At 40.9% G+C, this 116,469-nt stretch overlaps 1 protein-coding gene, 1 long non-coding RNA gene and 1 pseudogene across 2 annotated transcripts; 1 reads left to right on the forward strand and 2 right to left on the reverse strand.

Annotated features, from left to right (window-relative positions):
- Positions 1 to 15,816: 15,816 nt before the first annotated feature.
- LOC120042924 lies at positions 15,817 to 71,084 on the reverse strand (annotated as a pseudogene).
- Positions 32,717 to 36,516, forward strand: LOC120042925. Its single transcript, XR_005476259.1, has 3 exons — positions 32,717 to 32,753; positions 34,168 to 34,282; positions 36,380 to 36,516. It is a non-coding gene; the product is annotated as an uncharacterized LOC120042925 (long non-coding RNA).
- Positions 71,085 to 98,722: 27,638 nt separating the features above from the next.
- LOC120042926 (zinc finger protein 135-like) lies at positions 98,723 to 103,750 on the reverse strand (the record flags this gene model as incomplete). Its single annotated transcript, XM_038987688.1, has 3 exons — positions 103,136 to 103,750; positions 99,201 to 99,658; positions 98,723 to 99,133 (listed from the first exon to the last, which is right to left on the reverse strand). Coding segments are annotated over exons 1-3 (1,365 nt in total), but the record flags the coding sequence as incomplete, so codon positions are not given.
- Between the last annotated feature and the right edge of the window lie 12,719 nt (positions 103,751 to 116,469).

Consider the following 116,469-nt stretch of genomic DNA (forward strand, 5'->3'; position numbering starts at 1 on the left):
TTGCTACCATGTTGTTGTCATGTTGTGTTGCCACCATGTTGTTGTCATGTGGTGCTGCTACCATGTTGTGTTTCTACCATGTTGTTGTTATGTGGTGTTGCAACCACGTGGTGTTGCTACCATGTTGTTGTCATGTTGTGTTTCTACCATGTTGTTGTTATGTGGTGTTGCTTCCATGTTGTTGTTATGTTGTGTTGCCACCATGATGTTGTTATGTTGTGTTGCTACCATGTTGTTGTTATGTTGTGTTGCTACCATGTTGTTGTTATGTTGTGTTGCTACCATGTTGTTGTATGTTGTGTTGCTACCATGTTGTTATGTTGTGTTGCTACCATGTTGTTGTTATGTGGTGTTGCTACCAGGTTGTTGTATGTTGGTTGCTACCATGTTGTTGTTATGTGGTGTTGCTACCATGATGTTGTTATGTTGTGTTGCCACCATGATGTGTTATGTTGTGTTGCTACCATGTTGTTGTTATGTTGTGTTGCTACCATGTTGTTGTTATGTTGTGTTGCTACCAGGTGTTGTTATGTGGTGTTGCCACCATGATGTTGTTATGTGTGTTGCTACCATGTTGTTGTATGTTGTGTTGCTACCATGTTGTTGTTATGTGGTGTTGCTACCATGATGTTGTTATGTTGTGTTGCACCATGATGTTGTTATTGTGTTGCTACCATGCTGTTGTTATGTTGTGTTGCTACCATGTTGTTGTTATGTTGTGTTGCTACCAGTTGTTGTTATGTGGTGTTGCCACCATGATGTTGTATGTTGTGTGCTTTGTTTTTCTACCATGTTGTTGTTATGTTGTGTTGCTACCATGTTGTTGTTATGTGGTGTTGCTTCCATGTTGTTGTATGTGGTGTTGCTACATGTTGTTGTTATGTTGTGTTGCTACCATGTTTTTGTCATGTTGTGTTGCTACCATGTTGTTTTTGTGGTGTTGCTACATGTTGTGTTGCTACCATGTTGTTGTTATGTGTGTTGCTACCATGTTGGTGTTATGTGGTGTTGCTACCATGTTGTTGTTATGTGGTGTTGCTACCATGTTTTTGTCATGTGGTGCGCTACCATATTGTTGTCATGTTGTTGCTACCATGTGTTGTTATGTGGTGCTGCTGCTACCATGTTGTGTTAGTTGTGTTGCTACCATGTTTTTGTCATGTGTGTTGCTACCTGTTGTTGTTATGTGGTGTTGCTACCATGTTGTTGTTATGTGGTGTTGCTACCATGTTGTTGTTATGTGGTGTTGCTACCATGTTTTGTCATGGTGATGCTACCATGTTGTTGTTATGTGGTGTTGCTAACATGTTGTTGTTATGTGGTGTTGCTAACATGTTGTTGTATGTTGTGTGCTAACATGTTGTTGTTATGTTGTGTTGCTACCATGTTGTTGTCATGTGGTGTTGCTACCATGTTTTTGTCATGTGTGTCGCTACCAATTGTTGTCATGTAGTGTTGCTACCATGTTGTTGTTTATGTGGTGTTCCTACCATATTGTGTTGCTACATGTTGTGTTGCTACCAATGTTGTCCATGTGGTGTTGCTACCATGTTGCTGTTATGTGGTGTCGCTAACCATATTGTTGTCATGTAGTGTTGCTACCATGTTGTTTTCATGTGTGTTGCCACCATGTTGTTGTCATGTGGTGCTGCTACCATGTTGTTGTTATGTGTGTTCCTACCATGTTGTGGTGCTACCATGTTGTGTTTCTACCATGTTGTGCATGTTGTGTTGCTACCATGTTGCTGTTATGTGGTGCTGCTACCATGTTGTTGTCATGTTGTGTTGCTACCATATTGTTGTCATGTAGTGTTGCTACCATGTTGTTGTCATGTTGTGTTGCTACCATGTTTGTTGTCATGTTGTGTTGCTACCATGTTGTTGTGATGTTGTGTTGCCACCATGTTGTTGTCATGTGGTGCTGCTACCATGTTGTGTTTCTACCATGTTGTTGTTATGTGGTGTTGCTACCATGTGTGTTGCTACCATGTTGTGTTACTACCATGTTGTTGTCATGTGGTGTTGCTACCATGTTGTTGTCATGTTGTGTTTCTACCATGTTGTTGTTATGTGGTGTTGCTGCCATGTTGTGTTGCTACCAGGTTGTTGTTATGTGGTGTTGCTACCATGTTGTTGTCATGTTGTGTTGCTACCATGTTGTTGTCATGTTGTGTTGCTACCATGTTGTTGTCATGTTGTGTTGCTACCATGTTGTTGTGATGTTGTGTTGCCACCATGTTGTTGTCATGTGGTGCTGCTACCATGTTGTGTTTCTACCATGTTGTTGTTATGTGGTGTTGCTACCATGTTGTGTTGCTACCATGTTGTGTTACTACCATGTTGTTGTCACGTGGTGATGCTACCATGTTGTTTGTCATGTTGTGTTTCTACCATGTTGTTGTTATGTTGTGTTGCTGCCATGTTGTTGTTATGTGGTGTTGCTACCAGGTTGTTGTTATGTTGTGTTGCTACCATGTTGTTGTTATGTGGTGTTGCTACCATGTTGTGTTTCTACCATGTTGCTGTTATGTGGTGTCGCTACCATATTGTTGTCATGTAGTGTTGCTACCATGTTGTTTTCATGTTGTGTTGCCACCATGTTGTTGTCATGTGGTGCTGCTACCATGTTGTTGTTATGTGGTGTTCCTACCATGTTGTGGTGCTACCATGTTGTGTTTCTACCATGTTATCATGTTGTGTTGCTACCATGTTGCTGTTATGTGGTGTTGCTACCATATTGTTGTCATGTAGTGTTGCTACCATGTTGTTGTCATGTTGTGTTGCTACCATGTTGTTGTGATGTTGTGTTGCCACCATGTTGTTGTCATGTGGTGCTGCTACCATGTTGTGTTTTCTACCATGTTGTTGTTATGTGGTGTTGCTACCATGTTGTGTTGCTACCATGTTGTGTTACTACCATGTTGTTGTCATGTGGTGCTGCTACCATGTTGTTGTTATGTGGTGTTCCTACCATGTTGTGGTGCTACCATGTTGTGTTTCTAACATGTTATCATGTTGTGTTGCTACCATGTTGCTGTTATGTGGTGGTTGCTACCATATTGTTGTCATGTAGTGTTGCTAACATGTTGTTGTCATGTTGTGTTGCTACCATGTTGTTGTGATGTTGTGTTGCCACCATGTTGTTGTCATGTGGTGCTGCTACCATGTTGTGTTTCTACCATGTTGTTGTTTATGTGGTGTTGCAACCACGTGGTGTTGCTACCATGTTGTTGTCATGTTGTGTTTCTACCATGTTGTGGTTAAGGTGTATGTGGTGTTGCTTCCATGTTGTGTTATGTTGTGTTGCCATGTTGTGTTGCTACCATGTTGTTGTTATGTTGTGTTGCTACCATGTTGTTGTTATGTTGTGTTGCTACCATGTTGTTGTTATGTTGTTGTGCTACCATGTTGTTATGTTGTGTTGCTACCATGTTGTTGTTATGTGGTGTTGCTACCAGGTTGTTGTTATGTTGTGTTGCTACCATGTTGTTGTTATGTGGTGTTGCTACCATGATGTTGTTATGTTGTGTTTGCCACCATGAGTGTTGTTATGTGTGTTGCTACCATGTTGTTGTTATGTTGTGGTTGCTACCAGGTTTTTTGTTATGTTGTGTTGCTACCATGTTGTTGTTATGTGGTGTTGCTACCATGATGTTGTTATGTTGTGTTGCCACCATGATGTTGTTATGTTGTGTTGCTACCATGTTGTTGTTATGTTGTGTTGCTACCATGTTGTTGTTATGTTGTGTTGCTACCAGGTTGTTGTTATGTGGTGTTGCCACCATGATGTTGTTATGTTGTGTTGCTACCATGTTGTTGTTATGTTTGTGTTGCTACCATGATGTTGTTATGTTGTGTTGCTACCATGTTGTTGTTATGTTGTGTTGCTACCATGTTGTTGTTATTGGTGTTGCTACCATGTTGTTGTATGTGTGTTGCCTCCATGTTGTTGTTATGTTGTGTTGCTACCAGGTTGTTGTTATGTGGTGTTGCCACCATGATGTTGTTATGTTGTGTTGCTACCATGTTGTTGTTATGTTGTGTTGCTACCATGTTGTTGTTATGTGGTGTTGCTACCATGATGTTGTTATGTTGTGGTTGCCACCATGATGTTGTTTATGTGGTGTTGCTACCATGTTGTTGTTATGTGGTGTTGCTACCATGTTGTTGTTATGTGGTGTTGCTACCATGTTGTTGTTATGTGGTGTTGCTACCATGTTGTTGTTATGTGGTGTTTGCTACCATGTTGTTGTTATGTGGTGTTGCTACCATGTTGTTGTTATGTTGTGTTGCTACCATGTTTTTGTCATGTTGTGTTGCTACCATGTTGTTGTTATGTGGTGTTGCTACCATGTTGTTATGTGGTGTTGCTACCATGTTGTTGTTATGTGGTGTTTGCTACCATGTTTTTGTCATGTTGTGATGCTACCATGTTGTTGTTATGTGGTGTTTGCTAACATGTTTGTTGTTATGTGGTGTTGCTAACATGTTGTTGTTATGTTGTGTTGCTAACATGTTGTTGTCATGTGGTGTCGCTACCATATTGTTGTCATGTATTGTTGCTACCATGTTTTTGTCATGTGGTGTCGCTACCATATTGTTGTCATGTAGTGTTGCTACCATGTTGTTGTTATGTGGGTGTTTGCTACCATATTGTGTTGCTACCATGTTGTGTTGCTACCATGTTGTCATGTGGTGTTGCTACCATGTTGCTGTTATGTGGTGTCGCTACCAGTTGTTGTCATGTAGTGTTGCTACGCATGTTGTTTTCATGTTGTGTTGGCCACCATGTTGTTGTCATGTGGTGCTGCTACCATGTTGTTGTTATGTGGTGTTCCTACCATGTTGTGGTGCTACCATGTTGTGTTTCTACCATGTTGTCATGTTGTGTTGCTACCATGTTGCTGTTATGTGGTGCTGCTACCATGTTGTTGTCATGTTGTGTTGCTACCATATTGTTGTCATGTAGTGTTGCTACCATGTTGTTGTCATGTTGTGCTACCATGTTGTTGTCATGTTGTGTTGCTACCATGTTGTTGTGATGTTGTGTTGCCACCATGTTGTTGTCATGTGGTGCTGCTACCATGTTGTGTTTCTACCATGTTGTTGTTATGTGGTGTTGCTACCATGTTGTGTTGCTACCATGTTGTGTTACTACCATGTTGTTGTCACGTGGTGTTGCTACCATGTTGTTGTCATGTTGTGTTTCTACCATGTTGTTGTTATGTTGTGTTGCTTGCCATGTTGTTGTTATGTGGTGTTGCTACAGGTTGTTGTTATGTTGTGTTGCTACCATGTTGTTGTTATGTGGTGTTGCTACCATGTTGTGTTTCTACCATGTTGCTGTTTATGTGGGTGTCGCTACCATATTGTTGTCATGTAGTGTTGCTACCATGTGGTTTTCATGTTGTGTTGCACACCATGTTGTTGTCATGTGGTGCTGCTACCATGTTGTTGTTATGTGGTGTTTCCTACCATGTTGTGGTGCTACCATGTTGTGTTTCTACCATGTTATCATGTTGTGTTGCTACCATGTTGCTGTTATGTGGTGTTGCTACCATATTGTTGTCATGTAGTGTTGCTACCATGTTGTTGTCATGTTGTGTTGCTACCATGTTGTTGTGATGTTGTGTTGCCACCATGTTGTTGTCATGTGGTGTTGCTACCATGTTGTGTTTCTACCATGTTGTTGTTATGTGGTGTTGCTACCATGTTGTGTTGCTACCATGTTGTGTTACTACCATGTTGTTGTCATGTGGTGCTGCTACCATGTTGTTGTTATGTGGTGTTCCTACCATGTTGTGGTGCTACCATGTTGTGTTTCTAACATGTTATCATGTTGTGTTGCTACCATGTTGCTGTTATGTGGTGTTGCTACCATATTGTTGTCATGTAGTGTTGCTACCATGTTGTTGTCATGTTGTGTTGCTACCATGTTGTTGTGATGTTGTGTTGCCACCATGTTGTTGTCATGTGGTGCTGCTACCATGTTGTGTTTCTACCATGTTGTTGTTATGTGGTGTTGCAACCACGTGGTGTTGCTACCATGTTGTTGTCATGTTGTGTTTCTACCATGTTGTTGTTATGTGGTGTTGCTGCCATGGTGTGTTGCTACCAGGTTGTTGTTATGTGGTGTTGCTTCCATGTTGTTGTTATGTTGTGTTGCCACCATGATGTTGTTATGTTGTGTTGCTACCATGTTGTTGTTATGTTGTGTTGCTACCATGTTGTTGTTATGTTGTGTTGCTACATGTTGTTGTTATGTTGTGTTGCTACCATGTTGTTATGTTGTGTTGCTACCATGTTGTTGTTATGTGGTGTTGCTACCAGGTTGTTGTTATGTTGTGTTGCTACCATGTTGTTGTTATGTGGTGTTGCTACCATGATGTTGTTATGTTGTGTTGCCACCATGATGTTGTTATGTTGTGTTGCTACCATGTTGTTGTTATGTTGTGTTGCTACATGTTGTTGTTATGTTGTGTTGCTACCAGGTTGTTGTTATGTGGTGTTGCCACCATGATGTTGTTATGTTGTGTTGCTACCATGTTGTTGTTATGTTGTGTTGCTACCATGTTGTTGTTATGTGGTGTTGCTACCATGATGTTGTTATGTTGTGTTGCCACCATGATGTTGTTATGTTGTGTTGCTACCATGCTGTTGTTATGTTGTGTTGCTACCATGTTGTTGTTATGTTGTGTTGCTACCAGGTTGTTGTTATGTGGTGTTGCCACCATGATGTTGTTATGTTGTGTTGCTACCATGTTGTTGTTATGTTGTGTTGCTACCATGTTGTTGTTATGTGGTGTTGCTTCCATGTTGTTGTTATGTGGTGTTGCTACCATGTTGTTGTTATGTTGTGTTGCTACCATGTTTTTGTCATGTTGTGTTGCTACCATGTTGTTGTTATGTGGTGTTGCTACCATGTTGTGTTGCTACCATGTTGTTGTTATGTGGTGTTGCTACCATGTTGGTGTTATGTGGTGTTGCTACCATGTTGTTGTTATGTGGTGTTGCTACCATGTTTTTGTCATGTGGTGTCGCTACCATATTGTTGTCATGTTGTGTTGCTACCATGTTGTTGTTATGTGGTGCTGCTACCATGTTGTTGTTATGTTGTGTTGCTACCATGTTTTTGTCATGTTGTGTTGCTACCATGTTGTTGTTATGTGGTGTTGCTACCATGTTGTTGTTATGTGGTGTTGCTACCATGTTGTTGTTATGTGGTGTTGCTACCATGTTTTTGTCATGTTGTGATGCTACCATGTTGTTGTTATGTGGTGTTGCTAACATGTTGTTGTTATGTGGTGTTGCTAACATGTTGTTGTTATGTTGTGTTGCTAACATGTTGTTGTTATGTGTGTTGCTACCATGTTGTTGTCATGTGGTGTTGCTACCATGTTTTTGTCATGTGGTGTCGCTACCATATTGTTGTCATGTAGTGTTGCTACCATGTTGTTGTTATGTGGTGTTCCTACCATATTGTGTTGCTACCATGTTGTGTTGCTACCATGTTGTCATGTGGTGTTGCTACCATGTTGCTGTTATGTGGTGTCGCTACCATATTGTTGTCATGTAGTGTTGCTACCATGTTGTTTTCATGTTGTGTTGCCACCATGTTGTTGTCATGTGGTGCTGCTACCATGTTGTTGTTATGTGGTGTTCCTACCATGTTGTGGTGCTACCATGTTGTGTTTCTACCATGTTGTCATGTTGTGTTGCTACCATGTTGCTGTTATGTGGTGCTGCTACCATGTTGTTGTCATGTTGTGTTGCTACCATATTGTTGTCATGTAGTGTTGCTACCATGTTGTTGTCATGTTGTGTTGCTACCATGTTGTTGTCATGTTGTGTTGCTACCATGTTGTTGTGATGTTGTGTTGCCACCATGTTGTTGTCATGTGGTGCTGCTACCATGTTGTGTTTCTACCATGTTGTTGTTATGTGGTGTTGCTACCATGTTGTGTTGCTACCATGTTGTGTTACTACCATGTTGTTGTCATGTGGTGTTGCTACCATGTTGTTGTCATGTTGTGTTTCTACCATGTTGTTGTTATGTGGTGTTGCTGCCATGTTGTGTTGCTACCAGGTTGTTGTTATGTGGTGTTGCTACCATGTTGTTGTCATGTTGTGTTGCTACCATGTTGTTGTCATGTTGTGTTGCTACCATGTTGTTGTCATGTTGTGTTGCTACCATGTTGTTGTGATGTTGTGTTGCCACCATGTTGTTGTCATGTGGTGCTGCTACCATGTTGTGTTTCTACCATGTTGTTGTTATGTGGTGTTGCTACCATGTTGTGTTGCTACCATGTTGTGTTACTACCATGTTGTTGTCACGTGGTGATGCTACCATGTTGTTGTCATGTTGTGTTTCTACCATGTTGTTGTTATGTTGTGTTGCTGCCATGTTGTTGTTATGTGGTGTTGCTACCAGGTTGTTGTTATGTTGTGTTGCTACCATGTTGTTGTTATGTGGTGTTGCTACCATGTTGTGTTTCTACCATGTTGCTGTTATGTGGTGTCGCTACCATATTGTTGTCATGTAGTGTTGCTACCATGTTGTTTTCATGTTGTGTTGCCACCATGTTGTTGTCATGTGGTGCTGCTACCATGTTGTTGTTATGTGGTGTTCCTACCATGTTGTGGTGCTACCATGTTGTGTTTCTACCATGTTATCATGTTGTGTTGCTACCATGTTGCTGTTATGTGGTGTTGCTACCATATTGTTGTCATGTAGTGTTGCTACCATGTTGTTGTCATGTTGTGTTGCTACCATGTTGTTGTGATGTTGTGTTGCCACCATGTTGTTGTCATGTGGTGCTGCTACCATGTTGTGTTTCTACCATGTTGTTGTTATGTGGTGTTGCTACCATGTTGTGTTGCTACCATGTTGTGTTACTACCATGTTGTTGTCATGTGGTGCTGCTACCATGTTGTTGTTATGTGGTGTTCCTACCATGTTGTGGTGCTACCATGTTGTGTTTCTAACATGTTATCATGTTGTCTTGCTACCATGTTGCTGTTATGTGGTGTTGCTACCATATTGTTGTCATGTAGTGTTGCTACCATGTTGTTGTCATGTTGTGTTGCTACCATGTTGTTGTGATGTTGTGTTGCCACCATGTTGTTGTCATGTGGTGCTGCTACCATGTTGTGTTTCTACCATGTTGTTGTTATGTGGTGTTGCAACCACGTGGTGTTGCTACCATGTTGTTGTCATGTTGTGTTTCTACCATGTTGTTGTTATGTGGTGTTGCTGCCATGGTGTGTTGCTACCAGGTTGTTGTTATGTGGTGTTGCTTCCATGTTGTATGTTGTGTTGCCATGTTGTGTTGCTACATGTTGTTGTTATGTTGTTGCTACCATGTTGTTGTTATGTTGTGTTGCTACCATGTTGTTGTTATGTTGTGTTGCTACCATGTTGTTATGTTGTGTTGCTACCATGTTGTTGTTATGTGGTGTTGCTACCAGGTTGTTGTTATGTTGTGTTGCTACCATGTTGTTGTTATGTGGTGTTGCTACCATGATGTTGTTATGTTGTGTTGCCACCATGATGTTATGTTGTGTTGCTACCATGATGTTGTTATGTTGTGTTGCTACCATGTTGTTGTTATGTTGTGTTGCTACCATGTTGTTGTTATGTGGTGTTGCCACCATGATGTTGTTATGTTGTGTTGCTACCATGTTGTTGTTATGTTGTGTTGCTACCATGTTGTTGTTATGTGGTGTTGCTACCATGATGTTGTTATGTTGTGTTGCCACCATGATGTTGTTATGTTGTGTTGCTACCATGTTGTTGTTATGTTGTGTTGCTACCATGTTGTTGTTATGTTGTGTTGCTACCAGGTTGTTGTTATGTGGTGTTGCCACCATGATGTTGTTATGTTGTGTTGCTACCATGTTGTTGTTATGTTGTGTTGCTACCATGTTGTTGTTATGTGGTGTTGCTTCCATGTTGTTGTTATGTGGTGTTGCTACCATGTTGTTGTTATGTTGTGTTGCTACCATGTTTTTGTCATGTTGTGTTGCTACCATGTTGTTGTTATGTGGTGTTGCTACCATGTTGTGTTGCTACCATGTTGTTGTTATGTGGTGTTGCTACCATGTTGTTGTTATGTGGTGTTGCTAACATGTTGTTGTTATGTGGTGTTGCTAACATGTTGTTGTTATGTTGTGTTGCTAACATGTTGTTGTTATGTTGTGTTGCTACCATGTTGTTGTCATGTGGTGTTGCTACCATGTTTTTGTCATGTGGTGTCGCTACCATATTGTTGTCATGTAGTGTTGCTACCATGTTGTTGTTATGTGGTGCTGCTACCATGTTGTGTTGCTACCATGTTGTTGTTATGTTGTGTTGCTAACATGTTGTTGTTATGTGGTGTTGCTACCATGTTGTTGTTATGTGGTGTTGCTACCATGTTGTTGTTATGTGGTGTTGCTACCATGTTGTTGTTATGTGGTGTTGCTACCATGTTGTTGTTATGTGGTGTTGCTACCATGTTTTGTTATGTGGTGTTGCTAACGTGTTGTTGTTAGGTTGTGTTGCTACCATATTGTTGTCATGTAGTGTTGCTACCATGTTGTTGTTATGTTGTGCTGCTACCATGTTGTGTTGCTTTGTGTTGCTACCATGTTGTTATGTGGTGTTGCTACCATGTTGTGTTGCTACCATGTTGTGCTGCTGCCATGTTGTTGTTATGTGGTGATGCTACCATGTTGTGTTGCTACCATGTTGTTGTTATGTGGTGTTGCTACCATGTTGTCATGTTGTGTTGCTGCCATGTTGTTGTTATGTTGGGTTGCAACCATGTTGTTGTCATGTGGTGTTGCTACATGTAATAATAACATGTATGATTTATATAAAGTTCTTTAGTAAAAAAACATTAGTGACATAATTTAGTATTTAATATTAGATAGTAAACTTTAATAATTGTAATATGTATGTTTAAATGACTGTACTAAAGTTTTTGAATAAAATAAAAGGTTTGAAAGAAAATGTAATTTACCTTCAATGAAATATCTCTCTCTCTCTTTCTCTCCCTCTATCTCTCCCCTTGGCTGGGAATGTTAAGAGTCAAGAAGTTGTGAATCTAGGGGGGCCCTTGCACACAGGGGAACTATATGTATGTAACAGTATAACTTTACGTCCGTCCCCTCGCCCATACCCGGGCGCGAACCAGGGACCCTCTGCACACATCAACAACAGTCACCCATCGTTCCACAAAAGCCGCGGCCCTTGCAGAGCAAGGGGAACCACTACTTCAATGTCTCAGAGCAAGTGACGTCAACGACTGAAAGGCTGCTAGCGCGCACCACCGCTAACTAGCTAGCCATTTCAAATCGGTTACATGTACACAAAATAACTAACAACCTGGACCCCCAGGTGTCTTTCAAAACATATGTTTTACTAACGACCTAAACAGATCATTTTTACCCTTTTAAAAATAGTTATGGGGGGAGGTCCGGGGGATGTCTGTCTTTGAAAGGGTCATTGTAATCTTTAAGATGTCCCCTTTACTGATGACCTAAACAGATACATTTTACCCCCCATAAAAGACTGTCCGAGGGATGTCTCAGTCAACCCCCCCAAAATAAGCCCCAGAGGCCTCACACCATCCTCTTTGAAAGGGTCATTGTACTCTTTAACTATACTTCCTTTACTGACGACCTAAACAGATCACTTTTACCCTTTAAAAAAATAGTTGTCAGCTATCCAGATTTAATGGTCAAGAGGTTGTGAACCTAGAGGGGCCCTTGCACACATGTTGTGTTTAGGTAAACGTTTTCTGTTTATGAAGGAATAAATGATTGAGAGGATATAGACCACAAAAAAAAGATCCTTGTATTCTTAACGATGTGCCCTTTACTAATGACTTAAACAGATCATTTTACTCCATGAATAACCTTTTACTGCAGGGGGCTAAATCAGGGGCCTTCAATGCTGCAGAAATGTTTTGGTACCCTTCCCCAGATCTGTGCCTCAACACAATCCTGTCTCGGAGCTCTACGGACAATTCCTTCAACCTCATGGCTAGGTTTTTGCTCTGATCTGCACTGTCAACTGTGGGACCTTATATAGACAGGTGTGTGCCTTTCCAAATCATGTCCAATCAATTGAATTTACCACAGGTGGACTCCATTCTAGTTGTAGAAACATCTCAAGGATGATCAATGGAAACAGGATGCACCTGAGCTCAATTATGAGTCTTATATAGCAAAGGGTCTGAATACTTATGTAAATCATTTTTTTGTGTTTAAAACATTTGCAAAAATGTATAAAAAACTTGTTTCCGCTTTGTCATTATGGGGTATTGTGTGTAGATTGCTGAGGAAATTGTTTAATTTAATAAATTTTTTAATAAGGCTGTAACATAACAAAATGGGAAAAAGTCAAGGGGTCTGAATACTTTCCAAAGAAACTGTAAGTGATTGAGGAGAGAGCATAATTGCTATATTCTAATTAAAATCATTGACCCATAAGGGAACATATGACCAAAGCAATGCGTGACCCATACAGAATTAAAAAAATATTAATCTCAATGAGAAATATAATTAAATAAACAAATGTTTGCATAACGAAAGACATGAAAACTGGTAGGGAACATTGTATTTAGCTAGGATTTCATATGGCCAGGAAGGTTACTGAGAATAACAATAGACAATAGTTAATGTTGCTAGTTTAGGGATGAAGTTAGTGAAGGTTCATTATGTTAAAGATGTTTTTTATTTTGACGTGGAAACAATGTTTATTGGAAAGTAAAACAAAGAAGTCTTCATTGAGACAATGATAAACAGCAATCCGTGGGAGAGTTGTGGTGGATATTATAAAATAAGGATCTGCTGGAGTCCAAGTCAAACCAAGATTCTTTATTTCTGAGCTCAGAGAGAATAACAGAGTTTGGTATTTTACTAGGATCCCCATTAGCTGTTGCAAAAGCAGCAGCTACTCTTCCTGGGGTCCACACAAAACATGACACATAATACAGCACATCAATAGACAAGAACAGGTCAAGGACAGAACTACATACATTTTGTAAAAGGCACACGTAGCCTACATATCAATGCATACACACAAACTATCTAGGTCAAATAGGGGAGAGGGGTTGTGCCGCGAGGTGTTGCTTGGTCTGTTTTTTGAAACCAGGTTTGCTGTTTATTTGAGCAATATGAGATGGAAGGAAGTTCCATGCAATAAGGGCCCTATATAATACTGTACGCTTTCTTGAATTTGTTCTGGAAACTTGGGGACTGTGAAAAGACCCCCGGTGGCATGTCTGGTGGGATAAGTGTGTGTGTCAGAGCTGTGTGTAAATTGACTTGTAAGAACTTTGATGATATCTGTACATTATAGGAGCACCTGTGATGACAAAAGTACAATGATTCTTGTGTTGCATTTTCTTGAGATTAAGAATCAGTGGTTGACACCTTGCAAGTGCATGAAAAGGTCAACTGTACAAAGTCAGATGTCTATGTGTTGAAACTATATTTTAGGTAACAGATGGATAAAGGGAACTAAGAGTTCCTGTTGATACTATGTTCCAGTCTTACTTCCAGTCTGACATGATAGCAATAAGGGGAAGAGTGATTGGGAAACTAACAGCCAATAACGCAATAAGCTGAACTCCGCCTAGCAGAGACATCTTTGTATTAGCAACTATTAATTATGAGCTTATATGGTGTTAATAAGGGACATCACCCTGGGCGGGGTGATCCTCAGTAGGGGATAAAAAGGGAAAACACCATATTTTGTACTGAGTGTTGCTTGCAAATTGCTGTAAGTGTAAACTCCGTGTTGCAATCCTTATTAAACAAACTAACCTCTGATCAAATAAGTTTTCCTGTGGTCTCGTGTGCACATAGGGCAGAATTCCCTTACAGACTATGCAAACAATTTGGGATTTTCAACACATTCATGTTTCTTGTAAAAAGAAGAAGTGATGCAGTCAGTCTCTACTCAACTCTTAGCCAAGAGAGACTGGCATGCATAGTATTAATATCAGCCCTCTGATTACAATTAAGAGCAAAACATGCCGCTCTGTTCTGGGCCAGCTGCAGCTTTACTAGGTCTTTCCTTGCAGCAATGGACCACACGACTGGCCAATAATCAAGATGAGACAAAACTAGAGCCTGCAGAACTTGCTTTTTGGAGTGTGGTGTCAAAAAATCAGAGCATCTCTTTATTGCGGCTAGACCTCTCCCAATCTTTACAACCATTGAATCTATATGTTTTGACCATGACAGTTTACAATCTAAGGTAATGCCAAGTAATTTAGTCTCCTCAACTTGTTCGTCACACAATTCATTACCAGATTCAGCTGAGGTCTATAACTTAAGGAATGATTTGTACCAAATACAATGCTCTTATAGTTTTAGAGATGTTCAGGACCAGTTTATTACTGGCCACCCATTCCAAAACAGACTGCAACTCTTTGTTAAGGGTTTCAGTGACTTCATTAGCTGTTGTTGCTGATGTGTATATGGTTGAATCATCAGCATACATGGACACACATGCTTTGTTTAATGCCAGTGGAAGGTCATTGGTAAAAATAGAAAAGAGTAGAGGGCCTAGAGAGCTGCCTTGCGGTACTTTACATGTTTGACATTAAAGAAGCTTCCATTAAAAACCCTTTGAGTTATGTTAGATAGGTTGAAAAGCCATAGCATATACGTTTTTTCAACAACAGGTTTTGATCAATAATATCAAAGGCTGCACTGAAATCTAACAGTACAGCTCCCACAATCTTCTTGTTATCAATTTCTCTCAACCAATCATCAGTCATTTGTGTCAGTGCAGCACATGTTGAGTGTCCTTCTCTATAAGCATGCTGAAAGTTTGTTAATTTGTTTACAGAGAAATAGCATTTTATTTGGTGAAACATTTTTTTCCAACAGTTTTCTAAGACCTGTTAGAACCAGTAAAGGCCGCTTTACCACTCTTGGGTAGTGGAATTACTTTGGCTTCCCTCCAGGCCCGAGGACAAAGACTTTCCTTCAGGCTCAGATTAAAAATATGACAGATAGGAGAGGCTATAGAGTCAGCTACTGTCCTCAGTAGCTTTCCATCTGTTGTCAATGCCAGGAGGTTTGTCATTATTGATCGATAACAATTTATCCACCTCTCCCACACTAACTTGACAAAATTCAATACTTGCAGTGCTTTTCTTTCATTTTATCCCCCCAAGTTCTTTTTCTATCATTCTTTATATCATTTATCTTGGGTTCATAAAAGTTTATTCTTTTTGTTGAGTTTGGTCACATAATTTCTCAATTTGCAGTACAGATGTGCATCCAGACTTATTAGCCACTCCTTTTGCCCCATCTCTTTCAAACATACAGTTTTTAAACTCCTCATCAATCCATGGAGCCCTAACATACCTAACAGTCAGTTTCTTAACAGGTACATGTTTATCAATAATTGGAAGAAGCAATTTCATATGGTAAAAACAGGTAAACACATTATCAGTCAACAATATCAGTTAACGGGAGCACTGTGTATGTTCTCTGATGAATTTTAAGTCAATGAGATGTAAAATATCAATATACACGCTAAGAGAAATAATTGATCTCTCCTGTGTGGATTCTCTTATGACGTTTTAGTGACTGTTATGAGTAATATGTTTTCCCACAGTCTGAGCTTTTGTAAGCCTTCTCCTCTGTGTGCAGTCTCATGTGTTCTTTCAGGCTTCCTAAATGGGCAAAAGCTTTGCACCCTGGGAGGAGTGGTAAGGCTTCTCCCCGTTGTGTATTATCTCATGTTGGTTCAGGTTGCTTTTCTGGTTAAAACTCCTTCCACAATGGGAGCAGTGTTAGGCTTCTCCCCTGTGTGTATTCTCTCATGTTTCTTCAGATCACCTGACCGGTTGAAACACTTTCCACACTGGGAGCAGTGGTAAGGCTTCTCCCCTGTGTGAATTTTCTCATGAGCTTTCAGGTGTCCTTTCTGGTTAAAACTCTTTCCACACTGCAAGCAGTGGTAAGGCTTCTCCCCTGTGTGTATTCTCTCATGTTGTTTCAGCTCCCATAAGAGGTTACAACCCTTTCCACACTGGTAACAGTTGTAAAGATTCTCCCCTGTGTGTAATCTCTCATGTTTTCTCAGATCGCCTGACCAGTTGAAACACTTTCCACACTGGGAGCAGTGGTAAGGCTTCTCCCCTGTGTGTATTCTCTCATGTTGTTTCACGGCCCCTAACTGGTTAAAACACTTGCCACAATGGGAGCACTGGTAAGTCTTCTCCCCTGTGTGTATTATCTCATGAACGTTCAGGTTCCTTAACTTGTTAAAACTCTTTCCACACTGGGAGCACTGGTAAGGCTTCTCCCCTGTGTGTATTCTCTTATGGGCTTTCATGTGTCCTTTCTGGTTAAAACTCTTTCCACACTGCGAGCAGTGGTAAGGCTTCTCCCCTGTGTGTATTCTCTCATGTTGGTTCAGGTTTCCTTTATGGCTAAAATTCTTTCCACACTCGGAACAGTGGTAGGGCTTCTCCCCTGTGTGTATTTTCTCATGTTGTTTCAGCTCCCATAAGTGGTTACAAGCCTTTCCACAGTGGGAGCACTGGTGTCGTCTTGCTGGTTTGGACGTCCCTGGCTCTGGTTCCTCTGAGTCTGGTCTTTCTCCTGCCAAAGACAATGTGTTTTTTAAAATAGAGACCTGAATGAAACCTCCACATGATAAAACGGCCTTGCTACGAGGGTAAATCCTAATAAGATCCCTCAATAACCTAAGGCTAGTTTTAACAACCTTGGTGTGATTTTAAAACAAAGTTGTAGAGTATCCTGGTAATTACTGATAATGTTTACATTATTTATTCATTCTGTTTTACAAGTCAGAACACAAAAAACTAAACAGTTCTCGGACACTTAAGACACAGGCGTCACTGGATTCCAATAGAGCAGGTGGTTCTAAATATATAACTTTCATAGCTGTATGATACAGAATGCGACCTACAGTCGTGGCCAAATGTTTTGAGAATGACACAAATATTAATTTCCATAAAGTTTGCTGCTTCAGTGTCTTTAGATATTTTTGTCAGATGTTACTATGGAATGCTGAAGTATAATTACAAGCATTTCATAAGTGTCAAAGGCTTTTGTTGGCAATGACATGAAGTTGATGCAAAGAGTCAATATTTGCAGTGATGACCCTTCTTTTTCAAGACCTCTGCAATCCACCCTGGCACGCTGTCAATTAACTTCTGGGCCACATCCTGACTGATGGCAGCCCATTCTTGCGTAATCAATGCTTGGAGTTTGTCAGAATTTGTGGGGTTTTGTTTGTCCAACCGCCTCTTGAGGATTGACCACAAGTTCTCAATGAGATTAAGGTCTGGGGAGATTCCTGGCCATGGACCCAAATATTGATGTTTTGTTCCCCGAGCCACTTAGTTATCACTTTTTCGTTATGACAAGGTGCTTCATCATGCTGGAAAATGCATTATTCGTCACCAAACTGTTCCTGGATGGTTGGGAGAAGTTGCTCTCGGAGGATGTGTTGGTACCATTCTTTATTCATGGCTGTGTTCTTAGGCAACATTGTGAGTGAGCCCACACCCTTGGCTGAGAAGCGACCCCACACATGAATGGTCTCAGGATGCTTTACTGTTGGCATGACACAGGGCTGATGGTAGCGCTCACCTTGTCTTCTCCGGACAAGCTTTTTTACGGATGCCCCAAACAATCGGAAAGGGGATTCATCAGAGAAAATGACTTTACCCCAGTCCTCAGCAGTCCAATCCCTGTACCTTTTGAAGAATATCAGTCTGTCCCTGATGTTTTTCCTGGAGAGAAAAGGCTTCTTTGCTGCCCTTCCTGACACCAGGCCATCCTCAAAGTCTTTGCCTCACTGTGCATGCAGATGCACTCACACCTGCCTGCTGCCATTCCTGAGCAAGCTCTGTACTGGTGGTGCCCCAATCCCGCAGCTGAATCAACTTTAGGAGACAGTCCTGGCGCTTGCTGGACTTTCTTGGGTGCCCTGAAGCCTTCTTCACAACAATTGCACCGCTCTCCTTGAAGTTCTTGATGATCCGATAAATGGTCGATTTAGGTGCAATCTTACTGGCAGCAATATCCTTGCCTGTGAAGCCCTTTTTGTGCAAAGCAATGATGACGGCTCGTGTTTCCTTGCAGGTAACCATGGGTGACAGAGGAAAAACAATGATTCCAAGCACCACCCTCCTTTTGAAGCTTACAGTTTTTGGGGGGGATTCAGTTCATTTGCATGGCAAAGAGGGACTTTGCAATTAATTACAATTCATCTGATCACTCTTCATAACATTCTGGAATATATGCAAATTGCCATCATACAAACTGAGGCAGCAGACTTTGTGAAAATTCATATTTGTGTCATTCTCAAAACTTTTGGCCACAATTGTACACACTTCCTTAAACATAAAATAAGTAAATAAGTAATTTTAAGTGGAAGTCCAAAACTTGTTTTACGTCGAAGACACAAAGCACATCAGTAACTTCTCCCCGTTGTCGAAAGGGTTCGACACCTGCTGTTGAAATGGCCCAATTTCTTACTTAGACGTTCACAGATTTTCAACATTTTGACTATCGCTGATGTCATATTTTGGGTAAAGTAAAAAATAAAGTGAAATATTTGGGAAGATGTTCCTAAAACTGAGAGTAACTACAATAAACAAAAATATTAACGCAACATGTAAAGTGTTGGATGTTTCATGAGCTGAAAAAAAAGATTGCAGAATTTTTTACATCCCTGTTAGTTAACATTTATTCTTTGCCAAGATAATCCATGCACCTGACAGGTGTGGCATATCAAGAAGCTGATTGAACAGCTTGATTATTACACAGTTGCACCTTGTGCTGGGGACAATAACAGGCCACTCTAAAATGTGCAGCTTTTTCACACAACAATGCCACAGATGTCTCAGAGGGAGCGTGCAATTGGCATGCTGACTGCAGGAATGTCAATTTTTATATATATTTTTTACATTGGAGACAGACACAAAGCACAGTAACATTTCCCCATTGTCGATAGGGTGGACACTGAGAAAAATGACAAGATTGTATTAATACTGTTTAGCCATCGAATAGCTTTGATGGGTACTCTCTCATCTGTGTCTATGGGACTGAGTTGGGCCTCTGGAGCTTGAGCTGACAATTGATTCATGACTTACTGATAAAAACCTACAGCCGGGTTGGGGGGTTAAAACAACACCAGGTGCAGATGACCACAGGATGAACCCAGGATGAACCCAGGATGGCTTGTGATGCCCCCCGATCAGCATGGGAGGGGTGGAACCAGCCCTGACTAAGCATTTATAAGAGCTCTGTTTTCATTCAAGGTTAAGCTCTCGGCAACACACTCAAGAGTGTGGGGTCAACAGCTTCATTATTGCAATAATTAATCAATATTAAATCAAGATGATTGTTTGAAGAAATGACAAAGTCTCTCTCAGTATACATGAATTTCCACAACAACGCCAGCTGTGACAATTTCTTTTATTTAGACGTTCACAAATTTTGTACATTTTGACTATCACAAATGTCATGATAGTTTGTGTAAAGTAAAAACAATTTGGGGGTAGATGTTGCTAAAAAATATAAAACACAACATGTAAAGTGTTGGTCCCATGTTTCATGAGCTGAAATAAAAGACACCAGAATTTTTCCATAAGCATGAAAGATTATTTCTCATGAATGTTGTGCACAAATGTGTTTACATCCTGTTAGTGAACATTTATCATTTGCCAAGATAATTCATCCACCTGACAGGTGTGGCATATCAAGCTGATTAAACAGCATGATCATTACACAGGTGCACCTTGTGCTGGGGAGAATAAAAGGCCACTAAAATGTGCAGTTCTGTCACACAACACAATGCCACAGATGTCTCAGGTTTTGAGGGAGCGAGCAATTGGCATGCTGACTGCAGGAATATCCACTGGAGCTGTTACCAGATAATTGAATGTTAAATTCTCTACCAGAAGCCGCCTTCAATGTCATTTTAGAGAATTTGGCAGTACATCCAACTGGCCTCACAACCACAGAACACATGTAACGACGCCAGCCCAGGACCTCCACATCGTCTGAGACCAGCCACCCGAGTTGTATTTCTCTTTGTAATTAAGCCCTTTGTGGGGAAAAACGAATTCTGATTGGCTGGGCCAATGCCCTCCAGGGCCCACCAATGGCTGCGCCCCTGCCCAGTCATGTAAAGTCCATGACTGACTTATATGAACTGTAAATCGTTAAAATTGTTGTTTATATTTTGGTTCAGTATACACACACAGTGCATTCGTTAAGTATTCAGACCCCTTCACCTTTTCCAAATTTTGTTACATTTCAGCATTATTCTAAAATTTATTAAATTGTTTTTTCCCTCGTCAATCTAAACTCAGCAAAAAAAAGAAACGTCCTCTCACTGTCAACTGTGTTTATTTTCAGCAAACCTAACATGTGTAAATATTTGTTGGAACATAACAAGATTCAACAACTGAGACATAAACTGAACAAGTTCCACAGACATGTGACTAACTGAAATTGAATAATTTGTCCCTGAACAAAGGGGGGGTCAAAATCAAAAGTAACAGTCAGTATCTGGTGTGGCCACCTGTTGCATTAAGTACTGCAGTGCATCTCCTCCTCATGGACTGCACCAGATTTGACAGTACTTGCTGTGAGATGTTACCCCACTCTTCCACCAAGGCACCTGCAAGTTCCCGGACATTTCTGGGGGGAATGGCCCTAGCCCTCACCCTCCGATCCAACAGGTCCCAGACGTGCTCAATGGGATTGAGATCCGGGCTCTTCGCTGGCCATGGCAGAACACTGACATTCCGGTCTTGCAGGAAATCACGCACAGAACGAGCAGTATGGCTGGTGGCATTGTCATGCTGGAGGGTCATGTCAGGATGAGCCTGCAGGAAGGGTACCACATGAGGGAGGAGGATGTCTTCCCTGTAACACACAGCTTTGAGATTGCCTGCAATGACAACAAGCTCAGTCTGATGATGCTGTGACACACCGCCCCAGACCACGACGGCCTCTCCACCTCCAAATCGATCCCTATCCAGACAGGCTTCGGTGTAATGCGCATTCCTTCGACAATAAACGCAAATCCGACCATCACCACTGACAACCGCGACTTGTCAGTGAAGACCACTTTTTGCCAGTCCTGTCTGGTCCAGTGACGGTGGGTTTGTGCCCAGAGGCGACGTTGTTGCCGGTGATGTCTGGTGAGGACCTGCCTTTCAACAGGCCTACAAGCCCTCAGTCCAGCCTCTCTCAGCCTATTGCGGACAGTCTGAGCACCGATGGAGGGATTGGTGTGTTCCTGGTGTAACTTGGGCAGTTGTTGTTGCCATCCTGTACCTGTCCCGCAGGTGTGATGTTTGGATGTACCAATCCCATGCAGGTGTTGTTACACGTGGTCTGCCACTACGAGGACGATAATCTGTCCATCCTGTCTCCCTGTAGCGCTGTCTTAGGCGTCTCACAGTACAGACATTGCAACTTATTGCCCTGGCCACATCTGCAGTCCTCATGCCTCCTTGCAGCATGCCTAAGGCACATTCACGGAGATGAGCAGGGACCCTGGGCATCTTTCTTTTGGTGTTTTTCAGAGCCAGTAGAAAGGCCTCTTTAGAGTCCTAAGATATCATAACTGTGACCTTAATTGCCTACCATCTGTAAGCTGTTTGTGTCTTAACGACCGTTCCACAGGTGCATGTTCATGAATTGTTTATGGTTCATTGAACAAGCATGGGAAACCGTGTTTAAACCCTTTACAATAAAGATCTGTGACGCTATTTTGATTTTTAAAAATAATCTTTGAAAGACAGGGTCCTGAAAAAGATAGGTACATTTTTTGGCCTGGTTTATTTTGTATATGTTTTATGGGTTGAAAAGTGTTTTTTTTCTCAGACATAAATAAACAACTCCAGGTGAAAGACAAAGGCCTTAGCTGTAATAAAATAACAAATTAACTGGCAAAGCAGCAGAGCAAGGCCCGCATCCAGCAACGTCACGAGTCACGTTTTTGCAGCGGTTTCATTACAGCACTACAGGGAGAGAGAAAAAATCCACTGGGCTAGTTTCAATGTATGGAATCACTTAGGAGTTTCTGGATTTTGGGTAAACTTCTCCGTTAAAGCATCAGACTCCATAGTAATTCATCATTAGATGCTACAGTTCTCCTTTAACACTCTATAATGCTTCATCATTAGATGCTACAGTCCTCCTTTAAGACTCCATTATGTTTCATCATTAGATGCTACAGTCCTCCTTTAAGACTCCATAATGTTTCATCATTAGATGCTACAGTCCTTCTTTAAGACCCCATAATGTTTCATCATTCGATGCTACAGTCCTCCTTTAAGACTCCATAATGTTTCTTCATTAGATGCTACAGTCCTCCTTTAAGACTCCATAATGTTTCATCATTAGATGCTACAGGCCTCCTTTAAGACTCCATAATGTTTCATCATTAGATGCTACAGTCCTCCTTTAAGACTCCATAATGTTTCATCATTAGATGCTACAGTCCTCCTTTAAGACTCCATCATGTTTAGAATGTGTCTGGAAGCGCTACTCTATCTATTCTACTCTCATCCTTTCGGTTTTAATAATATTTAATAATAATAATAATGTTATACTAGGTAATAACTAACTTTAATAACTAGGGTTAATACCTGCCTGGCTCCCCAACAAAATCTTTATCTTTACCCCCCTCTAACAATACCGCTACAGAATTAGCATTGTAGGCCATGTAATTTAAGGTAATCTGAAATATTTAGGACTAATTTATTCCTTGACACCCATTCTGAAACTAACTGCAGCTCTTTGTTAAGTGTTGCTGTCATTTCAGTTGCCATGGTAGCTGACGTGTACAGTGTTGAGTCATCCGCATACATAGACACACTGGCTTTACTCAAATGTCATTGGCATGTCGTTGGTAAAGATTAAAGATTGAAACAAGCAGGTGCCAAACAGCTGCCCTGGGGAATTCCTGATTCTACCTTGATTTTGTTGTACAGGCTTCCATTAAAGAACACTCTCTGTGTTCTGTTAGACAGGTAGCTCTGGGGCGGCAGGTAGCCTAGTGGTTAGAGCGTTAGGCCAGTAACCAAAAGGTTGCTGGATCGAATCCCCAAGCTGACAAGCTAAAACTCTGTCGTTCTGCCCCTGAACAAGGCAGTTAACCCACTGTACCTAGGCTCTTAACTGACTTGCCTAGTTAAATAAAGGTAAAATAGAAATCAAACACCGGTGACATGTCATTGTTGATTTTTTTTAACCAAAATTTCATTGAAGATGCTCCAAAGATTTTTACAATCATTCTTTGTCATTTATCTTTGTTTAAAACATTTTTTTATTTACATCAACAACATAGGAATCACTACAAAAGATTGTATGACCTCTTTTACACAATATTAGGCCCAGCCTTTGGAACTGTGGTTTTCCTAGACATGGCTACTATATTGTCATCACTACATCTGATGGATCTGGAAACTGCTTTAAAACACATTTCTGCAGCATTAGTAAAGATATGATCAAAACATGTTGATGATTACATTTCTGTACTGTTTGTAACTACCCTGGTAGGTTGATTGATAACCTGAACCAGGTTGACGGCACTGGTTACAGTTTGAAGCTCTCTCTTGAGTGGGCAGCCTGATCACAGCTTTCCTCCAGTATTAGTTAATTAATGAACAGTGTCTTGAATTTAGTTTGTCTGTTCAACAGTCTTGTAAAGATAGGGGGTTTGACTGGGACAGACAATGTAACATCCATAATGTTTTAAGGAAAAGTTTTTGTAAAACAAGCACCTTACATCAGATCATCTTGAAACTTTCTCTCTAAAGCTAACTTTCATCACGGTTTAATATGGTCTATTGGTTTCTCTCTTTTCATTGGCAGAATCCTTTTTCAGTGTTATGATATTCATAACATCCATATCCACCAGTCTATCTTCCTGTCAACTAACAGAACTCTGCTGGTTGTCCTGGTAACAGATACCAGTCTATCTTCCTGTCAATTAACAGAACTCTGCTGGTTGTCCTGGTAACAGATACCAGTCTATCTTCCTGTCAACTAACAGAACTCTGCTGGTTGTCCTGGTAAAATATACCAGTCTATCTTCCTGTCAACTAACAGAACTCTGCTGGTTGTCCTGGTAACAGATACCAGTCTATCTTCCTGTCAACTAACAGAACTCTGCTGGTTGTCCTGGTAACAGATACCAGTCTATCTTCCTGTCAACTAACAGAACTCTGCTGGTTGTCCTGGTAACAGATACCAGTCTATCTTCCTGTCAACTAACAGAACTCTGCTGGTTGTCCTGGTAACAGATACCAGTCTATCTTCCTGTCAACTAACAGAACTCTGCTGGTTGTCCTGGTAACAGATACCAGTCTATCTTCATGTCAACTAAAAGAACTCTGCTGGTTGTCCTGGTAACAGATAGGTAACAGATACCAGTGGGCAGATCTATTGTATTTGTTCAAACTAAACTACAGCACTTACTTTTATGTGTCAAATCTGATCCTTTCTTCTCTTCTCTTCCTCACAGTTCCTCACTTTCTCACAGTTCCACTCAGCACCGTTGTTTTCCTGCAGTCCACCAGCTGCACAGACAACCTCTTCATACCCAGCAGTAAGGTGCTACCGGGAGAGGCACGACACGGGGACTCCGGGAGGGTGAAAGGACTAGCGTTGTCCTGGTAACCATAAAGAGGGGACACAGACACATATCATTATGGATGCTGATGTCACTGTTGTCATAAAGTGCTTTACAGAAACCCAGCCCAGACCCAGATAGAGCAAGCTGTATGCTAGACCAGACCAAGCTGTACCATCTGGTGTTCTGATCTGGAGAGACTCTTCTCTGCCTCGTCAGCATCAGGATGTTGTTGAGGCTCCCCAGAGGATCCACGAAAGTCATGTCTCTCTCCTGTGTGAATGACAACATCAAACAGATTGTGAACTTATGACCATCGATTGCAATCACAGAGTCTTACAAGAGGCATGCATATGTCTAAAAAAGGGCCTATAATGGCCACTTTCATCGTGATTTCCTAAAATATTGTTTGTGTTGCAAATGTAAAAGGGTCGTTCCAAGAAAAGGGGTCCTTTTGCGTCCCTTTGAAAATGTATTAGAAATTATGCTCCCAGATGTTGAATTCTGAAAAGCCTGTTTTATGAAGTGCACTTTAATGTGGACTACATGGATATTTCAATAAATCTAATATAAAAGTCACAAAAATATATGTACCAATGACGGATAGCACCTCTAACAATTTATTGAGTACTGAACAACATATTAAAGTGTAGAACTTCAGTAGAATGACCCTTTAAAACAACACATTAGTTCAACAACTGCATATTTTGTGCCCGTTTTTAAGTCAGTACTCACTGGTCTTAATCGACTCTTCAGCCTCCTCCTTTTTCACTCCCAAAACGTCTTCCTCCTCCTCTTTTATTGAGATAGCCTCCTCTTCCTCTTTTACTCCAAAAGGTTCTTCCTCTTCTTTCAATATTATGGCATCTTCCTCCTTTTTGATTCTGAAAGCTTCTACCTCCTCCTCTTCCACAACCTCTTTCCCATATTCCTCTTTCACTGTAATATCATCCTCTTCTTCTTTCAATGTGATAGCCTCCTCTTCCTCCCTTTTCATCCTGAAAGCTTCTTCCTCTCCTTTCACCAGAGCTTCTTTCTCCGTCGAGCTTAGTGAGCTCATGTTCCGGGCGATTAGACTAGTGCAATATCAATTTAACACATTTGCTAATTTAACAAGCAATCTACGTTTCAACGAACTAGTAGATATGTAAACAGATTTGTGTTTAAAACACTAAGAGTAATATACACAAGATTTGTCTTCAAAGCTTCAATGTTTCTGTTTAATGTTCGCTAGCAAAGCACCACGTTGGTTGAATCCGAAGCCTTTTGTCGCTGTTGAAGAAGCCTCCTGTCCCGTCCACTAGATTGTACGTCACGCAAGAAGCATCACCTGAAAAACTCATATCGCCATCTGCTGACTGGAGTTGGTAACGCAGTTTGGAAAAATATTAATTACAATGTTTATTTTGGCAATATGTCATAAGAAGTAATTCTAAAACAACCAGATGTTATGTTTTCTCTTCCTTCTTACAGCCAATACTTTCCTCCAGGGCTGACCTGCCCATTAGGCAGGATTAGGTGACAGATTGAAGAGGGTGGCATATTCCGAGCTAAATTGACCAAAGCTCATCGCTAACAACACATAATAACACCTCACATAATGGTGCCCAAAAACAATGAAAACTTCTCTCACCCAGTGGCATATGGACTATTTAGGTGAGTGTTGGTGTTGCCACATGAAGCAGTGCCCACTTTGCAAAAGGTAACATGGACAGATAGGACTCCTTTGCCCTTCCTGTCTCTAAAGTGCCCTGGTATAATTTGTATTCATTTATTGTCATAGTTATTCTGAACCCTCTGCCTGAAAATTGTCATTAAATTTGCCTAAGTTATTTGTATTTTCCTTCAACTTTTTGAAGATTAAACAGGCAGGAAATGCCCTTGTCTGAGTGCACTTGTCTACCAATATGTGTAGCTATTAGCGATGATGCTAATGACAACCATCTTCTGGTTGATGGAAAAGCTTTCCCAAAAACCTTGTCAATTAAATGTTAACTACAAAGTAGTCTATGCCTACCTGGCAGAATGATATCATGATTATTTGCATCAATCCAGTTGTGATTTGTTCAGCAGACTCTGCAATCACATGTGTGCTACAGAGACACCACTAACCAAGCAAGGCTCTTGCTGGTGCCTCTTGAATTCAAGGGTATCTACACACAAAAATGAAAATCTCTTAGATTTTCCTCAGACTTCAAAATTGGTCTCCTGATGTGGTTTAAGTATTATTGTGGACTTAGAACATCCAATGTTGTTGTTATTCTATTAACAGTGTGACTTAGAGAGAAAAACAGAAAAACAGGGACAAGTCAGAAACCTGGAAAAACTAAACGGAGAAAATGGAATTAGTTTTAAAAAATTAGATAGATGTTATAGAGCCCTAAATATTCTATGCATTTTCTCTCATTACTGGATTGTCTAGGGAAATGTGTAGAGTAACAGCTGTATCCTGAAGTGACCTTTAACCTTTTTGAAATCGCCTTTAATTTGGTGTAATACACTTGTGAATGTATGAAAGTTAAATATTCCCAAAAATATTTTTGAAATTCGTGCTCTGCCATTTCAGCGGATGTTGTCTAGGGGTTCCTAGCCTTAAGAAGTTTTAAGGAGAAGTTTATCTTTAAACGCTTCAACGTTTCAGTTTTATGTTCGCTGCAAACCACCGCGTTGGTCGAATCAGAAGCCTTTTGTCGCTGTTGAAGAAGACTCCAGTCCCATCCACTAGATTATACGTCACGCAAGAAGCATCACCTGAAAGACTCACATCGCCATCTGCTGACTGGAGTGGGTAACGCAGACTGGAGAAAAATCTCCATTACAATGTTTATTCTGGCAAGCAATGTCATAAGAAGTCATTTAAAAACAACCAGATGTTATTTTTTCTCTTACTTCTTACAGCCAATACTTTAATCCAGGATTGGCCTGCCCATTAGGCAGGACTAGGTGACAGATTGACAATGGTGGCATATTCCTAGCTGAATTGACCAAGGCTCATCGGTAAGAACACATAATAACACATCACATAATGGTGCCCAAATACAATGAAAGCTTCTCTCACCCAGTGGCATATGGACTATTTAGGTGAGTGTTGCTGTTGCCACATGATGCAGTGCCCGCTTTGTTTAAGGACAGATAGGACGTGGACAGATAGGGCTATACCTTTGTAGAGCACATGCCCCTTTGCCCTTACAGTCTCTGAAGTGTCCTTTTGGGTGGTGGTATAATCTGTATTCATTTTTTGTCATAGTTATTCTTAACCCACTGCCTGCAAGTCATTGTTAAATTTGCCTAACTGAATATCTTACAGGTAGGTCCTCTCTCACGCTCTCTTATCATGTCACAAGCTGACAGGCTCCCAGAGGCAGGGCAATAAAAGGCCCCAGCTCACTCAACTGCCCCTCCCCTCTCCAACAGCCATCAACCCAGAACATCCTGAAGACAGAACATCTAAAAGATCATCTGGGAATCCTTTCTTCCTCATGAAGCTTTTCAAAAGTGAGGTGAATATTCAATGTGATGTTTGTACAGTGCCTTTGGAAAATATTCAGACCCCTTGACTTTTTCCACATTTTGTTAAGTTACAGCCTTATTTTAAAACGGATTTTTAAAAACTACATATTCAGCAATCTACACACAATACCCCATAATGAGAAAACAAAAACAGGTTTTATGAACATTTTGCGAATTTCTTAAAGATAAAAAACAGAAATACCTTATTTACATAACAGTACGTATTCAGACCCTTTGCTATGAGACTGTCAGAGCAAAAATCATGCCATGAGGTAGAAGGAATTGTCCGTATAGCTCCGAGACAGGATTGCGTCGAGGCACAGATCTTGGGAAGGGTACCAAAACACTTCTGCAGCATTTAAGGACCCCAACAACACAGTGTGGTGAAGAAGGCGCAACAGAGCCTCTTCAACCTCAGGAGGCTAAAGAAAGTTGGCTTGTCACCTAAAACACTCACAAATTTTTACAGATGCACAATGCACATTCCTACTTACATTTGTGTGTATTGGCTATATGTTGTGCAATTTGTTAGATATTACTTGTTAGATATTACTTGCACTGTTGGCGCTAGAAACACAAGCATTTCGCTACACCTGCTAATAACGTGTATGTGACCAATAAAATTGGATTTGATATAAGTCCTGGATGGCAGGAAACTTGACCCCAGTGATGCACTGGGCTGTACGCACTACCCTCAGTAGTCATATCCCAGTTCAACTATTTGCTTATGGTCTTGGCTACAGGCACTGTGTTCTTTGGGAACTTCAATGCTGCAAAAAAATGTGTCTCCCTTCCCCAGATCTGTGCCTCGACACAATCCTGTGTCGGCGCTCTACGCACCATTCCTTCCACCTCGTGGCTTGGTTTTTGCTCTGACATGCACTGTGAACTGTGGGACCTTATATAGACAGTCGTGTGCCTTTCCAAATCATGTCCAATCAATTGGATTTACCACAGGTGGACTACAATCAAGTTGTAGAAACATCTCAAGGATGATCAATGGAAACAGCATGCACCTGAGCGAGTCTCATATCAAAGGGTCTGAAAACTTTTGTAAATAAAGTATTTATTTAGATTTTCTATAATTTGCAAACATTTCTAAAAACCTGAATACTTTCCCAAGGCACTGTATGTATATAAAAACATGTTTTCCACTAACCCTACCATCCATCCCCTAATTAGAGTAAACTAATGCACAACAACTATTAGGCTTCTATGTCCAGCTTCTACATACTATGTACATTTTACGGACACAATGTATTTTACAATAGTTATATTTAGTTTGTTTTTAATCCTATCTTTCTGTTACCCTAAACCTCTCCCATCTATCTCTGAAGACCATCCAGTCCTATATCCTTCAGTTACCCTAAACCTCTCCCATCTATCTCTGAAGACCACCCCGTTTGATTTCTATTTGCCATATATTTTTAACTGTGCTGTTTCACAAAAGTTATTGACTTTTATATAGTCCTGTGATGTATTTGCTCTATTGTTTACAGCGGGGTTGGGAAATTCCAGTCCTCGAGGGCCTGATTAGTGTCACAGTTTTGCCCCAGCCCCAGCTAACACACCTGACTCCAATAATCAACAATTCATGATCTTCAGTTTAGAATGCAATTTGATTAATCAGCTGTGTTTGCTAGGGAGGGAGAAAAAGTGTGACATCAATCAGGCCCCGAGGACTGGAGTTGCCCACCCCTGGTTTACAGGATGATTTGTATCTTAAAGAGCATAGCTTTAAGGGAATAGTACCGTCACATCTAGATAAAAACGAATGTAAAAATGAACAGGGCAAATGTATATTAAAACACTACCTAATCATATAATTATTTATTCAGCATTTACATATTCATATTGTAATGAAACAGTAGGGAGCAGGTATCGAACTCTCGACCTTCTAGCCCGAGGTCCGGCGCGCTATCGACTGCGCCGTAAAAGCATGCTCGTGCGGCAGGGTCGATTTCCGCGATTTTAAACCCAGGGTCGCTATTATTATTACACTATTAAGCTTCTGTATACAGGACGGTATTATTTGTAAGACGTAAGAAAAAATATATCAGCTTATTATTAAATTATTATGACGTTCTTTCCAATACAAAAGTGTAGTAACTATTGTTTCCAAACTGCGTTACCCACTCCAGCAGGCAGAAGGTGAAGGGAGTCTTTCAGGTGATGCTTCTTGCGTGACGTATAATCTAGTGGACGGGACAGGAGGCTTCTTCAAACAGCGACAAAAGGCTTCTGGTTTAACCACGCGGTGCTTTGCTAGCAAACCTAAAACTCTTTAGACCATTCTTGTGTATATTACTCTTAGTGTTTCGAACATAATTGTGTTTACCTATCTACTGGTTCATTTATAAACGTAATTTGCTTGTTAAATTAGCAAATGTGTTACATTGATAGTGCACTAGGCTAATTTCCCGGAGCATAAACGCACAAATCTAGACGGAGAAAGAAACTCTGGTGAAAGGAGGCAAAGAAGCTTGAAGAATGAAAAAGGAGAAACAAGAGGATGATATTACAGTGAAAGAGGAATATGGGAAAGAGGTTGTCAAAGTGGAAGAAGAGGTAGAAGCTTTCAGAATCAAAAAGGAGGAAGATGCCGTAAAATTGAAAGAAGAGGAAGAACCTTTTCGAGTAAAAGAGGAGGATATCTCAATAAAAGAGGAGACTGAAGATCCGATTACCACTGTTGATAATGGGATATGGAGAAGGGTGAGCCGGTCAAGGATCGATTCAGACAAGGTGGTAAATTTTATGACAAGCGACAGTTTATTTAAGAGTAAAGATATTTGGCAAAGCGTGCAGCACGGCCCCTTTCTGTCTGATTCTTATGGAATCGTCGGAGAAGAGGCCGCTCTAAACAGTTTGTACAGGTTATATAGGCAACAAGCAAAGTAGGTTGATCTTGTAGTCTGGCCTTCCGATTGGTCGATCTGGGTCGTGGGTAGTCCTGTCCGGGCCTGATGTCGACGTTCCATTGGCTCTTCACACAGTTCTTTGTCTTAGTCTCATCCTTGAGCAGAACGCATGTGCGTTTGTTTACACAGGTGACAAAGTGTGGGGGTATAGTGGGGATGGGTGCATGTTGTGCCAAGTATAGCTTGTGTTGAGAATTTTGTTATAACAAGTTTCCAGTATCTATTACAAATTCTTACACCACCAGTGAGTACTGTCTTAAAAACAGGGACACAAACTATGCAGTTGTTTAACTAATGTGTGGTTTTTAAGTGGCATTATACTGAAGTTCTGCACTTTAATATGTTGTTCAGTACTGTAGGAATTGTTTAAGGGACAATCTGCCATTGGTACATATATTTTGTGCACTTCAAAATTGTATTTATTGAATTCTCTATGTGGTCTATATTAAAGTGCACTTATTCTAATATAACAGGCTTTTAAAATATAATATACAGTGCATCATTTCTACTTAAAATATCAAAGGGACGCAAAATGCACCCATTTTGTGGAACGGCCCTTTAACATTTGCATCACAGTGGTGGGAAAAGTACGCAATTGTCATACTTGAGTAAAAGTAAAGATACCTGAATAGAAAATTACCCAAGTAAAAGTGAGTCACCTAGTGAAATACTTCCTGAGTAAAAGTCTAAAATATACTGAAGTATCAAAAGTAAAAGTATTTAAATAATTTCAAATTCCTTATATTAAGCAAACCAGATGGTGCCATTTTCTAGTAAAAAAAAAAAAAAATCATTTACGGATAGCCAGGGACACACTCCAACTCTCAGACAATCTACAATTGAAACGTGTGTTTAGTGAGTCCGCCAGATCAGAGGCAGTGATGATTACCAGGGATGTTCTCTTGATTAGTGAGTGAATTGGACCATTTTCCTGTCCAGCTAAGCCTTCAAAATGTAATGAGTACTTTTGGGTGTCAGGGAAAATGTATGGAGTAAAAAGTACATCATTTTCTTTAGGAATATAGTGAAGTAAAAGTCAAATTAGTCAAAAATAGTAAAGTACAGATTCCCTGAAAAACTACTTAAATCGTACTTTAAAGTATTTTTTACTTAGGTACTTTATACCACTGATCACAAAAAAAAGAAAAAGCATAATTCAAGTGGCTAATTTAGGCCATTTTTAGACATATATTCATGCCTCTTGTAACACTATGTAATTGCAATAGATGGTCATAAGTTTACCATCTGTTTGATGTTCTCGTTCACACAGGAGAGAGACATGACTATCCTGGATCCTCTGGGGAGCATCAACAACATCCTGCTGACGAGGAAGAGAAGAGTCTCTCCAGATCAGAACACCAGATGGTACAGCTTGGTTTGGTCTAGTATACAGCTTGCTCTATCGGGGTCTGGGCTGGGTTTCTGTAAAGCACTTTATGTCAACAGTGACATCAGCATCCATAATTATATGTGTCTGTCCCCTCTTTATGGTTACCAGGACAACGCTAGCCCTTCCACCCTCCCGGAGTCCCCATGTCGTGCCTCTCCCGGTAGCGCCTCACTGCTGGGTATGAAGAGATTGTCTGTGCTGCTGGTGGACTGCAGGAAAACAACGGGGCTGAGTGGAACTGTGAGAGGAGGAGAAGAGAAGAAAGGATCAGATTTGACACATCAAAGTAAGTGCTGTAGTTTAGTTTGAACAAATACAATAGATCTGCCCACTGGTATCTGTTACCAGGACAACCAGCATAGTTCTGTTAGTTGACATGAAGATGGACTGGTATCTTTTACTAGTAGGGCTGTCACAGACTAATAAACATCTTGTTTGACTTAGTCACCTGTTCTTTCGACCAATCAATTGGTGCAAATTTTAAATGTGTATTTCTATATATACACTACCGTTGAAAAGTTTGGGGTCAATTAGAAATGTCCTTGTTTTTGAAAGAAAAGAAAAAAATGTCCAATAAAATAACATCAAATTGATCAGAAATACAGTATAAACATTGTTAATGTTGTAAATGACTGTTGTAGCTGGAAATGGCAGATTGTTTTATGGAATATCTATATAGGCGTACAGAGGCCCATTATCAGCAACCATCACTCCTGTGTTCCAATGGCACGTTGTGTTACCTAATACAAGTTTATAATTTAAAAGGCTAATTGATCATTAGAAAACCCTTTTGCAATTATCTTAGCACCGCTGAAAACTGTTATGCTGATTTAAAGAAGCAATAAAACTGTCCTTCTTTAGACCAGTTGAGTGTCTGGAGCATCAGCATTTGTGGGTTTGATTACAGGCTCAAAATGGATCAATTAGCCTTTTAAAATGATAAACTTGGATTAGGTAACACAACGTGCCATTGGAACACAGGAGTGATGGTTGCTGATAATGGGCCTCTGTACGCCTATGTAGATAATCAGCCATTTCCAGCTACAATAGTCATTTACAACATTAACAATGTCTACACTGTGTATATGATCAATTTGATGTTATTTTAAATGGACAAAAAAATGGCTTTTTTTTCAAAAACAAGGACATTTCTAAGTGACCCCGAACTAATGAATGGTATTGTATATCCTCACACCATCCATGTTGTAAACAGCATTCTGCATGAATTCCGACTCAACTTGCAACAAAACAATTTTATGAAATCTAATTTTGTTAGAAATCTAACATTGTTTAACATGGTCAAGTTCGGTTTCTGTGCAATCTTCAGACACTCTAGAAGGCAACCAAACTTGTTTCATCATTCTACATGATGTATTGGCTATACAACACCTGAATTAGCCCATGAAGGGTCTTGGTCCAATGACCACCTATCGTTTTGAAACCTAGCTAGACAGCCAATGAGCTGGGCTTTCCAGCAGTATGTGAATGCCGTTTGTAGGACAAACAGCCATCATGCTAGAGCTGTGCACAACAGAGTTCATTCTCTGGTGAAAGGAAACAGGACGCACTGTAGTTTACGTTTCACAGCAGTTCCTTCTCTTCTACAAACTTCTCAAATCTGAAAAAGTTAAACATGGCTACTAAGAGTGGAAAAGCTAAATCTCAGTCCAAGTATAAACATTTTGATGATATTATTGCAGAAATTGACCAGGAGAGTGACACAGAAGGAATGTATGAGGACTCTGTGAGTGACCACAGTTATGATTCCAGTGCGGAAGAAATGTTTTTGGAAGGAAAAGATCCACTTTTAGACCAGTAAGTAAAAAAGGTTTTTGCTTCTCATGCTAATGCAGTTGTTTAAATGGTCGCATATTCATTTGATATTATATATATATATATATATATATACACACAGTCGAAGTTTACATACACTTAGGTTGGAGTCATTATAACTCGTTTTTCAACCACTCCACAAATTTCTTGTTAACCTCACTAGGGTATGTGGGACGGTAGCGTCCCACCTCGTCAACAGCCAGTGAAACTGCCGGGCGCCAAATTCAAAACAGAAATCCCATAATTTAAATTCCTCAAACATACAAGTATTTCACACCATTTTAAAGATACACCTGTTGTAAATCCAGCCAAAATGTCCGATTTCAAAAAGGTTTTACGACGAAAGCACACCAAACGATTATGTTAGGTTAGAGCCAAGTCACAGAAAAATACAGCCATTTTTCCAGCCAAAGAGAGGAGTAACAAAAAGCAGAAATGGAGGTAAAATGAATCACTAACCTTTGATGATCTTCATCAGATGACACTCATAGGACTTCATGTTACACAATACATGTATGTTTTGTTCGGTAAAGTTCATATTTACATCCAAAAATCTGAGTTTAGGCGGGACGTTACTGTCTCACTTGGCCAAAAGCCAGAGAAAATGCAGAGCGCCAAATTCAAATGAATTACTATAAAAATTAGTATAAAAATCTAACTTTCATTAAATCACACATGAAAGATACCAAATTAAAGCTACACTGGTTGTGAATCCAGCCAACATGTCAGAATTCAAATAGGCTTTTCGGCGATAGCAAACAATGCTATTATCTGAGGATAGCACCATTGTAAACAAAGAGAGAGAAGCATATTTCAACCCTGCAGGCGCGACACAAAATGCAGAAATAAAAATATAATTCATGCTTTACCTTTGACGAGCTTCTTTTGTTGGCACTCCAATATGTCCCATAAACATTACAAATGGTCCTTTTGTTCGATTAATTCCGTCGATATATATCCATAATGTCCATTTATTTGGCACGTTTGATCCATAAAAACACCGGTTCCAACTTGCGCAACGTGACTACAAAGTATCTCAAAAGTTACCTGTAAACTTTGCCAAAACATTTCAAACTACTTTTGTAATACAACTTTAGGTATTTTTTAACGTAAATAATCGATAAAATTGAAGACGGGATGATCTGTGTTCAATACAGGATTAAAACCAACTGTAGCTAGCTTTCTGGTCACACGCTTCTAACAAACAGGACACTTCGAGTGACCCTCCTTCAAGATGGCCGTACTTCTTCATTACACAAGTGAATAACCTCAACCAATTTCTAAAAACTGTTGACATCCAGTGGAAGCGGTAGGAACTGCAAGAAGGTCCCTTAGAAATCTGGTTTCCCAATGAAACCTCATTGAAAAGAGTGTGACCAAAATAAAAAAATCTGAATGGTTTGTCCTCAGGGTTTCGCCTGCTAAATAAGTTCTGTTATACTTACAGACATGATTCAAACAGTTTTAGAAACTTCAGAGTGTTTTCTATCCAAATATATCATAATCATATATTATCTTCTGGGGATGAGTAGCATGCAGTTTAATTTGGGCATGCTTTTTATCCAAAATTCCGAATGCTGCCCCCTACCCAAGAGAAGTTAACTGCCTTGTTCAGGGGCAGAATGACATATTTTTACCTTGTCAGCTCTGGGACTCGATCCACCAACCTTTGGGTTAGTGGCCCAACGCTCTAACCACTAGGTTACCTTATCGCCCCAAGGTTCCACATCATCAAGCAACATGGTCTGTTTGGTGCTGTTCCATTCACTCCATTCCATTGTTATATAAATAGCCATTGGAGGCTGTTGAGGGGAGGGTGGCCCACAACAATGGCCGGAATGGAGTAGAATGGAACAGCACCAAACAGACCATGTTGCTTGATACCATTCCACTCACCCCACCCCGGCCACCACTATGAGCCGTTCTCCCCTGACCAGCCTTATTCACCATTGATAAACACACACTTCACCGCTGTGATTATGTTCCCTCTACTCTATATAATAGACATCTGTTTATTTTACGTGTCGATACAGGGCTCATCTGTAGAAGTATTCTTACTGATTGTTTTTTCTTACACAGTGCCAGGGACTCGGATGAACAATGGGAACCCACAATGTCAAGGTGTCCATCCCCCACTAATTCAGACGCTGAAGCTGGTTCATCCAGCCGGACCCCTGCTGTCTCCTGCTCCACACCTTCCCCCGCCCGGCCATCTAGAGGTGTGAAGAGGCCAGCCCAGAAGCGGAGGAGGGCCAGTGAACCAGCGGCAACTACCACCGAGGCAGAGGATCGTTGGCACACTGTGCTAGAAGATGATGTGGAGCCACTTCCACCAACATTTAGACCGAAAAGGCAGCCAGGACCTCAGCTGGACAAGACTGTAAAGTACAGCCCCCTTCATCTTTTCCAGATGTTTTTCTCCTTGTCAGTTCTTGATTCGCTGGTTTCTAACACCAACAAGTATGGGGCTAAGACACAAGCAGGCAAGAAAGAGGCATGGAAGCCCATTTCCATCCAAGACCTGTACTGTTACATCTCACTGGTTATTTACATGGGTCTTGTGAAGTGTGAAAACCTCAAGGACTACTGGAGAACGTCAACACTCTACCAACTGCCTTTCCCCTCCACTGTCATGTCTTCTAAAAGGTTTCTGACTATCTCGCAGGCGCTTCATATCAGTGACCCACAAGTTGATGAGGACAATGACAAGAAGAGAGGCACATCAAGCTTTGATAGGCTCTGCAAAATCAAACCTCTCTACCCCAGCATGGTTGAGGCCTGCAAGACCCATTTTCAGCCCAACCAGAACCTGTCCATAGATGAGAGGATGGTATCCTCAAAGGCTAGAATTGGCCACAAACAATATATGAGTAACAAGCCGACAAAATGGGGGTACAAACTGTTTGTTTTGGCCGATTCTGTGTGTGCCTACACTTGGAATTTTTTTGTTTACGAGGGGAAATCCATCTCAGACACCGGTAAAGGTCTTAGTTATGATTCCGTTATGGAATTATTGGATTTTCAACTGCTGGGGAAGGGCTACAAACTGTTTGTGGACAACTTCTACACAAGCCCTACCCTGTTCACAGACCTGAGGAAGCTGGATGTGTGGGCTTGTGGCACCATTCGTCCCAACAGAGTGGGCTTTCCGAAAACCAAGGTGAATGACATGCCCAAGCGGGCTGATCGGGGTACCATGAGATGGATTCGCGAAGATGGCCTGCTCTTTGTGAAGTGGATGGATACCAGAGAGGTGTCCTTCAGGCGTGTGAAGGACGCTAATGGTGCATGGACCACAAAAAATGTTCCCATTCCTGCAGCTATAGAGGACTACAACAAGAGCATGGGAGGTGTGGACCTGTCAGACGCGCTGATAGGTTACTTCAATGTTCTCCACAAGACAATGAAATGGTACAAGTCATTGTTTTATCATTTCATCGACATTGCTGTGGTGAATGCCTTCATCCTCCAGAAGGAAATGGCTAAGAGCTGTGGACAGCCCCCCATGTCACAGCTAGCCTTCAGAGAGCTGCTCATCCGGGAGCTTGCTGACTACAGCAAGTCCAATGCAGCACCTTCTGTCCCCTCTACCTCTGTACCTTCTGCTCCTTCAACCAGTGGTGTTCACATGCCAAAATTCATCGCTGCAGGCATGAATGTGCCTCGGGGCAAAAAGGGCTCAGTAGGGAGGCTTCGTTGTGCTCTTTGCCACAAGAAATCCCCCGTCACCTGCACCACTTGTTCGGTGACCCTCTGCTTCACACCAGAAAGAGACTGCTATGGGCCTTGGCATCAGCAGCACAATATTGTGTAGAGGGCTGAGGGTCTTCACAATATTGTACATTGAAAGTGTAAATAGTTACCCTTGTTACTTAACATTTTTTTTTTTTTTAATTTGGGGGGGGGGGGGGGGGGGGGGGGGGTGTTAGAATAAAATTTGAGTATTTTGTATATAGTTATTTGCATCTAAATGTATCACTGTACCAATTTGGCCAATAGGGTACATTTGGGCAACTTGTGTGGGACACCTGGGTGACTTCATGCTCAATGTCATGTATCTCGCTCATTCCTGAAGGAATCTGTCTGAAACTTTGCTCAAATACTGTTGCCCTCTTATGTTCTTCTTCGAAATTATCCCCAGCATCATATCTGAATGTTTGGCTGTTCTTGTTCATTTGAAAGATGCAACAACAATAAAATAAACATGTTTATTTCCTTGTATTTTCTTCTACCATATCTATTGTGTTATATTCTCCTACTTTCAATCCACATTTACACAAACTTCAGTGTTTCCTTTCAAATGATACCAAGAATATGCATGTCCTTGCTTCTGGGACTGAGCTACAGGCAGTTAGATTAGGCTATGTCTTCAGGTGGAAATTGAGAAAAGGGGGAGCTATCCCAAGACAAGAGAACCTGCTATTGAAAAGCAGAAAGTTTCACTGGAACTTTGTCAATATTATAATTACAAACCAGCATGAAGTTAAGGCCACCAAGTAGAGAAGACATGAGGAATAAAATTCCACATAGAAGTGGGTCTTCTTAGGAATTGTTTTATCCAATTGATCTTAAGTATTATTTAAGGTAGTAAAGTCCAGACAATTCTGCCCACCATATTCATAAGTGTTCATTACAACAGTTTCAGTAAAACACCACATTTTCTTACCTTACAAAAATAAATTGAACTGTATTTTAAGACAATTAAATACTCTACACACACTTAATATTCTAACAGATTTGTTAGTAATGTGATATTGTACCCCCTAGCCCAATTGTCCTTTGTATATTATTTATAGATACTTGTGTTCCCACATGTACTTCCTGTATTGATTTGTTGTTAATAAAATAAAAATTAAGGTAAAAAAGAATAAAAGAATAATCTGCTTGAGTTGAACAATTTGAGGTTTTTCTCACAAAGTTTATAGATTTATGTTGCAGTTAGTTTTCTCTCAAAAAATATCTAACCATACAACACAGCGTGTTTAGTTATGTTAGCTAACTAATGTGTTCATAGCTAGTAGCATGGAATCAGGACATAACCAAACTGTTGCTGAGATAATGGATGTTTAAACTTCCATGGAGAAAAGAGGCATTGCTGAAACTCACTCATATGCTTGCAGTGTAAAAAAAGTGGGGTGAATGTGATTCATACCCGAATACCCCAACCAAGGAGCAACTTCCAAAGCAGCTGAGAAGTGAACCATCACTGAGCCAGTTACAGGACATCGTCCGCATCCTCACGGCTAAAATCAAAGAGAGCACAGATGACATCATGGATTTGGTGAAAAAGAACATTATCAGCATCGCTAACCTGAAGAAAGGGATTGATTTCAATGCTGAGGAAGTATAAACTCTGAAGCAGCAGAACGCAACATTGAAAATTCAGGTTGCAAAGCAGGAGAGGAAACTCCCTGAAATGGAGTCAAAGGTAAACGAGAATGACCGGTATGGTCGGAGATGGAATCTTCTAATTTATGGAATAGCAGAAAAATCTGACGAGAACATCAAAGCAAGAGTGAAGGACATTTGCAGGGCAATAGTCCCGGAGGAGGAGCGAAATGTTGTTGCAGGTTCTCTGGATGTAGTGCAGCGTCTGGGTAGGCTGAGAGATGGGGACAACAACCAGCCACCACGACCAGTGAACATGAGCTTCATCTCCAGGACAGCGAGGGATATGACATGGAAAATGACTATTTAAAGAACAACAACCGGAGGTTCAAGGAGGATCTGACAGCATTTGACAAATAAGCTCTGAATCGTCTGTGGCCGATGATTGAGAGAGCAAGGAAGAGGGGAAAAGTGCATAGTTTGCAGGACTGAGTTTGATTTGCATCTGATAAAACTTTATATTTCTTGAGGAAAGAGCCTTGTTTGTGTGAGTCAAGCTTTCTTTTAGATATATTTTATTTATGGCAGGGAAATTCACACTGACACTTAATGTTAGCTTGAAGGCTATTCGTTTTACTAATCTATGGCACAATGTTATTTGCAATTGTATAAAACTATATATATATATATATATATATATATATAATTTAGGTCAACAATATCTATAATATATATATAATTTAGGTCAACCACTTGCAAAGGACTGTTTTTATTTGCAACTAGTAAAAACGTTATTTTTGTGAGAACCCGCTTCATGTGAACGTATACAAGTTTAATATTATTCATATAGTCACTGTGATAGTAAATGTCCATTTCTGTTTTTTCTATTAATGCCAGGGGAATCCGTAATATGTTGAAAAGGAAATCTTTATTTTTGTATTGTAAGGGTAAGAGTGCCTACTTTTATTTCATTCAAGAAACTCATGCCTGTTCCACAGATACTGCTTTTTGAAGTGTCAATGGGGGAATGATATTTGGTTTTCATTTGGTACTAATCGCTCAGCAGGTGTCGCTATTTTAAAAGGCAACTTTAAGGGTCATGTATTGAGTCATGAAGCAGATAATACAGGGAGATGGATTATACTGTTGGTAGATGTCAACCACATTCAATTCATTGTTGTAAATACTTATGCTTCCAATAGCAAGTCAAGTAACTGTATTTTATTTAGAGACATTAAGAGGAAAATAAGTCAAATGATGTCTACATTTCCATTGGCCAAAGTAATATGGGGTGGAGATGTTAACACAGTATTATTACATGATAATCTAGATAGATGGCCTCCTAAGGATAGCAATTCTGTTTGTGAGATAAGGAATATATGTCTAAGGTTAGGTGTTCTAGATATTTGGAGACGTAAGAACCCAGAAACGATTATGTTTACATGGAGTACCAAAAATGTATCTATACAATCCCATATTGATTTCTGGCTGATATCTGAAGATATGGCTGACAAGGTTGATACAGTCTCGATTGAACCATCAATTTTAACAGATCACAAAGGGATCTCAATAAAGAGAAATATGCATGGTTTGTCAACAAAAAAAGTTAGTTACGGTTACTGGAAAATGAATGACTTTACTAGAGAATTAAGTATTTAAGAAGGAAGTAGCAGGAATTATTGATAAATACTGGAATTGTGCCTGTGTTATGAATACGTTAGGAAGTTACTGGGAGCTAATGACATTTGATATAAGGCTTTTGGCTATTTTAATGGGGAAAGAAATTGCTCGTGCCAAGAGAGAAAGAATATGACATCATAAAGGGAATAATGGATTATACTAAAAAACCTGAACTAACTAATCAGGAATTACTGGAGCTATCATCATTGCAAATGCAGTTAGACTGTATCTACAAGGAAAAGGCCCGGGGAGCGTTTGTAAGATCAAGAAGAAAATGGATGGAAGAGGGAGAGAAAAATACAAAATATTTCTTTAATTGAAAAAGGGCAGGCGAAAAGACTTCCATATGTAAATTAATGATTAATAATACTCCCAATGAAAATCCAAAAGAAATGTCTCAGCATGTTGCCCAGTTTTATCAGAATCTGTATACATCAGCCCAGCCAACTTCCAATATGGATCTTTTCTTAGACAATGTAGCAAACATTGCTAAGAAGATAATGATTTCAGGGATTGTTGTGATGATGAGTTATCTGAAATTGAGATAAAAGACTGCATTAAAAGCCTTAAGGACAATAGGTCACCTGGAAATTATAGTTTAATACGTTTTTATAAAGTTTTTTTAAAGCATTCAATGATACATTGATTCCTTTCATTATTGCTATGTTCCAAGAATCAATAGAAAATGGGGAGTTACAGGCTTCCTTAAAGCAAGGTGTAATTACTTTGATTCCCAAACCTAATAGGGATAGTCTTTATATAGACAACTGGACACCCATTAGCCTGTTGAATAATGATGGGAAATGATTTGCCCTGGATAGAGGTTGAAACAAGGCTTCCATCATATAATTGATGAAGAACAATCTGGTTTTATGCATGGTCGACACATTAGTAATAACATCAGGTTGATCTTCGACTATAATGACCTCCTCCTTGATGATAGCTTTCTTATGTTTGTTGATTTTTATTAAGCTTTTGACACTGTAGAACATGAGTTTATGTTCAAAGCAATACGTTATTTGGGGTTTGGGGACTTTTTTTTAAAGCAGTCCAAACTTTATATAGTGGTTGTACTAGCTCTGTAAAATTAGCTCACAGGACATCCCAAAGATTTGATATTGGCCGTGGCATTAGGTAGGGCTGCCCAATTAGTCCATTTCTATTTTTATTGGTTACTCAAATTATGGCTCTTCATGTCAAGAAAGGGAATTTTCAAGGTGTTTCAGCACTTGGCAATGAATTTAAACTGTCAACTGGCTGATGATACCACTATATTTCTAAGAGACAGGAAGGAGGTTTCTAAAGCAGTTTCCTGTATTGAAGACTTTTCCTTCGTTTCAGGTTTGAACATTAATACCAATAAGTCAGTCTTATTTCCACTGAAGGATTGTGTTTTACAGGAAGTATATGGTATCCCAATGAAAGATAAGGCTACTTATCTTGGAATTGTTATATGAAAGGATGAAAAACAAAGGAGTGAATTAAACTTTAACTCCATTATTGAGAAAACAAAGAAGATATTGAACCTCTTGTTGATGAGAGATATTTCCTTATATGGTCGGGTTTTATTGTCCAAAGCTGAAGGGTTATCCAGATCGGTTTATGTCTCGTTATCACTTGAATTATCCCCTAAAACTGTAAAGGATGTAAAGGACTTAGATAAGATTCTTTATAGTTTTATTTGGGGGAACAAGCCTCACTATCTACAGAAAGATATTCTCACTAATACCCAAGAACAAGGAGGTTTTGAGGTTTTAGATTTCAATACTCTAATTAATACTTTTAAAATAAATTGGATTCTGAAGTATATTAAGAACCAGAACAGTATTTGGAATGTCTTCCATAAGTATTTATTTGATTCTGTTAGTGGTTTAGAATTTTTGCTTCGATTGTAATTTTGATGTTGATAAAATCCCAGTAAAATTGGCCAAATTCCATAAGCAGGCGATTTTAGCTTGGATGTTAGAGTACAAACACAATTTTTCCCCTCACAGATGCTTTCTACAGAACAACTAAGATATACGATTTAAAAATAAGTCTCTTTTTTTCGTAACTGGTTTGAGAATATAATTATTTTGGTTGGTCAGTTACTGAATGAGAATGAATATCTACTCTCATATGGGGAATTTCTTGATAAGTTTAAAATTCCAATAACCCCGAAAGAATATGCAATTGTTTTTGATGTGAATCCAAGGGGGGTTGTATCTCTTTTAAATTCCTCTGTGGTCGATGTAAGTAACATAGATTTACATGAAAATATATTCATTGACAATATTAACATCAAAGATAAATGTAGTAATAAACAGATTGGGAATAATGTTTGTGACACTACAATTCCCTCAGCAAGATTATTTTGGTCTAATATCTATGGTGATATACAATGGGGGAAAGCATGGTAAATTGCTAACAAATATTGTATCAGTAACAAGGTAAAGGAAGTTTCATTTAAAATGTTACATAGAATTTATCCTGTGAAACATGTTTTGAAAAGATTCAAGCTGAATAGTGACTTTAAACGTGATTTCTGTGGAATGGAGAAGGAGACCATTTAGCATGTGTTTCTGCCTGTATTTATAGTAGAATTGTTTTGGATTGACATACAGAACTTTGTTACAAAAAAATAGGACTGGTTGTACTATGTAATGATTTATTTCAGAAAGTCTGACATTGATAAAGATGTAGTATATTTAATTCAACTGCCAATAATATTAGGTAAATTTGATATTCACAAATGCAAATGGCACTACTTTAACTAAAATGAAAAACAAAAAGGCAATTAAAACTATTTTTTTTTTTTTTTTTTTTTTTTTCTTCGGGGGGTGGATCAGCTTAATATTGCGGAAAGAATGTTGCTTCCAATGTAATTGTCTGCATCATTTCCAATCCCCCATATTTTTTTGGGTAAATATATATATCCATTCACGTATGCATACATATACACATATATACATACACATACCTACATAGACATACATACTTTTTTTAAAGAGTATACCTTTATTATTATTCCCTGCAAACCCTACCACCGATTCCCCAATTGGAGTAAACTGATAAACATTTCTATTTTTACCTTCAATTTATACATCTTATACACATTTTACAGACACAGTCTACTTTATAATAGTTCTCTCTTGTTTGTTCTTAGTCCTTCCTCTATTTCTGTTGTCCATTCAGTTTGATTTCCACTTGTAACTGTGCTATTTCACAATAGCTCCGCACCTATACACATTTCACAGATCCCGTATGCCCTACATTGTTTATCTTGTTATTAGTCCCACCCTTCAGCTCCACTCAACCTTTCCCATCTATCTTCCAACATCATCCATTTCGGATTTTTATTTGCCATATATTTTTCAACTGTGCTGTGATGCTTCACAAAAGATTTGAAACTTCCTATTCTCATAGCTTCCACGGATTGTAAATTAAAAATAAACATTTTTGCTAAAATAATTATTATATTATTGATTGATTGACTATGGCTTTTCAAATCCCCCAGTATTGCTATCTGTAGCGTTAGTTCTACGCAAATGTTGCAATTCTTCAACCATTCCTGGACCTGTGACCAAAAACGAGCTACATGCGGACAATACCAAAATAAATGGTCTAATGACTCTGCCTCCTCACAGCAGAATCTACAGAGCTGAGAAGATTGTATCCCCCATATATATAACATTCTATTAGTTGCAAGAATTTTGTACAATAATTTAAATTGAAAAATTTGAAGTTTTGAATCCGGCGTTGTTTTGCGTATCAATTCATAAACCATGTGCCATGGAATGGGTACATCGAAAATCTCTTCCCAACTATTTTGCAATTTATATGGCACAGCTGTAAGTTTTTTGGTCCTTAAATGAAATTGGTATATGTTTTTATTTATCACACTTTTCTTTAACCATTTATGTTCTTTAATATAAGGCCGACATACAAGTTCCTTACTTTTATCCCCTTCCACCTGCCTCTTCCATTTTTGTGGTAATGCTGCAATTAATTGGTTGTAATTTTGGGTAGAGCAGACATTTCCATATGTCTGTGTTAGCTGCATGTGTGACATTACTCCACCAGTCCTATTTATGATATCATTCACAAAAATTATACCTTTTTTAAACATTTCTTCGATAAATACAGTTTTTTTTATCAATTACTATATTTGAATTTAACCACAAGATTTGTTGTACTATTTGTTCCGTCCTTTCAGGTGGATTAAACTGAAATTGCAACCAACTTTCTAAGGCTTGTTTAAAAAATAAAGATATTTTGGAGATTATTTCCTTTTCAAGCAACCGAAAGTGAGCAGGTGTAATCTGAATAAAGGGAAATAGGCCCTTCTTGAACATAGGATGAGACATTCGTACCAATCTACTAGAGAACCAGTTTGGATTTAAGTATAACTTTTGTATGACTGATGCCTTTAGTGAGAGGTCTAATGCTTTAATATTTAATAATTTCTGCCCTCCGAATTCATATTCGTTATATAAATAGGCCCTTTTAATTTTATCTGGCTTGCCGTTCCAAATAAAATTGAATATTTTTTGTTCATATAATTTAAAAAGCAGGTCACTAGGTGTAGGCAAAACCATAAGCAAATAGGTAAACTGTGATATGATTAAAGAGTTAATCAGGGTGATTTTCCCACAAATAGACAGGTATTTTCCTTTCCATGGTAGCAAGATCTTATCTATTTTTGCTAACTTCCTATAAAAATTTATTGGAGTGAGATCATTTCTTTCTTTTGGGATTTGTATACCGAGTATGTCCACATCACCGTCAGACCATTTAATTGGTAAACTACATGGCAATGTAAAATGTGTATTTTTTAGTGATCCAATACGTAATATGGTACATTTATCATAATTTGGTTTTAATCCAGAGAGGATAGCAAATGTATCTAGATCCTCTAAGAGGCCGTGGAGAGATTCTAGTTGTGGTTTTAAAAGAAAACATGAATCATCAGCGTACAATGACACCTTAGTTTTTAGGCCCTGGATTTCTAATCCCTTAATATTAATGTTTGATCTAATTTTAACAGCTAACATTTCGATGGCAATAATAAATAGATATGCCGATAGTGGACAACCTTGTTTTACTCCTCTAGATAGTTTAAAACTTTCTGAGATGTAGCCATTATTTACTATTTTACACCTAGGGTTACTATACATAATTTTTACCCATTTTATAAGAGATTCCCCAAAATTGAAATATTCTAGGCATTTATATATAAACTCCAGTCGTACTTTATCAAAAGCCTTTTCAAAATCAGCTATGAAAACCAGGCCTGGTGTCCCCGATATTTCATAGTGTTCTATTGTTTCCAGTACTTGCCTTATATTATCTCCAATGTATCGTCCATGTAAAAAACCTGTCTGATTAGGATGAATAATATCTGACAAAACTTTTTTTATTCTATGCGCCAAGCATTTTGCTAGGATTTTTGCATCACAACACTGAAGTGTAAGAAGTCTCCAATTTTTTAAATGGACTGGATCTTTATATATACCACTTGGGTCCTGTTTCAGTAATAATGATATCACACCTTCTTGTTGCGTGTCTGATAATCTATCATTTATATAGGAGTGGTTAAAACAAGCTAATAATGGTCCTTTGAGTATATCAAAAAAATGTTTGTATACTTCCACTGGTATGCCATCCAGTCCTGGAGTTTTCCCATCCTTAAAGGCCCCAATTGCATCAAGCAGTTCCTCCTCTGTAATTAGGCCTTCACATGAGTCTTTCTGTACAGATGTTAATTTTACATTATTATTAGGGAAAAAATCCATACAATTAGTTTCAGTTAGTGGAGATGGAGGAGCCTGAAACGAAAATATATTCTTAAAGTACTTTACTTCCTCTTTCAAAATATCATTTGGTGAATCATGCGTGACTCCATCATTTGTAACAAGTTTTAATACGTTTTTTTTGGTAGCATTTCTATATTGAAGATTGAAAAAGAATTTGGTGCATTTTTCCCCATATTCCATCCAGTTCGCTTTATTTTTGTAATATATTACACTGGATCTTTCTTGAATAAGTTCCTCCATTTCTTTTTGTTTTTCCTCTAACTTATTCTGTGCCTCTATGGTACCGTTTTTATTGTTATCTAACTGTACTGTTAGTCCTTCAATTTCCTTTGTTAATATGGACTCTTTTGATCGAAATTGCTTTTGTTTTATAGATGAGTACTGAATTGCATGGCCTCTAAAGGCACACTTAAAAGTGTCCCATACAATATGGGGATCTGCTGTACCTATGTTATGTCTAAAAAAGTCAGTTATAAATTCTTCTGTCCTATTTCTAAACAATTTATCATCTAGTAGGCTTTGATTAAATTTCCAATATCCTCGCCCACGTGGAAATTCTGTAAGAGTAATATATATGCCAATTATGTGATGGTCCGACCGCATTCTGTCCCCTATCAAACACTTTTTAACTTTTGGTGCCAGAGAGAATGATATAAGAAAGTAGTCAAGGCGACTAGCTTGATTAAGCCTCCGCCATGTATATCTCACTAGGTCAGGGTATTTAAGTCTCCATATATCCACTAATTCCAATATATCCATGACATTCCTGATTTCCTTAAGTGCCTGAGGGTGATAGTTTGTAGTGTGATTTCCTTTCCGGTCCATAGAGGTATTTAAGACCGTATTAAAATCTCCCACTATAATAATAGAGTCTAGTGTTGCTTGTAGAGTTGATACATTCTTATATATATTGTCAAAGAAGCTTGGATCATCATTATTCGGACCGTATAGGTTAATAAGCCATATATGTTTATTGTCCAATAACATATTTAAAATAATCCATCTACCTTGAGGATCTGTTTGGACAAGTTGCACATTTGGATCAAAGTTATTATTAATTAAAACCATCACCCCTTTTGAATTTCTTTGCCCATGGGAGAAATATATTTCGCCCCCCCAGTTCTTTTTCCACAAAACTTCACCTAAAACTGTTGAATGGGTTTCCTGTAAACAGTAGATATTATAATCCTTCTCTTTTAGCCAGGTAAATACTGATCGTCTTTTCTTATTATCTGCTAAGCCATTACAATTGTAACTGGCTATACTTATTTCACCACTTACCATAATGAGACACACCTTTCAATTATTTTTATCAAAATATATGTTTGTAAACGTCCTATTAAAAAGTAACATAATGATTGAGTGTCTATATAGTTGTACCATGACATTTGCATCTCCACTAAGCAAACCTCCAATTGGTCCCCACTATTCCACCCGCCAAAAGCCCCCATCTCGAGTTGGGTTGTCATCCCAATGCCCGACAGACCACCCCCGACCCCCCGCATCGCACAGCCCCGGACCGACTGGGATCCATCCTTCGAAAAGTGCACACAGCACCATCCACCGAACCGAAGCAGATCCATTTCCAAATGCATTTCCATCGCCCTCACCTCGATTTTTATTACATATTGCTGTGAATCATCCTCTATAGTCCCTAACATCTTTTACTTCTTCCTTCGCAACAGTTGTGGGATACACACATACACCCACACACATTCAGCCCTTACCCCCACACAACCATAAGCTCACCCGCTCAACAATTGCACCATCCCAGAGCCCAACTCAAGATGGGTCATGATTTACAAATGTACTTGCAGCTGCAGCTTCATGAGAAGGCCTGCAAGACCGCCCAAAAAATGAGCATAAATGTATAGATTCATTTACCATTGTCACATCCTAGATGATGGAGGTCAAATGTACACCTTCTTCCTGAAACACCCACAATACGGTCATCCATTTTGACCATGTTCCCAAGCATCTCCATGCAGTCCGATTGGTTTCGTGCCACCAGGGCCACAATAATATACCCCCTCTCTGAATGTCCGAGTGTGACCCCCTCCCCATGGGTTACTGCAGCTAGTGTTGCCAGCACTGCCACTGCCTGGGTGGGGGCAGCCCACCGGAATCCCCACCGGCTAGGTACAAGGTCATCAAGGTTCTCATTAGCAGCTTTGAGAATTTCCTTGTTTATTATGCTCTCCCTTTAGGGGGCTTTGGCTTTGCAGGACCAACCCTGCCAAGCAGGCTCAGAATCTTGAGGGGGCAGTGCTGCTCTTGGTCCCTGACCTCATTTTGGCTGCATACAGACCGCATACAGCATGCACATAAAACAGTTAGGGACTTCTCCTTAGTATCTGGGCCATTCATGTGGGTGTCTAGGGTATAGGGCCATGGACCGTACCATTAAAATAGGATAATAAATAATTAGATATAATTTATTTTAAAAATGTAGTTCCCCATGATAGGACAATAAATAAATAAGACGTGTAATTCATTATAAAAGTATATCCATCATCTGAACAACATTGAAAGCCCTCTCATACCCGGCCCACAGCAATACACTGGCTCTGGGATATGCAACTATTTCATTACTCACTCACTCAACTTTCCAAACATAACAAATACAAATAAACACACACCACACCATCCACACATACTGTGCCTTCTGTTTACTTAGTTTTTATCTTCACTATATAGAAATAGTGCTTGTGTTCAATTAGTTATATGTGAAGATTTATAGAAAAGCTATATTTTGTATTGTATTGTTACAATCAGTAACCGGGCTTGAATTGTGTTTATTTTCCTCATCTATGAGAACTTTGTAATTTTTAAAATAACCATGGAGTAATCTTTGTGTCTCTGAACAACTGGTTATCAATATATAGTTTATCAACGACGAGAGCTACTCGTTTCGCTTTTAATCTATTTTCTTTGAAAATTGGATACAGAACTTTGCGCCGTTCTGCAATTTCTTTCGGAAACTGATCATTCATGCCAATTTTGGTCCCAGCAAGTCTTTTACCTAGGCTTTTAACCATTATTTTATCTTTAAATGAAGCAAATTTGGCAACGATTGGGCGTTCGTACCTCTACCCTCTCTGTCCGAGGCGGTGTACACGTTCAAGTTGGATCTTATCGATAACTTCGCGCGGTATCTGAAGCGCTGCAAAAAGGAACTCTCTAACTACAGATTCAGGAACCTCTCCTTCTTTCTCTTGGATACCTGTAAGTACCAAATTCTCTCTCATGGATCTAGTTTGTATGTCCAGTAAGCATTCCTTCAGAACGTTGTTCTCCTTTTTAAATTCATTCATTTCGGTTTCAATCTTATTGACCGTCCCTTTTAGCGCGTGTGTTTCCTTCTCCAAAGCCGCGGCTTTTTCATCACTCATCTCTAGGCTTGCCTTCAACTCTTTTATATCTTTACTAACTAATTCAAGTATACCCAGTTTGTCATTTATTGATTTTAACAGATCGGTTTCGACCTTTACCATTGCCGGTGGTGAGAATATTAGATCATCCGTGTCGGTTGAGGAGTCACGTTTTCGTTTTTGATTCGGTTCCCCTGTCTTATTCTCCGTCATGTTTGGGTGTTGCTTGTTTTCGTAATATTTGTCGATAAATGTCTCTAGTCTTAGGATTTGTTTTGTGTTATTATCCAGATTGAAGGTTATCACCCACCAGATTATTTAGTGCTAATATTTTAGTCTAATTTAGCAGATATTTTGAATATTATGTTTTATCTTGAGGTGCTCTACATAACTTCGTTCAGTCCGCCATTACCTTTACGTTACCTTTACGTCCGCCGTCTACGTCCTACCTGCGCCTCTCTCTCTTCCCTGACTGGCAATTAAAACTTGTATTATTAATGAATATGATTCGTTTGTTTAGGATTCCTGGCAATGTAAATAGTTTGTTTGTATGCTTGTTTGAATGTGACTATTCCTCTTTTGTTTGTTGATATTTGTTAATAAAAAAAAATATATATATACAATTTAAAAAAAGGATAATCTGCTGACTAGTTTGGGTGACGCAGTTTGGGAAAATGTTAATTACATTGTTTATTCTTGCTAACAACTTAATACAAAGTATTTTCAAAGTAACCAGATCTCTGTTTACTGCCCCACAGGAGGCATTTTGCCATGCTGTCATTGTAAATAGGAATTTTTTCCGAGGCTGCTGTTCATGCTGGGAATGTTGATTGGCAATTCAGTTTGGTAAACTAAGAAAACTATCATTTCTATAGTAGATTTTGATCACACAATAAACATTGGACATACTCAGAAGTAAATACCACACCTTTTAATTCCATGTCATTTATTTCACTACTTTCACAGGAAGTTATGCTACACTGCCTACAGGAAGTTCTGCTACACTGCCCACAGGAAGTTCTGCTACACTGCCTACAGGAAGTTATGCTACACTGCCTACAGGAAGTTATGCTACACTGCCTACAGGAAGTTATGCTACACTGCCCACAGGATGTTCTGCTACACTGCCCACAGGAAGTTATGCTACACTGCCTACAGGAAGTTATGCTACACTGCCTACAGGATGTTCTGCTACACTGCCTACAGGAAGTTATGCTACACTGCCCACAGGAAGTTCTGCTACACTGCCCACAGGAAGTTATGCTACACTGCCCACAGGATGTTCTGCTACACTGCCCACAGGATGTTCTGCTACACTGCCTACAGGAAGTTATGCTACACTGCCTACAGGAAGTTATGCTACACTGCCCACAGGAAGTTCTGCTACACTGCCTACAGGAAGTTATGCTATCTTATATCTTCATTTCTACAGCCTTCATCCCTGCCCCCGGAGTCTCTTCACTGTCTGATCTTCAGCCCCATGTTCACAGGAGAGCCCACCTGCACTCAGCTGGTCAGGTGCCTTAACAGGAAAAGGATATGACATCACACAGGGAGAAAGGCAGGAGCAGTGGTGCCCTGTATGTCCAAGGTTTCTCTGGGCCAGATTACTGTAAAATAACTTTGTGACCACTGCTGAGGTAAAAAAAGGTCATAAAAATTTGCTTGATTGATTGTATAAATAGAAGTCCTACTACCAGTCAGATAGGAAGTAGCAGTGAAGTCCTATTACCAGTCAGATAGGAAGTAGCAGTGAAGTCCTATTACCAGTCAGGTAGGAAGTAGCAGTGAAGTCCTATTACCAGTCAGGTAGGAAGTAGCAGTGAAGTCCTATTACCAGTCAGGTAGGAAGTAGCAGTGAAGTCCTATTACCAGTCAGATAGGAAGTAGCAGTGAAGTCATATTAACAGTCAGATAGGAAGTAGCAGTGAAGTCATATTACCTGTCAGATAGGAAGTAGCAGTGAAGTCCCATTACCTGTCAGATAGGAAGTAGCAGTGAAGTCCTATTACCAGTCAGATAGGAGGTAGCAGTGAAGTCCTATTACCAGTCAGATAGGAAGTACCAGTGAAGTCCTACTACCTGTCAGATAGGAAGTAGCAGTGAAGTCCTACTACCAGTCAGATAGGAAGTAGGAGTGTCAACACTGCCAAGTGGCTGGGATGTCCTCCACTGAGTCCACAGTCCTCTCCACCATAAACACCATCTGTTGTCTGCACACCTCTGACCAGATCAAATCAAATGTTATTGGTCTCATACACATATTTCTCTGATGTCATCCCTGTTGTATCGAAACAGTGCTGTAATATCTAACAATACAAATCAATACATGCAAATCCCCACAATTTATTTCAAGGAAGAAGAAATATAGAAATAGTAGAACGAGCAATGTCAGAGTCCGGAATATAAATATTTATACAGTTAGTTTACAATGTATATGATGGTGTGTATAGACATTATGGACTGTATATGAATAGAAAAGGTGTGTACAGCAGTAATTATATAGGATGAGCCTGGACTATAATACAGGGTGGAGTACTGGGTGGTAGACGGCAGTGTAACAGTGACTAAAGTGCAGGGCAGGGTACTGGGCGGAGGCCGGCTAGAGGTGACTATTTAACAGTCTGATGATCTGGAGATAGACCACACATTAACCACACAATAAGTATTGTGGTGGCAGCATCATGTTATGGGTATGCTTGTCACCGGCAGGGACTGGGGAGTTTGTCAGGATCAAAATAAATATGAAAGGAGCAAAGCCCAGGTAAAAAGTTAAAACCCACCTCAGTCTTCTGAAACCCTGCCACGTTGTTTAATTTTTCTGAAGGACAATTTACACTGCTGCCACCACCAGGCCTGGAGGGCTGGGATAGGGTTTAATGTTTCTGCAATTACACCATTTTTTATGCAAAAAACACACCAGAATGGCGAGACTTGTTGAGTGTTCCTAAGTGGTCTGATCTCAGTCCTGACTTAAATGTACTGAAAAAACCCATCTGGTTTAAATATCGCTGTCCATCAATGAGCAGTTTTGACAAAAACTATGGATGTATTTTGCACAAAGTTGGTGGAATCTTAATGAAACTGTAATGGCTTCCACCAAGTATTAACTTGGACGGGGGACGGACTTATTCAATTATGATGTAAACAAAAAAATTGTTCAACATTTTCTATTAAATCTAATTTAATCCCTTTATAGATTTAATTTTAAGGAGCAAAACGTTGAAAAAAGTTAAAAGGCGTGTAGACGTTCTATAGTCACTGTTCAGCTTTAACTATGGAGTGACCCCATGAAATGGGACATCAGCCACCTCAGTGACAACCACAGAACACTGTTCAGCTTTAACTATGGAGTGACCCCATGAAATGGGACATCAGGTCAACTCAGTGACAACCACAGAACACTGTTCAGCCTTAACTATGGAGTGACCCCATGAAATGGGACATCAGGTCAACTCAGTGACAACCACAGAACACTGTTCAGCCTTAACTATGGAGTGACCCCATGAAATGGGACATCAGCCACCTCAGTGACAACCACAGAACACTACTATGTATAGTTTACACAAATATTAGCGTCTTAGCTTTTATTGCAGGACTTTGACTGTGATACATCACCTCCATAGTCAACCTATTGTGAGAATTGAACATTCATTGGACTGTACAGACTTACTAGCTGTGTTAAGATGGAGCAGCTAGCTAACTGGCTACTGATCAACCTATTGTGTGTATTGAACATTCATATTGGACTGTAGCAGCTAGCTAACTGGCTACCGATCAACCTATTGTGTGTATTGAACATTCATATTGGACTGTAGCAGCTAACTAACTGACTACTGATCAACCTATTGTGTGTATTGAACATTCATATTGGACAGCCTTACCTATAGAGTAGCACCACCACCCATCAGACCATTCTCTTCTTGACGTCAAAGCTGCAGGGTATTGTATCTGTAGGTGTTTATGATTAATAATCCTATTTACTTAAAGCCACCCTAAGATGTCACCATAGTATTCCTTTAAAGCCCCTCTGTTAGATATAAATCTTCAGTGGGAAACCAACTGACATGGAAACAATGGAGCAAATGTATCACTACTCAGACATTCCAAATATCACTTGATTATCAGAGGGGTATTATGACATCAGATAGAACTACTCAGACATTCCAAATATCACTTGATTATCAGAGGTGTATTATGACATCATATAGAACTACTCAGACATTCCAAATCAGGCTTCATCCATATCATGAAGGTGGATATTGATCCAACCATTTCAAGAGTAATGACCAGGCTGACGGAAACAGGATATGCCTTTACAATTGTATTAATGCAGACAGACGATTTGTTAGTTCGTTTGACATGGTGGGGTCTTTTTGTGTCAGTAAAAATGTATAAACGAGAAATGGAGGTGGAAACTCCTTTATGTGTGTCACGTTCCTGACCTGTTTTCTCTTGTTTTGTATGTCTTTATTGGTCAGGGCGTGAGTGTTGGGTGGGCAGTCTATGTTTTCTATTTCTATGTTGGGTTTTGTGTTCGGCCTGGTATGATTCTCAATTAGAGACAGGTGTGTATCGTTTGTCTCTGATTGAGAGTCATACTAAGGCAGCCAGGGTTTCACTGGTGTTTTGTGGGTGTTTGTTTCCTGTGTCAGCGTTTGGGCCACACAGGACTGTTGCAGGTTAGTCACGTTTGTTGTTTTGGTATTTTGTAGTGTCTTGTTGATGTTTCATTAAAATATGAACTCTTACCAATCCGCATCTTGGTCCGATCCATGCTCCTCCTCGTCCGAGGAGGAGAACGACATTGACAGCCGTTACAGAAACACCCACCAAACCAGGACCAAGCGGATTGGAGAAGGACGGCAAGAGCAAAAGCAATGGAGAGAAGAGGAATGGACATGGGAGCAAATACTCAACGGAGAAGGACCCTGGGCTAAGGTGGGAGAGAATCGCCGCTCTCGGGAGGAGAAGGAGGCAGCCACAGCCCAGGAGCGCTGGTATGAGGAGGCAGCACGTAAGAGAGGCTGGAAGCCCGAGAGGCTCACCCAAAAATTTCTTGGGGGGGGGCTAAAGGGGAGTGTGGCGAAGCCGGGTTGGTTACCTGAGCCAACTCCCCGGGCTTACCGTGGAGTGAGAGGGCGTCGTACTGGTCAGACACCGTGTTATGCGGTAAAGCGCACGGTGTCCCCAGTACGCGTGCTTAGCCCAGTGCGGGCTATTCCACCTTGCCGCACTGGGAGGGCTAGGTTGGGCATCGAGCCGGATGTCATGAAGCCGGCCCAACGTATCTGGCCTCCAGTACGTCTCCTCGGGCCCGCGTACATGGCACCAGCCTTACAGGTGGTGTCCCCGGTTCGCCTGCATAGCCCAGTGCGGGCTATTCCACCTCGCCGCACTGGCAGGGCTACGGGGACCATTCAACCTGGTAAGGTTGGAGAGGCTCGGTGCTCAAGAGCGCGTGTCCTCCTTCACGGTCCGGCATATCCGGCGCCACCTTCCCGCCCCAGCCCAGTACCACCAGTGCCTACACCACGCACCAGGCTTCCAGTGCATCTCCAGAGCCCTGTTCCTCCTCCCCGCACTCGCCCTGAGGTGCGTGCCCTCAGCCCGGTACCTCCAGTTCCGGCACCACGCATCAGGCCTATTGTGCGTCTCAGCCGGCCAGAGTCTGCCGTCTGCCCAGCGGTGCCTGAACTGCCCGTCTGCCCAGCGGTGCCTGAACTGCCCGGCTGCCCAACGCCGTCTGAGCCATCTGTCTGCCCAGCGCCGTCTGAGCCATCTGTCTGCCCAGCGCCGTCTGAGCCATCTGTCTGCCCAACGCCGTCTGAGCCATCCGTCTGCCCAACGCCGTCTGAGCCATCCGTCTGCCCAACGCCGTCTGAGCCATCCGTCTGCCCAGCGCCGTCTGAGCCATCCGTCTGCCAAGCGCCATCTGAGCCATCCGTCTGCCACGAGCCATTAGAGCCGCCCGTCTGTCCCGAGCCGTTAGAGCCGTCCGTCAGTCAGGAGCTGCCAGAGACGCCAGCCAGTCAGGAGCTGCCAGAGACGCCAGCCAGTCAGGAGCTGCCAGAGACGCCAGCCAGTCAGGAGCTGCCAGAGACGCCAGCCAGTCAGGAGCTGCCAGAGACGTCAGCCAGTCAGGAGCTGCCAGAGACGCCAGACAGTCATGAGCTGCCCTACGGTCATGAGCTGCCCTACAGTCATGAGCTGCCCTCCAGTCATGAGCTGCCCTCCAGTCATGAGCTGCCCTCCAGTCATGAGCTGCCCTCCAGTCATGAGCTGCCCTCCAGTCATGAGCTGCCCTCCAGTCATGAGCTGCCCTACAGTCATGAGCTGCCCTACAGTCATGAGCTGCCACTCAGTCCGGAGCTGCCACTCAGTCCGGAGCTGCCACTCAGTCCGGAGCTGCCACTCAGTCCGGAGCTGCTGCCCCTTATCCCGGAGCTGCTGCCCCTTATCCCGGAGCTGCTGACCCTTATCCCGGAGCTGCTGCCCCTTATCCCGGAGCTGCTGCCCCTTATCCCGGTGCTGGCCCTTATCCCGATGCTGCCCCTTCATTTAGGTGGGTTGAGTTGGAGGGTGGTCATTGGGAGGGGGATACGGAAGCGGGGAGTGACTATGGTGGGGTGGGGACCTCGCCCAGAGCCTGAGCCACCACCGTGGTCAGATGCCCACCCAGACCCTCCCCTAGACTTTGTGCTGGTGCGCCCGGAGTTCGCACCTTAAGGGGGGGGTTATGTCACGTTCCTGACCTGTTTTCTCTTGTTTTGTATGTCTTTATTGGTCAGGGCGTGAGTGTTGGGTGGGCAGTCTATGTTTTCTATTTCTATGTTGGGTTTTGTGTTCGGCCTGGTATGATTCTCAATTAGAGACAGGTGTGTATCGTTTGTCTCTGATTGAGAGTCATACTAAGGCAGCCAGGGTTTCACTGGTGTTTTGTGGGTGTTTGTTTCCTGTGTCAGCGTTTGGGCCACACAGGACTGTTGCAGGTTAGTCACGTTTGTTGTTTTGGTATTTTGTAGTGTCTTGTTGATGTTTCATTAAAATATGAACTCTTACCAATCCGCATCTTGGTCCGATCCATGCTCCTCCTCGTCCGAGGAGGAGAACGACATTGACAGCCGTTACAATGTGCAAATATTTATATAATAACCATCACATCTTAGTTAACTTGGAGTCACGTGATGATATGTTGTGTGGTCCTCCCTCTACGACTTGGGAACCCATGCAGTTTATTAGGCTACAGATGAAATAAGTTATGAACTTCACAGGGTGGTGAAACTGCATGTGATGAGCTTGATGCTCCTTTCCAATACATTTGGATGGTCTTATTCTGGTGACATGATGATTGATGCTTGGTTGCCATTTGATAAAATAAAGTAATATGTGCTCTTATCCACAATAATCTCATCACGTAGGTAGCCTACCCCACTGTATCTGTGAGCTGTTGGCTACAGTGCAGTTTTCTATATAATGTTAAAAAAATAAACCATAGTAGATTTGAACATGTAATGGAAATCCATTTAACTTCTATTTTTCATTCGGTACATGGGAATTTAACAGCAAAAGTTTATTTTGGCAGTTACAGTCTTGTCCCATGGCTTCATCTCACGTACAGACTCGGGAGAGGCGAAGGTCGAGAGCCCGAAACACGACCCAGCCAAGCCGCACTGCTTCTTGACACAATGCATGCTAATCCCGGAAGCCAGCCCACTGGTCAGTTCAGCATCTAGTTTCTATTTACATGTCTTTCAGTCGTCAACTAAAGTTAATTCAACATGAAAATACCTTATGTTGATGGATTTTCACTAATCCAATCCGTTTTTCACATTGATCTAACATCACATGGATTTGTTTTGTTGAAATGACGTGGAAACAACGTTTATTCAACCAGTGGGAGGCTTGTAAATTACCCCAGGAAAGTGGAACGAGGAACTCTTCATTGAGACAATGATGAAACAGCAATCCGTGGGAGAGTTGTGGTGGATATTATAAAATAAGGATCTGCTGGAGTCCAAGTCAAACCAAGATTCTTTATTTCTGAGCTCAGAGAGAATAACAGTTACACAGCGCAGTGTAGACAGTCTGAATTCCTGAAGCATTGGGTGATGGGCACATATCTTTATAGTTTCCTGTTCTTGGGAGGGACTTAATTCATACAAGGGCACAGGTGCAGCTGGTTTGCAACACTGGATGATACTCCCAGGAACAGGAGATTATAATAGGACAGTTTCACAAGGTTAGTCACATACTCAGTTATGTGGACACATACAATTACCATTTTCCATTACAGAGTCTGTGAACATTTTCATTTCATTAAATCATCAGTGGGCCAACAATGCAAATGTAAACAACGGAACAAATGCATCACATCCAAATATCACTTGATTATCTGTAGTGCTGGAGGAATGACACCCAGATAAACACACACAGAGTTAAAAAAAAAAAAAAATTTAAACACACGGAATCTGATTTAATTTAATAATTAATTAATAATTAATAATTAATAAATTAATAAATTAAATTTTTCTTAATAAAAACATGTTTTAGTATACTTTGTACAATTAAATTTCATATGGTATAAACAAGTAAACACATTCTCAGTCAACATAAGACCATGACAAATTGTCAGTTAATGTGATGGGAAATAGCAATATACACACAAGGAGAAGAAATTATTCTCTCCTGTGTGGATTCGCACATGATGGTTAAGTGACTGTGATGAGTCATACGTCTTCCCACAGTTTGAGCATTTGTAAGGCTTTTCCCCTGTGTGCAGTCCCATGTGTTCTTTCAAACTTCCTAACTGGGTAAAACTCTTTCCACACTGGGAGCAGTGTTAAGGCTTCTCCCCTGTGTGAATTCTCTCATGTTTTTTCAGGGAGCTTTTACAGCTAAAACTCTTTCCACACTGGGAGCAGTGGTAAGGCTTCTCCCCTGTGTGTATTCTCCCGTGTGTTTTCAGGTTACGTAGGGTGGTAAAACTCTTTCCACACTGGGAGCAGTGGTAAGGCTTCTCCCCCGTGTGTATTCTCTCATGTCGTTCCAGGTCCCCTGACTGATTAAACCTCTTTCCACACTGGGAGCAGTGGTAAGGCTTCTCCCCTGTGTGAATTCTCTCATGCTTTTTCAGGGAGCTTTTACAGCTAAAACTCTTTTCACACCGGGGGCAGTGGTAAGGCTTCTCCCCTGTGTGTATTCTCTCGTGTTCTTTCAGCCAGCATAATCGGCTACAACCCTTCCCACACTGGGAGCAATGGTAAGGCTTCTCCCCTGTGTGTATTCTCTCATGTCGTTCCAGGTCCCCTGACTGATTAAAACCCTTTCCACACTGGGAGCAGTGGTAAGGCTTCTCCCCTGTGTGTATTCTCTCATGTCTTGTTAGGTTTCTTAAGTGGTTAAAACTATTTCCACACTGGGAGCAATGGTAAGGCTTCTCCCCTGTGTGTATACTCTCGTGTTGTTTCAGCTCGCACAATCGGGTACAACCCTTTCCACACTGGGAGCAGTGGTAAGGCTTCTCCCCTGTGTGTATTCTCCCGTGTGTTTTCAGGTTACGTAAGGTGGTAATACTCTTTCCACACTGGGAGCAGTGGTGTCTTCTTGCTGGTTTGGACGTCCCTGGCTCTGGTTCCTCTGAGTCTGGTCTTTCTCCTGCCAAAGACAGTGTGGTTTTTAAAAATAGAGACCCGAATGAAACCTCCACATGATAAATCAACCTTGCTATGAGGGCAAATCCTAATCAGATCCCTCAATACCTGAGGCCAGTTTTAACAATCGTAGTGTGATTTTAAAATAAATGTAGAGCATCCTGGTAATTACTGATATGTTTACATTACTTATTTTACAAGTCAGAACACAAAAAACTAAACAGTTCTAGGACACTAGAACACAGACGTCGCTGGATTCCAATCGAGCAGGTGGTTCTAAATATATAACTTTCATAGCTGTATGATACAGAATGCGACCTACACACTTCCTTAAACATAAAATAAGTAAAGAAGTAATTTTGTGTGGAAGTCTAAAACTTGTTTTTATGTCGAAGACACAAAGCACATCAGTAAAATCTCCCCGTTGTTGAAGGGTTTGACACATGCGGTTTAAATGGACCAATTTGTTATTTATACCTTCACAGATTTTCAACATTTTGACTATCGCTGATGTCATATTTTGGGTAAAGTAAAAAAATAAAGTGAAATATTTGGGTAGATGTTCCTAAAACTGAGAGTAACTACAATAAACAAAAATATAAACTCAACATGTAAAGTGTTGGATGTTTCATGAGCTGAAAAAAAAGATTGCAGAATTTTTTACATCCCTGTTAGTTAACATTTATTCTTTGCCAAGATAATCCATCCACCTGACAGGTGTGGCATATCAAGAAGCTGATTGAACAGCATGATCATTACACAGGTGCACCTAGTGCTGGGGACAATAAAAGGCCATTAAAATGTTCAGGTTTGTCACACAACACAATGCCACAGATGTCTCAAGTTTTGAGGGTGCGTGCAATTGCCTTGCTGACTGCAGGAATATCCATTGGAGCTGTTATCAGATAATTGAATGTTAAAATCTCTACCATCTCTAATCTCCAACGTCATTTTAGAGAATTTGGCAGTACATCCAACTGGCCTCACAACCACAGAACACATATAACGACGCCAGCCCAGGACCTCCACATTGTCTGAGACCAGCCACCCGAGTTGTATTTCTCTTTGTAATGAAGCCCTTTTGTGGGGAAAAACAAATTCTGATTGGCTGGGCCTGACTCCGCAATGGGTGGGCGTATGCCCTCCAGGGCCCACCAATGGCTGCGCCCCTGCCCAGTCATGTGAAGTCCAAAGATTAGGGCCTAATTTATTTATTTACAATGACTGACTTATATGAACTGTAAATCGTTGAAATTGTTGTTTATATTTTGGTTCAGCACACACACACACACACACAGTGCATTCGTTAAGTATTCAGACCCCTTGTCCTTTTCCAAATGTTGTTACTTTTCAGGATTATTCTAAAATTGATTAAATTGTTTTTTCCCCCTTGTCAATCTAAACTCAGCAAAAAAAGAAACGTCCTCTCACTGTCAACTGTGTTTATTTTCAGCAAACTTAACAAGATAACAAGATTCAACAACATACATAAACTGAACAAGTTCCACACACATGTGACTAACAGAAATGGAATTATGTGTCCTTGAACAAAGGGGGGGGGGGTGTCCAAATCAACAGTCAGTATCTGGTGTGGCCACCAGCTGCATTAAGTACTGCAGTGCATCTCCTCCTCATGGAGTACACCAGATTTGCCAGTTTTTGCTATGAGATGTTACCCCACTCTTCCACCAAGGCACGTGCAAGTTCCCAGACATTTCTGGGGGGAAAGGCCCTAGCACTAGCCCTCACGCTCCGATCAAACAGGCCCCAGACGTGCTCAATGGGATTGAGATCCGGGCTCTTCGCTGGCCATGGCAGAACACTAACATTCCTGTCTTGCAGGAAATCATGCACAGAACGAGCAGAATGGCTGGTGGCATTATCATGCTGGAGGGTCATATCAAGATGAGCCTGCAGGAAGGGTACCACATCAGGGAGGAGGATGTCTTCTTTGTAATGCACAGCGTTGAGTTTGCCTTCAATGACAACAAGCTCAGTAAGATGATTCTGGGACACACCGCCCCAGACCATGACGGCCCCTCCACCTCCAAATCGATTCCGCTCCAGAGTACAGGCCTTGGTGTAACACTCATTCCTTCGACGATAAACGTGAATCCGACCATCACCCCTGGAGACAAAACCACGACTTGTCAGTGAAGAGCACTTTTTGCCGGTCTTGTCTGGTCCAGTGACGGTGGGTTTGTGCCCAGAGGCGACGTTGTTGCCGGTGATGTCTGGTGAGGACCTGCCTTTCAACAGGCCTACAAGCCACCAGTCCAGCCTCTCTCAGCCTAATGTGGACAGTCTGAGCACCGATGGAGGGATTGTGCGTTCCTGGTGTAACTTGGGCAGTTGTTGTTGCCATCCTGTACCTGTAGGTGTGATGTTCGGATGTACCAATCCTGTGCAGGTGTTGTTACAAGTGGTCTGCCACTGCGAGGACGATAAGCTGTCCGACCTGTCTCCCTGTAGCGCTGTCTTAGGCGTCTCACAGTACGAATATTGCAATTTATTGCCCTGGACACATCTGCAGACCTCATGCCTCCTTGCAGAATGCCTAAGGCAAGTTCACGCAGATGAGCAGGGACCCTGGGCATCTTTCTTTTAGTGTTTTTCCAGAGTCAGTAGAAAGGCCTCTTTCGAGTCCTAAGTTTTCATAACTGTGACCTTAATTGCCTACCGTCTGTAAGCTGTTTGTGTCTTAACGACCGTTCCACAGGTGCATGTTCATTAATTGTTCATGGTTCATTGAACAAGCATGGGAAACAGTGTTTAAACCCTTTACAATGAAGATCTGTGACGTTATTTTTATTTTATGAATAATCTTTGTAAAACAGGGTCCTGAAAAAGATACGTACATCTTTTTGCTGAGTTGATTTGTATATGTTTTATGGGTTGAAAAGTGTTTTTTTTCTCAGACATAAATGAACAACTCCAGGTGAAAGACAAAGGCCATAGCTGTAATAAAATAACAAATTAACTGGCAAAGCAGCAGAGCGAGGCCCGCATCCAGCAACGTCACGAGTCACGTTTTTGCAGCTGTTTCAGTACAGCACTACAGGGAGAGGGCAAACTCCACTGGACTAGTTTCATAGTATGGAATCACTTAGGAGTTTCTGGATTTTGGGTAAACTTCTCCTTTAAAGCATCAGACTCCATAGTAACTAATCATTAGATGCTACAGTCCTCCTTTAAGACTCCATCATGTTTCATCATTAGATGCTACAGTCCTCCTTTATGACTCCATCATGTTTCATCATTAGATGCTACAGTCCTCCTTTAACTTCTTGCGACTATAGGGGGTGCTGTTTTCTCATTAGCATAATTTGCATTACAGATTAAACGGCTTCCTACTCAATTCTTGCTCGTACAATATGCATATTATTACTATTATTGGATGGAAAACACTCTAGTTTCTATAGCCGTTGGAATTTTGTCTCTGAGTGAAACAGAACTCAATCTACAGCACTTTTCATGATAGGGAGTCAGATTTCAAACATTTTGGCCACTGATCTGGAGTCAGTTTAAAGCTCACTGTAAATGCTATGGAGAAACAGACACTGCTTACGTCTTCCCCTGGATGTCAGTGCGTGATGACGCTTTGAATGGTGTCGATTGCGCAATCAGTTTCTCTATAAGACACCAAATAGCGGAAGTAGCTTCCCTTTGCTGCCTGCGCCTTGCGCGCGAAGGACATCGGACTCGCCTCCTTCCAAGCTTTAGTTTAGCCAGTAATATTTCTCCGGTCATGTTTTTACCCGTTATAGGTGTTAACAGCATCATAAGGTAGTTAATTTGAACCGTTGTATAGCAATTTATATCCTTTTAGTGCGATTTTGAGGCATTGCTTTGTGGTGCACTTTGAAGCGCTGGGCACATTTCGGGGTCCCGGTCGTACGTTAGTGGGCATTTCGACGGACAAGTGGACATCTTTCGACCAAAAGAAGATTAGACCCAAGAAAGGATTCTTTGCCCAAGATTCTGATGGAAGAACAGCTCACAGTAAGAACAATTTATGATGATAAATCGTGTTTCTGTCGAAAAATGTTAAACGCTTACGCCGCCATTTTGTTTTGTATAGCTTCGCTTGGCGCAACCTGTATTGAAAAGTAAGGATAATTTAAAAAATGTAAATCAGCGATTGCATTAAGAACTAATTTGTCTTTCGATTCCTGTCAACCCTGTATTTTTTAGTCAAGTATATGATTAGCTATTGATTAAACTAGATCACTCAAAGATGGCGACCGACATTTCCAGGCTTGTTTTGCTACTATTTTCATTGTATAACCACGGTTTTTTATGGCTAAATATAAACATTTTCGAACAAACTCTATATGTATGTTGTAATATGATGTTACAGGAGTGTCATCTGAAGAATTCTGAGAAGGTTAGTGAAAAAATTAATATATTTTGGCGATGATACGATATCGCTCTCTTTGGCTTGAATCAGTGCTCGGGTAACGTTTGCATATGTGGTATGCTAATATAACGATTTATTGTGTTTTCGCCGTAAAACACTTAGAAAATCTGAAATGTTGTCTGAATTCACAAGATCTGTGTCTTTCCATTGCTATGTGCTGTGTATTTTTAAGAAATGTTTTATGAGTAAATTGGTAATACAAGTTGCTCTCTGTAGTAATTCTAGTCGCTTTGGTGAGATTTGTGATGGTGGCTGCAATGGTAAACTATGATTTATACCTGAAATATGCAAATTTTTCTAACAAAACCTATCCTATACCATAAATATGTTATCAGACTGTCATCTGATGAGGTTTTTTCTTGGTTAGTGGCTATCAATATCTTAGTTTAGCCGAATTGGTGATAGCTACTGGTGTTGAGAAAAAATGGTGGACAAAGAAAAATAGTGTATTTTGCTAACGTGTTTAGCTAATAGATTTACATATTGTGTCTTCCCTGTAAAACATTTTAAAAATCTGAAATGGTGGCTTTATTCACAAGATCTGTATCTTTCATTAGGTGTCTTGGACTTGTGATTTAATGATATTTAGATGCTACTATTTAATTGTGACGCTATGCTAGCGATGCTAATCCGTGTGGGGGGGGGGGGGGGGGGGGGGGTGCTCCCGGATCCGGGGTTGAGGCTTTAAGACGCCATCATATTTAGAATGTGTCTGGAAGCGCTACTCTATCTATTCTACTCTCATCCTTTTGGTTTTAATAATATTTAATAATAATAATGTTATAATAGGTAATAACTAACTTTAATAACTAGGGTTAATACCTGCCTGGCGCCCCAACAAAATCTTTATCTTTATCCCCCTCTAACAATACCGCTACAGAATTAGCATAGTAGGCCATGTAATTTAGTAGGCCATGTAATTTTAGGACTAACTAACTATTCCTTGCCACCCATTCTGAAACTAACTGCAGCTCTTTGTTAAGTGTTGCTGTCATTTCAGTTGCCATGATAGCTGACGTGTACAGTGTTGAGTCATCCGTATACATAGACACACTGGCTTTACTCAAATGTCGTTGGCAAAGATTGAAACAAGCAGGTGCCAAACAGCTGCCCTGGGGAATTCCTGATTCTACCTTGATTTTGTTGTACAGGCTTCCATTAAAGAACACTCTCTGTGTTCTGTTAGACAGGTGGCTCTGGGGCGGCAGGTAGCCTAGTGGTTAGAGCGTTAGGCCAGTAACCAAAAGGATGCTGGATCGAATCCCAGAGCTGACAAGGTAAAACTCTGTTGTTCTGCCCCTGAACAAGGTAGTTAACCCACTGTTCCTAGGCCGTCATTGAAAATAAGAATTTGCTCTTAACTGACTTGCCTAGTTAAATAAAGGTAAAATAGAAATCAAACACCGGTGACATGTCATTGTTGATTTTTTTTGAACCAAAATTGAATTGAAGGTGCTCCAAAGATTTTTACAATCATTCTTCAAGTCATTTATCTTTGTTTCTATTATATTAGGCCCAGCCTTTGGAACTGTGGTTTTCCTAGACATGGCTACTATATTGTGATCACTACATCTGATGGATCTGGATACTGTTTTCAAACACATTTCTGCAGCATTGGTAAAGATATGATCAAAATATGTTGATGATTTAATTTCTGTACTGTTTGTAACTACCCTGGTAGGTTGACTGATAACCTGAACCAGGTTGTAGGCACTGGTAACAGTTTGAAGCTTTCTCTTGAGTGGGCAGCCTGATCACAGATTTCCTCCAGTATTAGTTAATTAATGACCAGTGTCTGGAGTTTAGTTTTCCTGTTCTACAGTCTTGTAAAGATAGGGGGGTTGACTGGGACAGACAATGTAACATCCATAATACTTTGAGAAAATGTTTTTGAAAAACAAGCACCTTACATTGGATCATCTTAGAACTTTCTCTCTAAAGCTAACTTCCATCAAGGTTTAATATGGTCTATTGGTTTCTCTCCTTTAATTGGCAGAATCCTTTTTCAGTGTTATGATATTCATAACATCCATTTCCACCAGTCTATATTCCTGTCAACTAACAGAACTCTGCTGGTTGTCCTGGTAACAGATACCAGTCCATCTTCCTGTCAACTAACAGAACTCTGCTGGTTGTCCTGGTAACAGATACCAGTGGGCAGATCTATTGTATTTGTTCAAACTAAACTACAGCACTTACTTTGATGAGTCAAATCTGATCCTTTCTTCTCTTCTCCTCCTCTCACAGTTCCACTCAGCCCTGTTGTTTTCCTGCAGTCCACCAGCAGCACAGACAACCTCTTCATACCCAGCAGTAAGGTGCTACCGGGAGAGGCACGAAACGGGGACTCCAGGATGGAGGAAGGGCTAGCATTGTCCTGGTAACCATAAAGAGGGGACACAGACACATCATTATGGATGCTGATGTCACTGTTGTTATGAAGTGCTTTACAGAAACTCAGCCCAGACCCCGATAGAGCAAGCTGTATGCTAGACCAGACTAAGCTGTACCATCTGGTGTTCTGATCTGGAGAGACGCTTCTCTGCCTCGTCAGCATCAGGATGTTGTTGAGGCTCACCAGAGGATCCACGATAGTCAGGTCTCTCTCCTGTGTGAACGAGAACATCAAACCGATTGTAAACTTATGATCTTCTATTGCAATCATAGGGTCTTACAAGAGGCATGAATATGTCTAAAAAGGGCCTAAAATGGCCACTTCATCATGATTTTATAAAATAATGTTTGTGTTGCAAATGTGAAAGGGTACAACAATTGAACTTGAAAAGCCTGCTATATTAGATGAAGTGCACTTTAATGTCGACCACATGGAGAATTCGATTAATCTCATTTAAAAGTCCCAAAAATATATGTACCAACAGCAGATGGCCCCTGAAACAATTCCTACAGTACAGAACAACATATTCAAGTGTAGAACTTCAGTAGAATGCCCCTTTAAAATCACACATTAGTTCAACAACAGTTTGTGCCCCTGTTTAAGACAGTACTCACTGGTAGTAATCTGATATTCTGTCTCCTCCTCTTTCACTCCCAAAACGTCTTCCTCCTTCACCTTTATTGAGTTAGAACATTTTAGAGAGGAAGAGGATGCTATCTCTTCTTTCACTGTAACAGCCTCCTCTTCTTTCACTATAACAGCCTCCTCTTCTTTCACTATAACAGCCTCCTCTTCTTTCACTGTAACAGCCTCCTCTTCTTTCACTGTAACACCCTCATCTTCCACGACAATGTTCAGTCCCAGAGCTTCTTTCTCCATACAGCAGACCCCCTCTTCTTTAGCAGGGGATAAGTAGTTTAGTGAGCTCATGGTCGGGGATGTTAGCTAGTTAGTTAGCATTAGCGACTAGCCTAGTGCTAGGCTCAGTATCAATCTTTAACACGTTTGCAAATTGAACAAGCAAATTAGGCTAAAGGTCATTAGTTGATAAATCAACAGAAATGTGTTCAAAACACTGAGATTAGCTAATGTACACAAACACGGTGTAAAGCGTCAATCTATCGGTTTTATGTTGGCAAGCTAGCTACCGAGGTGGTTGAAAGAGTAGCCGTGTTGTTGTTCCTGAAGAAGCGCCCCGTCCACTAAATTAAACGTCACGCAAGAAGCATCACCTGAAAGACGCACATCGCCTTCTGCTGACTGGAGTGGGTAACACAGTTTGGAAACAATAGTTACTACACTTTTGTATTGGAAAGAACGTCATAATAATTTATCAATAAGCTGATATATTTTCTCTTACGTCTTACAAATAATACGTTCCTGTACACAGACGTAGAAGCTTAATATGAATATGTAGATGATGAATAAATACATCTATGAATAGGTAGTGTTTTAATACACATTTTCTCTGTTCATTTATCACATTCGTTTTTATCTAGATGTGACGGTACTTTTCCCTTAAAGTCACGCTCTATAAGATACAAATCATCCTGTAAACAATAGAGCAAATGCATCACATGCAAATAGCACTTGATTATCTGTAGTGCTATACATTGAGTCTACAAAACATTAAGAACACCTGCTCCTTCCATGACTTAGACTGACCAGGTGAATCCAGGCTAAAGCTATGATCCCTTATTGATGTCACTAGTTAAATCCACTTCAATCAGTGTAGATGAAGGGGGGGAGAAAGGGTCAGGTTAAATAAGGAATTTTAAGCCTTGAGACATGAGACATGGATTGTGCATGTGTGCCATTCAGAGGGTGAATGGGGAAGACAACATATTCAAGTGTCTTTGAACGGGGTATGGTAGTAGGTGCCAGGCTCATCGGTTTGTGTCAAGAACTGCAAAGTTGCTGGGTTTTCCAGCTCAACAGTTTCCCAAGAATGGTCCACCATCCAAACAGTGGCGGTCAGTGCCGTTTAAGATGAGGCAGGACGATTTGTTTATTCATGGCCTTAATTCTATTACAGCATATTAGATGACTGTCATTCATATTCCATTCACCCTGTTCAATGTAACAGCGATAGGTTTAGACTACTAGATGATACTAACATTTCCCCTATACCCATCATAAGATTGCTACAACCCCACCTATGAATGAAAGTTTAGAATGTAGGTGCACACTGGTCGAGAGAAACATTTGAGGTGACAGACAGTGACACATGGACAGACACATTCAATACTGCCTTGCACACTCTCGCCTGCATCTAGCTGAAATAGAGATTCTATTGGACAAATTCAGGTATGTTTATCCCGGTTTTGTTCTGTTTAAGAAACGTTTGTCAACAGAATCGGCTGAATGAATTCACCCCTGATGACGCGTAAACACAGTTCACTTTCACGACTGCCACGTTGTATTTCCTCTCACGTCAATTCGCTCACCTTTTCCCTTCGCTTGTGGACGTCAATGCACAACACATCAGCTGTAGGTGACCAGGAGAAAAAACCTTTCCAAACCAGACCATTTCATAACTGCTACACACAGCATCGTTACAATCATGAAAGAGCTCCTCTGTGGAGATGCTACATGTTTCATCATTAATGCTACAGTCCTCCAACAAAGGGTGTCATATGAATCTTTACCATTTTCTCTGGAATAGGAGTAGTATTTTTCCTCGACTCACATGTGTCCCCGCACATTGACTCTGTACCGGTAATACCTGTATACAGACTCGCTACTGTTATTTTACCGCTGCTCTTTAATTATTTATTTGTATTTTCTACTTAACACTTATTGTTCTTAAAACTGCATTGTTGGTTAAGGGCTTGTAAGTAAGCATTCCACTGTAAGGTTGACACTTAAAAAATTGTTTTATTTGTATTTTGATTTCATTCATACATTTCTTACATGAATTTATTAATATAGAAAATATAAATATTGAAAATATAAATGTTTCGATTTTTTATATATATTGTTGAACATAATATACTTTAAGGGTATATTAGTTCCAGGATCTCTGCTAGTGTTAAAGTTATGGGCCATTTAATACAGAGAAATTAGCATAGTAGGACCTGTAACTTAAGGTTACCTAACGTAACCTCTGTTCTATGATATTATAAGCCTCGTTAGGGGCGGAGTCTAGGGAGATCCAATCAAACAACATGTGTCAAGCAACAGCTAATAGCAGATGACTCCACTTCCTATATAAGGGCCATAGTCTCTCCCGTCTTCACATCTAAGTACGTTTGTCTTCCATGTGTGAAAGGTAACCTAGTCAACTACCAACTACCATAGAGCTCAAATACTCTCTGATGCCAAGTCTAGACAGGATCATCCCTCAGAGGTCCCCACTCTACTCACCATATGTGTAGTGATGTCCAGTCAGTAGAACCTCATGAAGCTACGTCACCACAACAGCATTACAGATCTCTTGAACAGAGATGCCTTTGAACAATGCCTATGTTGTAGCCATACCTCTGGTGGATTGAGCCATCAAGCCCTCCGGAGGTGTCAGATCCTTGCTACTATAGAACCTCATGAAGGTATTTTTTTATTTGTATTTATTTCACCTTTATTTAATCAGGTAGGCCAGTTGAGAACAAGTTCTCATTTACAACTGTGACCTGGCCAAGATAAAGCAAAGCAGTGCGACAAAAACAACAACACAGAGTTACACATAAACAAACGTACAGTCAATAACACAATAGAAAAATCTATGTACAGTGTGTTCAAATGTAGAAGAGTAGGGAGGTCATCTCAAGGACTCAAGGACTGGAATCATCTCAAGGACTTCATCAAACTGACACTAGTGGAAGTCGTCTCGAGAATTCCAGAAAAATCTGTTTGGTCCTACGCGATGTATATATTTCACTTATACACTAACTTCATCCGTGCCGAGGATGATGCCTGGATAAAAAATGATTTTCCTCATTGGCTGGCTGTTCTGGAGCAGCCAGGACCTTCTGCCTGAAACTGAAGTGCTGTGTGTTATTAAAGCATGTACAGTTTAGGTCCTTCTTTGTTGAACAAAGGCTACTGACATCACCAGACATCAGCTCACCAGGAGCCATGGTGATGACCTGGTGTATTCTCATGGTGGAGGGCACCGCTTTTATGGGTCTTGGCATCATCTCCATCGCACGTTCAACATCGGCACTCTTCACACAGAACAGCTTCACTGACGTGTTTGTCTCATGGAGGCCTTGTAAAGCTCCTGTGCATCACTGATATCACGGCCCTTAGCCACCAACCTGTCCGCCGTTCTCTTCAACGTTCATGATGTGGACTTAGTGGTCAAGTTCCTCAGTGCTCCTTTCCTCTCCTTGCTTCTTTTGTATGCTGTTCTCCACTGTTTACGCTTCTGATGCTGGTCTGTCTCACTTAATAAATCAATTATCTTTTCTTTTTCCCCCTGAATCAACATTCCTTTTCCTTTTCCATCTCTCTCTCTCAAAGTACTGTTCCCTTTTTACTGGGTCAGCATTGTGACGTGCTAGACACTGCCTTTGTCGTTCTGCTGCTGATGTGGGTGCCATCATTCCCTAGATGTTTCAATGGAATAACGTTAAACAAAGATTCTTAGAATATATACATGTATACACTATAATCATTGAGTAATTTAGGATCCAGAGCAACTTAAAGGAACAACTGAAGAGTCTTGCCCAACTCTCCTAACACCAGGCTACCTGCCATAAAATATATTTTCTGTTCACATGGAACACGTTACAGCATGTTTCATAAGTGAATATAAACAATATATAATGTATAATATATTCAATTATTAATTTGTTTAGATGCAATATTCATAAATAAAGTAAATAACTCAACCCTGTCACAGATTTACAACCCGTTACATGTAGACTGAGGGACAGAGCTAAATTGTGTAAATTTAATCAATAATCATGCATTTATTTGATAAAAAATACTTTCTCAACAAAATAACACAAATTTATGTTTGCATTAAATTATGTGCACATTTTAATATTAATTTCCCAAGTAAAAATGTATTGAAACGCCTGGGGGACATGACACAATTCTTGGTGTCAGTTAAAAAAATATGATTTTGTAATAATAAAGTTTAAATTAATTCTATATTTATTTCAATTCATTATACTGGACATTTCAATTTATAATCAAAATCAGTCAGTGGGACTGAAATATTACCAGAGCTCAAGAATGACCCAAATACTGTTAGAATAGAAATTGTTTTCTCTCTCTGTTATTTATTCACATCTAAATGTGGCCATAAAACTCCCTTAAAGTGGAGGTAGCTAAATGTAACCACATGTAACATATGGATCTGCATTAGTATAGCATCACAAGTCCCAATGCAAAGTTCCACCTCTCTTTTCTATCTTTAGAGTACATAAAACCGATCAGAATTCCAAAGAATGCCGAAGTCATGTCAGAATGTTTTTTTACAGGCTGTGAAGTAATATGGAGGACCCGGCTAGCCAGCCTATTCCCTACAATGTAAACTCTGACAGAAACATCTTCAAATAGATCACTTCAAATTAAACCAAATCGTGTGCACTCATGACTAGTGGTTTCAATAACATTTTCAGCCAACTTACAAGCAAATACTTTATGAATTGACGGTTACAGATAAGCTTGCAAGGTTGCTAGGCAACTAGCCTGCTAATGTTAGCCCTACCAGGCCTACCTACTTCAGCAAATTTGGAGAGGACAGCATTCGAAAAGTATTCAGACGCCTTGACTTTTTCCAATTTTTGTTACGTTACAGCCTCAAATTTTGTTACGTTACAGCCTTTTTCTAAAATTGATAAAAATATGTTTTTCCGTCATCACAATACCCCATAATGACATCACAATACCCCATAATGACAAAGCAAAAACAGGTTTTTAGAAATTTGTACTGAAAAACTACATTTACATAAGTATTCAGACCCTTTACTCAGTACTATGTTGAAGCACCTTTGTCAGTGATTACAGCCTCGAGCCTTCTTGGATATGACGACACAAGCTTGGCACACCTGTATTTGGGTAGCTTCTCCCATTCTTCTCCGCAGATCCTCTCAAACTCTGTCAGGTTGGTTTGGGAACGTTGCTGCACAGCTATTTTCAGGTCTCTCCAGAGATGTTCGATCAGGTTTAAAACCGGGCTCTGGCTGGGCCACTCAAGGACATTCAGAGACTTGTCCTGAAGCCACTCCTGCGTTATCTTGGCTGTGTGCTTAGGGTCGTTGTCCTGTTGGAAGGTGAACCTTAGCCCCAGTCTGAGGTCCTGAGGTCTCTGGAGGAGGTTTTCATCAAGGATCTCTCTGTACTTTGCTCTGTTCATCTTTGCCTCAGTTGTGACTAGCCTCCCAGTCCCTGCCGCTGAAAAACATCCTCACAGCATGATTCTGCAACCACAATGCTTCACCGTAGGGAGGGTGCCAGGTTTCCTCCAGACGTCACGCTTGGCATTCAGGCCATTGTTCAATCTTGACTTCATCAGACCAGAGAATCTTGTTTCTCATGGTCTAAGAATCTTTTGGTTGCCTTTTGGCAAACTCTAAGTGAGCTGTCATGTGCCTTTTACTGAGGAGTGGCTTCCGTCTGGCCACTCTACAATAAAGGCCAGACTGGCAGAGTGCTGCAGAGGTGGTTGTCCTTCTGGAAGGTTCTCCCATCTCCACAGATATGACCAGCCTTTCAAAGCACTTCATGGCTACAGACGTGAGTGCTATGGGTCCGTAGTCATTTAGGTAGGTTACCTTGGTGTTCTTGGGCACAGGGACTATGGTGGTCTGCTTGAAACATGTTGGTATTACAGACTCAGACAGGGAGAGGTTGTAAATGTCAGTGAAGACACTTGCCAGTTGGTCAGCGCATGCTCAGAGTACACATCCTAGTAATCCGTCTGGCCCTGCGTTGTGATCTGAGGACCCATGCCAAACCTTTTCAGTCTCCTGAGGGGGAATAGGTTTTGTCGTGCCCTCTATATATAGCCAAATTATTTTTCACTCTGGAAGCTACGGTAAACATTGGTTGTAGTGCACTGCTGCCACCACCAGGCCTGGAGTCCATTTTGACTTTGTTGATAGCGAGCTGTGTTAGCTAGCTGTGCGGCTAAAGACGTAGCAGCTAGCTAACTGGCTACCGATCAACCTAGTGTGTGTATTGAACATTCATATTGGACTGTAGCAGCTAGCTAACTGGCTACTGATCAACCTATTGTGTGTATTGAACATTCATATTGGACTGTAGCAGCTAGCTAACTGGCTACCGATCAACCTATTGTGTTTATTGAACATTCATATTGGACTGTAGCAGCTAGCTAACTGGCTACTGATCAACCTATTGTGTGTATTGAACATTCATATTGGACTGTAGCAGCTAGCTAACTGGCTACCGATCAACCTATTGTGTGTATTGAACATTCATATTGGACAACCTTACCTATATAGTAGCACCACCAACCATCAGTTCATTAATAATCCTATTCATTTCAAGCCACACTAAGATGTCACCATACTATTCTTTTAAAGCCCCACTATGTAAGACATAAATCATCAGAGTGGGCCTCCAAGTTAAATGTAAACAATGGAGCAAATGCATCACATGTGAATATCACTTGATTATCAGAGGGGTCTATTATGACATCAGATAGAACAACTCAAAAATTCCAAATCAGGCTTCATCCATATAATGAAGGTGGATATTGATCCAACCATTTCCAAAGTAATGACCGGGCTGATGGAAACAGGATATGCCTGTACACTTTTATAAATGCAGACAGACGATTTGTTATTTCGTTTGACATGGTTGGGTCTTTTTGTGTCAGTAAAAATGTATAAACGAGAAATGGCGGCATTAATCCTTTATGCAAATATTGATTTAATAACGATAATATCTTAGTTAACTTGGAGTCACGTGATCATATGTTGTGTGGTCCTCCCTCTACGACTTGGGAAACCATGCAGTTTATTAGGCTACAGATGAAATAAGTTATGAACTTCACAGGGTGGTGAAACTGCATGTGATGAGCTTGATGCTCCTTTCCAATACATTTTGTTGGTCTTATTCTGGTGACATGATGATCGATGCTTGGTTGCCATTTGACAAATAAAATAATATCGCTCTTATCGATAATAATCTCATCATGTAGATAGCCTACCAACACTGTATCTGTGAGCTGTTGGCTACAGTGCACTGGACAAGAGCACGTTTGCTATATAACTCAACGGTTTTTCAAAACCATCAGTAGAGTTGAAAACGCATTTTTCATTCAGTACATGGGAATTCAAAAGCAAAACATTTTGTTCCGTGCACTACTTCATCACGCAGACTTTTATCCACAATAAATCTGTTTGATGCAAACATTTCCGGTGGGGAAAATGCATATATTGTTTTATGCAGATTTGAGAATATTCACATGAAAATCTGTCGCAAATTGCATGGAAATTTAGCTACTAAGGTGGATATTGATCCAACATCTGCTGCTTATTCAATCCAGCCCACTAGGCACAGACGTCAGTTCAACATCTAGTATCTATTTACATTTCTTTGATTCGTCAACTAAAGTGAATTCAACATGAAATCAACACAAAATGTCACCTGTCACTGGATTTAGGTTGCCAGTTGTGTGAAAATTAATAAGAAATACCTTATGTTCATGGCTTTTTACAAATCCAATCAGTTTTCCACATTAATCAAACATCATCACATGGATTTGTTTTGTTGAAATCAAATAAAATGTTATTGGTCACATACACATGGTTAGCAGATGTTTTTGGTTACATACACATGGTTAGCAGATGTTATTGGTCACATACACATGGTTAGCAGATGTTATTGGTCACATACACATGGTTAGCAGATGTTATTGGTCACATACACATGGTTAGCAGATGTTATTGGTCACATACACATGGTTAGCAGATGTTATTGGTCACATACAAATGGTTAGCAGATGTTATTGGTCACATACACATGGTTAGCAGATGTTATTGCTTACATACACATGGTTAGCAGATGTTATTGCTCACATACACATGGTTAGCAGATGTTATTGGTCACATACACATGGTTAGCAGATGTTATTGTGAGTGTAGCAAAATGCTTATGCTTCTAGATCCGACAGTGCAGCAGTATAAAACAGATAATATCTAACAAATTCCACAACTAAACCTAATACATATAATCTAGTAAAGGAATGGGATATATATAAGTATAAAACATATGTATGAGCAGTAACAGAGCGGCTAAGATGCAATAGATAGTAAAGAATAGATAGTGAAGGATACAGTTGAAGTCAGAAGTTTACATACACTGAGGTTGGAGTCATTAAAACTCATTTTTCAACCACTCCACAAATTTCTTGTTCACGAACTATAGTTTTGGCAAGTCGGTTAGGACATCCACTTTGTGCATGACACAAGTCATTTTTCCAACAATTGTTTACAGACAGATTATTTCACTTATAATTCACAATTCCAGTGAATCAGAAGTTTACATACGCTAAGTTGACTGTGCCTTTAAACAGCTTAGGAAAATTCCAGAAAATTATGTCATGGCTTTAGAAGCGTCTGAACTTTAATTTAATGACTTTTCGTCTGGATATTGGGACCGCGCTTTGTGCCTTTGGAATACTGAACTAAACGCGCGAACAACAAGGAGGTTTTTGGAGATAAAGACTTTATCGAACAAAATAAACATTTATTGTGGAACTGGGATTCCTGGGAGTGCCATCCGATGAAGATCATCAAAGGTAAGTGAATATTTAAAACGCTATTTCTGACTTTTGCTGACTCCACAACTTGGCGGGTAACTGTATGTATTGTTTTGCAAGCTGAGCGCTGTACTCAGATTATCGCATGGCGTGCTTTCGCCGTAAAGCTTTTTTGAAATCTGACACAGCGGTTGCATTAAGAAGAGGTTTATCTTTAATCCTATGTATAACACTTGTATCTTTCATCAATGTTTATGATGAGTATTTTCTGTTATTTGATTTGGCTTTCTGCAATTTCACCGGATGTTTTTGAGAAAATGCATTACTGAACATAACGCACCAATGTAAACTGAGGTTTTTGGATATAAAGATGAACTTTATCGAACAAAACAAACATGTATTGTGTAACATGGAGTCCTGGGAGTGCCATCTGAAGAAGATCATCAAAAGTTAGTGATTAATTTAATCACTATTTCTGATTTTTGTGAGTCCTCTCCTTTGCTAGAAAATGTCTGTTTTTCTGTGGCTAGGCGCTGTCCTAACATAATCGCATGGTGTGCTTTCGACGTGAAGCGTTTTTAAAATCGGACACTGTGGTTGGATTAACAACAAGTTAAGCTTTATTTTGATGTATTGCACTTGTGATTTCATGAAAGATTAATATTTATAGTAATTTAATTTGAATTTGGCGCTCTGCCATTTCACCGGATGTTGGCCAGGTGGGAAGCTAACTTCCCAGAGAGGTTATTAAGGGTTTCAGTGACCTCATTAGCTGTGGTTACTGATGCTTATATGGTTGAACCATCAGCATACATGGACACACATGCTTTCTTTAATGCCAGTGGCAGGTCATTGGTAAAAATAGAAGAGTAGAGGGCCTAGAGCGCTGCCCTGCGGTACATCACACTTCACATGTTTGACAATAGAGAAGATTCCATTAAAAACCCTCTGAGTTCTAGTAGATAGACAGCACAGACATTCTTAAAAAACAGGTTATGGTCAATAATATCAAAGGCTGCACTGAAATCTAACAGTACACCTCCCACAATCTTCTTGTCATCAATTTCTCTCAACCAATCATCAGTCATTTGTGTCAGTTTTGAGTGCCCTTCTCTATAAGCATGCTGAAAGTCTGTTGTTAATTTGTTTACAGAGAAATAGCACTGTATTTGGTCAAACACAATTTTTTCCAACAGTTTGCTAAGAGCTGGCAGCAAGCTTATAGGTCTGCTGTTAGAACCAGTAAAGGCCGTGTTTACCACTCTTGGGTAATGGAATTACTTTGGCTTTGCTCCAGGCCTGAGGACAAAGACTTTCCTCTAGGCTCAGATTAAAAATATGACAGATAGGAGAGGCTATAGAGAGGCTACCGTCCTTAGTAGCTTTCCATCTAAGTTGTCAATGTCATTATTGATCGATAACAATTTTTCCACCTCTCCCACACTAACTTTACAACATTCAATACTTGCACTGCTTTTCTTTCATTATGATTTTTTATACGTTTTTTTCCCCCATCATTCTTTATATCATTGATCTTGGCTTCCTAATAAAGTGTATTATTTTGTTGAGTTTGGTCACATCATTTCTCAATTTTCAGTACATAAGCCAGCCAGATGTGCAGCCAGACTTATTAGCCACTCCTTTTGCCCCAACTCTTTCAAACATACAGTTTTTAAATTCCTCATAAATCCACGGAGTCTTTACAGTTCTAACAGTCAGTTTCTTAACAGGTACATGTTTATCAATAATTGGAAGAAGCAATTTCATATGGTAAAAACAGGTAAACACATTATCAGTCAACAATATAAGACAACGGGAGAACTGTGTATGTCCTCTGATGAATTTTAAGTCAATGTGATGTGAAATATCATAATACATGCTAAGAGAAGTAATTTCTCTCTCCTGTGTGGATTCTCTAATGACGTTTAAGTGACTGTTATGAGTAATATGTTTTCCCACAGTCCGAGCTTTTGTAAGCCTTCTCCTCTATGTGCAGTCTCATGTTCTTTCAGGCTTCCTAAATGGGCAAAAGCTTTGCACCTGGGAGGAGTGGTAAGGCTTCTCCCCGTTGTGTATTATCTCATGTTGGTTGAGGTTGCTTTTCTGGTTAAAACTCCTTCCACACTGGGAGCAGTGTTAAGGCTTCTCCCCTGTGTGAATTTTCTTGTGAGCTTTGCAAGGCTTCTCAACTGTGTGTATTCTCTCATGTTGTTTCAGGTTCCCTAACTGGTTAAAACACTTGCCACACTGGGAGCAGTGGTAAGGCTTCTCCCCTGTGTGTATTCTCTCATGTCGTTTCAGAGACCCTAACAGGTTAAAACTCTTTCCACAGTGGGAACACTGGTGTCTTCTTGTTGGTTTGGACGTCCCTGGCTCTGGTTCCTCTGAGTCTGGTCTTTCTCCTGCCAAAGACAGTGTGTTTTTAAAAAAAGAGACATGAATGAAAGCTCCACATGATAAATAGGCCTTGCTACGAGGGTAAATCCTAATCAGATCCCTCAATAACATAAGGCCAGTTTTAACAATCTTGGTGTGATTTCAAAACAAATGTTGTAGAGTTTCCTGGTAATTACTGATAATATTTACATTACTTACTTATTTATTCATTCTGTTTTACAAGTCAGAACACAAAAAACTAAACCGTTCTACACTCAAGACACAGACATCGCTTAATGGCAAGGTGCTCCTTCATGCTGGAAAAGGCATTGTTTCTCACAGAACTGTTCCTGGATGGTTGGGAGAAGTTGCTCTCGGAGGATGTGTTGGTAGCATTCCTTATTCATGGCTGTGTTCTTAGGCAACATTGTGAGTGGGCACACACCCTTGGCTGAAAAGCAACCACACACATGAATGGTCTCAGGATGCTTTACCGTTGGCATGACACAGGACTGTTGGAAGTGCTGACCTTGTCTTCTCCGGACAAGCTTTTTTCCAGATGCCCCAAACAATCGAAAAGGGGATTCATCAGAGAAAATGACTTTACCCCAGTCCTCAGCAGTCCAATCCCTGTACCTTTTGCAGAATATCAGTCTGTGTGCAGATGCACTCACACCTGCCTGCTGCCATTCCTGAGCAAGCTCTGTACTGGTGGTGCCCCGATCCCGCAGCTGAATCAACTTTAGGAGACGGTCCTGGCGCTTGCTGGACTTTCTTGGGTGCCCTGAAGCCTTCTTCACAACAATTGAACCGCTCTCCTTGAAGTTCTTGATGATCCGATAAATGGTTGATTTAGGTGCAATCTTACTGGCAGCAATATCCTTGCCTGTGAAGCCCTTTTTGTGAAAAGAAATGATGACGGCACGTGTTTCCTTGCAGGTAACCATGGGTGACAGAGGAAGAACAATGATTCCAAGTACCACACTCCTTTTGAAGCTTCCAGTTTTGGGGGGGATTCAGTTCATTTGAATGGCAAAGAGGGACTTGGCAATTAATTGCAATTCATCTGATCACTCTTCATAACATTCTGGAGTATATGCAAATTGCCATCATACAAACTGAGGCAGCAGACTTTGAAAATTCATATTTGTGTCATTCTCAAAACTTTTGGCCACAACTTTACACACTTCCTTAAACATAAAATAAGTAAATAAGTAATTTTAAGTGGAAGTCCAAAACTTGTTTTTACGTCGAAGACACAAAGCACATCAGTAAAATCTCCCCGTTGTCGAAAGGGTTCGACACCTGCTGTTTAAATGGCCCGGATTTCTTATTTAGACGTTCACAGATTTTCAACATTTTGAGTAACGCTGATGTCATATTTTGGGTAAAGTAAAAAATAAAGTGAAATATTTGGGAAGATGTTCCTAAAACTGAGAGTAACTACAATAAACAAAAATATAAACGCAACATGTAAAGTGTTGGATGTTTAATGATTTGAAATAAAAGACCCCAGAATTTTTCCATAAGCACAGAAGCTTATTTCTCAAAAATGTTGTGCACAAATTTGTTTACATCCCGGTTAGTGAACATTTCTCCTTTGCCAAGATAATTCATCCACCTGACAGGTGTGGCATATCAAGCTGATTAAACAGCATGATCATTACACAGGTGCACCTTGTGCTGGGGAGAATAAAAGGCCACTAAAATGTTCAGTTTTGTCACAACACAATGCCACAGATGTCTCAAGTTTTGAGGGAGCGTGCAATTGGCATGCTGACTGCGGGAATATCCACTAGAGCTGTTACCAGATAATTGAATGTTCAATTCTCTACCAGAAGCCGCCTCCAACGTCATTTTAGAGAATTTGGCAGTACATCCAACTGGCCTCACAACCACAGACCACATGTAACGACGCCAGCCCAGGACCTCCACATCGTCTGAGACCAGCCAACCGAGTTGTATTTCTCTTTGTAATGAAGCCCTTTTTTTGGGAAAAACTCATTCTGATTGGCTGGGCCTGGCCCCACAATGGGTGGGCGTATGCCCTTCAGGGCCCACCAATGGCTGCGCCCCTGCCCAGTCATGTAAAGTCCATAGATTAGGGCCTAATTTATTTATTTACAATGACTGACTTATATGAACTGTAAATTGTTGAAATTGTTGTTTATATTTTGGTTCAGTATACACACACACACAGTGCATTCGTTAAGTATTCAGACCCCTTGTCCTTTTCCAAATGTTGTTACTTTTCAGGATTATTCTAAAATTGATTAAATTGTTTTTTTCCCTCTTGTCAATCTAAACTCAGCAAAAAAAAAGAAACATCCTCTCACTGTCAACTGCTTTTATTTTCAGCAAACTTAACATGTGTAAATATTTGTATGAACATAACAAGATTCAACAACATACATAAACTGAACAAGTTCCACACACATGTGACTAACAGAAATGGAATTATGTGTCCTTGAACAAAGGGGGGGTTCCAAATCAAAAGTAACAGTCAGTATCTGGTGTGGCCATCAGCTGCATTAAGTACTGCAGTGCATCTCCTCCTCATGGACTACACCAGATTTGCCAGTTCTTGCTATGAGATGTTACCCTACTCTTCCACCAAGGCACCTGCAAGTTCCCAGACATTTCTGGGGGGAATGGCCTTAGCCCTAGCCCTCACGCTCCGATCAAACAGGTCCCAGACGTGCTCAATGGGATTGAGATCCGGGCTCTTCGCTGGCCATGGCAGAACACTAACATTCCTGTCTTGCAGGAAATCATGCACAGAACGAGCAGTATTGCTGGTGGCATTATCATGCTGGAGGGTCATGTCAAGAAGAGACTGCAGGAAGGGTACCACATGAGGGAGGATGTCTTCTCTGTAATGCACAGCGTTGAGTTTGCCTTCAATGACAACAAGCTCAGTCCGATGATTCTGGGACACACCGCCCCAGACCATGACGGCCCCTCCACCTCCAAATCGATTCCGCTCCAGAGTACAGGCCTTGGTGTAACACTCATTCCTTCGACGATAAACGCGAATCCGACCATCACCCCTGGAGACAAAACCACGACTTGTCAGTGAAGAGCACTTTTTGCCGGTCTTGTCTGGTCCAGTAACGGTGGGTTTTTGCCCAGAGGTTACGTTGTTGCCGGTGATGTCTGGTGAGGACCTGCCTTTCAACAGGCATACAAGCCCCCAGTCCAGCCTCTCTCAGCCTATTGTGGACAGTCTGAGCACTGATGGAGGGATTGTGCGTTCCTGGTGTAACTTGGGCAGTTGTTGTTGCCATCCTGTAGGTACCTGTAGGTGTGATGTTCGGATGTACAGATCCTCTGCAGGTGTTGTTACACGTGGTCTGCCACTGCGAGGACGATAAGCTGTCCGACATGTCTCCCTGTAGCGCTGTCTTAGGCGTCTCACAGTACAGATATTGCAATTTATTGCCCTGGACACATCTGCAGTCCTCATGCCTCCTTGCAGCATGCCTAAGGCATGTTCCCACAGATGAGCAGGGACCCTGGGCATCTTTCTTTTGGTGTTTTTCAGAGTCAGTAGAAAGGCCTCTTTCGAGTCCTAAGTTTTCATAACTGTGACCTTAATTGCCTACCGTCTGTAAGCTGTTTGTGTCTTAATGACCGTTCCACAGGTGCATGTTAATTAATTGTTCATGGTTCATTGAACAAGCATGGGAAACAGTGTTTCAACCCTTTACAATGAAGATCTGTGACGTTATTTGTATTTTTATGAATAATCTTTGTAAAACAGGGTCCTGAAAAAGATACGTACATCTTTTTGCTGAGTTGATTTGTATATGTTTTATGGGTTGAAAAGTGTTTTTTTCTCAGACATAAATGAACAACTCCAGGTGAAAGACAAAGGCCAAAGCTGTAATAAAATAACAAATTAACTGGCAAAGCAGCAGAGCGAGGCCCGCATCCAGCAACGTCACGAGTCACGTTTTTGCAGCTGTTTCAGTACAGCACTACAGGGAGAGGGAGAGGGCAAACTCCACTGGACTAGTTTCATAGTATGGAATCACTTAGGAGTTTCTGGATTTTGGGTAAACTTCTCCTTTAAAGCATCAGACTCCATAGTAATTAATCATTAGATGCTACAGTCCTCCTTTAAGACTCCATCATGTTTCATCATTAGATGCTACAGTCCTCCTTTAAGACTCCATAATGTTTCATCATTAGATGCTACAGTCCTCCTTTAAGACTCCACAATGTTTAATCATTAGATGCTACAGTCCTCCTGTAAGACTCCATAATGTTTCATCATTAGATGCTACAGTCCTCCTTTAAGACTCCACAATGTTTAATCATTAGATGCTACAGTCCTCCTTTAAGACTCCATAATGTTTCATCATTAGATGCTACAGTCCTCCTTTAAGACGCCATCATGTTTCATCATTAGATGCTACAGTCCTCCTGTAAGACTCCATAATGTTTCATCATTAGATGCTACAGGCCTCCTTTAAGACTCCATAATGTTTCATCATTAGATGCTACAGTCCTCCTTTAAGACACCATCATGTTTCATCATTAGATGCTACAGTCCTCCTGTAAGACTCCATAATGTTTCATCATTAGATGCTACAGTCCTCCTTTAAGACGCCATCATGTTTCATCATTAGATGCTACAGTCCTCCTGTAAGACTCCATAATGTTTCATCATTAGATGCTACAGTCCTCCTTTATGACTCCATAATGTTTCATCATTAGATGCTACAGTCCTCCTGTAAGACTCCATAATGTTTCATCATTAGATGCTACAGTCCTCCTTTAAGACTCCATCATGTTTCATCATTAGATGCTCCAGTCCTCCTTTAAGACTCCATCATGTTTCATCATTAGATGCTACAGTCCTCCTGTAAGACTCCATAATGTTTCATCATTAGATGCTACAGTCCTCCTTTATGACTCCATAATGTTTAATCATTAGATGCTACAGTCCTCCTGTAAGACGCCATCATGTTTAGAATGTGTCTGGAAGCGCTACTCTACCTATTCTACTCTTATCCTTTCGGTTTTAATAATATTTAATAATAATAATAATGTTATAACTAACTTTAATAACTAGGGTTAATACCTGCCTGGCGCCCCAACAAAATCTTTATATTTACCCCCCTCTAACAATACCGCTACAGAATTAGCATAGTAGGCAATGTAATTTAAGGTAATCTGAAATATTTAGGACAAATTTATTCCTTGACACCCATTCTGAAACTAACTTTAGCTCTTTGTTAAGTGTTGCTGTCATTTCAGTTGCCGTGGTAGCTGACGTGTACAGTGTTGAGTCATCCGCATACATAGACACACTGGCTTTACTCAAATGTCGTTGGCATGTCGTTGGTAAAGATTGAAACAAGCAGGTGCCAAACAGCTGCCCTGGGGAATTCCTGATTCTACCTTGATTTTGTTGTACAGGCTTCCATTAAAGAACACTCTCTGTGTTCTGTTAGACAGGTAGCTCTGGGGCGGCAGGTAGCCTAGTTGTTAGAGCGTTAGGCCAGTAACCAAAAGGTTGCTGGATCGAATCCCCGAGCTGATCATCTTAGAACTTTCTCTCTAAAGCTAACTTTCATCAAGGTTTAATACGGTCTATTGGTTTCTCTGTTTTCATTGGCAGAATCCTTTTTCAGTGTTATGATATTCATAACATCCATATCCACCAGTCCATCTTCCTGTCAACTAACAGAACTCTGCTGGTTGTCCTGGTAACAGATACCAGTCTATCTTCATGTCAACTAACAGAACTCTGCTGGTTGTCCTGGTAACAGATACCAGTGGGCAGATCTATTGTATTTGTTCAAACTAAACTACAGCACTTACTTTTATGTGTCAAATCTGATCCGTTCTTCTCTTCTCCTCCTCTCACAGTTCCACTCAGCCCCGTTGTTTTCCTGCAGTCCACCAGCAGCACAGACAACCTCTTCATACCCAGCAGTAAGGTGCTACCGGGAGAGGCACGACATGGGGACTCCGGGAGGGTGGAAGGGCTAGCGTTGTCCTGGTAACCATAAAGAGGGGACACAGACACATATCATTATGGATGCGGATGTCACTGTTGTCATAAAGTGATTTACAGAAACCCAGCCCAGACTCAGATAGAGCAAGCTGTATGCTAGACCAGACCAAGCTGTACCATCTGGTGTTCTGATCTGGAGAGACTCTTCTCTGACTCGTCAGCGTCAGGATGTTGTTGATGCTCCCCAGAGGATCCACAATAGTCATGTCTCTCTCCTGTGTTAACGAGAATATCAAACCGATTGTAAACTTATGATCTTCTATTGCAATCACAGAGTCTTACAAGAGGCATTAATATGTCTAAAAAGGGCCTAAAATGGCCACTTCATCATGATTTTATAAAATAATGTTTGTGTTGCAAATGTGAAAAGGTAGTTTCACGAAATGGGTGCCTTTTGTGTCCCTTTGATATTTAATGTACAAAATATGCAACAATATTGAATTTGAAAAGCCTGCTATATTAGATGAGGTGCACTTTAATGTCGACCACATGGAGAATTCGATTAATCTCATTTAAAAGTCCCAAAAATATATGTACCAACAGCAGATGGCCCCTGAAACAATTCCTACAGTACAGAACAACATATTCAAGTGTAGAACTTCAGTAGAATGCCCCTTTAAAATCACACATTAGTTCAACAACAGTTTGTGCCCCTGTTTAAGACAGCACTCACTGGTGTTAATCAGATATTCTGTCTCCTCCTCTTTCACTCCCAAAACGTCTTCCTCCTTCACCTTTATTGAGATAGAAACTTTTAGAGGAAGAGGATGCTATCTCTTCTTTCACTGTAACAGCCTCCTCTTCTTTCACTGTAACAGCCTACTCTTCTTTCACTGTAACAGCCTCCTCTTCTTTCACTGTAACAGCCTCCTCTTCTTTCACTGTAACAGCCTCCTCTTCTTTCACTGTAACACCCTCATCTTCCACGACATTGTTCAGTGCCAGAGCTTCTTTCTCCATACAGCAGACCCCCTCTTCTTTAGCAGGGGATAAGTAGTTTAGTGAGCTCATGGTCGGGGATGTTAGCTAGTTAGTTAGCATTAGCGACTAGCCTAGTGCTAGGCTCAGTATCAATCTTAAACAAGTTTGCAAATTGAACAAGCAAATTAGGCTAAAGGTCATTAGTTGATAAATCAACAGAAATGTGTTTAAAACACTGAGATTAGCTAATGTACATTAACACGGTGTAACGCGTCAATCTATCGGTTTCATGTTGGCTAGCAAGCTACTGAGGTGGTTGAAAAAGTAGACGCCTTGTTGTTCCAAAAGAAGTGTCCCGTCCAGTCCATTATACGTCACGCAAGAAGCATCACCCGAAAGATGCAAATCGCCATCAGCTGACTGGAGTGGGTAACGCAGTTTGGAAACAATAGTTATTACACTTTTGTATTGGAAAGAACGTCATAATAATTTATCAATAAGCTGATATATTTTCTCTTACGTCTTACAAATAATACGTTCCTGTACACAGACGTAGAAGCTTAATATGAATATGTAGATGATGAATAAATACATCTATGAATAGGTAGTGTTTTAATACAGATTTGCTCTGTTTATTTTCACATTCGTTTTTATCTAGATGTGACGGTACTTTTCCCTTAAAGTCACGCTGTATAAGATACAAATCATACTGTAAACAATAGAGCAAATGCATCACATGCAAATAGCACTTGATTATCTGTAGTGCTAAACACTGAGTATACAAAACATTAAGAACACCTGCTCCTTCCATGACATAAACTGACCAGGTGAATACAGGCTAAAGCTATGATCCCTTATTGATGTCACTAGTTAAATCCACTTCAATCAGTGTAGATGAAGGGGGAGAGTCAGGTTAAATAAGGAATTTTAAGCCTTGAGACATGAGACATGGATTGTGCATGTGTGCCATTCAGAGGGTGAATGGGGAAGACAACATATTTAAGTGTCTTTGGACGGGGTATGGTAGTAGGTGCCAGGCTCATCGGTTTGTGTCAAGAACTGCAAAGTTGCTGGGGTTTTCCAGCTCAACAGTTTCCCAAGAATGGTCCACCATCCAAACAGTGGCGGTCAGTGCCGTTTAAGATGAGGCAGGACGATTTGTTTATTCATGGCCTTAATTCTATTACAGCATATTAGATGACTGTCATTCATATTCCATTCACCCTGTTCAATGTAACAGCAATAGGTTTAGGCTACTACATGATACTAACATTTCCCCTATTCCTGGATTGATGACGCGTAAACACAGTTCACTTTCACAACTGCCACGTTGTATTTCCTCTCACATCAATTCGCTCACCTTTTCCCTTCGCTTGTGGACGTCAGCTGTAGGTGACCAGGAGAAAAAACCTTTCCAAACCAAACCATTTCATAACTGCTACACACAGCATCGTTGTCACCATATTAGCTAAAGTAACGTCATAGTCAACACAGCTAATATAAGTAACGCGTTAGTAAACCTGCTACAATCATGACAGAGCTCCTCTGTGGAGATTCTACATGTTTCATCATTAGATGCTACAGTCCTCCAACAATGGGTGTCATTTGAATCTTTACCACTTGCTCTGTAATAGGAGTAGTATTTTTCCTCGACTCACCTGTGCCCCCGCACATTGACGCTGTACCGGTACCTCCTGTATATAGCCTCCACATTGACGCTGTACCGGTAATACCTGTATATAGCCTCCACATTGACTCTTTACCGGTACCTCCTGTATATAGCCTCCACATTGACTCTGTACCGGTAATACCTGTATATAGCCTCCACATTGACGCTGTACCGGTACCTCCTGTATATAGCCTCCACATTGACTCTGTACCGGTACCTCCTGTATATAGCCTCCACATTGACGCTGTACCGGTAATACCTGTATATAGCCTCCACATTGACGCTGTACCGGTACCCCCTGTATATAGCCTCCATATTGACGCTGTACCGGTAATACCTGTATATAGCCTCCACATTGACGCTGTACCGGTACCCCCTGTATATAGCCTCCACATTGACGCTGTACCGGTAACCCTGTATATAGCCCCCACATTGACGCTGTACCGGTACCCCCTGTATATAGCCTCCACATTGACGCTGTACCGGTAATACTTGTATATAGCCTCCACATTGACTCTGTACCGGTAATACCTGTATATAGCCTCCACATTGACGCTGTACCGGTAATACCTGTATATAGCCTCCACATTGACGCTGTACCGGTAATACTTGTATATAGCCTCCACATTGACTCTGTACCGGTAATAACTGTATATAGCCTCCACATTGACTCTGTACCGGTACCCCCTGTATACAGCCTCCACATTTACTCTATACCGGTAATACCTGTATACAGCCTCGCTACTGTTATTTTACTGCTGCTCTTTAATATTAATTATTTGTATTTTTTATATAACACTTATTTTTCTTAAAATTGCATTGTTGGTTAAGGGCTTGTAAGTCAGCATTCCACTGTAAGGTCGACACTTAATTTGATTTGATTTGTATTTTGATTTCATTCATACATTTCTTACATGAATTTATTAATATAGAAAATATAAATATTGAAAATATAAATGTTTCGATTTTTTATATATATTGTTGAACATAATATACCTTAAGGGTATAGTGTTAAAGTTATGGGCCATTTAATACAGAGAAATTAGCATAGTAGGACATGTAACTTAAGGTTACCTAACATAACCCCTGTTCTATGATATTATAAGCCTCGTTAGGGGCGGAGTCTAGGGAGATCCAATCAAACAACGTCTGTCAAGCAACAGCTAATCGCAGATGACTCCACTTCCTATATAAGGGCCATAGTCTCTCCCGTCTTCACATCTAAGTACGTTTGTCTTCCATGTGTGAAAGGTAACCTAGTCAACTACCAACTACCATAGAGCTCATATACTCTCCGATGCCAAGTCTAGACAGGATCATCCCTCAGAGGTCCCCACTCTACTCACCGTATGTGTAGTGATGTCCAGTCAGTAGAACCTCATGAAGGTACATCACCACAACATGCTGCATTACAGATCTCTTGAACAGAGATGCCTTTGAACAATGCCTATGTTGTAGCCATACCTCTGGTGGATTGAGCCATCAAGCCCTCCGGAGGTGTCAGATCCTTGCTACTATAGAACCTCATGAAGGTATTTTTTTATTTGTATTTATTTCACCTTTATTTAATCAGGTAGGCCAGTTGAGAACAAGTTCTCATTTACAACTGTGACCTGGCCAAGATAAAGCAAAGCAGTGCGACAAAAACAACAACACAGAGTTACACATAAACAAATGTGCAGTCAATAACACAATAGAAAAATCAATGTACAGTGTGTGCAAATGTAGAAGAGTAGGGAGGTCATCTCAAGGACTCAAGGACTGGAATCATCTCAAGGACTTCATCAAACTGACACTAGTGGAAGTCGTCTGGAGAATTCCAGAAAAATCTGTTTGGTCCTACGCGATGTATATATTTCACTTATACACTAACTTCATCCGTGCCGAGGATGATGCCTGGATAAAAAATGATTTTCCTCATTGGCTGGCTGTTCTGGAGCAGCCAGGACCTTCTGCCTGAAACTGAAGTGCTGTGTGTTATTAAAGCATGTACAGTTTAGGTCCTTCTTTGTTGAACAAAGGCAACTGACATCCCCAAACATCAGCTCACCAGGAGCCATGGTGATGACCTGGTGTATTCTCATGGTGGAGGGCACTGCTTTTATCGGTCTTGGCATTATCTCCATCGCACGTTCAACATCGGCACTCTTCACACAGAACAGCTTCACTGACGTGTTTGTCTGATGGAGGCCTTGTAAAGCTCCTGTGCATCACTGATATCACGGCCCTTAGCCACCAACCTGTCCGCCGTTCTCTTCAACGTTCATGATGTGGACTTAGTGGTCAAGTTCCTCAGTGCTCCTTTCCTCTCCTTGCTTCTTTTGTAAGCTGTTCTCCACTGTTTACGCTTCTGATGCTGGTCTGTCTCACTTAATAAATCAATTATCTTTTCTTTTTCCCCCTGAATCAACATTCCTTTTCCATCTCTCCCTCTCAAAGTACTGTTCCCTTTTTACTGGGTCAGCACTGTGACGTGCTAGACACTGCCTTTGTCGTTCTGCTGCTGATGTGGGTGCCATCATTCCCTAGATGTTTCAATGGAATAACGTTAAATCAAAGATTCTTAGAATATATACATGTATACACTATAATCATTGAGTAATTTAGGATCCAGAGCAACTTAAAGGAACAACTGAAGAGTCTTGCCCAACTCTCCTACCACCAGGCTACCTGCCATAAAATTTATTTTCTGTTCACATGGAACACGTTACAGCATGTTTCATAAGTGAATATAAACAATATATAATGTATAATATATTCAATTATTAATTTGTTTAGATGCAATATTCATAAATAAAGTAAATAACTCAACCCTGTCACAGATTTACAACCCGTTACATGTAGACTGAGGGACAGAGCTAAATTGTGTAAATTTAATCAATAATCATGCATTTATTTGATAAAGATACTTTCTCAACAAAATAACACACATTTATGTTCGCATTAAATTATGTGCACATTTTAATATTAATTTCCCAAGTAAAAATGTATTGAAACGCCTGGGGGACATGAAACAATTCTTGGTGTCAGTTAAAAAAATATGATTTTGTAATAATAAAGTTTAAATTCATTCTATATTTATTTCAATTCATTATACTGGACATTTCAATTTATAATCAAAATCAGTCAGTGGGACTGAAATATTACCAGAGCTCAAGAATGACCCAAATACTGTTAGAATAGAAATTGTTTTCTCTGTCTGTTATTTTTTCACATCTAAATGTGGCCATACAACTCCCTTAAAGTGAAGGTAGCTAAATGTAACCACATGTAACATATGGATCTGCATTAGTATAGCATCACAAGTCCCAATGCAAAGTTACACCTCTCTTTTCTATTTTTAGAGTACATAAAACCGATCAGAATTCCAAAGAATGCCGAAGTCATGTCAGAATGTTTTTTTACAGGCTGTGAAGTAATATGGAGGACCCGGCTAGCCAGCCTATTCCCTACAATGTAAACTCTGACAGAAACATCTTCAAATAGATCACTTCAAATTAAACCAAATCGTGTGCACTCATGACTAGTGGTTTCAATAACATCTTCAGCCAACTTACAAGCAAATACTTTATGAATTGACGGTTACAGATAAGCTTGCAAGGTTGCTAGGCAACTAGCCTGCTAATGGTAGCCCTACCAGACCTACCTACTTCAGCTCTGCATGAGCTAGCTGTAATATACAGCTTTAATAGCAAATTGAGCCAAAGTTTTGTAAATACACAATGCCATCTAACCAGTTATCAAATCATGTTACATGCAGTTATGTTAGCCAGCCAGCTAACATTAGCTATTTTAACCTGCTAGCCTAGCCAGCTAACTAGCCTAGCTAGCCAACCACCACAGTAAGTAGTAAGTAGCAAGCGAGAGCCCAACATTGTTAACAACTCAAGACCAAGTAGCACAGGCAGGAGCCCACAGAACACAACTAAAACTAAACCAGCACATCAAAAGCGAAGAAAGCAGAGACTTACAGATTGACGGACCATCTGATGGTAAAAGAGTGGCTGAGTAACTGAAGCGAGAGAAGTGCTTCTGAGAGAGATGTCATTTCACCTGGCCAAGGGAGAGTCAGTGAGGCGGGTAATTAGGGTGACCACATGTCCGGACAGTCCCGCACAATCAAACAATCATGTCCTGCATTTTATCAACAAATTCAAACGCCACTAATTTAGAAAAAAAGGTTGATTTGTCCCGTAAAACAGTCTGACATTTCCGACCTGTCTCTTGCAGACACGTTGCACTTATGAAAATAGATACTTTATATCATAAGGATGTGATAGCCTTAGCCTACTGGTGATGTTAATGCAGTCACGTTACTCTTATGAAAATAGATACTGTATATCATAAGGATGTGATAGCCTTAGCCTACTGGTGATGTTAATGTAGTCACATTACTCTTATGAAAATAGATACTGTATATCATAAGGATGTGATAGCCTTAGCCTACTGGTGATGTTAATGTAGTCACATTACTCTTATGAAAATAGATACTGTATATCATAAGGTTGTGATAGCCTTAGCCTACTGGTGATGTTAATGCAGTCACGTTACTCTTATGAAAATAGATACTGTATATCATAAGGATGTGATAGCCTTAGCCTACTGGGGATGTTAATCCTTAAGAGTCTATTGAAGCACTTTGCGTCAATCTAAGTAACATAGTAAAAAAAAATCCCATCCAAATCCATCAGTTTAAGATAAAGACCTGTTTTGTTGCATGGGCTGCGTCTCAATCCATCACATCTGCAAATGTCGGCCTTCCGCCTGTGAGGTGGAAGGTGGTCGCTACAGCGGTTTTTGTCAGACCATAAGACATCCCAAATATCGGGTCTTCTCACGAAAAAATGTCTGCAGCATCCAAACCGTTTGAGCTACAAAATCAAATGGAAAAGGGGAGACTCACCAACATAACGGTGTTCTCTATGTTGCTCATCGGAACTCGTTTGAAGGTAACCTATACACACACATGGAAGTACGGAGGTAGTTTTGTGCCCCAAAAAATAAGGGGTTATGTAAAACAATCTATAAAATATTACCTGAGCTTTCTTATATCGCCTAGATATAGGACAGACACTTCAAAACTTATTCCTTAAAAAAAATATATATATATTTTTCCAGTTATCAACGTGTTTATCAATGCATTTCTATGGGCAATATTAGTAATGCCCAAATTCAATATTTGATTAAAATATATATATATACACTGCTCAAAAAAATAAAGGGAACACTTAAACAACACAATGTAACTCCAAGTCAATCACACTTCTGTGAAATCAAACTGTCCACTTAGGAAGCAACACTGATTGACAATAAATTTCACATGCTGTTGTGCAAATGGAATAGACAACAGGTGGAAATTATAGGCAATTAGCAAGACACCCCCAATAAAGGAGTGGTTCTGCAGGTGGTGATCACAGACCACTTCTCAGTTCCTATGATTCCTGGCTGATGTTTTGGTCACTTTTGAATGCTGGCGGTGCTTTCACTCTAGTGGTAGCATGAGACGGAGTCTACAACCCACACAAGTGGCTCAGGTAGTGCAGCTCATCCAGGATGGCACATCAATGCGAGCTGTGGCAAGAAGGTTTGCTGTGTCTGTCAGCGTAGTGTCCAGAGCATGGAGGCGCTACCAGGAGACAGGCCAGTACATCAGGAGATGTGGAGGAGGCCGTAGGAGGGCAACAACCCAGCAGCAGGACCGCTACCTCCGCCTTTGTGCAAGGAGGAGCAGGAGGAGCACTGCCAGAGCCCTGCAAAATGACCTCCAGCAGGCCACAAATGTGCATGTGTCTGCTCAAACGGTCAGAAACAGACTCCATGAGGGTGGTATGAGGGCCCGACGTCCACAGGTGGGGGTTGTGCTTACAGCCCAACACCGTGCAGGACATTTGGCATTTGCCAGAGAACACCAAAATTGGCAAATTTGCCACTGGCGCCCTGAGCTCTTCACAGATGAAAGCAGGTTCACACTGATCACGTGACAGACGTGACAGAGTCTGGAGACGCCGTGGAGAACGTTCTGCTGCCTGCAACATCCTCCAGCATGACCGGTTTGGCGGTGGGTCAGTCATGGTGTGGGGTGGCATTTCTTTGGGGGGCCGCACAGCCCTCTATGTGCTCGCCAGAGGTAGCCTGACTGCCATTAGGTACCGAGATGAGATCCTCAGACCCCTTGTGAGACCATATGCTGGTGCGGTTGGCCCTGGGTTCCTCCTAATGCAAGACAATGCTAGACCTCATGTGGCTAGAGTGTGTCAGCAGTTCCTGCAAGAGGAAGGCGTTGATGCTATGGACTGGCCCGCCCGTTCCCCAGACCTGAATCCAATTGAGCACATCTGGGACATCATGTCTTGCTCCATCCACCAACGCCATGTTGCACCACAGACTGTCCAGGAGTTGGCGGATGCCTTAGTCCAGGTCTGGGAGGAGATCCCTCAGGAGACCATCCGCCACCTCATCAGGAGCATGCCCAGGCGTTGTAGGGAGGTCATACAGGCACGTGGAGGCCACACACACTACTGAGCCTCATTTTGACTTGTTTTAAGGACATTACATCAAAGTTGGATCAGCCTGTAGTGTGGTTTTCCACTTTAATTTTGAGTGTGACTCCAAATCCAGCCCTCCATGGGTTGATAAATTTGATTTCCATTGATAATTTTTGTTTGATTTTGTTGTCAGCACATTCAACTATGTAAAGAAAAAAGTATTTAATAAGAATATTTCATTCATTCAGATCTAGGATGTGTTATTTTAGTGTTCCCTTTATTTTTTTGAGCAGTGTATATATATATATATATATATAGTATCAGTCAAAAGTTTGGACACACCTACTCATTGCAGGATTTTTCTTTATTTTAACTTTTTTCTACATTGCCAAGAGTGTGCAAAGCTGTCATCCACTCAAATGGTGGTTACTTTGAAGAATCTCAAACATAAACTATATTTATATTTGTTTAACACTTTTTTGGTTAATACATGATTCCATATATGTTATTTCATAGTTTTGATGTCTTCACTATTATTCTACAACGCAGAAAATAGTAAAAATAATGAAAATCTCTGGAATGAGTAGGTGTGTCCAAACTTTTGACTGGTACTGTATATATATAAACACATATATTTTATATACCTAAAGGGGTCCTAGAATTAAAAATCAAACAGCTAAATAATCCACGGTATGGCCATCTTAAAACAATTCCAACCAATAAAATACAGCTAAATTTGGAGAGGACAGCATTCGAAAAGTATTCAGACGCCTTGACTTTTTCCAATTTTTGTTAAGTTACAGCCTCAAATTCTGTTACGCTGAAAAACATCCTCACAGCATGATTCTGCAACCACCATGCTTCACCGTAGGGAGGGTGCCAGGTTTCCTCCAGACGTCACGCTTGGCATTCAGGCCATTGTTCAATCTTGATTTCATCAGACCAGAGAATCTTGTTTCTCATGGTATGAGAATCTTTTGGTTGCCTTTTGGCAAACTCTAAGTGAGCTGTCATGTGCCTTTTACTGAGGAGTGGCTTCCGTCTGGCCACTCTACCATAAAGGCCAGACTGGCAGAGTGCTGCAGAGGTGGTTGTCCTTCTTGAAGGTTCTCCCATCTCCACAGATATGACCAGCCTTTCAAAGCACTTCATGGCTACACACTAGTGCTATGGGTCGGTAGTCATTTAGGTAGGTTACCTTGGTGTTCTTTGGGCACAGGGACTATGGTGGTCTGCTTGAAACATGTTGGTATTACAGACTCAGACAGGGAGAGGTTGAACATGTCAGTGAAGACACTTGATAGTTGGTCAGCGCATGCTCGGAGTACACGTCCTGGTAATCCGTCTGGCCCTGCGTTGTTATCTAAGGACCCATGCCAAACCTTTTCAGTCTCCTGAGGGGGAATAGGTTTTGTCGTGCCCTCTTTATATAGCCTAATTATTTTTCACTCTGGAAGCCACGGTAAACAGTGGTTGTAGTGCACTGCTGCCACCACCAGGCCTGGAGTCCATTTTGACTTTGTTGATAGCGAGCTGTGTTAGCTAGCTGTGCGGATAAAGACGTAGCAGCTAGCTAACTGGCTACCGATCAACCTAGTGTGTATTGAACATTCATATTGGACTGTAGCAGCTAGCTAACTGGCTACCGATCAACCTAGTGTGTGTATTGAACATTCATATTGGACTGTAGCAGCTAGCTAACTGGCTAGCGATCAACCTATTGTGTGTATTGAACATTCATATTGGACAACCTTACCTATATAGTAGCACCACCAACCATCAGCCCATTAATAATCCTATTCATTTCAAGCCACCTAAGATGTCACCATACTGTTATTTTAAAGCCCCACTATGTAAGACATAAATCATCAGAGTGGGCCTCCAACTTAAATGTAAACAATGGAGCAAATGCATTACATGTGAATATCACTTGATTATCAGAGGGATGTATTATGACATCAGATAGAACTACTCAGACATTCCAAATCAGGCTTCATCCATATCATGAAGGTGGATATTGATCCAACCATTTCCAAAGTAATGACCGGGCTGATGGAAACAGGCTATGCCTGTACACTTTTATAAATGCAGACAGACGATTTGTTATTTCGTTTGACATGGTGGGGTCTTTTTGTGTCATTAAAAATGTATGAACGAGAAATCCTTTATGTGCAAATATTGATTTAATAACGATCATATCTCAGTTAACTTGGAGTCACGTGATGATATGTTGTGTGGTCCTCCCTCTACGACTTGGGAACCCATGTAGTTTATTAGGCTACAGATGAAATAAGTTATGAACTTCACAGGGTGGTGAAACTGCATGTGATGAGCTTGATGCTCCTTTCCAATACATTTTGTTGGTCTTCTTCTGGTGACATGATGATTGATGCTTGGTTGCCATTTGACAAATAAAATAATATCGCTCTCATCCATAATAATCTCATCATGTAGGTAGCCTACCAGCACTGTATATGTGTGCTGCAGGCTACAGTGCACGGTACAAGAGCACGTTTTCTATTTCACACAAGTTTTTAAAACCATCAGTGGAGTTGAAAATGTGATGGAAACCAATTTAACTTGTATTTTTCATTCGGTACATGGGAATTTAACAACAAACGTTATTTTTCTTGTGCACTACGTCATAACGCAAAGCCTTTTATCCACAATAAGTCTGGTTGATGCAAACATTTCTGATGGGAAAATGTGTATATTGTTTTATGCAGATTTGAGAATATTCACATGGAAATCTGGCACAAATTACATGGAAACTTAGCTACTAAGGTGGATATTGATCCAACACCTGCCACGTATTCAAACCAGCCCACTGGGCACAGACGTCAGTTCAACATCTAGTTTCTATTTACATTTCTTTGAGTTGTCAACTAAAGTGAATTCAACATGAAATCAACACAAAATGTCACCTGTCACTGGATTTAGGTTGCCAGTTCGGTGAAAAATTAAAAATACCTGATGTTCATGGCTTTTTACAAATCCAATCAGTTTCCCACATTGATCAAACATCATCACATTGATTTGTTTTGTTGAAATGACATGGAAACAAAGTTTATTCAACCAGTGGGAGGTTTGTAAATGCCCCCAGGAAAGTAAAACAAAGAACTCTTTATTGAGACAATGATAAACAGCAATCCGTGGGAGAGTTGTGGTGGATATTATAAAATAAGGATCTGCTGGAGTGCAAGTCAAACCAAGATTCTTTATTTCTGAGCTCAGAGAGAATAACAGTTACACAGCGCAGTGTAGACAGTCTGAATTCCTGAAGCATTGGGTGATGGGCACATATCTTTATAGTTTCCTGTTCCTGGGAGGGACTTTATTCATACAAGGACACAGGTGCAGCTGGTTTGCAACACAGGATGATACTCCCAGGAACAGGAGATTATAATAGGTCAGTTTCACAAGGTTAGTCTGTGGTGGTTAATTTCTGTATTACCAAATGAGGAGAGACAAACTTCACACACCAATCAGTTATACTTAAACTACATCTTTAATAATAAGATCTTTGCAATGACTTTCAACAATTCACTATTTCGAATGAACCGTTGAGAGTGGCAACACAATGGCTACTGAGATCTTTTATAGCAAAGATCCACCCCCTAGTCGACATAACAAACCACAGATATTAGGAACAGTTCACAAAGTGAGATTTTATAATGAGAAAGGAGTATCCCGTAGCCAGATAGCATTCGCTATAAATTATCGTTCAGTTTGGTTCATAACAAAAACACCAACTCATCCAATGGCATAACTCAATTGTCAACTCTAGATACCCCCATCTCAAGTAAAACCCCTTCTTGACCCCACTCCTGGACACGCTCACTGAGGGGAGTGAGCCTCTAGGTCATACCCCCAATGCGAAAGGAGGGAGTGACTTGCGCATAGACATTGTGGAAACCAGTAATTGGTTCCCCATTAATCACACCATCCCTTCACATAGTTTAACAGATACATTCACATATGAAGACAATGTTCCCTCCTGTCCTCTTCCCTTCCTGATATTCTGCATAGCACCAGGGACATGTGAAAGACAAGCCTGACCTCTCCCCTCTCTGGGCCCAAGGTGACTGAGCCCCAACTGAGGGAAGAAGTGCAACTGCCAACACCAGAGTCCGAAGGGATACATTCTAATAACAAGTATATCACATCAGCATATTATGCAGATAAGACATCTTAATTATCTATGTTACCCAACTAATTCCGATTCATCCACCACAAGTCACATACTCAGATATGTGGACACATACAATTAACATTTTGCATTACAGAGTCTGTGAACATTTTCATTTCATTAAATCATCAGTGGGCCAACATTGCAAATGTAAACAATGGAACAAATGCATCACATCCAAATATCACTTGATTATCTGCAGTGCTGGAGGAATGACACACAGATAAACACACACACAGTGTCAGAGTTTAAAAAAGGACCATTTAAAACAGAAGGAATCTGACCTACTCTATATTCAAACTCCATATTCAATTCATGTTTTCTAATAAAAACATACAAATATATGTTTTAGTATACTTTGTACAATTCAAGTTCATATGGTAAAAACAGGTAATCATTATCAGTCAACAATATAAGACAGCAAGTCCCCTGTGTGTATTCTCTCATGCCATTTCAGCTCCCCCGGCTGGTTGAAACACTTTCCACACTGGGAGCAGTGGTAAGGCTTCTCCCTTGTGTGTATTCTCTCATGCCATTTCAGCTCCCCCGGCTCGTCAAAACCCTTTCCGCACTGCGAGCAGTGGTAAGGCTTCTCCCCTGTGTGTATTCTCTCATGCCGTTTCAGATCCGCGGGCCATTTGAAACAGTTTCCACACTGGGAGCAATGGTAAGGCTTCTCCCCTGTGTGCATTCTCTCATGCCATTTCAGCTCCCCTGGCTGGTTGAAACACTTTCCACACTGGGAGCAGTGGTAAGCCTTCTCCCTTGTGTGTATTCTCTCGTGTCTATTCAGGTTCCCTAAATCGTTAAAACTCATTCCACACTGGGAGCAGTGGTAAGACTTCTCCCCTGTGTGTATTCTCTCGTGTCTATTCAGGTTCCCTAAATCGTTAAAACTATTTCCACACTGTCTTTGGCTTCTCCCCTGTGTGTATTCTCTCATGTTCATTCAGGTTTCCTTTCTGGTTAAACCGCTTTCCACACTGGGAGCAGTGGTAAGCCTTCTCCCCTGTGTGTATTCTCTCATGCCGTTTCAGCTCCCCTTTCTGGTTAAACCGCTTTCCACACTGGGAGCAGTGGTAAGGCTTCTCCCCTGTGTGTATTCTCTCATGCCGTTTCAGCTCCCCTGACTGGTTAAAACACTTTCCACACTGGGAGCAGTGGTAAGGCTTCTCCCCTGTGTGTATTCTCTCATGTTCATTCAGATGACCTTTCTGGTTAAACCGCTTTCCACACTGGGAGCAGTGGTAAGGCTTCTCCCCTGTGTGTATTCTCTCGTGTCGTTCCAGGTCCCCTGACAGTTCAAAACACTTTCCACACTGGGAGCAGTGGTAAGGCTTCTCCCCTGTGTGTATTCTCTTGTGTTGTTTCAGGTCCCATAATCGGTTACATCCCTTTCCACAGTGGGAGCACTGGTGTCGTCTTGCTGGTTTGGACATCCCTGGCTCTGGTTCCTCTGAGTCTGGTCTTTCTCCTGCCAAAGACAGTGTGTTTAAAAAAAAATAGAGACCTGAATGAGAGCTCCACATGATAAATCAACCTTGCTATGAGGGCAAATCCTAATCAGATCCCTCAATAACCTGAGGCCAGTTTTAACAATCTTAGTGTGATTTTAAAATAAATGTAGAGCTTCCTGGTAATTACTGATATGTTTACATTACTTATTTTACTCATCCTGTTTTACCAGTCCGAACACAAAAAACTAAACAGTTCTAGGACACAGACGTCGCTGGATTCCAATTGAGCAGGTGGTTCTAAATATATAACTTTCATAGCTGTATGATACAGAATGCGACCTACACACTTCCTTAACCTGTCTAGGACAGGGGTTCCTCTAGCGCCACTCCTCCCACATTCCACTGAAAAGGCAGAGCGCGAAATTCAAAAAATATATTTTTTTAATATTTAACTTTCACACATTAACAAGTCCAATACAGCTAATGAAAGATAAACATCTTGTGAATCCAGCCAACATGTCCGATTTTTTAAATGTTTTACAGCGAAAACACCACGTATATTTATGTTAGCTCACCACCAAATACAAATATAAAAGCACAGACATTTTTCAGAGACCAAATTGAAATACCTAAATACTCATCATAAAACATTTATGAAAAATACATGGTGTACAGCAAATTAAAGACAAACATCTTGTGAATCCAGCCAATATTTCCGATTCTTTAAGTGTTTTACAGCGAAAACACAATATAGCATTATATTAGCTTACCACAATAGCCAGAAACACAAGACATTTACCAGCAGCAAAAGCTAGCGATCGTAACAAACCAGCAAAAGATATATAATTTTTGACTAACCTCGACAAGCTTCATCAGATGACAGTCCTATAACATCAGGTTATACATACACTTATGTTTTGTTCGAAAATGTGCATATTTAGAGCTGAAATCAGTGGTTATACATTGTGCTAACGTAGCATCTTTTTCCCAGAAAGTCCGGATATTTTTAGGACACTCACCTATTCTGACCAAATAACTATTCATAAACGTTACTAAAAAATACATGTTGTATAGGAAATTATAGATACACTAGTTCTTAATGCAATCGCCGTGTTAGAATTCTAAAAATAACTTCATTACGACATCCAGCTTACGTTATGGCGAGAGAGTGCCCAAAATCTGGGCGCAAACTAATAGTACACATGTACGACAGATATATGAAATAGCATCATAAAATGGGTCCTACTTTTGATGATCTTCCATCAGAATGTTGTACAATGGGTCCTTTGTCGGGAACAATCGTTGTTTGGTTTTAGAATGTCCTCTTCTGCAGTCAATTAGCACGGAAAGCTAGCAAAGTGGCGCGAAGCTCTCCTTCGTGAACAAACGCAGACAAAGCAACACGCCTAACGTCCCGAAAAAATTTCAATAATCTAATAAAACTATATTGAAAAAACATACTTTACGATGATATTGTCACATTTATCAAATAAAATCAAAGCCGGAGATATTAGTCGTCTATAACGACAGCTTTTCAGAAGGCAATACCAGGTCCCTTCTCGCGCGCTCCAGAAAACAGGAAACTGGTGTCACGTCATGACAAGAGCTTTTATTCGACCTCAGATCAAGTTATACACTCCATTTCTTCTCTCACTGCCTGTTGACATCTAGTGGAAGGCGTATGAAGTGCATGTATACTAATATATATCAAGCACATTTATAGGCAGGCCCTAGAACAGAGCCTCGATTTGAGATTTTTCACTTTCTGACAGGAAGTTTGCTGCAAAATGAGTTCTGTTTTACTCACAGATATAATTCAAACGGTTTTAGAAACTTGAGTGTTTTCTATCCAATAGTAATAATAATATGCATATTGTACGAGCAAGAATAGAGTACGAGGCCGTTTAAATTGGGCACGACTTTTCCCCAAAGTGTAAATAGCGCCCTCTATCCTCAACAGGTTAAACATAAAATAAGTAAAGAAGTAATTTTGTGTGGAAGTCTAAAACTTGTTTTTACGTCGAAGACACAAAGCACATCAAAAAAATCTCCCCGTTGTCTAAAGTGTTCGACACCTGCTGTTTAAATGGCCCAATTTCTTATTTAGACGTTCACAGGTTTTCAACATGTTGACTATCGCTGAAGTCATATATTGAGTAAAGTAAAAAATAAGTTGAAATATTTTTCCTAAAACTGATAGTTACTACAATAAACAAAAATATAATTGCAACATGTAAAGTGTTGGATGTTTCATGAGCTAAAAAAAAAGATTGCAGAATTTTTTACATCCCTGTTAGTTAACATTTATTCTTTGCCAAGATAATTCATCCACCTGACAGGTGTGGCATATCAAGAAGCTGACTGAACAGCATGATCATTACACAGGTGCACCTTGTGCTGGGGACAATAAAAGGCCACTCTAAAATGTGCAGTTTTATCACAACACAATGCCACAGATGTCTCAAGTTTTGAGGGAGTGTGCAATTGGTATGCTGACTGCAGGAATATCCACTGGAGCTGTTACCAGATAATTGAATGTTAAATTCTCTACCAGAAGCCGCCTCCAACGTCGTTTTAGAGAATTTGGCAGTACATCCAACTGGCCTCACAACCACAGACCACATATAACGCCGCCAGCCAAGGACCTCCACATCGTCTGAGACCAGCCACCCGACTTGTATTTCTCTTTGTAATGAAGCCCTTTTGTGGGGAAAACCTCATTCTGATTGGCTGGGCCTGGCTCCGCAATGGGTGGGCGTATGCCCTCCAGGGCCCACCAATGGCTGCGCCCCTGCCCAGTCATGTAAAGTCCATAGATTAGTGCCTAATGTATTTATTTACAATGACTGACTTATATGAACTGTAAATCGTTGAAATTGTTGTTTATATTTTGGTTCAGTATACACACACGTGCATTCGTTAAGTATTCAGACCCCTTCACCTTTTCCAAATGTTGTTATATTTCAGCATTATTCTAAAATTGATTCAATTGTTTTCCCCCCCAATGTAAACAATGGAGCAAATGCATCACATCCAAATATCACTGTACTATCTGTAGTGCTGGAGGAATGACACACCCAGATAAACACACACACAGTCAGAGTTTAAAAAAGGACCATTTAAACACATGGAATCTGATCTACTCTATATTCAAACTGACAGACTCCATATTCACTTCATGTTTTCTCGTAAAAACATACAAATATATGTTTAAGACTACTTTGTACAATTCAATATGGTATAAACAAGTAAACACATTCTCAGTCAACAATATAAGACAATTGGAGCACTGTGTATGTTCTCTAATGAATTTTAAGTCAATGTGATGTGAAACATGAATTTACACACGAGGAGAAGTAATTATTCTCCCGTGTGGATTCTCACATGACGTTTAAGTGACCGTGATGAGTAATATGTCTTCCCACAGTCTGAGCATTTGCAAGGGTTCTCCCCTGTGTGCAGTCTCATGTGTTCTTTCAGCTTTTCTGAATGGTTAAAACGCTTTCCGCAGTGGGAGCAGCGGTAAGGCTTTTCCCCTGTGTGTATTCGCTTATGAGCGTTCAGCTTTCCTGACTCTCTGAAACTCTTTCCACAATGGGAGCAGTGGTAAGGCTTCTCCCCTGTGTGTATTCGCTCATGAGATTTCATGTTTCCTAACTTGTTAAAACTCTTTCCACACTGGGCGCAATGGTGTGGCTTCGCTCCTGTGTGTATCCTCTCATGTCTTTTCAGGCTTCCTAATTTGGTAAACCTAGTTCCACACTGGGAGCAGTGGTAAGGCAACTCCCCTGTGTGTATTCGCTCATGAGCTTTCAGGCTTCCTAACTGGTTAAAACTCTTTCCACATTGGGAGCAGAGGTGTCGTCTTGCTGGTTTGGACATCTTTGGTTCCTCGAAGTTTGGTTTTCCTCCTGCCAAAGACAGTGTTTATTTAAAGAGAGACCTGAATGAAACCTCTTCATGATAATGCTGCCTTGTATGAGGTGTCATGACCGTACCGATTATCTCTCACCCCCAACTTAGGAGAGCTCTAGGGGTATGAAGATGTGGGGGGTTTTTGACCCCTCACACCCATTGTAAATCTTAGGCAACAGACAAAATTCTTTTGTCCTCTCACTATGGAGAACCGGCCTCAGAACATTAAACATGGAATAAATGGACTTTGGAACAATGGTTTCCGTCAGCCACAATGGTGGTAATGACGATAGATGGAATATGAAAATTTATGTAATTTTTGTTTTGTTATTAAAGGTTAAAGGACGACGTCATTATGAAAACATTGTAACTTTAAGAGTTTTCCTAGTATATGCTTGATGTTTATACATTGTACGTTGTGTGGAAAATGTTCAAATCAAAGAGAATGTTTTGGTAAAGATGAAATGTGAAGTTAGTTGTCTAAAATTGGATTTGAGTAAAATCTAGACCTTGCCTCATAACTTGGTAGGCCCAGAGAATTGCCCTAAAGGCGGTTACGCCCACATCTGACCCGAGGGTATAAGACATGTGAGTTAAGAATTAACATATCAGACTAAGTGACCCGAGCTGCAGCAAAGGTCTGAGTAGTCAACGAACCCAAAACACAACACGAGGTTGAAGACAAAGGAATCCTTTTCTTCTCATGCTATGGATGAATAGCTGCATCTAAGCGGGTGAATTCAAGCCGGACCACCCGGTCTCCACCCCCCATCGAATCGTGGTATCTACACTGTTTTCATTCCTACGCTGTGAGCCCTGAGCTACAGGGCTGGCTGTCCTCAGAAGAACCCTTTCAGAACAAGGGTGAGGAATCAGACCACTAAGCAAAAAGGACACTGACATCGTGAGGACAACCAGAGAGTTGCACCCGAGAAGTGCGTCATTTCTTGAAGCCTAAACGGCCCATGCGGACAGACCCACAGCGGAGACCTTCAACACGTAATTACATCATTATATTCTGACCCATAAGAGCGGCAGTTCGGGGCAAGGCTAGGGTTCAAATAAGCATAGCTGACAAATGCACCCAAATGTATATTTCTCTCGTGTACTTTCTCTTTTTCTCTCTTTTAAATCCCCATTTTGTGTAACACGCGTCAGAGTGTGTTGGCCCGTTGTACTAAGTTCTAATCAACAGCCTAGACTGTGTTTTTGTTTATGCGTATATTCTATTATCATTTTAGCTTTCTAGTAAATAAATAGTCAACTAAAATTGGTGTGGTACGAACTCATTGGTGGGACTCGGGTTTGTGCAGATTCCCAGGTTATGCGATGTTCAGAATGAGACTGTAGAGGAAATTGATTAATTAGCGACTGTTGTCAAATCGATATTCTGATATTCTTTGAGGTAATTTGGGAAATAGAAACTCAATAAAACTAATTTTCCCATGGTGCCCAGGTTAATGAGTTAATAATTGTCTGATTCATTTAATCACGCAATTATAAACCGTTAATCATTCGATGAGCAGCAGTCGTCACATTAACTAATACAACGTCACGACATATTGGCACCCCGTGGGAGGCATTGAAGATAAAACTATGGCCGCACTTTTGGGTTAATTCCATACCAATTGTGTAGCAAGATACATATATACCATTAATAGCTATAGGCAGGACTGGTGTTGGAGAAGCGTGTGTGTGTCGTTCCATTTCACCCAGATACTGGTCGGGAGAGAACCACCCCTGTGGTACATCTGACGAATGTCAGTGTGTCGGAGGGTCTACTGAATGCTACGTGCTAGGGCATATGTACCAGCCGATGTAGACATTCTGAGAATAATACTAGTGGACCAACTAGTAGGTCGCTTTCAGGAGTGATCTGACTCGGTCATAAGCAATTCCTAGAGCAGAGGACATATGAGCCAGCCATTACGGAAATTTGAGTAGATATATTCGTTTGACCGAAGCCATTATCTTTCTACCTCTCGCATTTGGTAACGTGAAGAGTTTAAGGGTTGAACGTGAGACGTCACCTAGTAAACCCGTTCCCTTGTTGGGGGGAACTTCCCTTGCGCGGCGAAGTGGAAGGAAAGCTAAGCATTGCGCCAGATCAGCCATTTTTGTTTTCCCCTTTGTTCATAGTGAATTCCCGCGCCGGGCGGGAATCATGTGAGATCTCAGCTTGCGCTATCAGTAACCTCTGGCGAAGAATCGGCAGTCATTTTTCATTAAATAATTCAGGTCACGCTGTAGGATATCAATCCAGTCTCAACTGATTGGATATCATTGTCTCATTAAATTTAATACATACATTAAATTGCTACACTACCTTTCCAGGTTGGTTATTGGAATAATACACACACTAATGTCTTCTAACCAATGAGATGGTTAAACTTTTCCACATTAACTTAGATATAACAACTATTTCAGGTTAATTAAAGCTAATACCTTTAGCATATACAGGGTTGACAAATCATTCAAATTGATTAATAGATTAAATCCGTTTTACCAGTTCAATGGTGTTTAGGGAGACCTTTTAACAGCATTGTGAAATTCCACCTTCACTGATACCTTGGCGATTTTAGCTTGTGTTAATAGAGACCTCCGGTGGTGAAGAATCGGCAATAATTACTTTAAAATAATTCAGGTTACGCTGTATGATATCAAACCAGTCTCAACTGATTGGATATTATTGTCTCATTCAATTTAATACATACATTAAATTGATACACTACCTTTCCAGGTTGGTTATTGGAATAATACACAAACTAATGTCTTCTAACCAATGAGACATCGTTAAACTTTTCAACGTTAACTTAGCGATAGCAACTCTTTCAGGTGAATTAAAGTTAAAATTCCCAAATAGCCTATACAGGTTAGATTTATCATTAAAACCGATTTAAATCAATCAAATCTGTTTTGGCAAGTTCAGTAATAACCAACTCGCATTACTGACTCAGTCTTGATGATTCATTGACATTTACAAACTGAGTTAAATCGTGTTTGCAGCCTCCAACTCAACAACCCAAATATTACGTAAAGTGAAATAACTGATCATCATAAAACGAGCAATCCATCAGATGTGTTTCCACCCATTCCCCCTCTAATCAGTGGACCTTCACCCACGGAAAGATTGATCACTGACCTCAGCAACGATGCAAATCCTAACTATGCCGAGGGGCTGAAAATGTTAGATAAGCGAGAAAAATGCAGACATTGTGACAGACGCTCTCCAAAATAGACCATTAGGCGGAGGCCTTGTGAAGGTTCTCTCCAGTTTAGCCCTCAACTATGGCCACCAGCAGAGATGGACAGTGCACCAGTACCTCAGTGCCCAGCAGCAGAGATGGACAGTGCACCAGTACCTCAGTGCCCACCAGAGATGGACAGTGCACCAGTACCTCAGTACCCAACAGAGATGGACAGTGCACCAGTACCTCAGTGCCCACCAGCAGAGATGGACAGTGCACCAGTACCTCAGTGCCCACCAGCAGAGATGGACAGTGCACCAGTACCTCAGTGCACAGCAGCAGAGATGGACAGTGCACCAGTACCTCAGTGCACAGCAGCAGAGATGGATAGTGCACCAGTACCTCAGTGCCCAGCAGCAGAGATGGACAGTGCACCAGTACCTCAGTGCCCAGCAGAGATGGACAGTGCACCAGTACCTCAGTGCCCAGCAGCAGAGATGGACAGTGCACCAGTACCTCAGTGCCCACCAGAGATGGACAGTGCACCAGTACCTCAGTGCCCAGCAGCAGAGATGGACAGTGCACCAGTACCTCAGTGCCCACCAGCAGAGATGGACAGTGCACCAGTACCTCAGTGCCCACCAGCAGAGATGGACAGTGCACCAGTACCTCAGTGCCCAACAGAGATGGACAGTGCACCAGTACCTCAGTGCCCAACAGAGATGGACAGTGCACCAGTACCCAACAGAGATGGACAGTGCACCAGTACCTCAGTGCCCACCAGCAGAGATGAACAGTGCACCAATACCTCAGTGCCCACCAGCAGAGATGGACAGTGCACCAGTACCTCAGTGCCCAACAGAGGCACGAGCAGGAAGCTGGGGTGTTCAAGGCACAGGTGGAGAGAACCAGGGAGCTGGCATCGAAAGCCGAAAAAGATAAGCTACTGCTAGCCGAGGAACTGTGTGTGAGAACAGATAAATTGGAAGATCTGGCTAACACTTATAACAAAGAACGCAAACAAACTCTTGACCAAGTCCGTATCCGAAAGGAACAACTCGTTTTAGCCAAAACTAAATACGATGAAGTCCACGCAAAACTAGATGAATCTGACGAGCTAGCTAGAAACCGGGGCGAGCAACTTGATGCCCTGCAAACGGTTGTGAATGAAACCCCTCAAAGCAATAATGTTCTATTCCAAAAGCTGCAGACCAAAGACGATCAGTTAATGAACACAATGACCAAGTTGGAGGACAAAACAGCAGAACTCATTGAAGTCGCTGATTTAATGAAGGATGAGAAAAACCAGGTGAGAAAGTTGGAAAATGTGACCTCTAAACAAAAGGACATCGCATCACTGGATCTTTCACTCCACACTTGAGACCCCTCCCTGCAAATCATGACAGATAAGTATGAGGCCGAGCGGAGCAAGGGCGACACCTACATGTCTAAAATAAACACCCTCAACTCCCAGATGGAATCTGCGATGAAACAGAACACCACCTTTAGGTATCATCTGTAGGAACTCCAGAACAGTCACGCACTATTGCGGGACAACCAAACCAAGCAACCTGGCTCACATCCGGAGCTCAGAGAACGAGGGAATGTAGACGACAGGAGATTTCAGCCTCTTTCTCTTAGCCATTCGGCCCACAGTGACATGGGGCCTCCTCGCAAACACAACCACAGCTTGACTTTTCCTCTTGGCCTTTCGACCCACAATTACCAACGGGAGGGTCCAGATGCTCCCCGCGCACTCGGCGGGGATCGCCTTGACAAAATCATCAAAAACTTCCGCCTCTTTGACCCCGTTCCAGGAAAGCCAAACAACACTGAGACATTCTTAGCAGACATAGAGGACGCCTTGGTTACCATCGCTTGGTACCACTAATGGATTGGAAAACCAACCAAATCTGGTCACAAATATGTATGCCAACTCCGTTGACTTCACCGCATTCTTCCAAGGCTACCTGTCATACATTGTGCAACGGCGTTTGTTCGACGTCAGCATCTGCCGCAAACCCGGTGAACTTGGTCATGAGTCCGCCATTGGTGACAGATGACAAGGTGAGTTCAACTTGGAACTTAACCGAACATGAGGTTTTCCTGTGTGGCTTGGGTGATTCACCAGCCACATACCGACCTCCTCTGATAGGGGGCGTGTGCCTAAACAGCATTATGGTTGAGGATGCCAGACTGGCAACCTGGTCAGAAAAATCTGCAATCAGTTTGGAAATGTTCAACGAAATTTCGAAAATGGCTAACTGCCATCCCCTTGTGCCGAAAACGTTTAGATTTCCACTGGGAACGACTCCCCAGACGACGCTCACCGCAACAGGGGTGTGTGCGCTATCGATCCGCATTGTAACCAAGGAAGTATCTCACTACCTACTGGTTGTCGCAGACCTCCCACATACAGTCTATGTGGGAGCGGACATTTTGGTAAGATTGGGTGTTAAACTCGATACCATACACCAAGTTCTTTGGTCTTTGGCGCAGCCAAACCAACATGCCTCGTCTTTCGACCCGGTGTGAATGGCATCCGGGCAGACTATTCCTGAAGCTTGCAAGGTGATAACTGAGTCCGCCATGATGATTCCGGGAAGAACCACAGAGGTTTCTGTAAGACTGAACCTGGCGCCCGGATACCGGGTGGAAGGCACCACTGCGTTCTTCCAACCCTCTCCGCAACTATTCGACTTGGGGCTAACTATCAATGGCAACCCGCTGTTGGAACTGACCACTAGATCCACTTACCCCCGGTACAAAATCTGACTCAAGCGGATATTTCCATTCCTCGGCACACTCAGCTAGGAACATTGATCGATTACTTCTTCCATGATTTTGAACTGGTTGTTCCCGTGATTGGGCCTCTTCCATCCTCCCTAGACCTAGATGGCGAGGGAGGTACGCTGTTTACTTGTCTGTCAAAGGCATTCGCAGTAACCCCCATATTGCCACTTGACGACACATCAACGTTCAGGCTGGATGTCGATTCTGACATCTGTTCTAAAACCAACCGGTAAATGGTGTCTTACCGTTGACTATAGACAACTCAACAAACTGGTTCCGTTGTCTCGTTGGCCAATGACACAGCTCAACCAAGAGTTGCCAAAGGTGGCAAATGCCAAGAACTTCTCCACCGTCGACGTGGCAAACGGTTTCTGGACCATGACTGTCAACCCTCGTGACCAACACAAGTTGGCTTTCTCTTTCTCGAACAAGCTCTTCACGTTCAATCGTTGCCCGCTCGGGTATGTGAACTCCCCCTCAGAGTTCAACATCTTTCTGCACAAGGTAATGCCAGACGCAGCCTCTAGGGGGACGATAATCTATGTGGGCGACGTTCTCATGAGAAGTGAGACTTTGTCACATCACCTCAACGAAATGTTCTCACCCAACTCAGGTGAATTTTGGCCCATTCCTCCTGACAGAGCTGGTGTAACAGTCAGGTTTGTAAGCCTCCTTGCTCGCACATGCTTTTTCAGTTCTGCCCACAAATTTTCTATGGGATTGAGGTCAGGGCTTTGTGATGGCTACTCCAATACCTTGACTTTGTTGTCCTTTTCTCCAAAAAGTACAATCTTGGTCCCTATGTGCAGTTGCAAACCGTAGTCTGTCTTTTTTATGGCGGTTTTGTTCCTTGCGGAGCGGCCTTTCAGGTTATGTCGATATAGGACTTGTTTTACTGTGGATATAGATACTTTTGTACCCGTTTCCTCCAGCATCTTCACAAGGTCCTTTGCTGTTGTTCTGGGAATGATTTTCACTTTTCGCACCAAAGTACGTTCATCTCTAGGAGACTGAAAACGCTTCTCCTTCCAGAGCAATATGACAGCTGCGTGGTCCCATGGTGTTTATACTTGCGTACTATTATTTGTACAGATAAACGTGGTACCTTCAGGCGTTTGGAAATTGCTCCCAAGGATGAACCAGACTTGGCTGATTTCTTTTGATTTTCTCCTGGTGTCAAGTTTGAAGGTAGGTCTTGAAATACATCCACAGGTACACCTCCAATTGACACAAATTATGTCAATTAGCCTATCAGAAGCTTCTAAAGCCATGACATCATTTTCTGGAATTTTCCAAGCCGTTTAAATCTCTAGCCACTTTAATAATCTAAAACTGATTAAAATGTATTTTTACCTCATTAAAATGTACAAACTACACCCCGTAATGACAAAGCAAAAACAGGAATTTTGATTTGGATTTTTACAAATGTATTAAAAAACTTACATTTCACATTTACACAAGCATTCAGACCCTTTACTAAGTACTTTGTTGAAACACCTTTGGCAGCATTGAGGCTTCTTGGGTATGACCCTACAAGCTTGGCACACCTGTATTTGGGGAGTTTCTCTCATTCTCTGCAGATCCTCTCAAGCTGTCAGGATGGATGGTGAGCATTGCTGCACAGCTATTTTCAGGTCTCTCCAGAGATGTTCGATCAGGTTCAAGTCCGGGCTCTGGTTGGGCCACTCAAGGACATTCAGAGACTTGTTCCGAAGCCACTTCTGCGTTGTCTTGGCTGTTGGCTTAGGGTCGTTGTCCCGTTGGAAGGTGAACCTTTGCCCCAGTCTGAGGTCCTGAGTGCTTTGGAGCAGGTTTTCATCAAGGATCTCTCTGTACCTTGCCCCGTTCATCTTTCCCTCGATCCCGACTAGTCTCCCAGTCCCTGCTGCTGAAAAACATCCCCACAGCATGATGCTGCCATCACCATGCTTCACTGTAGGGATGATGCCAGGTTTCCTCCAGACGTGACGCTTGGAATTCAGGTCAAAGAGATCAATCTTCGTTTCATCAGACCAGAGAATCCTGTTTCTCATGGTCTGAGAGTCCTTAACGTGCCTTTTGGCAAACTCCAAGTGGGCTGTCAGGTGCCTTATTCTGAGGAGTGGCTTCCATCTGGCCACTCTACCATAAAGGCCTGATTGTTGGAGTGCTGCAGAGTTGGTTGTCCTTCTGGAAGGTTCTCCTATCTCCACTGAGGAACTCTGGAGCTCTGTCAGTGACCATCGGGTTCTTGGTCACCTCCCTAACCAAGGCCCTTCTGCACCGATTGTTCAGTTTGGCCAGGCAGCCAGCTTTTGGAAGAGTCTTGGTGGTTCCAAACTTCTTCCTTTTAAGAATGATCGAGGACCTTGTGTTTTTTGGGACCTTCAATGCAGCAGAAATGTTTTGGTACACTTCCCCCGATCTGTGCTGTCACTCAATCCTCTCTCAAGGACAATTCCTTCGACCTCAGGGCTTGGTTTTTGCTCTGACATGCACTGTCAACTGTGGGACCTTATAAAGACAGGTGTGTCCATTCCAAATCATGTCCAATCAATTGAATTTACCACAGGTGGACTCCAATCAAGTCGTAGAAACATCTCAAAGATGATCAGTAGAAACAGGATGCTCCATTCCGAGTCTCATAGCAAAGGGTTTGAATACTTATGTAAATAAGATATGTATTTTTTTACATTTGCAAAAATGTCTAAAAACCTGTTTTTGCTTTGTGGTTAACTTTCTTGGGATAGGAGGCAGCATTATCACTTATGGATGAATAGCGTACCCAGAGTGAACTGCCTCCCACTCTGTCCCAGATGCTAATATATGCATATTATTATTACTATTGGATAGAAAACACTCTGACGTTTCTAAAACTTTTTGAATGATGTCTGTGAGTATAACAGAACTCATATGGCAGGTGAAATCCTGAGAAAAATCCAACCAGGAAGTGGGATATCTGAGGTTGGTCGATTTTCAACTCAGTCCCTATTGAATGCACAGTAGGATATGGATCTGTTTGCACTTCCTCCGGCTTCCACTAGATGTCATCCGTCTTTAGAAACTTGAATGGGGCTTCTACTGTGTTGTGGGGCTGAATAAGAGGGGAATGAGTCAGGTTACTGGTAGAGAGCCATTTCCTGGTCACGCGCATTTCACATGATAGCGACCTGTGCTTCTCTACACAGAAAGGAATTCTCCGGTTGGAACGTTATTGAATATTTATGATAACAACATCCTAAAGATTGATTCTATACTTAGTTTGACAAGTTTCTTCGGCCTGTAATATAACTTTTTGAAGTTATCGTCCGACGTTCGCCTGGACCTGCACGAGCGTTTGGATATGTGTACTAAACGTGCTAACAAAAGTAGCTACTTGGACATAAATAATGGACATTATCGAACAAAACAACAATTTATTGTGGAACTAGGATTCCTGGGAGTGCATTCTGATGAAGATCATCAAAGGTAAGGGAATATTTATAGTGTAATTTCTGATTTCTGTTGACTCCAACATGGCAGAGAATTTTTTTTTCTGAGCGCCGTCTCAGATTATTGCATGGTGTGCTTTTTCCGTAAAGTTTTTTTGAAATCTGACACAGCGTTTGCATTAAGAACAAGTGTATCTTTAATTCTATGTAAAACATGTATCTTTCAACAAAGTTTATGATGAGTATTTCTGTTATTTGATGTGGCTCTCTGCAATTTCTCTGGATATTTTGGAGGCATTTCTGAACATGGCGCCAATGTAAACTGAGATTTTTGGATATAAATATGCACATTATCGAACAAAACATACATGTATTGTGTAACATGATGTCCTATGAGTGTCATCTGATGTAGATCATCAAAGGTTAGTGATTAATTTTATCTATATTTCTGCTTTTTGTGACTCCTGTCTTTGGCTGGAAAAATGGCTGTGTTTTTTTGACTTGGTGGTGATCTAACATAATCATATGTTGTGCTTTCGCTGTAAAGCATTTTTGAAATCAGACACGATGGGTAGATTAACAAGATGTTTATCTTTCATTTGCTGTATTGGACTTGTTAATGTGTGAAAGTTACATATTTCTAAAAAATATTTTTGAATTTCCCGCGGAATGTTGTCGAGGGGTTCCGCTAGCGGAACGCATGTCCTAGACAGGTTTAAGGGGTATTTGTGTGTAGATTGAATCAGGCTGTAACGTAACAAAATATGGAAAAGTCAAGGGGTCTGAATACTTTCCAAAGGCACTGTATATAGCCATGTTATGAAGTATGAAAAGGCTTGTTCAGTCACATGTCATGAATTCACTATGACATCATCATATTTATATACATTTTATGGGTTTAAAAGTTGTTTTTTTTCTCAGACATAAATAAACAATTCCAGGTGAAAGCCAAAGGCCATAGTTGTAATAAAATAACAAATTAACTGGCAAAGCAGCAGAGCGAGGCCCACATCCAGCAACGTCATAAGTCACGTTTTGCAGCTGTTTCAGTACAGCACTACAGGGAGAGAGAAAACTCCACTGGACTAGTTTCAATGTATGGAATCACTTCAGAGTTTCTGGATTTTGGGTAAACTTCTCCTTTAACCTCACTAGGGTAGGGGGCAGCATTCGGAATTTTGGATGAAAAGCGTGCCCAAAGTAATCTGCCTGCTACTCAGGCCCAGAAGCTAGGATATGCAAATTAGTAGATTTGGATAGAAACCACTCCAAAGTTTCTAAAACTGTTAAAATAATGTCTGTGAGTATAACAGAACTGAAATGGCAGGTGAAAACCTGAGGAAAATCCACCCAGGAAATGCTTTTATTTTGAAATGCCTGTTTTTCCATTGAAAGCCTATCCACCATACAAAGACTTATGACGCAGGTCACTATCTCTATTGTAGAAAAAAGCTGCCGTGAGCAAGGTAGTTAACCTGCAACAACTGCTCCCCGGGCACCGATAACGTGGACGTCGATTAAGGCCACTCTGATTCAGAGGGGTTGGGTTCAATGCGGAAGACACATTTAGGGTGAATGGATTCAGTTGTGACTGACTAGATATCCCCTTTCCTTTCCCATCCCAGTCCTCCTTTAAGACTCCATAATGTTTCATCATTAGATGCTACAGTCCTCCTTTAAGACTCCATAATGTTCATCATTAGATGCTACAGTCCTCCTTTAAGAGAGATATTTGATGAAAACCTGCTCCAGAGCAGAACCTGCTGCTTGAACAGAGTTTCTGAGTATAGGGTCTGAATATAAATAAAGGTAATTTTTCAGTTTAGCAAAATTATCAAACAAAAATGTTGGTATTGTGTTTTTAGAAAAAGTCTGTAATGTAACAAAATGTGGAAAAGTCAAGGGGTCTGAATACTTTCAGGAGGCACTGTACTCTCCGATAGCAACGGCCAATAGCAGACACTTCCTGTATCAGGGGACATAGTCGCTCCCGTCTTCTCATGTGTCTTCCATGTGTGAAAGGTAACCTGGATGAATATCATAGAATCAGGTTTCTGTTAGGTAACCTGGTGAATATCATAGAATCAGGTTTCTGTTAGGTAACCTGGTGAATATCATAGAATCAGGGTTCTGTAGGTACCTGGTGAATATCATAGAATCAGGGTTCTGTTAGGTAACCTGGGAGAAATATCATAGAATCAGGGTTCTGTTAGGTAACCTGGTGAATATCATGAGAATCAGGGTTCTGTTAGGTAACCTGGTGAATATTATATAATCAGGGTTCTGTTAGGTAACCTGGTGAATATCATAGAATCAGGGTTCTGTTAGGTAACCTGGTGAATATCATAGAATCAGGTTCTGTTAGGTAACTGGTGAATATTATAGAATCAGGGTTCTGTAGGTAACCTGGTGAATATTATAGAATCAGGGTTCTGTTAGGTAACCTGGTGAATATCATAGAATCAGGGTTCTGTTAGGTAACCTGGTGAATATCATAGAATCAGGGTTCTGTTAGGTAACCTGGTGAATATCATAGAATCAGGGTTCTGTTAGGTAACCTGGAGAATATCATAGAATCAGGGTTCTGTTAGGTAACCTGGTGAATATCATAGAATCAGGGTTCTGTTAGGTAACCTGGTGAATATCATAGAATCAGGGTTCTGTTAGGAAACCTGGTGAATATCATAGAATCAGGGTTCTGTTAGGTAACCTGGTGAATATTATAGAATCAGGGTTCTGTTAGGTAACCTGGTGAATATCATAGAATCAGGGTTCTGTTAGGTAACCTGGTGAATATCATAGAATCAGGGTTTTGTTAGGTAACCTGGTGAATATCATAGAATCAGGGATATGTTAGGTAACCTGGTGAATATCATAGAATCAGGGATATGTTAGGTAACCTGGTGAATATCATAGAATCAGGGATATGTTAGGTAACCTGGTGAACATCATAGAATCAGGGTTCTGTTAGGTAACCTGGTGAATATCATAGAATCAGGGTTTTGTTAGGTAACCTGGTGAATATCATAGAATCAGGGATCTGTTAGGTAACCTGGTGAACATCATAGAATCAGGGTTCTGTTAGGTAACCTTCAGTTCTATTTCAATGACTCGTTAGTCTCTCACTTTGGGGATATAGTCAACTACCATAGAGCTCATATACTCTCCGATGCCAAGTCTAGACAGGATCATCCCTCAGAGGTCCCCACTCTACTCACCGTATGTGTAGTGATGTCCAGTCAGTAGAACCTCATGAAGGTACATCACCACAACATGCTGCATTACAGATCTCTTCAACAGAGATGCCTTTCAACAATGCCTATGTTGTAGCCATACCTCTGGTGGATTGAGCCATCAAGCCCTCCGGAGCTGTCAGATCCTTGCTACTATAGAACCTCATGAAGGTATGGGGGT

This window comes from Salvelinus namaycush, unplaced genomic scaffold, assembly GCF_016432855.1.
Source record: "Salvelinus namaycush isolate Seneca unplaced genomic scaffold, SaNama_1.0 Scaffold810, whole genome shotgun sequence".
NCBI lineage: Eukaryota > Metazoa > Chordata > Actinopteri > Salmoniformes > Salmonidae > Salvelinus > Salvelinus namaycush.